This window comes from Drosophila grimshawi, unplaced genomic scaffold (genome assembly GCF_018153295.1).
Source record: "Drosophila grimshawi isolate 15287-2541.00 unplaced genomic scaffold, ASM1815329v1 contig_311, whole genome shotgun sequence".
NCBI classification, from domain to species: Eukaryota; Metazoa; Arthropoda; class Insecta; order Diptera; family Drosophilidae; genus Drosophila; species Drosophila grimshawi.
In genome coordinates, this window is record NW_025063098.1 from 29,013,035 (window position 1) to 29,157,213 (window position 144,179).

At 36.3% G+C, this 144,179-nt stretch overlaps 15 protein-coding genes across 23 annotated transcripts; 8 read left to right on the plus strand and 7 right to left on the minus strand.

Annotated features, from left to right (window-relative positions):
- Positions 1-18,221: 18,221 nt before the first annotated feature.
- On the minus strand, positions 18,222-18,983 carry LOC6569891. Its single transcript, XM_001995937.2, has one exon. The coding sequence runs from the start codon at positions 18,899-18,901 to the stop codon at positions 18,359-18,361; it is 543 nt and encodes a 180-aa protein (XP_001995973.2). The 5' UTR covers positions 18,902-18,983; the 3' UTR covers positions 18,222-18,358.
- A 2,309-nt stretch (positions 18,984-21,292) lies between these two features.
- LOC6569890 lies at positions 21,293-22,826 on the plus strand. The gene is made up of 2 exons (XM_001995936.2): positions 21,293-21,361; positions 22,020-22,826. The coding sequence occupies exons 1-2, from the start codon at positions 21,352-21,354 to the stop codon at positions 22,697-22,699; spliced, it is 690 nt and encodes a 229-aa protein (XP_001995972.2). The 5' UTR covers positions 21,293-21,351; the 3' UTR covers positions 22,700-22,826.
- Positions 22,827-37,846: 15,020 nt separating this feature from the next.
- LOC6569889 lies at positions 37,847-38,474 on the minus strand. The gene is made up of 3 exons (XM_032741551.2): positions 38,437-38,474; positions 38,250-38,376; positions 37,847-38,199 (listed from the first exon to the last, which is right to left on the minus strand). The coding sequence occupies exons 2-3, from the start codon at positions 38,263-38,265 to the stop codon at positions 37,895-37,897; spliced, it is 321 nt and encodes a 106-aa protein (XP_032597442.1). The 5' UTR covers positions 38,266-38,376; positions 38,437-38,474; the 3' UTR covers positions 37,847-37,894.
- Positions 38,475-40,457: 1,983 nt separating this feature from the next.
- Positions 40,458-46,982, plus strand: LOC6569888 (WD repeat-containing protein 20). The gene is made up of 4 exons (XM_001995934.3): positions 40,458-41,059; positions 44,014-44,202; positions 44,325-46,358; positions 46,688-46,982. Exons 1-4 carry the CDS (start codon positions 40,520-40,522, stop codon positions 46,754-46,756), a joined length of 2,832 nt encoding a protein of 943 aa, XP_001995970.1. The 5' UTR covers positions 40,458-40,519; the 3' UTR covers positions 46,757-46,982.
- A 1,686-nt stretch (positions 46,983-48,668) lies between these two features.
- LOC6569887 (protein YIF1B-A) lies at positions 48,669-51,426 on the minus strand. Of its 7 annotated transcripts, none has more exons than XM_032741607.1 (4): positions 51,319-51,426; positions 50,397-50,968; positions 49,354-49,740; positions 48,669-49,285 (listed from the first exon to the last, which is right to left on the minus strand). In XM_032741607.1, the coding sequence occupies exons 1-4, from the start codon at positions 51,338-51,340 to the stop codon at positions 49,052-49,054; spliced, it is 1,215 nt and encodes a 404-aa protein (XP_032597498.1). In that variant the 5' UTR covers positions 51,341-51,426; the 3' UTR covers positions 48,669-49,051. The 7 variants fall into 7 exon arrangements, with proteins under 7 accessions (XP_032597498.1, XP_032597499.1, XP_032597495.1 ...); XM_032741608.1 differs by having other exon boundaries at positions 50,397-50,965; positions 51,319-51,424; XM_032741604.2 differs by having other exon boundaries at positions 51,292-51,397.
- Positions 51,427-51,743: 317 nt separating this feature from the next.
- LOC6569886 (contactin) lies at positions 51,744-58,557 on the plus strand. 2 transcript variants are annotated; one of them, XM_032741693.1, is made up of 8 exons: positions 51,744-51,862; positions 52,596-53,647; positions 53,714-55,399; positions 55,468-55,634; positions 56,205-57,077; positions 57,275-57,443; positions 57,511-57,644; positions 57,714-58,557. In XM_032741693.1, exons 2-8 carry the CDS (start codon positions 52,687-52,689, stop codon positions 58,023-58,025), a joined length of 4,302 nt encoding a protein of 1,433 aa, XP_032597584.1. In that variant the 5' UTR covers positions 51,744-51,862; positions 52,596-52,686; the 3' UTR covers positions 58,026-58,557. The 2 variants fall into 2 exon arrangements, with proteins under 2 accessions (XP_032597584.1, XP_001995968.2); XM_001995932.3 differs by lacking the exon at positions 51,744-51,862 and adding an exon at positions 51,925-51,963.
- Positions 58,558-58,835: 278 nt separating this feature from the next.
- Positions 58,836-61,126, plus strand: LOC6569885 (protein Tube). Its single transcript, XM_001995931.3, has 2 exons — positions 58,836-59,345; positions 59,968-61,126. The coding sequence occupies exons 1-2, from the start codon at positions 58,865-58,867 to the stop codon at positions 61,047-61,049; spliced, it is 1,563 nt and encodes a 520-aa protein (XP_001995967.1). The 5' UTR covers positions 58,836-58,864; the 3' UTR covers positions 61,050-61,126.
- Positions 61,127-61,605: 479 nt separating this feature from the next.
- Positions 61,606-63,138, plus strand: LOC6569874 (E3 ubiquitin-protein ligase TM129). The gene is made up of 2 exons (XM_001995930.2): positions 61,606-62,384; positions 62,507-63,138. The coding sequence occupies exons 1-2, from the start codon at positions 61,752-61,754 to the stop codon at positions 63,080-63,082; spliced, it is 1,209 nt and encodes a 402-aa protein (XP_001995966.1). The 5' UTR covers positions 61,606-61,751; the 3' UTR covers positions 63,083-63,138.
- On the minus strand, positions 63,110-69,971 carry LOC6569873. 2 transcript variants are annotated; one of them, XM_001995929.3, is made up of 2 exons: positions 69,429-69,971; positions 63,110-64,029 (listed from the first exon to the last, which is right to left on the minus strand). In XM_001995929.3, the coding sequence occupies exons 1-2, from the start codon at positions 69,615-69,617 to the stop codon at positions 63,844-63,846; spliced, it is 375 nt and encodes a 124-aa protein (XP_001995965.1). In that variant the 5' UTR covers positions 69,618-69,971; the 3' UTR covers positions 63,110-63,843. The 2 variants fall into 2 exon arrangements, with proteins under 2 accessions (XP_001995965.1, XP_032597486.1); XM_032741595.1 differs by lacking the exon at positions 63,110-64,029 and adding an exon at positions 68,727-69,376.
- Positions 69,972-73,554: 3,583 nt separating this feature from the next.
- Positions 73,555-75,619, minus strand: LOC6569872 (E3 ubiquitin-protein ligase MARCHF5). The gene is made up of 3 exons (XM_001995928.2): positions 74,804-75,619; positions 74,535-74,731; positions 73,555-74,441 (listed from the first exon to the last, which is right to left on the minus strand). The coding sequence occupies exons 1-3, from the start codon at positions 75,407-75,409 to the stop codon at positions 74,003-74,005; spliced, it is 1,242 nt and encodes a 413-aa protein (XP_001995964.1). The 5' UTR covers positions 75,410-75,619; the 3' UTR covers positions 73,555-74,002.
- Positions 75,620-75,867: 248 nt separating this feature from the next.
- Positions 75,868-77,313, minus strand: LOC6569871 (Golgi to ER traffic protein 4 homolog). The gene is made up of 2 exons (XM_001995927.3): positions 76,743-77,313; positions 75,868-76,676 (listed from the first exon to the last, which is right to left on the minus strand). The coding sequence occupies exons 1-2, from the start codon at positions 77,142-77,144 to the stop codon at positions 76,032-76,034; spliced, it is 1,047 nt and encodes a 348-aa protein (XP_001995963.1). The 5' UTR covers positions 77,145-77,313; the 3' UTR covers positions 75,868-76,031.
- A 48-nt stretch (positions 77,314-77,361) lies between these two features.
- LOC6569870 (BTB/POZ domain-containing protein KCTD9) lies at positions 77,362-78,978 on the plus strand. The gene is made up of 3 exons (XM_001995926.2): positions 77,362-78,235; positions 78,307-78,438; positions 78,502-78,978. Exons 1-3 carry the CDS (start codon positions 77,708-77,710, stop codon positions 78,814-78,816), a joined length of 975 nt encoding a protein of 324 aa, XP_001995962.1. The 5' UTR covers positions 77,362-77,707; the 3' UTR covers positions 78,817-78,978.
- Positions 78,979-79,743: 765 nt separating this feature from the next.
- Positions 79,744-81,265, plus strand: LOC6569869 (alpha-2-macroglobulin receptor-associated protein). Its single transcript, XM_001995925.2, is given in 6 exon segments — positions 79,744-79,983; positions 80,049-80,264; positions 80,321-80,369; positions 80,372-80,530; positions 80,601-80,962; positions 81,026-81,265. Coding segments are annotated over 6 exon segments (1,140 nt in total). The 5' UTR covers positions 79,744-79,758; the 3' UTR covers positions 81,155-81,265.
- A 172-nt stretch (positions 81,266-81,437) lies between these two features.
- LOC6569867 (mucin-19) lies at positions 81,438-87,598 on the plus strand. The gene is made up of 8 exons (XM_001995923.3): positions 81,438-81,717; positions 82,337-82,519; positions 82,581-82,702; positions 82,833-83,288; positions 84,272-84,412; positions 84,470-85,044; positions 85,109-85,421; positions 86,754-87,598. Exons 1-8 carry the CDS (start codon positions 81,593-81,595, stop codon positions 87,596-87,598), a joined length of 2,760 nt encoding a protein of 919 aa, XP_001995959.3. The 5' UTR covers positions 81,438-81,592.
- Positions 87,599-89,369: 1,771 nt separating this feature from the next.
- Positions 89,370-93,821, minus strand: LOC6569637 (BTB/POZ domain-containing protein KCTD3). Its single transcript, XM_001995922.3, has 4 exons — positions 93,528-93,821; positions 92,264-93,420; positions 91,347-91,606; positions 89,370-90,850 (listed from the first exon to the last, which is right to left on the minus strand). Exons 1-4 carry the CDS (start codon positions 93,587-93,589, stop codon positions 89,897-89,899), a joined length of 2,433 nt encoding a protein of 810 aa, XP_001995958.1. The 5' UTR covers positions 93,590-93,821; the 3' UTR covers positions 89,370-89,896.
- Positions 93,822-144,179: the final 50,358 nt, after the last annotated feature.

Consider the following 144,179-nt stretch of genomic DNA (forward strand, 5'->3'; position numbering starts at 1 on the left):
GTAGACAGATATGTTAATGATTGCTTTAAAAACTTGATAACTGAAAATAAAAATGAATGTCTTGTTCAAATTTAAGTGGTTCTTAAATTAAGAAATATCTGAACAACTGAACTTAACAACTGTAAAGTGAGATCAATCAAAAAAATCGGAAAATTATGAATTTATACCTAATAAAAATAAGATTTTCGTTCTGCTCTACGGTTTTTACCATTTTTGACAACGCTTTTGCTTGATTTGAGAAAAAGATCGGCTATTTTTTGACGAATTTTCTAAAAAGTCGTGCATAAATTTCAACTCATTCAACATTTGTTGCCCGACTTTCATCAGCTGTTAGCCGGCGTGTTGATGGGTGCGGGAAGGGTTAACTACGAGGAGGAGTGGATGGCGTATAACTTACGAATTCGAATCGGCTTTAATTGAAGCTGTTCGCACACTCCTTGTGTATATGTGTGTGTGTGTGTGAGTGGGGTGTATTCAATGTAAACACAACAACTGCCAAATACTGGTAACCTTAACAAATACTCGAAAATCTCTTTATTTCTCTCCATTTCTCTCATTTCCTCACTCCCTCTCTCACACTCTCTCTCTCTCTCTCTCACAGTCTGCTATGTATAAGAGAAACAGACGCATGCGTATTTTGCAACAGCTTCCGTCTGTGTTATTCGCATGTTTTATTTATTATTGTTTTGGTTCTTTTCATTTTCTATCTCATTGTAAAGTGAATTCAATTTTAGATGTGTTTGCGGTTTGTATTGAGTGCATGTGTACAAAATACACTGGCCAACATGGCTTACAAATGGCACAAAGCGCTGTCAACCAAGTAGATGTTGACATAGGTTTCGAAAAGTTTGCAATTCAGTTTAACTATGGCGTGGGGAATGATTTTAAATAATGTTGTCAAATCAGTTTTAACTAGGGTACCAAACCGATTCGCATATCGGTTTCGGCCTAATGCGCTGTCAAGAAATCAGGGAATGGTGAATAACGGGTTTGGTTCTATCTGTTTACATAGATTACAACAATTTGTTTGTTGCAATTCTGTGTTACTCTGGGAGGCTGGGAGTAGATAATTTCGGATCTGCATTGACTGTCTGCCAAGAAGTCAGGAAATTTCGAGTTTCGGTTTTAGTACTGAGTTCAACTTCTGGTGGTTATTTTGGCTTAACGGTTTTGATTCTATTTTTTTATTTGATCTACTCCTTAGATATACATTTTCCTTAAGTGTTAATCGCTTTAATCGGTATTAAATTATGCTTTACAATTATGTCTGTCTTTTTCACAGCAAGCCAATTTCAAAGTCTCCCATAATTCAGTACATAAGTCTGTGAAAAAATTACAGACTTCATAGATAATTTATAAAGTATGCAGGACACAATTTCATCACTTCACTGAGTTGACAAACAAAAAAAAAAAAATACAAAAAAAAATGAAACATCGATTTTCTAGCATCTTGAATGAATGCGGTAATAAAAACTTGTGCTTGTTTTGAAACTTCTTGGCCAAACATCAAATTCACGCTGATTTTTGTCATTAGGGGAATGCAAAAACTTTTGAGGAGCGACTCTCAGCAGCAGCAAAACAAATGACAAGCCTGCCACCTTCCATTGGCATTGCCAACCCAGTTTTCTTATAGCTAAATGCAGAGAATAGAGACCAATGGACACTTGGAAATTGCGCGATTTTAATGGACGAAAGTTTTATTTTTATGGTTTATGCGTTGAAGCTAAAATTTTCATGAACTTTTCATTGTTCCGGGATTTTTGGGGGCGGCGGCACATGAAAAACTTTTCTCAAACAATGCACTTTAATTTCGACACCCGTTTTCCCCAAGAAATGCGACAAAACAATGCAAAGGCAAATGTTGCAGCTAAACTTTATACCACCCACCAATGCCCCCTCAAAAAACTTTGTCAAATGACAGTGACATGGTCAAGGGGCAGGGGGCAAGGGGCAAGGGGCAGGCGACAATAAAAAGCATAGCTTTCAAATTTCAACTCCGTTTGCTTCATACTCGACTTCAACTTTGCTTTATGGTCTGCAAAATGAAAATTAAAGTTCTTTTTTTTCACTTTCTTACTTCCTTATGGTTTTTTTTAATATTTTTTCTTAAATACTTTTGAACAGCAGGCGGTCAAAATCAAGTACATGCAACTTGACTTTGGTTCATTTTCATTCTTTGCATTCATATACGCCAGCGGCCCTTTGTTTGGGCCAACACACAATGAAGTCGGGTCTCTTAAACTACCAAGAAGTCTACTTGAAGCTAGTGCTTTTAGTACTTTGCTCGCAGTCAGCTTGTTAACATTTATTTTCTGCTGATTTTTTCGCACTACACTGGCAACGTTTTTATTACCGACTCCGACTTCCGAAGTTCACCTACAATTTTTCTCTCGCATTTTTTTTCGACTTTTCGCATTTTCATTATGGCAAAAAGTTTGCAGATCTTTCGAGCAGTTTGCTAGCCAAGTTTCGGGCAGCTTCTAACAACGCTGGTAGTTTTTTTTTGTTTTGAATATATTTCTATTTTATTATTTTTTTTTTTTGCGTTGTTTTGAAAAAATCTTTGTATCAATTTGTTTAGATTTGTCCTTTTTCCTACGAATAAATATTTAACTTTGGCACTCACATTTCTAAAAACGCACTCTTGTTTCTTGTTTGCACTTCTTCATTTAGATATGTGAAATTCTTTAATTTGTTGTTTTTCGTTGCAACTTCGCCATGCACATATTTTCACTTAAGCAAAATTGCAAACCCTCAGGCATGCAACAAATTGCCAGTTGATGTGGCACAGCTGTTGCAACAGCAACAACTGCTTCTGAGGTGCCAACAAAAAAGGAGACAGCCAGCTTTGGCTTACCTCCTTACATGTATATGTATATGTATATGTGCATATTCCTTAGCATAACAGCGAGTAGCATTTAGCATTAGATGACGTAACAAATTGCTCCAAATGTCGACACGAAAACAATGCCTTGCCTCACATAAGAAAAATCTGCGATTTTTCGCTGTTTGAAATGTTTGTTTTTGGTTTTTTTCCTTCGCTTTAATAAAAGAATTTACACACTCAGGGAAAAAGGTGTTAAGTACAACCGGATTATAAATAATATTCAAGTGCATATTAGTAAAGGCTATTTAGATATAAAGAAATATACTTATAGTTTTTAAAAAACAATATATTTATATAGGGATATATCTCTGTAGTCATTGTAATCAATTCCGTGATCATTTCGAACTTATTTCAAGAATTTCCTACATTTTGGAAGAATGGATTATAAAAACGAGCTAGTAGTCGAGAGAGCTCGACCAGCAAGTATCCTAAAAATAGATGCAGTGGTTGGCTGACTGAAAGTAGTTTGTTCAATATGAAAATAAGTTTTTGTTAACAAAATCTGAATTTCTTAATGAAATAATAATATTGTTCGGTAGATTCTTTAACAATTGGACGGCTTCCTTCCGTCTGTTATTTTTATCTGCCCATCTTCATTATACCCTTTTTCTCATTTGAAACAAAGACTTCTTTCGTTTTGTTTTTTACCGACAAGTTTCTGCTTGATTGAAAAAGAATGTTGTCAGCTTCTCTCTGAGTGCAGAAAGGCTGGCTTAAAGCAGCAGTGTAAATATGCCCCAAAGTGTGTTGTGCAGCATCAGCTGTCAGCGGTTTGTTGCTTGTTGCAGTTGATAATGTTACTTTTGTTGTTGTTGCTATTGTTTTAGCTGTCATTTACAGCTGCCGCCAGCTGTTGTTTGCCGTTCGCCTTTAAAATCATGTGAAATATTTGGGAAAAGTTTTTAGAATAAAATAAATATAAATTGTAAATTGTATTATTTATGGCTTAAAGCTGTCACAGCGAACATGTCAATAATTGAAAAGTTGCTGAAAGCCATTGATAACAATTCATTGGCGAACAGCTGCCACGAAATGCGAGACATACCAAGAGAGATAGAGAAAGAGCGAGAGAGAGAGAAAGAGATAGATTGCAGTGAGCTCCTACTACAAGATGAAAATTGGCCTACATTTTGACCCAAAAAATTGCATAATAATGCCTTATGGTAGCCGGCATCATGTGCAAAGAAAAAATTGTGACACAAAGTTATGACAATGACGAAATGGAAACGACATGGAAGAGGCAGGGGCCAAGGGCGGGAAACTGCCAGCTCCGCTTGATGATGATGATGATGATTTTGGGGGGAGAGACAGAGTAAGAATCTCGCATTTCTCTAGAGTTGGTAACGTTTGAAAATAAGACATTACTCCCACACTCTCCCTCTCTCCCGCCTGCCACTCTGGTGGCATGTTTTACTTTTTGTACTTTGCCAGCCATGCCACAAAGTACAATTTCATTTTATATCCCCTAGATGTGTGCATATCTACACACATGTCTGTGTGTGTGTGTGTGTGTTGCGTGTATGTGTAGCTGTGTGTGACGAAATTTTCGCACATTTACATAAAAAAGATGTTGAATATGTGGCCAAGAGTAAAAACAAAAAAAAAAAAGCAAATAAAAAAGAAAAAATGACAGCCATGGCAGCAATGCAGTCAAGTTACATGGCCGATGCCAAAGCAAACGCGCTGAAATTCGCATAACACACGTCTCTGTCGCCCTATATCTGAATGCCACAAATCGGGCATATCGTCATGTTGCACAGTCACAAGATAAATGTGCCAAAAAACCAAAGAAAGAAGAATGCCGCAATTCAAAAGTGCTGTCATTCCTAGCCAGCGAGTCTTAAAAGCAACTGAATTTTGTGGTAACAGAATTTTTGTAAGGTGCTCGGATTTTTTGGTTTGATCGTTTTCTTTTATCAATTTTAAAAATTCAAATTGAAAAAATATTGCTTTATGGCACTAAAAATTTGCCATTTTATTATTCGATTCCTGACAAGTATATTTTGGTCTGAAACATGATATTGGATTTATTTGTATATAATAATATCGATTACTGATTTCATGTTGTAATAATAAACACTAATATAAAACTCGTTATGAAATTATCTTTATATTGGCAATATTTATGCCAAGAATTGTGATGGTTGAAAAAAAACCTAATGGAATAAGGTCAGTAATTCTAAATCAAATTTTTAACCGATATACGTTAAAATATTATATTATATATATATTTATATTTTGTAAATGGGAATCATTGTTAGTCGAGCTGCTCTCATAAAAAGCAGCTCATACACTGTTTCCACAGCTCTAACCTTGTTGCACTAACCTACACACACACACACATACACACACATCAACAGACACGCATATTTCTAAGACATTGGCATTCTCCTTACCCATTTTTCGACAGCCAACTGGCAACTGCTCTGCTGACATTGCATACTTTCACTAACTTGGCTCAAGTCGAGTCGTCAAAGAATTTGCATGCCAATGCAGAGGGGCGCTTAGTCATTCCCTCAGTCAGTCAGTCAGTCAGTCAGACAGTCAGACAGTTAGTCAGTTAGTCATATGTGACATTGCCTGACATATAAAAGTGAGGCAGAAGAAAAAAAGAAAAAAAAGAAAGGGAAATAAAGGGAGTGGAACCAAACTTTACGAGTAGCAAATACACTTAAAAAGTAATAAAATATTTTATGAGAGAGCACCAAATGCGAAACAAGTGCCACAAAAATGATGCAACTTTGGAAATTGCTTCACTCCGAAAAATTGTATATATATATGCAAATAAAATATTATTTTAATTTGCACAGCGAAGCGAGCTAAATGAAAAACGCAGACCAGGCGAAAAGTTCGCCTCGAGAGTCCCTTGTGACAAATAAAATAAAAAAAGAAACAAATTTAATAGAATAATGTAATAAATACCAAAATAAAAATGAATAATCTATTCCGGTTAATACAATTAAATAATGATGAGCTTTTTTATTGGACAAAAGTAAAAAAAATGATTAATTTTAATTTTTAATTTGAAAAAATTATGTTTCTCGACCTATTTTACTCAGAAATAATACTTTAAGGCTCTTTAAAATATTTTCATTTGCAGAGCAAAGCAGGCAAACTTTAAAGTTCGCCTCAAGAGTCCCTTGTGACAAATCAAATATTCATTACAGCTCAACACTGACTCCGAATCGTGAGTGTCGTCTATTTGATTAACTATCAAATGACACACATACTTCCATGCATCCTTGCCACACACTCACATAATAAGCCACTAATCAATAATCGGGCTACTCTTGAAGTTGCCAAAACGCCTCAAGAAGTTAATTTCATCAAGCGGAGTTAAGTGGCCGCAAGCCAAAGCAGCCATCATTGAATCTGTATATTATGCGTGTCACAGTGGGTGGTGCTTGATGCACCACTCCAATTGCCCCACTCCGACAATCCCACTCACAGCTACTATCTGACAAAACAGTTCATCAATCAAATCACTGGTTGTTAGTCAAGTAGTCATGTGATTTGATTGATTCACGCTAAAAATCCCCACTCAAACACAAAATACAGTCCAACTTGTCTATGATGAACGGCCTTATTCATCGGAAACTGTAATTAAGACTGCCAACTTCTGAAATAAGCTTCGCTTTGATTGACTTATTTTTTTTTTAAGTGCTAATTAATTTAGAGTATTTGGTTCATTGCCTGCATTTTGATCAAAACTTTATAATTTATTCAATTGTTAAAACAAGCAAATTTTGAATTTATTATTTACTTTAGCTTGCCAAAAAAGAATCCCAAATTGTGGCTGGAATATTAAATCAATGCATCAAATATTTAACAACACCAAAAACCTTCAAATATTTTGGAGCTCAATTTGATGTTGCTGACTTTTAAGGAATACTTAATTTATACTTATTTTGCTTGCCTTATTTAATGTTGTTTAAAATCAAAAAAATAATTGATTTCATATAAAAATTTACTTATAAAATAAAAGCTTGCTGTAAAAATGATTTAAAATATTGAGAATATAAGTTAGCACACAGAAAACTGCTCAGATAACATTTGCCATAACTGAAACATTGTCAATTGACCCATTAGTATATGTATATATATATATATATATTTAATATACTTTCAGGAAATTCGGTAATTCACTGTTCGTGTTTTACTCTCAAAAACCCTTTATTATGCACATCTGACCTGAATTGACTAGGAATAGGCTCCATTTTTAAAATTCAACAAGCTGTGTAACTTATCTCTAAAGAATTGTAAATAAAAATAAGAAAAAAGACACAGTAAACTGAAATTCAGATTGGACAAGATTTCTTGTACTCCCCTGATAGACTTTAACTCTGTCCCAAGTATTTAACTAGAATACAATTATATACAAGCAATAATTATTTATTCTTAACAAACTAGAATACAATTATATACAAGCAATAATTAATAACACAACTAAGGTCGACTACTAGCTAAATTAAAAAAATAGTAATATAATTTTCGCATTTTCCCAGCCCAGTTTGTCATAATGCAGTTCTACTGTCTAATGCGCTTGCCAGCCAAGGATACCCAGAGCTAGGCAGCCATGCCGCCAGTCCAGGCACCAATTCATCCTTGTCGCTGGCATTTAACGTCGCTGTCTTTTGCATTGTTTATCCTCAGTCAGCTGTGTAAGAGACAGTATACGTGTGTGTGTGTGGGTGGGTGTATGTGTGTGTGTGTGTGTAGCAGACTGTAGCTAAAACTGAGACGATGACTTGGACTAAAAGTGCAGCAGTGGCAGACAATGTTGCAACCCCAGCAAGTGCCACTTGCATTGATTTCACAAATGGCATACAAATCGATAGCAGCCAAGCTTTGACATTGGCAGGCGACAGTTACTTAAGCATATCCTGGCGCGACATTCATTTCTTTGTCACTCGGCCAAGCATTATAAATTATTGAAAGGAAATGGAATAACCATCGGGTTCAAGTCCCTGGTTGGCATTTTTAGCTTACAAAGCTGTTTGGTACATCAATGAAATTGCTCAATTTGATGTTCAATCAATAAATGCACGTGTGTCTACGTGTTGGCTGCCTCAATTTATTTGATATTCATGCAACATTAACATGGATTTTATTAGTATCATTTTTTGAAAAGGGTTGCCTGCCCAAACGTGGCCCCCCTTCCAATTTTACCAACTAATAAAAAACACACAACCTGCCGCTGTCCTCCTCCTCGTTAGACACACTTTCTCTGCTCTCTCCTTCTATAGAGCTACTCTAAAAGCTTACAACTGGCTAAGCGAATTCATATTATGCCAACCTTTTCGCTATAAAATAAAAATAAAAGCAAATGAGAGATAAAACTCAACTGACAGATACTCTTTAGCCATCTTAAATATTATTAAAAATCTCAATTAATTTTCTTTTGTACTTATATGTGATCTTTAGTCGGTCACTCGATTCCCAAGCAAATTTTATTCTTCTATCAAACAGAGATTTAATATTATTAGACTAAATAAATACATTTTCCATTCATTTCCTGCCTAAATCAAAAAAATTGAAAGCCGTTGACAGAGTTTGCAGTAAATATTCATTTTTAGAAAAGTATTTCAAATATATTTTTCACTTAAGTCTTAAAGATGTCCCCTTAAAATATGAATAACTCTGGCAAACTACTCACAACAAGTGGCATGCCTCATGTAGAAGCAGGTTTAGCAGTTCTGTATTTCAAGAAAGTTTTTTTTTCAAATTTCTTAAGCTATGTTTCCCAAGTGAGAGCAAAGTTCAAATTACTTCAAATACACTCATAGATATGCTGCTGCCTCTTTTTGCTGTGCCTTCGGTTCCGGTTATCGTGTAGCAGACAGGTGAAATAAAATGCGAGCTCGGTTGCTTGCCCTTTGGCACTGCTGGGCTTGTGTCAGGTGTACGTGACTGTTGCCCCCGGCTCGGATCCGAGGAGCCCAGCTGTTGGCTTGGATGTGCCCGGCATGAAAAGCAACAAATCAATATGCCTCTTTGATTGGCACTTGCTAAATTTAAGACTTAAACCTAAAGAAGGCAATTTTGAGTTACCCAAGTAATAAAGTTTTGCCTGTATATATTTTATAATGTCAAACTTCTAATTAGGTTAGGTTAGCGTAAGACTTTGACAGGAAACTGAAAAATCTTACATCGATCCACTGGAGCCATATTTGGGTCAATTACTATTAATATTATTATTATTATTATTATAAAGTACTGTTATTATTACTTTTTTCTTATATGCATGTTGTTTGCCTTCTTTTAATTTAAATACATTTTCTTATTTTTCATCTTCAGCTTTTACCTTTTTTGTTACTCAAAGTATTATCAAATATGAGAATTTAGATTTATAAATATTCTATATACAAACATTTAAATTATATGTCTGTAAGCAAGGAGATAGTCTGAAGTTTATCTCCCACCAGGATTCTACACAAGCCCACAAGCATTTCCACATATTTTTCTCATTTGTATTCCTCGAAATCTTGCATTAGTTTAATGTTGATTTAATGTAATATAAGCATAAGTCCAAAATAAGCTTTATGCTGTTCTTATAAGCTAAACATTAACAACATCTGTTTGACTACTTGTGTAATTTCTCGAAAGTCATCGTCTTCCAACACAAACGCTGCATTTCACTTGAATTAATTAAGACTGCCTTCTAATACAGCAAAAGGGCGTTTTGTTGGCATTAAAACAGGCCCAGAGCACTCTACCTTTAAGAAGGGGGCAACAGAAATGAATTGTACAGTAATAACAGCCAACAAGTGTCTCAACTTTTACTTTGAGCTAAGCGTTGGTAACCTCCTGTCCCGCCTCCCGCCTCATACCTTCAATCCCTAGTCCAGAGCAAGTGCGAAACATAAGCGACCCTTTTGGCTGGGCTTAAAATGTCTCACGTTTCAGCCACTTCTCTACCATAATTATAGCCAAGAGCAATTTGAAAAACACTTGATGCTGGCAATTATAAAGTTGAACAACATTTTTCTATAGCTCTTTTCGTACTGGCCACTAGATTTCCCCTCGCCGCTTCCGGCTGCAAGTGTAATTAATTAGTTTTCAATTTCACTCAGCAAAATATGCATAATTTATTTGCCGGTAACTCGCCCTCTATATCTCTCTCTCGAATTCTCTCTCGAACTCTCTCTCCCTCTCTCTCTTTCTACCCTTAAAAAAAACATAAGCCAAGTCCAATCCACTAACGGCTAGCATCCTCACGGTCATAACTGAATTTACTAACCATTACTGTAGTTAGCTGCTTTTTACTTGTACTTCTTATTTTTTTAAGTATACCCTGTATCCATAAACCTGCTTAAGAGGCATCTTAAAGCAATGCGTATTTATGTTACACGCAAAACTAAGCTAGATTGAAAACAGTTTGGAATAAAAAGATAATATCAGAGAATATTTAAAAATGTATACCTTTAGAAGAGACTAGATATATCCACAATGTAGGAATACCGGTACGTATACAATATGAGAATACATCGTTGTATATTCCAATAAAATAAAGAAATTTGTTCATAAATAAAAAGTTTATTTTTTCCTGTAATTCAATTTCTGACTTATCTCACAGGCTGTCCTTAAAGAGATATTATAGGCTGTTATAAATGGATAACAGAAAGTTAGCAGTTCAAAGGGGAAACACACAATTTACTCAGACTCTCGGCTCTTGCAGCCATCTCAAATAGTAATAATTGTGACTACAAACACAGCAGACTCGATAAATACTACCAAAAATGAAACTAACCAGAACCAGCTGTCCCCTCGTTGAAGACCACAAATAAGGAAACTAATCAGAATTAGAAACGCCTTCGCTGAGCACTGTAAATAATAAGACTAATTTAGATCCCAACGCACACAAAAGTATCAAAGGCAACGAAGCCACTTATTTAGCAACCAAACTTGAGCAATTTATGAGACTAGTCAGCTCAAACACCTTCTGACTTTTTGAAAAACTTGTACACTTCAAACTCAACCACAAACAACGTATTTACAAAAACAATATGCCAAAAACTACTTGCCACAAACATTAAATTATATATACTACCAAACTGTCCTGCTCTTAGCCTATTTAGCAGATCAAGGTTTTTAAAAACTGTAACCCTTTTATAAACTGCCAACAAATAGACGGATATATTCCACATTTCATCCAATCTGAGTAACTAGCTTGCAGACCTTATGAGTTCAAGTAACAAAATGAAAATATCCAGGTAAAATTGGTGTGCAGCATAACTGCTAGTTGAGCACTCCCCATTTTACCTACTTACCGGTTAAACTTTGCGCGGGCAAATTGTGCGCCAATTACATTTATTTGATTGTGTGTGCGACAATCGCAAGGACAACACCGGGCCAGCACCGAGATGCAGCTGCAATTCGAAGGTGGAAGAAGTGGGGAGGCTGCCACGTTGATTCTAGCTTCCTTCTATTTCCGTAGCAAACATTTCCGTTTCGCATTGCAGCAAATTTATTGTTTCCTTTGCGGTTTTTAGCGAATAGTCCGAAGAAAAATAACTAAAAGAATAAAAACAAGAGCGGGCTGCTTGAAGTCGACAGCATCAAAAGAATATTATTGCCACCATTGCAAGTAGCAAAGGGATTAGAGAGCAATCAGAATGCCACCACGAAAAATAAGATGACAGGCGAGCGGATGTGCCGACCTCTAACTCCACCTCCACATCCACCACCTGCCCACTTCCCCTAACCCATACCCACGCACTTCCGGTCGGAAATACGCATTTAGCTGCATGTAGAATTGTTACGATTTTTGTTTTTTTTTTTTTCTTTTTTGTCAAGAAGCAAATTAAACGAGACCTTCGCATTTTGGCCCATTTTGGGCTAAGAAAAATGAAAATGCCGCTGCTAATAAATCATTTCGGCAAATTCGCAGTGACTTTTGTTTACTTGTTGTCGCTGCCGTCAACTGTTCGTACTTATTTCCGTTTCCGCCAGCCCAGAAGGACGAGCCAACATTTTTCTATAGCTGACCCCTCCACCCCCTCTCTGATACACTCAAAAAAATAGAATATTTGAAACAAAATGATTACATTGTCAACTTGAATACCCATCAGAAAGGGGAAAACGGGTAAAATTAAATTGTGGCAAAAAAAATAAAATGCCAAAAAAGGCATCGAGCCAATAAAGTATTTATATACTTGATCCGCAATAATAACAGAGACGATTTAACCATGTGTGTGAAAATAGGAAGTTGAAGAGAATTAGAGAGGAATAATGAAGTTATGTCAAGGTAAGTTAAAGAGACGATCAAAAGATGAGTCAGTTTAGCCTCTCACAGAAGCTGAAAGAAATAGAGACTTCAAATTAAGAATATAATTTCCCTAACACTATATGCAAATCTTTTATTTATTGATTCAAGTCGATTTCCAATAGCAATGAAAACCTAAATTGTAAAGATATAGGCTACTTGCATAAAGATAATATATTAATAAATTTCATAAGAATCGGATAAGAAGCGCAGTTTTTCATGGTGAACAATCAAGAAGGCTTCTATTTATCTTCTAGTTGGTATCTCTTTCTCCTAGAATATTCCAACTCATACTCTCTTCCTCTCTCTCCCTCTCTCTATCACTCTCTCTCTCTCTCTCTCTCTCTCTCTCTTATTTTATTCCAGAAATAAGCTAATATTTTTTCTGCAAGTGTATATATTTGCAAAATATACAAGCCGTATTTTGTGCGCCGTCATTTCAACGGGCATAATTAATTACCAGAGCGGCGCGCGCGTTTCCCAACGGCATCGGCCACGTTGTCCTTGCGTGTGCCTCATGCGGCACAAACGGCGAAAGGGAAATGGCAACAAACGGTACCTAGGTGCCCTAACCTAACCTCAATGCCTCACTTGACAATCAGAGTGCGGTGTGAGGGGAGAGGGTGTGATATAGTGGGGCACACGGAAATGGGGCCCGGACTCAGGTGCGGCAGTTCTGCTGACAGCTGCCTGCGAGTTGAGTGGCAGAGAATATGAAATACTGTACGGTAATTGGATGCCTTTAATTATATGAATTTATGCTAAAAGCTGGAGGGGAAGGGGCGTGGCAAGCCTTATCAGCATTATTATTGTTGTTGTTGATGTTGATGTTGATGTTGCTTTGTGAGTGTTGCTTTGCTGATCGAAAAGTTGATTAAACACAAGCAAATCGCATTAGAGTTCTTATAAATTAACTCTCATTAGAATAATAATGAGTGTTTTTAACACCAACCAATCATTTCTAATAATGTTGACAGAGATTCCTAAATATATTATTCAGGTGGTATACAAAAATCTATTATGAACATATATATTATGTGAAAATGTGCTTATTATGTAATCATCTTAGTTTTCACTTTTTTGAAACTAAGTTATCCTTTTTTAAAACATAACCATATCTTTGTATCAGTCTATCGTTGGGTACCCATAATAAGAGGGGCGTCAACACGCCCATCATCGAGTTAATTAATGGATTGCGCGTCAAGCAATCATTGAAACTTTCTACTCAGAGTAATCCACTTGCCAGCCAGACAGACTAATTGCTATATAATACTTGGGACACATAAGGCTGAAAGGCCATTTTTGTCAAGTCATTATTATTTATTTTAATTTGCAGAGAGTACTTATTAATAATTACCCAATCGCTTGGCTACTTTGCTGGCAGCTTCTATAAGTTATGTTCCCCTGGATTCTTAAAACAAAAACTATATTCATCAGCCTTTTAGTCATAGCTACAGATAAAATTTTAATAAAATATATCAAGTTAGAATGCTCCAGTCGACATAGTCTCACCAGTGGACCTGGAACTCAGCTGTTATATATATTGATGAAATAAACCCGATATGACTATGGAATACGAGAATTTATTGTCCAGAACTGATCTAGGTTTTATAGTTTAATTATGCCCTGTTTCCATTTTAATGATTTTTTTATTGCTCAGAGAATAAAAACAAATAAATGAAATATAATTGACTTAATTTGTATGTTGCTTGTTTTACATTTAGCGCTTTTTATGAGTTTGGTTTGTCGTTCCATATGCTAAAATCAGTGTTATAAAAAATACACAAAATGAAAACTCATATATTATTGGATTATGCACAATTTAAAACTGCATTGGTTGTCATCCAATTTTTTGTATAATTTGTTATTTATTATAAATTGAATTTTGTGTGCTAGCCATTAAGTGAAACATTTATTAAAATTAAATTTTAGTAATTTTCTCCTGAAATTCATTTACACCATAAAGTGTTTCATAAATAAAATATATAATTCACATTAAATAAACCAATTGCTTAAATGTAATTACCTATATTTTTTTGATTTATGTATATAATTGGTTATTACAAAGCACGTCGTAGATACACATAAAAGAGTTCAATTTTGGTAATTATTCCACCGCGGGGAAACATAATATTGAATCATCAAATTGTACAAATATTGCGCAAATAACTATTAAATGTTTGGCACAAAAAGAGGCAGCAATTAATTAACTCAGTGCAGACCAACCTAGAGAATGAAGTGGCAAGAGTGCAAAGGGACATATGAGAGGGGACGGGGGTGTGGGGGGCGTTGGGGTCGGTGGTTCATGTCTCTGTTTTAAATCCCAAAAGTGCACAAAAATGCATGGCAAACGAGGAGAGAAAACCTGGTCTAAAATATGCGTGAAATGCAAACAAGCTGATGGCGCTAGTTGAGGGTTGTGTGTGTGTGTGTGTGTGTGTGCTGTGGCATAAACCCATTTACAGGTGTTTGCCCACAGTCAACAGGATTCAGTGTCGTCGTCGATGCAAACGCAGCCAGTCGTAAAACATTTGTCACATTTACATTAAGAGCAACGCAGTGGCTAAAGCCGCTTTTGTGGTTCCTCTACGGTTATATACTATACACCACCCTCACCTAGACACTACACCACAACAGCTTCTGCAGGCCCATTGCACCCCCTTGCTATGCAATTTATGTGCACAGTGCACTTGCCAATTAATTCTTATCTCAGCAGCCAAGCAGGTTTCGCTTTCTCGCCGACTGCATAAATCAATGTGCCCAAGGTGATAATTCAACCACAACTGAGTCAACTGACTCAACTGAGGCACTGCTCCATTTATTCCCTTTGCACACACACACACCTACACCTACACACACACACCAGCGCACACACACCAAACCCACACACACGCACACACCCAAAGCGAAAGCAGCAATAGCCTCAATGTTCTAGAATCTAGATTGTCAAGTCATGCGGCCACAACTGCAGCTCACTCAATTTCATGGTGTCAAATGTGCAATACACGGCTACACAGAGAGAAACCAGTGGGAGTGCTCTAGGCTAAGGAAATCTATTAATTAACTATTACATATCCTGAACACAGCTGGTAAAGAAACTAAATATGCTTTTGGACTGGAGCTAATCCGCTAACATTTAAATGTTTGTTCGTAGTTTGATTTGGTTGAATTTAAATATTTTTGTTAACTTTATTAAGAAAGATTTGAGTACTCCACATATGAGTAGTTATATTGAATCAGAACGGCAGTGATTTATCTATATATCTACACAGTTCTTATGAAAACTACATGTTATAGTAGTCCGATAAATAACCTGGTGGGCTTAAACTGAATATTTTATTAAAAAATAAATAATGACCATGGTTATATCGACTTGGCTTGTGAAGCTGAGGAAGAATGTAAGTATATACTTTATGGGGTCAGTGATGCTTTCTTGTGCTAAGTTGTATAGCCTAGATCGCTAACTTTAGGGTACAAAACCTAATTACATATTTCAGAACCAACTTTGAATTTTCTACTAACAGTGCAACTAAAATAAGAATATAAGATATAGCAGCTAATTTTAAGGTAAAATTTTAAGTATTTAAGAACTATATCTATATATATATATATCTTTATCTGCATCTATGTCAATATCTAAATCTATATCAATGTTTTTCACTCAGTGTACTCGACTAAATTTCAACTCTTGTTTCCAAATCACCGCATATGGCACTAATTTAAGTCCACATTTTTCTCTGTGTGTACTTAACTCGAGCCCCACATTAAAGTAGATTTTCAGGCAGGAACATATCCTTGTGCTGTAGGACATCTTTTTCTGGCATGGTCACACTGGTCACCCAGCGGCATCTAATTGAATTGCATTTGCAATAATTACTAGCACGGCGGCAAATTCAACGGGTGGGGGTGGGGGGTGCAGTGTGGAGATGCAGAGTGGAGGATGTTAACCTAATTGGAAATTGTTGTTCGTAGAAAGCGCCAAAAGCAATCAGATGGCTGGGCTTGCTTGATATTTATAAATGAAACTACGTCACGCCAGATAGCAATCTGTTGTTGGTTATTCAGTTGCCTTTGTTTTCTATTTAAAATTAACATTAAGATCTAACAAACTCAATTTTGCTTTCTCATGTTTATGTTTACTGAAGTTGGCTGAAAATTTGTAAACATTGTAAACAAGTATAAATGGCAGTTGAAACTCAAGCTTAAGCCAATATTTATTGAACTACGCCGAAGATTAAATACCCTTGCAGAAAGAAGTAGAAGTGACGACTTCTAAATTTATCTATAAGTAGAAAAAGTCAATCTATTGAACCGATGAAATCTGCATGATATAGTAGATCGATGTTGTTGATTTCTTGTTTAAATGTTAGGTATAATAATGTGCTTGATTTTAGTTTTTAATCAGTTTGATTTTGGATTATTTCTATTGCAACTTTATTATAATAATTTGTCCAAATGTGATGAGCACAATGACAAGCATATTAAATTAGTTTGTTTGGGATACCAGAACTTATCATTCGGCGGACCGTACTCCGACATATTCTCTGTCTGCAGTACAAATTTGCATGCATGCCAAGTTTCATCACCAATGCAACGAAATAGAAAGTCAGACTATATCCGACTAGATAATGATGCTGATCAAGAATATAAATCAAATCAAAAACCATCTAAAAGTGTATAAAATTGCAACCAAATCTAATTTGAAATCAAATGTAGCTCCTCATATTGCTTCCTCCTGAAAAAGCTTTTTTCACTTTTTTATTACATATTTTAATGGACTTTGTAATAGGTGTGTGAAATTGTGTACAAATATTTCGTATGCCATTTACTTGCAACAATAATGTACAGCGTATACTTAGCATACTTAAATTCCCTTTTTCTCTCTTGGCTTTATTTAGCATCCAGCTGTGCCATAAATCTCAATAAATGCCAGCAGAGCATATTGTTTGGCCTCCCCACGCGTCACATCACAAAAAAAGAAACAAAATCGAGTACAGAAAAGATTTATTTTTAAAAAAAAATACGCTCAATCAGCAAACTTGACATTTAAAAGTTATTAGACTGAGTAAATTAAGACGAAAACTAAATTAAAATTTACTTAATTTTCTATACAACCTTCCTTTAACATAAATTGCGTATACGTTTAAATGAAAGCTCTGATTAAAAAGGATGCAACAGAAAAACGTGCAAAGTAAAAGATTTATTAAAGGTGATTTGGAGGTTGCATGCAACAGTATAACTGTGCCCCAGTGTCGATTGGCATTGGCAGTAATTTCCTGGCCAGGTGTGCGATCAAAAGCAGAATGCAATTTCCGATTAAATGCGATTGTACTTTTTTTTTACCTTATGCATGTGTCCAGGTTTAACTGAAGAGAACTGTAGGGGTAAGTGTGTGTATGTTTATAGTAAGCCTGATAAAGTAAGAGCACAGCAAAGCTAGGGATACTGTCCAACTGACCGCAGCTTGTCAGAAAGGACTACCACAGCAAGGTGTAAAGAATTTTACATGACACTTTATTTGCGGCCAGGATATTATGGGATTTAAGTTTGGTTTAGTTATACCTCCAACTTGGCCTTAGCAATCTTTATTTATTTATTTATTGAGATAAGCTCTTAGTTTGGGGCTCAACAAATTTATAAAGTAGACAACTGTTGGCAATCTTCAGAGATTTTTAAATATTTCAAAGATTAAAATTTAATATACTTTCTATATAGATAACTAAATATAATTGAAAAAATTATATGGTAAGCAAAAGCACGTTCCAAAAATATATCTGAAAATGCTTCTGTTCAAAATATTCAACAAGTATTTTTTATTAATTTATTAGTTAGATAAAAATTCGTACAAAAAAGAAACACACAAAATGCAAAATTTTGTAAAAAAAAAACAAAAAATAAGAAAAAAAAACCTTTACTTTAATTCAGTCTGATTGCTTTGTCTTGTTACAATAGAAGCACGGATGTCAAAATAAAATAATAATACTAAGAGTGTAAAAATAAAATTAAAAAACCGAGGAAAGGTCAACATTTGATATCTAATTAACATCACTTTCCGATTTCAATTGCAACACACGATGAGTTTGGTTATTTCTGAACAATAAAAATCACATCTAAGGATATATGTCCATAAACATATGCACATTTGTCACACAAGTTTAATTCACACAGTTTGTTGCGTTTAGTTTGCGTTCATATCAAAAGCAGGCTCAAAAAAAGGATTCGCAGTGCATGTGACGACGCCAGTGTGACCAGTCCGCTGAACAACCCACGGATTGAATGAAGGCCCTGCCGGCAGCACAATTGAGTAAAATGGGATTGGCATCGGCACCCGGACACATATAGAATTGATTGGGATCGATGCTGGCCCAGGGATGCTCCACCTCCCGGCTGCAGCTGCGGGTCAGCTGTGTGGCATTGGGCCGACAAGCGGGCCATTGGTCGTAGGGTAGGCAGCCGAGATGGCCAAGACCATTGAAAAATCCACGACCCTGTGGGCAATGCAATTGCAATGGGCGTTGATCCAGCGTGTTGCACACGTAGAATATGTTGGGATTGGGATCGCCCCACATGTTCGTGGCATGTTTGCATGTTGCATTCGTGGCCGCAACGGATGCGTGTGCTACAACCTGCAGCAGCAGCAGGAACAACAGCACCAGCTGCATCATCATGAGTCTCAAATCCAGCTTTATACCGACTCTCCTTCGCATTGGCATCATTGCATGCCACACATTTCTCATAAATAATTTCATCAGCACAAATTTTACGGACACAGCGCGAATTCCCCTTATTCCTGTGCCTCTTTATGACTTTCTCTCTTTTTTTTATTATTTTCACCACTCTATATATACATATATATATATATATATATATATATATATATATATTTATGAGTTTGCTACGTTTTTACTGTGGCACCACAAAAGCGTTGACTGAATGATATGGCGCCATTGTCATTCATTTTTATACTCATTGCACTCTTTTTGTTTTTATCGAAATGTTTTATTTATCATTCCCTCCTCCATTGGATATTCCCATTGTCACAATTCTAAAGAGTTTTTGGTGACGTTTTTGTGTACTTGTTTTGGGACAAAGTTGTCTGATTAGATTGTCTAACCAGAGTTTAAAGGTTGCTCTTTTATCTACTTCAAGTACTCACTCATTTAAAATTTTTTACACGACTAATACGAATACTATACAAAGATATATATTTTTTTAAATTGTTTATTGTTTGTTGACCTCTTTTTTTAATTTAAGTATGTTTTCGTTGGCAGCAGGTATAATATTTTTTTTGGTGTTTTTCTCCAATATTCACATTGCGATTTGTCATCAGGGAGAAACAATTTCAATTTCCACAGAAATTTTCTCGAAATTTATAGACAAATACTTTTAACTTTTATTTATTAAATATTATATGTATGACCAATAAATTAGAATTCAAGAAAACTAGACAGAATTTCACACTCGATCTGACGACAATATTTTTAAAGTAAGACAGGCAATCGGACACAAGATGAATATTTTACAATCCCAGTATAACGACGATGATCTTTAAAATAACATTAAACTTAAGATAACACTTAGCAGTATGTGAAAAATATACTTGATATCTTTCACTTTAATAAATAAATAAATAATAACTTAACACCTTATATTAGTGAGGCGTTTTTAAACAATCTTTACAAGACTACACTAATTATTGATTATTCTGATACTCCATGAAATAAGTTTAAGTATAGCAATACTTGGCTATGGTCTCTACTTATCAATTTCTTTTATAAATATCTAATGGATTATTGTCATTATTATTAATTTTTAGCATTTCTAATTTATATATATATTTTCTGCGACATTGAATAATATTTATGCCCGGCATTTAAAATCATACGCTTCCACACAGAATTTCACAGAATTTCAATCAATGTCAGTAAACGATTAATTGTATAATTTGTGAGTCACATTTACTTAAATTCGAATCAGTGACTATAAAAAGAGTCGCAAACCAACAAAAATAAAAGATGAGGAAAGAACAAAAAAAAACGGTGACAAGTGTGTTATCAATGCGATAGACAGATAGATAGATAGCATAACATTTATTGCCTTTCCAATGAGGCTAAATTGGAAATTATTGCTGCAGGGCAATCAGACAAAATTTAATTACAAACTGGAAGCAAAATGACAAGCACTCTTTCTCCCTCTCTCTCTCTCTCTCTCTCTTTCTTTCTCTCTGGCAGTGGCTTAGAAGCTGTGCAGGTGCAGCTGCTGCCAAAAGTTCTAATTGATTTCGCTTACAGCTAAGCTTTCCAGCTAGACAGAGAGCAATCGAAACGCAGCTGCAGACTTGCTCTGTAGGCCATATAAGCTGGCAAAAAGTTGAACAGCCTCAGCTCTGAGCTTCTTCTTTGTTGTTCAGTCACGTTGTCAATGGGAACTTCTTAGCAGATGCCGCCATTTTTCAAGGAGTCTATTTTACCAAGTTTAAATTGGAAAAAGTTCGAGCAGCAAAACTTGACAACATAATCGACATAAATTCCAATAGGCATGTGTCCGCATATTCTATTAAAACTTTCCTTACACACACACACACTCACACACACACACACAGCTGATGTTTTTACTTTTCTCAAATTAAATGAATTTCCAGGTAAATGCGCATTATAAGCTAAGTTTTAATACTATTATGATGAAGAGTATTGGTTTCGTAATTCCATCTATCCGTAATTCCAGCTAGAAGTCTGAGGACTGAAAAGTTGATGTATAAATTCTAGATTCCGATAGTGATAAAAATCGATAACATCGTGCAAGTGCAAATCTATAAAACCACCTTGAAATGATTTATGAATGAGTACAGGGTAACTGCGAACCGGGTGAGGCCTTACGTGTTTTTCTCAGGAATTTGCCAAGGCACTTAAGCTGATAAGTGACCAAAAAAACAGATATAAAAATATATATTTATTAAGAAATCATAAGGAAATTAGGCGCAAAAGAGACACTTATCTGCCTATAGTTGTGCGTCCGATAAGCGACAAAAAACGAAGAAGAACCATTCTTGATGGTATTGTCAAAACAACTAATTGAGAATGCGATATCAAGTAGGGTCCAGATAAGTCGTATTATAAATTGTGTGGTATTGCCTAGAAATCAATTTAGTCGATTTTAAAGTGTGCAAAACGAAAGAAGTGAAAAAAACGTGAAGTTCAATATGCCCAAAGGTGAACTTCAAGCTTAAGCTTAAAGTGGTCAAATGTTGTTTAGAACAGTTTAAGAAATTCCAACTGGATATATGAATACCAAAAAAAACTTTTTCGAAATGGAAAAAAATATTACAAAAAAAAAAAAACCTCAAAGCTAAATAAGTTTGTTGCGAATGGGAAGTACAGTTGTCACTCAATAACTAGAACACTTTTGACTCAATGAACTGTTAATTTTCACTCGCGAATAATGTTCTGCATGTTCTATTTCAAAATAATCACAACTGATTATACAATGACACATGAAAAATCAATTTTAACAAGGAATATCAAATCGTATATTACTTGTTAATTTTCATTTGAAAAACTTCTTATTTTCAACTATGTGCACTATATGTAATGTATTGTTTATTAAGCACATTGTGAGCTCCGATATCATTATGAGTCGCACATATAAAAGAGCTGTTTGAATGCATAGACAAAGACAACAGCAATGATAATCAGAAACAATTTTGTAGAATAATTTTCTATTATTAAGACAAACATACCTAAGACGTAGAAATACAAACGCAAATTTAAAAAAAATAGTAATCGTTCCAATGGGAACATTTGTGCATTTTTTGTGAAGAAAACTTTAAGAAAAGAAAGAAAATAAAGTGTTTTACAAAACTATTTACAGCTATTCTGATATTCCTGGGCCTACTGGCGCTCAGCATGCCAGTCACAATCTATGCAGCTGATGAGCAAACTACAGATGAAACAGTTGTTCCGACTACTCCCAATGATGTCCCTGGAAATACCCATGCTCCCGAAACTGAGCCTACAATTGTAACTGATGAACCCACTGAAACGACCACTGAGCGTGATGAGTCAACTACTGTAGATGATATACCCACTGTGACTCCAACTGATTTGCCTGTTACTCCAACTGGTGCTACCGTAAATCCAACTACTCCAGCAACTGGTACCACTGTCCCTGCGAAGTGCTTGTATCAATCGATGACCTGGGCCGCTGAGGATCTGCGTAAATACTACTGGTGTCTGAACGATAAGCCCCGTCTCTCCACGTGCAAAGAGGATTACTATTATGTGAATAATGCAACAGTTTCTGGCTGCATTCCCGCCGCCAAAATGAATCCAGCCTGTGTCAACTTGGACATCGCAGTGGGTCCGTGCGAGGGCATCAATCTAAAGCAGCCGCAAGCCAGTTACATACTAACTAATTTCTGGCTCTGCACGGAAGCCGGTGCAGAACCGGTGGAGTTGACCTGTGTGGAGGACAAGGCGTTTATCAAGCAGGATGGCTATTTGGGCTGCTTCGATTGGGCGACGTGGAGATCTTTGCGTTCATGCAATTAACACCTATCTGCATCTGGCAGCATTTTAATTATGTTCCACATTTTTGTTGAATGTGACTTTATCATGATTAAAAATATATATATTAATGAATTCAATGGAAATTCATTTAAAATTGATTACAAAGTAATTAATCCACACATATCTTATCTATATTCCACATATTTTTGATAACACAGCCAAAAATCAATGGTATACCAAATCCAGAAGAACATTTTTACAATTGCTTGAAAATGAAAAGTTTTTGCTAAGAAATTGCACAGCTGCCAACTCAAGCGTAAATATGCTTGGAACGCGTATGTGTGTGTGTGTGTGTGTGTGTGCGTGAGCTATATAATAGAAAAATATATATATGATAGAAAACTAGAGAGTGCACAGATAAATATATATGGCAGGTCGAAGTTGACACACCCTTGCGGAACACAATTCCATTCGCTTCAAATCAAGAAAATGTTGTTGATTCAAGTAAGACACGCATCACAAGCAGGATATCAAAACAAATCAAATATTGCTTCCGGTTCCGGTTCTAGTTCTGAATTTCAATGGGTTATTTGCCGTTAACGGTTCCGGGTTCAATTCGATTTCCTGTCGGGCTCTGAGTTTCTATCGTTTCCGATTACGGCTTGATTTTTTGTTCCGGAGAAATCTTTAATCAAGAAAATATATTTTGAATTTAAGTTGGCATGTGCTAGAATGATCTTAAATTAATCTTAAATTAAATTTGCTTTCTTCTTGCTTCACATTTCCACATTCATTTTCAAGTTTTCCGATCTCAATTTGAGTATTGAAATCTACATTGATGAATCTTAATTCGAAAATTAAAAATGTCTGCTTAAGATTCGCAATTTTGTTTCAAGAATGATGTTGACTTGAATCAAGAGCATTTTAGTTCGTGTTACTTAAAGCAAGACAAAACGATACAACCCTCTGCAGGAGTATAAAACGGAAGAAAACAATTGTCACCACACATTTTGTGCACAAGAAAGCAACACGAAATGGCAAATTGCTGAACACGATGAGAATAAAGGAAAGCGTCTAACCTGACTCGGTCAGCATTCAGAAAGAAGTACAAATATATATATTTATAAATATAAATAGAAAATAAAATAAAATGGGTCTTGTGTCAACTGCCAGTGAGTTCAAAATCAGTTTAAAGTACGTCGCCAGTTTCGTTTTCCATTTGTAAAAAATAAACGTGATAATGCGTCTGTTGGTTGTTTGACTTATTTCTATATTTTATTTAATGGAAGGAAATTGGCTGTCAAGCCGAAACGAATTTAAATTCAGATTCCGATTCGGGTACCTAATGTATATAAATTCTGGTAAGCGTTCCGGTATTTTTGCAAACTGTTTTCCGGTAATCGATCACTTAATGGTACCTTTAACTTTAATAATAATGATACAACACAAAAGCCTTTAAAAAATAAGTGAGAACTTTTCAGTCGTGCGTAACTTACTGCAAAATACTCTGATACCAGGAATGGTTAGGAATGTAAAACGAAACACAGCTGACAAGGCACATGAAATCTTTCAGCCAGATTAATTCTAAAGAATAAATGTCATTAAGCTTATGCTGTTTTTAATAGTTTAATATGAAATGGAATTTAATCGAACGGCATCAATGCAATCATGCTTCCTTTCTTACTATTTTGCTGTTTCTGCTTAAAGTTTCAAAAGCAAAATTAATTTATGAACATGACTTTATCAGAATTAAAAAAAAAAAAGGAATCCGCGCTTTAACTATTCTGCTCGCAGCAAATGCTTTTAACGAGGCATTTAAAGCTTTAATGTGCTTAAAAGCTCTTTTCAGATTTTGCAACCGTTTTCAACCATTGTCGCTTAATTTAGCTTAATTTTAAAAATGCATTTAGCTTTGTCACACACTATAATGACTTTATGAGCTAATATTGTGTCATTAACTTTATCATCACTTTCGCTCTGCTTGCTATCATTAAACTAAATATTCAACAAGGGAAGTGTTTTGTTTCCCACACATGATATTTGTTCCGCAGTATGTGTGCTTCTACTTACCACTGTTCGCTCCGAGGCACTCAGGGATAGTTACGCATTTAGTCACGCAGTGCCGGACACAAGGATAATTCAACCGAGCGCTAAATGCTGTCTGCATGCGACTCTATTGCCTAGGTAATAAATGTCTGAGTGCGATTCAGTTCAAAGCACATACACTCACTCACACACACGCACACGCACACGCATACACACGCACACATACGCAGAATACACATGGAGGTGGAGTGTCAGTGACACGAAACTGCTGCAAACGAGCAGCAACAATGAATGCGGCACAGAAACCCCCAAATGAGTTAGTCAGGAAATTGCATTATTTGTCTTTGGCTCTTGTTGCGGACACAAATGCTTCGCTATGCAAGACAGCCCTTAGCCTAATCTACCATTCTACACTCTGAGAAAAATGTTCTACTAAATTTAAGTTCAAGCGGACGTATTCCAAAATCAAATTTCTTATTTTTAGTTAGCAGTACTGATTTGAGTGGTTAAAATAAAGATAATTAAGATTTTCTAGATCAATTTGAAGAATACCGAAATGAATTTAGAAATCCTGGACATGTTTGAAGAATAAAAATCCCAAATTTTTTGCCGAGTGTAGTTTTTCACTAACCATCCCTCTTATACCCTAAACTCATAAAAAATGCTTAAAAAGGGGTATAATAGTGTGTGCAAAAGTATGTAACAAGCAGAAGTAAGCATATAAATATTCTTGATAAGGATCAGGATTAAGTCGATCTATATGAACAAGCTGATCTCAGAAACTATAGGAACTAGAGGCTTATGGAATACATGTTCCCATTTACCATAGGTATATCATTTTATTGATAACTGCACCAGTCTAGCGAATATTGATGAAAATCGATTTCCGATTACAACATAGGGCACAATTCTCAATTTTCATATTGATCAAACCAATGTCCTGCAAGGTATCTGCAAGTGGAGCTCTCCCGACTAGAGAATTCTAACTTGTTGTAGCCACTTTCAAATGGCGTTTGGCTATCTCCATTGCGACACTGTTCTGTCACACATGCGAATTTCCACAAAATGCTCCTCCAAGTCACTGCAATTTTTCTGCTCCATTTCTGTCCACTGGTCTGCCTCTTACTGTTGCTGCTGCTGCTGTTGCTGCTATTGCCTTTTGCTGCCTGGTCTTGCCTCTTGCTGTTGCATTTTAATTGCTTGGCTTGGTGTGCCGCTTGGGCCATTAATCCTGCACAACTTGTGCACTGAAATTACGAAAAAAGGATTTTTAAAGTCACAATTGTCGTATGTTATCAACACACACAACACGTACACACAGCCCACACACACACACTGACACTGACAAGCAAATGTCTACGAGTAGAGATGGAAGCGTGTCGATTATATTTTTGCAAAAAAAAACAAAAACAAATTCAAAACAAGTTAGAATGGGTCAGTCGAAATAGCTCGTGAGCCAGAACCCAGCTGTTATATATCTTAGAATTCAGGATACATTATATATTAAATTGAAGCATGTATTTAACAATTAATCTCAAAAATCTGTAACAAAATCAAGCTCAAAATCAGTTATCGAGAAATTAAACTAAAATTCTTTATATGAAGTCTTTATATTATACAGACAGACAGATGAAAATGTCTAAATCTACTCAGCTTTAATACTGTTCTAGAATATATATACTTTAAATACCTGAGAATGCTTCCTTTTGCCTGTCATTTCGCACATATTCAGGATGTTCAGGATATAAATGTTTATTTACATGATTGTAAAATCGACTTTGAGACAATTAATAGTTCATTTTATCATCATTCATCTTTTTTCAGTTAATAAAAATAATTTAATATTTGAAAATTACAGTTTTTGAAAATTATGTACAATTATTTATATGTTTAATGTGTTCAGAATATATATTAATATTTATACCTATAATTATTAGCCCGATTTTTAGAGCGTATGTCATATATTTTTTGTCGTACAACTTTAAATAAAATTGTTTTTAAAATTGTTAAATATTATTTGGATATTTTAATTTGTTGTGTTCTTTTTGTTTGTGTTTTTCTTCCAAATATTTAACTGCAATTCAACATCACTTTTATACAACTTATTGTTGTTGGCTGTTAGCCACGTGACACGAACACGATGTCAACTCAAGTTCAGAGAGTTCAGAGACATGCCCATATGCAGCAGCTAGCGTTTTGTGTCGCCACGTCCAGAACTTGGCCTGTAGTTAAGGGCCAACATGAAGCTGTCGCAACGGTGCTCAGATTTAATTGAGTTTGCAATTGTTTTGTGGCCGGCTTGGGTCAGGTTGAGTCGAGAGAGCGCTCGAGAGTTTTGCAAGTTATGCCTTTGAATGGGCGACTCTCTGGAACTTTGGAAGTCCACTGACGGACTCTGGTCACTTTCATAATTTTCGTGCACCTTTAATCACAAGTAACCATAAGCTTGGGGCGTATACGCAATGCGCACAAAAGTATGCAACGATATTTTGCAGTACTTTATGTATTTTTTCTCTTGTCCCTTGGAGTTATTTTTACTCCCGGCACTTCCTGTCGAATGGTCATAATTGGCATTTTTTGCGACAGTCAAGTTAAGCGCCACAGAAACCACCACTTGCCACCCCCAACCGATCCCCGTCCAACCCACCGGAAGTTTCGTTCATTGGGTGCCTGCTCTTTGGGTGATTTTTCAGCTTGCGCATTCTTGGGCACTGGCTGACTTGCTGTTGGCTTGCTTGGCTGTTAAGTTGGCTTAAACTTTTCCACTTGAATGGCTACGGAAGGTTTTATGTGGCCCCTTGTTGCTGCCACATTGTGTTCTTGCAGCGGCGCATGAAAGTATACAGCATAAAAATTGATGTGCCCTGCACCAAATAAATATTTGACAGACACTGAAATTTAAATTGTGAGTAATTGCAAGTTGTATATTTTTGCATTTCATTTTAAGTGCAATTTTAGTTGTTAGAAATTTACAACTATATGTGAAACTTAACTAACCAAACTAACGTAAGACAAGTATTATTTGGCTTACATATACTAGTTGTTGTAATACGTTTTTTCTCTGAGTGCAGTCAGGCCCTGTGTGGCCCTTTACAGGCGCCTTGCATTTCTATTTTATGGCGCCGTGGAATTTATATTTGCACTTAACAACAACAGCAACAACAAGAACAAGACGAACAACAATTGCAACAAAGTTTGTTTGGCTTATTTTTCGGTTACAAATCAAATCCAAAATCGCATTAAAATTGCATGCAACAAACAGCAAAAGAAAATAAAATAAGCCGCCGCCACAAAATCGCGCTGGTAGCCAGAAGCCAGCGTGGCACACAATATATATTTTTTTCTGGAGGTGTTGCAAGCACCACAAGTTACAGAAGCCAATCACTTCACCCCGTCCTTTACTCCACCCACCCCCCTCACTCCACTTGTTTTGTCAGGGCATTTTACTGTAGCTGTTTTGCCATTTCAATTGAATGTTCGTGAGACGAAATCACTTCAACGCCTTCGATTTCAATTTCCGCCGTATTTCCAATTTGAATTTCGTTATTGCATTTTGCATTATTTTGTTCACTGTTGTATTTGTATTTGTATTTGCATTTGTCTTTGTATTTGTAATTGTACTTGTACTTTACTGCCATTCTGATCCCTGATATGAAAACCGTCGATTTTCAGGTGTAATCATTTCTGGGCTACAGCTGTGGCCTAATTCTTTCGCATTTTAACTATGCCAACCAACATAAATAGTTGATAGCAAACTGTGTGTTCTGCTTTATATTTTGCTTATTTTTGTACATAGTGCGAGAATTTCAAGCAATTTAGTTCAATTAAATGTTCTTTATTTATTTATTATTTTTGTTCGAGCCTCTCCACTGCAACCAGGCCTCTGCCTGATAAATAAGCTATAGCTCCTCGAAAACCGTTATTTTTCGAAGAGAGTATTTTTTACAAATAAATTTTATTCATTTAAAGATTGTTAAAATGTTCTTAACTACGAATTAAAATTGATATTTATTGTTAATTTGCTTGCGCAGTGCTAAGTTTATTATTTAAGGCTTTAGTCACTAATAAAAAAAATGCGATTTATAAATGTTAAAATTATGATATTTAGAAAATATAGACATTAAATATTGACGATAATGCCTGCTGCTCCTGTGAATCAGTTCAAAAATACCCGTTTAGTCTTTCTTGGTATATTTAATTATCATTCAGACAACAGCTGTAGACTCGGAATGTTTTGATAAATGTCGAAATGGAGGAGGATTATATCCTCGTTGATTTAACCGCATTCAAGATTAATGACGGCCCAGCTATCAATGATATATATTCCGACTAGAAAATGTTTGCAAATTGGGTAAGGAAAACCTACAAATGTTCGTCAGAATATTTTCTTTGCCTAATAGCAAAAATAAAGGAAATAAATGTATGCCCTCATTAAGAATATATTTCCTTAATGGGCACCAAGAAATTTACTTCTATAATACATTACAAACTTGCCCAGAAAATTATGAAACCCTCTCTAGTCAAGGGAGCATTCAGCTTTTCCTCAAAGGGAATGCTCAATTTCGTAATTTTCTCACAAATTTTAATCTAAACCATTTCGCATTGGAGCTGTACCCGCTCCTGCCTATACCCCTGTCTACACACTTGTCTGTAGTTATAGAGCATAATTCCTGACACTTCAAAATCTAACAGCTTGCAAAACTTCCACGTCTGACTTAAGTCGCAACACTGACAGATTTGTATAATTTTTAGTCAGTTTTGTGTCATCTCTTTGCTCTGTTATCTTTTGCCACCTACTTGTTGTGCCTGCAGCTGCACCTCCTCCTCTTCTTCTCTTCTTCTTTCTTTTTCTTTTTTGCTAACTTTCCAATTGGACACGCACTTGGCATATCTTTTTTGCCGAGCTGCTCATTTTGCATTTTTTTTTAAATTTTTCTTCTGCATTTTTACTGCATACCTTGAGGCCGTTCGCATTTTAATGGCGGGCCTCAAAACGATTACGGGCCAACTTTATGCAACGGCACGTTTATATATATATGTGTATATATGTATGTTTATATGCATTTGTTCTATGTACACTCTGAAAAACCAAAACTCGTTTGAATGCTCGAGAGAGCTTGACAGCTGCAGTCAAAATAAAAGTACTGCATTCATATGTTTTTTTAAATATTAAAAAAGATATGGCATGCAATTTATTTATTGAAGTTAAGTAAATATTAACTTGTGAAGCTAATAGTAAATAATATTTCTAAAATTAATATGATATGTATGGATGGAATTTACCTTATATATTTAGTATTTGTGTACATACTAATCCGGTTGATATTAGTTTGGTCAATAACAAAAATCGGTGTTTCTTATTCAATCTTAATGATATTTTTCTAATGTGTTCATGGTATAAGCAGGGAATTTAATATACTTAACACAAGTAAAAGTTTCATTATGTTCCTATTGTCAAATCAATGTATTAAAACATTTAAATAGATTGATAAATGATCCAACTGTAAATGTTAGATAAGAAAAATCTTCTTTAAAGAATTTTCGAGTATAAATTGTATATAAAATTTAAACAGCAAGTCAATTGGAATTCTCTTCCACTTCTTATTTCAATTAAGTAACCCCTTTTTATTCTAGTGTACCGTGTATCAGCAACTGCAAGTGAAACAATCTGCAGCAACGCCCACTTCTAAAGGCGGGCTGGCCCGTGTTCCATTTTGTGTATGTGATTTGTTGTCCTGTCTCTGATGTCAGTTTGAGAAAATTCATGTCCTGACTAGCTGACGCTGTTCCAAAGCTTGTCATTGCTATTGTTCCTATTCTTATTGTTGTTGTTGCGGTGATGAGGCATCAATAACGCATTTGTATAACATATCGTAGTCAATGGCAGACATGTGTCTAAGTATCTGGTTTGCTGCCCCAGCCCTATTAACTCTATCTATACCCATATCTTTGTCTATGTTTGATTCTGAGTCGAGCCTAAGCTCCGTTGCATGTTATTGTAATGGTATCAAGCCGTAACCGATTGCTGTTTACCTTGATTTGCATAAGCACAAACACACACATACACACAGGTGGAGGTGCAACCGCACAACAAAAGCAAACCAAGCTGGTTAGTACCAAAGGAACAAGTAAGAAAGCTTTAGTCGAGAGAGCTCGACTCTGCCGTTAACTATATTGAATAGATTGAAAAAAAACGATAGTTCTCTACAATGTTCTATATTAAAATGTTTCTGGCTGCTGATAGTAAAGAGACTGATAGTTGTTTAAAAATATAAAGGTGGGGATTTGTTGATATCGATAATCGCTTTATATCGATATTCTCAAAACTGCTTGCAATACTTCATTATTTGTTGTTTGTTTGCCATTGACTTTTCATTTTTATTAAATTTCTAAATAAGTAAAAAAATAATAATAATAAGTCATTTTTTGAGCATCAGTTTTATTCAATTTTAATATTGTTATTATTACCTTCATAAATATAGAGAATATAAAAGGGTATTCGAAAACATCGTGTTTGCTCGTGTCACGTTGACAACTCTGCCATGGGCCAAAGAGAAAGGATACGAGAATATACTTAAGCATGCACTTAGTCCTTGCGCCTTTCGCTTCGGTTCGTGTCGATGTCGACATCGATGTCTGTGCAGGGGCGTGAATAAGCACGTGTGTCGGCATACACATATATATTTATATATATATATGTGTGTGTGTGTGTTAGGGGTGTGTGTGTGTGTGTGTTGTGTGCTACCAACTGCGATCTATGCAAATTTGTTTGCCTTTCTCTGTCTCATTGTATGGCACAAAAATGAGGCAACGCCTGCTGACGTCTTTTTGTTAACAGTTTTTTCCATTTTCCATTTTTCTTTTCTTCTTTTTGCCCAGACACCCACTAAACAAATAAAGCTATTTGCATGCGCAACTAAATCGATTTGTGTGTATCAAAAACAATGACTGCCTTTGGCTTTGCCTCTGTCTTTGCCTTCGTCCCTGTGGCGCAGCTGTTACCTCAAATCAGCACAAAAGGTGCCACTAACTTGGCCCAAAAGCTAAGTGCAATAACAAACATTAAACTGTAGTCAACAAAGTTTGCTTGTGCTTCGTTTGCTATTCGGGTAATTTTAAAATATTATACTTTAACCTTATCCACAGGCCGTAATTGAGAAATAACTCAAGCTAATTTAAAGGTCAGTAACTCTTTAAGTTTGGGTTGGGTTGAGGCTAGAGAGAAAGGCTTACAGTCGTAGCAGTCGAATAGAAATGGATTTGTAGAATTTTCATTACATACATATATAAATATATATTATATATTTATATACAACTAGAATCAAGCACAAACAAACAGCGCCATAAACTAATTCGCAAATAACAACAGGACCTGCAATAGGCAAACTGCAACTTTCGCTTTATTTGCTTAAATTATTGTACTTTTAAATTAGCAGTTGTCTATCTGTTAAGCTCAGAGATAATAAAACCTCAAAGTTGAATAATCAGTAAACAGTTTTAAGCGATGCATAAACATTTACCCATATTTTATGATTTCAACCTGCTGGTCAAGGTCCCCAAAAATTAGTTAACATTTGCTAGTAAGCTGTAATTGAAAAGCAAACTGCTTTTTTATACATTACAAGATACAGATAAAAGACCAGACAGACACACAAAATACTTGAGTGTTATCCAATTATAATAATTACAGTCATCATTTACACATAATTTATACTCTGAAAATTTCAACAAATTCGGGCAAGACAAACAAAAATGATGGCAGGTTCTATTTTATTTAACACTCTTGTGTTTAAACAGTTGAATTCATTAGATTTGGTAAATGGAAAGTGGACTTAATTAAAAACCAATTTTGGCAGAACGTTTGGCCGCATTTTCGGCCTGTGGCTGCTAATTAAAAATTATTAAAATTGCCAACAGACCCAGTCTAAAGCCCCAATGGAGGCCATAAAGTCCGTGCCCCTCCACCAGTGGCAATTTATCGAATTACGCAAACAATAGAGTGGGTGGCATATGGAGGGGAAGGGGTAGGGAAAGTAGAGACCACAGCAATTGGTGAACGCAGTCGATGGGTTCAGAGTCCAGAATCCATGGTTCATGGTCCACGATTCACGCTTTATGGTCGAGTGCATTTTGACCACGCACTCTGCGTAATTGTTCCACGTACGGAGGACAGCACAAACAAATGCAAATCCTTTGCCAGCGCCAACATGCTCGCTGTCCACGATGTGTCTCCAAAGCGGCTTATACCCCAGCCCTCATACCCCGCACCGCGGCTCTTTTAATGCCTACGCCTCCTTCATTTTAATCGCGCCTCCTTCCACACGCTACATAAATAACACCATTCCAAAAATTGTTTTTAATTAAATTGCCGACGATTTTCGGTTATATTTTTTCTATTTTGCCTTTAATTATTTGGGCTTTGTGGCCAGTTTTTGGGATGACAATCAACATGGCCTAGTCGCCTACTTAACGCATTGTTTCAGCCACATTTCACATCGTAGCTGCTCAGACTCCCGACCATTTAGTAATTAGACGTTTAATTTTGGTTGACCATAGACTTAAAAAGATAATCAGAAGCTCTATTCATGAGCTAACAAATGACTTCATATTGTTTCTGTATATAAAAATAATTTTATTACAAATAATTTTATAGATAATATTTTCGTCCTTTCAGAATGTCAAGACGTAAATGTGTAAAAAATAATCAATAACAATAATCAAGTTACTTAATGAATTTACAACTATTTAAGCAAACAAATTATTCAAAATCTGTAGATATATTTGTTTAATTATTTTATTGTTTTGTTAATAAAGACATGGGATTTTGCTAAAATACTTTGTTCAGATGTTTTGCATGAACCGTTTTGCATGAACTCGGATTAGAACCACTAATAACAATTAGTATAACTAGGTAAGGGGTCTTCAAATAAATAGATCGGCAACAGCTCTGTTTAGGCTCCTTTAGCTAGTCGCTAACTGGGTGGATAAGAATAGGGTGTCCAATACCATTGGGAAGTGGGTACACAGACCATGTTATCTTCCAGCCAGGCGTATCCAAGTGGACAGAAAGCACTAGTGGCAGGCTCACCCTTAATCGTGCATATCCAATTCTGATACTTGTTGAGAAAGTTACGATAGGTTCCAACTATGATTTCCTCATCCGTCCGACAGTTTGGCTCTCCAGTGAATATGCGCCACAAATTGGCCGCGGAGCAGGAGGAAAAGGAGCAGATACAGATAGTTCATGATTATGATTAAAATACCTCACTTTTCAGACTGACCAATGCTAATTAGCGAGTATTGCTTTTATAGAGCCAACCAACTTGGGTGTTATCTTATCAAAGCAACGGAACTAAGTAAAATGATGTAAGCAGATAATGGGGAAAGGGGCAACTCGGCTGTTGCAGATCCTGTTGCCATTTTGGATGTAAGTTTATGGCGCTGTTTGTTTGTTGTTAAAGATTGTTAGTTGTTCCGTTTGGGGGCTTGCTTGCATATTCATGACAACAAGAATAGCTCTGGTTGTAAATTATGGCCAGAGATAGCCGAGCCGCAAACAACAGCTAATTAATTCAAAGCGCTGGCTTTGGGCCTGGCCAAAAATGTGAATAGATTTTACCTGGCAAATGAGGTACTTGGCTGTCGCCGGCTGGCTGGCTGACTGGTTGGCTGGCTGGCTTTCGGGACGCCTTAAGGTGATATTAGAGTCAACACACACACACACTTGAGTAATTGCCAACGCCATTGCATTGCGGCTGCACTTCGAGCCTCAGACTTGTGGTCGAGAGGGGATTGAGGATGGAGGAGACGCGAAGTTCTCTCGCGTACTTGGCTTTGTTTGCTTTTGGCCATAAATTAAATCAGGTTATTAATGTCTGCCATTAAATGAAGCTACAAGCTACAAGCCGGCAGGCAGGAAGTACAAGGACAGCTATAACAGAGGCAATTTCTCGGCATTTTGTGTTATCCTAGCACTGCTCCTTGAGCCCTGAGCCGGCTTTGTGTTTTTTTTTTTTGGTGATTTATGCTAATTTGTGCGGCATTTCGCAGATTTTTGGCAAAACCAAGTGCACAACTTACGGAATGCACTTTTGTCTTAAAGTTTTTGTGGTACGAAAACAGTAAAATACTTTGAGAAAGTTATTTATTCGTTTAAGTTCTAATCCTATGTAGGGTCCTAGATAAAGTGAATTATGACTGGAGGTTTAAAGAATTAGAACTATATTTTAGTAAAGTGGTCAAATCAATTGAACGAATTATTACTTAAATGTGAACTGCATCTTATTGGTAGAAAATCTATTGTTTTTCAAAAATTGAATCATCCAAAATCATTTGAACTGAATTATTCAATTTATTACTATTATTGATTTATTAAAGAATATTAGCTTTTTTCTACTGCTTTTTCTTTTAACTGTATGGAAAAACCCAAATCCAATTGTCAAAAATGGTTTTTCCTTATTACTTTAATTTTCCTTTAGTATTGAGAGTTGGGAAATAAGTAATTTCGATTTTTTTAATGTGATAACAGTCCTTCGGGCTGTTTAACAAAAAATCCATCAAATGACACCTCTATATTTTCTGTCATTCAAATTAATTAATATAATTAATAAATGGATATATTTTTATTGATATTTGCCAATTTACAGCCATTGAAAATGACTATGAACATTTTCCCATTTAATTTGAGTCCGATTATTATGAAACTCCAATACAAATATGTTTCAATCCAATTACATTTTGTAAATTACGGTTACATTTTGTGTTTCGCACATATTTTTTACCCAAATTGCGTTCTTTTATATGCAAATATTTGTGGCAATTTTCGCATCGAAAAAAGCGACTCTCTTTTGAAACAGATGAAATAAAATAAAAAAAAGAAATTCCCATTACAAAATTCGCATTGGTAATTCATTTTTGCAACTGGTTTTATTGATGTGTATGCGTATTTCAGAAGCCGACAAAGGACTTGACTGACAACTACCAAAGGATATGCGAAAATACAATAAATACAAACAAAAACTATAAAATAATCAAAAAATGTAATTTTTTTTTTATTGGACTTTAAGCCGATGCAAGAGTCAACGTATAATAGAAATGCACTGGGAGAAATAGGAAAAAAAAATGTATATTTCTTTTTGTTATTCTTATTCCTGTTTATTTGGTCATGTGCGAAATTGTTTATGGTTTTGTAACACTTACTAAAAGACCATCGAAAAAATGTACAAAAAATGCTGCAGTTTTATTGTTTTTATTGCACTTTGAACATGGAAAATGTCACGTTCGCGAATATGAAAATTCATATTTAAAATCTTCTTTAATATCCTTAAATAAGTGTAATTCATTATTGATTTGAGCAAAATTGTTTGATACAAGTAAAATAATCATCACATACAATTTGTACTTAAAATGAATCTAATACCCTGCATTAATCAATAAAATCGAATCGAATTTTCGTTCTGGTTCCGGTAAAGCTTATGAATTGGTTCAATATATATACATTATTTTTTAATAATAATATAGACTCCTATAACTGTATTTAAAAAAAATTGAATTTCCATTCCATTTCTGATTTTCAATCGGTAAAGTTTCGGTTTCGTTTGGCAATCTGGTTTCAACCTGTTTTACTTTTTTATAGAAAGTTTTGTAGAAACTCAAATAATTCATTGACTTAAGAGCTTAAGTACTAATGAATATAGCTAAATGTCTTACTCTAAGTAATCAGCTTGAGTACTTAAGACAAGAACTAAATGTCTTAGTCTAAGTAATCAACAGCTGGATTTAAAATATATCTGCTTACATTTTAGGATAAGCAAGTCGAACTTTTAATTCGAACTGCCTCTCCTCAATAAAATTGTTTTAATTAAAAAAATGCCAGGATGTTTTTTCTGCGTGCAACACTGGACCGAGGCCATTTGCCACTTGCCACATGCCACATGCGACGTGAATATTGATTTATGGCAGATGTTTTTGATGCCGTCCAACAAGCAGTTTAATTTCATCTGTCAGAAACTATCAACACTTGCGGATTTGCGTGTGTGCGTCGACGGGGGCGTGGCCGGGGGACTTGGGAGCGGTAGCGTCAATTTGGGCGTGGCAACTTAATTGATGTCATAAGTCAAATGTCGGTTGTCAGCTGCAATTGTCTCTCTTTGTTTTTGTATTGTTTGGCGCTGACAACTTCTTTGATATATACACTGCGAGAAATACACGCAGTGAGTCATCAACAGAGAGACAACTCCGAGAACTTAGCAGATAACAGATAACACTTATCTTCACATTGTATCCATAAACATGAATGTAAATATGTTGACGCTATATAGACATATATATAAAAACGGTTTTTATTATCGGCACTTGTCTTCCTCAGCAGCAGATGATTGATAAAATTTACAAGCAAAACCGAAAACAAGCATTGTAAATTTGGTTTAAGCCAACGGAAATTAGTTCGGAAATGCTCAAGCTGAAAAAAAAGTTTTATTATACTTTTATTTTCTATCTGATTTGCTTTGGAAAGTTGTAAAAAAGCACTTAAAAACTATATGAAAAGATGAAAGCTAGGCATATGTAAATGTTTTCATCTAGTCTACTAAAAAGATATAAATAGCTTTATTGTTATGAACTGAAATTTTTAGTAATAATAAATATCTAGAAAGTATTATGCATATTAAATTGTTTTTGGGGAGAATTTGATCTGAGAAACGGAGGAATTCGTTGATGCAAGGAAATACATTTGATCTGCTCATGATAAACTTAATTTCCATATTTGAGCTCTAATAATATATTGGCTCAATATATATACTATTATAGGCTAAAAGTTAAATTTGAGTTCTGCGTATCTTTTTTAGTTGTTATCGAATAAATTTTAACTCTGAAGAAATTCAAAAAGCAATTAGCTATTTGGGGACTGATTGTTTCTATAGGAGGTGAACTAACAAACTGACAGAAACGCGTTTCTTTTATAAAAAAAAAAATAAGAAATTGTTCATTTTTGGGGGTTGTTGATTTGGAGCAAGTCTTCCTAATTGTTTGACATTTTTTACTGTACTATTTTTAAAACCAAAAAAAAAAAACTTTCAAGTTTTCGGGGTGATTTTCTAAAATTGAGGTCGATTTTTTTCTGAGTGTTTCGATATAGTCATTTTAATCAAGCACATAGACACAGTTCTCGCTTATTTCAGGAATATTCGAATGCTATTCACATTGTTGCCAACCAATCGGACGACTTGGTGGCTCTCTGCACTGTTTCCAGATCCAGGCTATCCAGGGTATGCAGGCGCCCACATCTTGATCGAAACCGGTATTCAGCTGGCACTTTTTCCGCTCGGCCTTTTCATTTAGGGCGTGGCACAGCCAATATTTGGTGGGATCGATGCAATGCCGTTGAGGAAGTCCAATCTCCCCTAACTGTTTACAGCCCGGCTCATAGGTATCGATGCACTGGGCATATCCTTGGGAGACCAGGCAAAAGTTGAAGCTGGCCAAAAGCAAAAATAGCCCTAAAAAGGATAGTAAGTTAAACTCGCTTAATTAAAGTTAAAAACTCTACCTGAAATCCGCATCATAGTCAATGTGAAGTCCACTCGACGGTTGCAACTGTTGCTGGTTAGACTCGGTTGCAGTTGCTTTTATAGAAAGGCCAGTTGAAGTGCTCAGAGTTCATCGCACTTATTCTTCTATATAGACAAACATAAATAAAGACACACTCCTCCTATTGATATCTTTCAAGAGCTGACCCAATGTCGCCATTTCTTCGAGTGCCCTGAACCCATTCAAACGGAGCTAAAAATGGGTATGATACAGTTGTTGAGAAGTATGATACAGGCAGAATGAAGCATCTTAGATTAGAAGTATATATGTTGTTGATCAGGATTAACAGAAAATCCGATTTAGTCGTCTGCATGAAATAGTTAATCTCAGCATTTAGAGCAAAAAAAAATTACTTAAAATTATTAATTTAAAAGCTGTTTGCTGGGTATCTTTTAGTCGAGATGTAACAACCAGAACATTCTGTCTCCGGTTCGGTTAAATAAAAATACATATGTTCCGCTAGGGTATTTTATTGTTTACCGGGTTCTATCTTGATTTCACTTCGTAAATCCCACAACAAATTAGTTGATAATCCCCGCCAGCAACCAAGTGCAGCATATGTATTTACACATATATATGTATGTACATATGTATGCTTGTTGCATGCCACTCACGCATGCCGCAATGGCTGAAATGACAGCAACAGCAGCGGCAACAACAAGCACACAACTACAAAAAATCGCTTTTAAAACGGTTAGCTGCGAGGAATGCGAGAAACTGCATTTGAAGCAAACAAAAAGACAGAAAATCGTTGCCCTTATCCAATTCAGTTGGACAAGACAAATCCATTCCATGGCACACACACACACACCACACACATACTTGTAAATTGTGCTTAGCTTGAAATTGGATTGAACTGATTTTGCTGCTCATTACTTTTATTATATTTTTGAATTCTAGTGTGTTGCCAGATCGCAAAATTTTAAAGCCAAAATTTATACAAAGCCGAAGACAGTGTTTGAAATGCGTAACTATTTTTATACGAAATCCAAGTGAATTTAATATATTTCATCGGACATTTTGTGTTATATTTTTTTACAAATTACTTTACGTTCGTCTAGAAAATTGCATGCCACTCATGGTCAAGTTGAAATAGAATTTCAGAAGCAGCAACTGTCAGAGGGAAAGTTTCCCAAAGCCAACACTAAAAATTCCTGCGAACAGCAAAGAAGAGATGTGTCCGAAAATGTAGAAAACAACAAATCTTAACAGTGACTTCATTTGTAGCGAATAGCAGCGAATAGCGCAAAAAGACAGGCAACTGAAACAAAAGATTGCCTTTGGCCAATTTGGCCAGACATGTGAAATGCATTTCAGTCGACGGCCATAAAAGCAGTCACATTCCTAACTCGGACTGAAAAACATGTCACTTAGAAAGGAATTTCTAGTTTATATCTTACATGTTGAATGTTGCTGTGTCAGCACAGCAACTAACTGAAATGTAATTAAATTTAAAATATTGCGCCCAATTTCAAATCAAAGTCGACGTTGCAGTCAAGTTGCCAGATCAATTTTAAGCAATATAAACAAACCGCTCATGCTGCCAGACATCGCATTTAAAACAGGGCTGCAAGGCAAAACATCTGGTGCGCTGATGCTTGAAGTGAGCTGCGCTCGCAACAATCGTCTATCGATAAAACGTTAGTGGCAAAGCAAGAGAAAAATAAAAATTCCGCAACAACAACAACGACGACGACACACACAGAGCAATTTGTAAATTGTGCAGTGAAGAATTAAATCTAATTATAACAAGCAAACGCGCAAGCATTAAGAGCAAACGCACAGCAACAACAATAAACAAAAAAAAAGAGAAACGGAAATTTAACGATTTTTAAGCGGCAGGTAGCCTAAACACTTGTGTCCGTGTGTGTGTTAGTGTGTGCGTGTGTCAGTGTGTAGGTGCGCGGCATGGGTTGAGGTGCTGTGTGTGTGTGCGTGTGGCTCTGTGTGTGTGTGTGATGCAAGCAACAACAAATAGCGGCGTATGTAACTAAATTACAACACACACACACAGATAAAACGAAGAGAAAGAGCTAAAGAAGAAGAAGCAGCAGCTGAAGAAGAAGAAGCGGCAGCTGAAGAAGAGAAAGAAGCAGCAGCTAAAGAAGAGGAAGCAGCAGCAGCTGAAGAAGAGGAAGCAGTAGCAGCTAAAGAAGAAGCAACAGCAGGAGAGAAAGAGTGAGAGAGTAAGAAGCGTAAGAGGAGTAAGAAGAAGAAGACGCCTACGTAATGGCCAATCAACTGGATGGCAATGTCAAGGACGATCTGAAAACGCAATTTGTAACGCGCGAGGGCACCTATCGTTTGCTCACCTTATCGGAATATTCGCGTCCAAATCGTGTCGGTTATAGCAACAATCAAAGTTCGCCTCAGGTGCGTGTCTCATTTGTGACGCTGCCAAATCCAAATAAAAACAACACTAACAGCGATCTGGCAACGCCGGCAACAACAACAACAACGACGAGTGATAAACAATCAAATGGCGCAACAACAACAACACCTGCAACACCAACAACTGCTGCAGCAGCTGCAACAACAACAGCATCTGCTACAACTTCTAACGGCGCCAGTGGCGATAGCAATTACAACGGTAGCAGCACAGTGGACGCCCGCTTGGGCGGCGGCATCTCGATGCACTCGATGACAAACGGTGGCTGCGTCTTGGATCAAAATGGTTTGCCCACAAATCAACAGATTGTTGGCGGTGATCGCATCTGTTTCAATTTTGGACGCGATCTTTATGTTTATGCATTTCGCGGCGTTAAAAAGGTGAGCAGCATATATATTATCAACTTGTCAAAATTTGCATAATTTCATTTATCTATCTACATCTCCCTATCTCTCTCACACACCCAAGGTGACATGGTATATAGATATATATGTATAAATATACAGTTGTAGATCTTGCCAAGCTTATCATCTATTGTGTGCGGCCAGCTGATAAGCGAGCAAAGCAAGCGCATTTCCTCTCAGTCATGTAATACAACCCCTTCGGCTCGTCAGCACCCGTCGCCACGCCCCCCATTGCAACAATTGGTTGCTTAGTTAGGCTACACTTGCCGAAAAAATTGCACTACATTTCACATATAACTCTGAATATTAAACGATTCAAATTTCAAGTAGAATTGTTCTCGGCATATTCTGGAATAATCACCGTTTAGTTAAATGGAAAACTGAACTAGATTTGATTTTATTAAATACTTCAAATTTGTGAATCTTCGTTCTTGACTAAGTATAGTTCTTAAAGAAATTAAGTACTCCCTTTGAGCTGAATTCATTTTTAAGTTGCTATCAGTATTGACTTCAGAAATTAAATACTTAAAATCTGATAATCTATTTCTGTGCTTTAATTTCAGTTAATGTTTCTGTTTCCTAGCGATTTGTTCTTCACCTTTTAATTGCAATTTGTTCTCAGGATATTGTTAATTAAGTACAGTTCTTAAAGAAAAAGTGCTTAATTTTAGCTGAATTCGATTCTTAGAATTTCAAATCTGGCAATCTGTTTCTGAATTTTAAACTCTTAATTTCGATTAACGATTTGGTAATCTGCTTCACATAACAATTAAACATCTTGTTTAATTAATTTCTGTGCTTAATATCTTGCTTCAAGTAATACTCTTCTTCCTTTAAGTAATATACATATCAATAAAAAGATTTCATTTTCGGGTCTAACATTTTTCACTGATTAAAGTAACTATTATTATTTCTCAGTGTATAGGCCTCCCCTAAGTATTGCTTCTACGCTTAGTCCCCGCTATTCTTCCCTTCCCATCCTCCACCGCCCCCTCGTCAATGTATCGAGTTTACCCATGGCACACATGGCAAACATAAAAACGCTGCCCAAACACAATCGCATAATTTGTTCCAATTCTCTCTCTCTCTGGACAGTTGTTGCTATTATTTAGTTGTTGTTATTGCTATTATTGTTTTTGTTGTTGATCAATTCGCTTGCTTAGCTTTTATTTAAATGTGTTTATTAAGCTCGAAGGCAACTTTATTTCAATGCAATACATCCGAACTTGTGCGATTTTCGCTTAAATACTCTTTTTTCCTAAATTGGAGTATTTGCATTAATTAGGCTAAAATGATTTTAAATTAGATTTGCTTATTTTAATTTATATGTTTTGTGATAATTATTATTTTATAAGTATACATAATTATTTGCTTAAAGTATATTTTATAATATATATTTACTCTATGAATAACAGGATTATTCTGCCCATCGGTACACTTTTTTTTTTCAATTAGTTCAATGTGTGTCCCAACTTTCTGCCCCATATTCCAAGAAAATATTTTGTGAAGTCCAAAAAAAAATAGTCTTCTACGAATTTTGTGAAAATTAAAGCAAGGATGCTTTAGTTGGGAGAGCTCGTTTAGGAAATACCCTGCACCCACTTGTTAAATGCATATTATGCTTGCTAATTTGATAAAGAAAATAAAATAGATTTTTGTTAACAAAATCAGTTTTGAACATAATGAAATTTTTAAATCTTTTACAATTGTTTTTTTTTTTTATTGCCTTTAAAAATCGATTTGTATCGATATTCGCAAAACAGGCACAGTTATCGATAAAAAGAGAAAACTAGATATGCCTATGTTATATGATCCCAAATGGGACTAGCTCCTATATCTATGGACAAAAAGACGGGCATGGATTGCCTTTTTATCCTTTACCAAACTGTATATTCTTTATGTATTCAGAAATGCTTCTTTCTGTCTGTTATGATACCCTTTTGAACCATTTTTTGTAGATTCTGGGTATGAAAAGTTTCATGCAACCAATTTTTTTTCTAATTTAAAAACTTTTCCTTAAAGTAAACCACGAAGAAGTTTTCATATTCCTAGCGCTTATGGTTGAGTCTCGGGGATTCCTAGTTAAAGTAAAATTTAAACTGTTTCAAAGCTGTATACCAATTAAATTTTCTCTTTGCTTTTATTTGCCATAGCAGCTGTTGCGATTTCCTTAGTATTTTCGCTGCAGTTTTATGCAATTTGCTTTGTTTTAAGTTGCACACAAATACATAAAACTTGCATTTGATGAGGCATCTAAAATAGGAATCGGTCGTCGCATCAGTTGCTCAACGTTAAATCATGAACAAGCCGCTAATTTGCTCAACGGGTGCTAATTTGTATACCCTCCAATCTAAAAGAAAACACAAATAGCTTGTTCGATGCGTAATTCTATAGAAAAAGTCTCCAGAAATGATGACTCTGTGTGACTAATATTGATTTTAAGTAAAGTGACTGTGTTATCTAGGAAACTTATGATGCAGTTTTATATAGAAAACCTTTTAACCAATACCCTTAAGAATCGTTTGCAGCAGATGAACAAATTTATTTGGCAAAGATTACGTCAAATCAATCAGATCTTGTGAAAATTTTTACTACAAAATGAAATAGCAAATTCAAATTGTAGTATTCTCCAACTTATTGTCGATTAAATAATTGGGCAAATATAAAATCGCCTAGTACAATCTATAAACCTTCGCGGATACCTTAAATGTTTTTCTGGCGGGTTTCGAGATATATTGGAGTATTGAAATAATATATATTGAAAATGCTTCCTGAGGTCTGTTTCTCATATAGCAACTAGCAACTTGCAATAATGAGCTTGTTTATTGTTCAGCCACAAATGATTATTAAAATATATAAATTATGACTCGTTAAACTAAGTCAAACTTGATTATAAATAAATATTATAAATATACTTGTGATTTTTGCAGGGCACCGAGATGAGCAAACCCATCGATAAAAAGTTCTACAAGGGCACGAATCCCAGCTGTCACGATTTCAATGCGAATGCAGCCACGCCCACGGGAGCACCGCTCCTGGTTGGTTTCACAACGGGTCAAATCCAGCTGGTTTCACCACAACAAGGTCCACGCGAGCTGCGTAAACTGTTCAACGAGGAGGTAAATATTGCAAATTTATACACTCAGAAAAACAATCGCTCTGCATTTTAATGTAAAGTCTGTTTCTATAAACTACAATATATATTAAATTATATATGTTAATAAATTGTTCCAATTTGTAGCGCCTGATTGACAAGACCAAAGTGACATGTTTGAAATGGCTGCCGAATTCGCCGCATCTGTTTCTCGCCTCGCATTCGTCGGGCCATCTGTATTTGTATAACGAGGAGTTGCCGTGTGCGGCAACAGCGCCCAGCTATCAGCCATTTAAAGTGGGCGACGGCTATACGATACTCACCTGCAAGTCCAAATCAACAAGGAATCCGCTATACAAATGGGTCTTCAGCACCGACAATTGTTGCATCAATGAGCTGTGCTTTTCGCCGTGCGGCACAAATTTGGCGCTCGTCTCACAGGATGGCTTCCTGCGTGTCTTTCACTATGACACCATGGAGCTGTTGGGCATTGCACGTTCCTATTTTGGTGGTTTCCTATGCGTCTGCTGGTCACCCGATGGCAAATACATTGTCGTTGGCGGCGAGGATGATCTCGTCACGGTGTGGTCCCTCCACGAACGTCGTGTCGTCGCCCGTGGTCAGGGTCATCGTTCCTGGGTCTCCGTGGTGGCCTTTGACCCATATACAACATCATACACGAATTGGGATGGCGGTGATTTCAGTGACGATGAGAATCAATTGAATGAATATACGGCGACCCGTGAAGAACGCTTCTCTGGCGATTCTACGGCGAATGGTGGCTTCGAAGGTTACGATAAGAATTCCACGCCGTTGTCATTGCATACGACACGAATGCATCCGCATTCGGCATCATTTCGCTCGGATGCATCGTCGGCGGCGCTGGCGCCGGATAAACTGGCCATTAGTTATCGCTTGGGTTCGGTTAGTCAGGATACGCAAATCTGTTTGTGGGACATTACGGAAGATGTGCTCCGTCATCCGTTGACAACGTTGCGACAGCGTGTGAATAGCACACAGCTAAACGAGAGCAACAGTGGCGGCGTTAGTGGTGGTGGTGGTGTTGGTGGTTTTATGAATGGCGGCATCGATGCCGCTGATGGCATCAAAGTGATACGACCGATTGCCATCGGTCAGGTGGGCGGACAATTTGCCGATAATTCGGGCAGTTGCAGTCCCATCCGAGAAACAACAAATGTTCCAATGGCAGAGCAGCATAGCAATAGCAGTTCAAGTAAATTCTCAACGGCCAACTGCACAATATCCTCGCAATCATCCAATGCCAATACGCCGCCAGATGATTCCTGTGACGGCACAGAACCGTTGCCCCTAACAACGAACCCAACAGCAGCGATGGCAGCGGCGGCGCCACCCGCAGTGGCATCGAAAGCGACTAGTCGCGGCAACAGCAACTCGATCAAATTTCCCAATTGCATCAGTGCCACCAAATCGGATAGCATCGATAGCAATAGTGGTCAGCGTATGAGCAACAATTCAAATTCCAATTACTCCACATCTGGCTATAATAGCAAGAATTCCAATAGCTCGACCAAATCGAACACAGCCGCCGGGAGCAACAGTAGCAACCACAGCAACAGCAGCAGCAGCTTCAGCGCCTTCAACAGTCTCACCCAGCGTCTGTCCAATTTCAGTTTCCTGAGCAACTCCGATAAGCGTGGTTACGAGGGCACATCGAATCATCGACAGCATCGCAAGGCCATCAGCATGCTAAAGAATTATAATCAACACAATAATCACAACAGCAACAGCAGCAGCAACCACAATCATCATCACAACAACAATCGGAGCAGTGGCAGCAACAACAGCAGCTCCACAAATTTCGCCAATTCGACGGCGTTGGGTGAGCCGCCTGGTGGTGCCATTGGCAGCAGTGCCACATCGCATAGCTTTGGTTCGCTCAAATTGAGCAAATCGTCGCATAACTCTTCGCTGGCAAACGCAGCGCAATCGTCGTCATCCAGTTGCGGCAGCTATGATCCCATGAAACTAATTGGCACACCGGCGTGTCCACGTTTCGAAGAGTGTCCGCTTCTTGAGCCGCTCATCTGCAAGAAGATCGCCCATGAGCGGCTAACGGCGTTGATATTTCGCGAGGATTGTTTTTTGACCGCATGCCAGGATGGGTTCATCTACACATGGGCGAGGCCGGGACACACAACGGTAAGGCAATGACTAGTCTACAAAACTATGATCAATATAGATTAGTCCTATATAGTATAGTATGTAGTTATAGTGTAAATATTTAGGTATCATGTTCCTATTTTCCCGATCGATATTTAATATATATTTTAGATGAGCAAATTAAGTATTTATTGCCAGAACGAATCATGCATATTTAGCTGATATTTATTCTACATGAACTTTTTGTATCTACAAATGTATTTCTAGGCAATTAGAAACTCTATATACTTATCGCTAGTCGGATTTTCTCGTCAAGAATAATTTTAATCAACATATTTTAATAAATATTCTCTTGGTTTTTCACACAGCACGTTGCACAGCACTTGTCGTCGCCGAGCCAAGCAGTAGCGCCCCCGCCGGGCGGCACGGTAATATAGTTCGGTAAAATGAATGCGGTCAACTATCAGCGTAATCTTGTCAAGCAGCAGCAGATGTAGCAGCAGGAGGCGGATGCAGATGCAGATGCAGATGTGACGGCGATGGGCGCAGTAGGTGATTTAGGTTAGAGCTAGCGATTGATTTCAAATTATGTATTTCCAAACATAGGCAGAGTTTTTAATTCTTTAATTATTATTTTTATTTTTTTTTTTGTAAACCATGTTTTGTTGCAAATATTTCGTTTTCTTTGAATAAACACTTGAAATATTCATAATAATAAAAATATACGAGATATAGTTGTGTAAAACATAACTACAATTTATATAAAGATATGCAAAAAAATAAAAAATAAAAAATAAAAAAACAGCAGGCAACAGAACAAAAGCGAAACAAAACCTTTATATGAATACAATATACATGCATATATAGTATTTGATCTATATATACACATATATTTATATATTTAAATTTGGATTATTATTATTAGTTGTAAATGTATTATTTTTAATACGTGGAATTTGTTAAAAACAAAGCAAAGCATGTTTATAACTATTTACTAAGCGCTAGCATAATACACAATACACACATTTAACAATAAAATACACACACAACACAACTGCAAACAACAACACACAACAAAAACAACACACACACTTTGCATTAGTCAACTTTAAAAAACAAAAACAAAAAAAGAACACCCAATAACAAAAGCTAAGCTAGCGAAATTTGTATGCAAAACTTTTTCACATTTGTGCTAATGGTACTGAGTTGCAATTGAGGCCCCAACAACTAACGAACTACTTATACTATATGAAAACTAATTATTAGTCTGCATTACTTACTAAATAAATGGAAAAATAAAAACGAAAAGTGAAACATAAAAAATGAAAAATGAGAAATGAGAAAAGCAAATGCGAATGCAAAACACGAAAGAAAAAAAAAACGAAAACTAAAAACCTAATTGTAGGAAATTGTTATCGTTACAATGATTATCATAATTATAATTATTTTTCACCGCTATTCGAGTGCAAAGTCAGCCACACATAATAAATAAAATACAAATAAATTACACATTAAACATAAACACACCCAAAAAACAAATTAGACTAAAATGCAAACAAAACAAAACCAAATTACAAATATTTCATACAGGCCTATATATTTTATAAAATGCAAAATTCGTTGCGCGTGTGTAAACTAGTGACAAATTTCCAACAAGATCAATAAAAACATATAGAAAACGAAAAAACCAAACCAAAAGAAAAAGAAAAAGCAAAACGTATCCCTTAAGTCAGGCAGAAATCGAGGCAATATTGAGATCAAATAAAATAAAAAGCAAAACAAAGAATCAACCAACCAACCAACCTACAAACAAACAACAACACGTTACAGTAATGAAGACTAAAAATTTCAATAAAAACTATATATACTATATATAAAAACAAAAATTCAATGAAAACAAACATTGTTTTTTTATATTTTGCATTGGCTGATTTGTGGAGCAGACAGCAGACTTGTCATAAATTAGGCTTAAATTTCAATATGGCTATAGGATCTCGTAGTCTGTTAATGTAGACATTCTTGCATAAGTGTTTTGGGTATTTTAACATGCATAACTGGTAGGATTAACATCGATATATTAATAAACAAAAACATTTTTCGTACAAGAACTTATCTTAGGACCGATTGTTCTTATAACAGCTATAGGATATAGTGGTCAGATCCGGCTGACTACGACAGATATGTGCCAAAACTGAGGGACTTGTTTTGATAGATAGGCACAGACAGCTATATCGACTTGGCTTGTTGATTAAGAATTATATCCATTGGGTCGAAGACGTTTAACTCCTATATAATCGAAGCGTTAATTCGCCTAAATCAAATATTCTAGATCAATAGTCTATAATTTTCTTTCATTATTTTATCATGGTTTATTTATAAAATTGTGTTAATTTGTTTGTTAACAAAAATATGTTTTTTCATATGCATTCACATCGGCAAATCTCAAAAATTGAATGTTCGCTAACTCTTAAGTAACTTTTAGTCTTCTAACCATATAGACTATGTAGAAGATTTAACATTTTGGAAATGATTTTTGCATTGGCATTGGAAACATTTAAACACATTGATTTTGAGAGTATATACTAGACACACACACATAGCAATTAATATATATATGTATGTTATTTATATATATATAGATTTATGTGCAGACATGTGTGTGTTCATTATATCATTGCCCGGTTAATTCAAATGAGAGTTATACGAAAAGAGAAATTATGCTAAACATTTAATTAGAGCGCTTTTAGCGTGTCCAACGGATCCGTGCTGGGCAGATAAAGATGCTTGGACAGCAGATACGCAAACAGCACCTGTCCGGCAACCACAATGAATAGGAAATACAATTTACGCTTCCGTCCACCGCTGTAATCAAATTGCTGCGGATTGCCATAGGGATCATAATTGATGGCACCGCTGGGCGCCGTCGGAGTGTTGTCCTGCAACAACTTGGTTCGCAGCGTGCGCAACTGAAAAATGCACAAATTTATAAATCAAATTTAAATTTCAACAAATCAAAATATATAGTTGAGCTCACCAGAAAGAAACCAAATGAGAAACTGGTATAGGCGAGGGCCATAAAATAGCCGGAGCGAAAGAAGAGCGTGCTGATCAACAGACAGACAACAATATTCACATATTTATAACCCGTAAATGCCAGGAGATCCAATGTTTTCAGGCTCGTCTTCACATTCATCACATACAACGATATCGAATAGATGACAAGCTCAAAAATGCTATAAGCCATCGCACTGGACGCCTGAATGCCCAACTGTTCCGGCGAGAAACGATTCTGCATGCCCAACAACAGTCCAGCAACAATTACATACGTTATATAGCCCATCGTTGGCAGATACAAATCGGGCGCATTAATATCATAACGCGGCTGCACCGGATGCTCCTGATCGTACTTCAGCGACCAGTCCTGTAAAATGCAAATAATGATATACAATGTTAAGAAAACTACTTCAAATATAGTTAAGAAATTATGAAAAATTGATTTGAATACAAGCAATCAATACTGAAGATAAGTAAACATTAAGAGTTGGAATAGCTATAAAAATACTAACAAAATAAATGAATGGTTTTAAAGTGATTACGAATGAGCCGCTCAAAATAATGGCGATGGAATAGTGGTGATGACTTCATAGCTTTAATGATATGTCTAAAAAGTAGATATGATGTGTGGGGATGTATTAGAAATATATATTAGGAATAACCGTCACATGAAGATGGTTCACCAAATTTTTGGGCTATTTCTAGAGAAATGTGGTTCTAAACAATAAATTCTAAATTCTTAATCGGGTTAAGATATGTAGACTGAAACAGATTATGTGGTACTGTCAAGAAATTCAGTCAACATAACCAGTTTTGGATTCATCAGAACATAAAACATTCATTTTTGTTAGAATATAAAAAGTGGAACGGATCAGAGGGTGCGAAAAAAATGATACATTTCTCTGTAATGATGAAAATCAGATAAATTTGCTAAACAAAACGTTAGTCGACCAAAATCCAAAGAAATCCATATTAAAATAAACTAAAACGTTATTGTCTTCAGATCCATTGGTCCTTGCTCACCTTGTGTATGTAGGGAAAGAAGAGGAGGCGCAGCTTGCGACCCACATACGCATTATCCACGGCAAAATAGTATTTCAATTTGGCAACTGGCACCCATTTCTCAAATTGATTCTCCACCAGCTGTTTGCCCTGATCCGCCAAACGTTGACCATACTCCATGGCCATGTCCTGCACCATTGGCTGCTGAAACATGGCAAATTGTGGATATTGAGCTGTGGCGCCGGATGCTGGTGGTACACCAGGGGGAGCAGCACCAGGAGGAGCTCCAAATGGAGGCGGCTGCTGTGGTGCAGCATAAGAATTATGTCCTTGTGGTGGTTGCTGTTGTGGTGCTGTTGCATAGCCATAATTTTGTGGTGCTGCATTGTAGCCATAATTGTTGTTCAACTGTTGTGGTTGCTGCTGCTGCTGTGGTTGCTGTGGTGCCGAGTACAAATTGGGATCAAACATTGTTGGTCCTGCAGACGGCTGCATAAATGCAGAGCCACCGCCGGCGCCGCCATCGCTGGGTGGACCCATGGCATTTAAATCGCTGACCCGTTTGGCAGGACGAGCGCGTCCGCTGGCTGCTGCTTTATTTATTTAAAAAAATCAGAGACAAATTTTTATTGTGGCTGGCAGCAAGCTAAAAAAGTGAGTGAAAAGTGCCAAAAATCAAGCTACAAACACACGCAGTAAACAAACTAAATAAAGCAAACGAATGAAAAGTAAATAGAAAACTAACAAACAAATGCTCAAAACAAATAAACACATAATTAACTTAAGTAAAGGCAACAATATTTAATAAATTGTCGGCGTTTCTGAGTTTTTCTCAGCAGCATTTTGCATTTTTTGTGTGGCATTTTTTCTTTTTTAGGCTGAGAATACTTGCGTTGGCCGTAGCTTGGTTCCTTACAATTCTCCCACTTACGATTCCGCATACCCGCATTTGGATTGTAGTTCATCGTTGTTGTGTGTTTTTATTTTTGTTTAAAATGTGAACAAAACTTTTGGTTTATTACACATCACCACTCGCATGAAATTCGATAAGTACACGAATCACTTTGTTGTTGCCACTCTATTGATATATCGATAAGTCGCGAGCATATATATCGAATATGTTAAGTAGCAGCGATCAGTTGCACTTCAATTGAAAAAAAGTGACTAAAATAATTTGGAAATTATAATAACATATGCCAACTGTAACTATTATTATCAAAATTTATTGATATATCGCAATTTATTTATTTTACACAACACCATTTGATTAAATTCTCATTAGGTGTCATACCAGCATGAGTGCACTTGCAATATGCTGGCAACCCTGCCGCACAAGTTGCATGCAATTGTAATCGGCTATCGGCTTTGTAAATCGTGGCTTGCGCATATCTAACTGCCACTTTTTGTTGGAATTGTGCCTAGTTTTTGTTTTTCTTTTAATTCACATATCATTTTCAAGTGTTTACTGCTTAATTTATGCACAACTGGTTAGTGAAACTACACTTTAAGCGCAGCATACGTTATTAATCAGTTGAGTGCGACAAGTGACATTCGTGGCCCACAAATTGTTGGCTCGAAATTTTTTAAGGTGTGGTTTTTTTGGTTGTTTTGTTGACTAAGCGCAGCTTTTCTCAAATTGGGCGGCGGCTTTTTCAATTCTAAAACGTGTTTAATCCAAACAGCAAGTGCTTAAGAATATATTGAATTAATATATAACGGCTTTAGTCTGTTAGTTTTGTATGAAATTGATTTGTTTAATTAATTGTTTTGTAATTAAACAAACTACAAGCCACGCCTAACACACACAGACGCATAATTGCGTGATTGTATGTGTGTGTGTGTGATTACTAATGCATACAGTGGACTCTAATTGGAAAACTTCGCTTAGAATTGATGATTCAAATTTTCTTAAGTCTCTTATATTTATTGTTATATATAACAATTAATGTCAGGTAAAGTGTTTCAGAAATTAATTCTAAAAATATTAATTTAAGCAACAATAAATTTGTGAATGTTACTCTGATCTCAACTGATATTTAAAATATGGCACATTATAATTATTTATTTATAATTATAATTTCCTTATAGCGAATTAACACTGTACAGGATTTAATCGTCACTCACAACTGACTGATCTGGTTGGATTTGTTTATATGTTTACAAATCATAAATTCAATATTGCCAATAAACAATAATAACAATTGCTATGCTTATTTTTAGAAACTACGAATTTTGCTGAAAACCGAAAAATGTGCCTTTAATATTGAACGCAACGCCAGCTGGAGCACTTCTCACCAATTGAATTCGACTCATGAAACTAAACCAAGCCACGATGTCAACGAGGAGCAGCAGCAGGTTAATTGCCTGCTTATTGTTGCTACTAGCAACGACGACTCAGTCGCAAGTGCAACAAGCGCAACAACAACAAATGCAACAGCAACTGGGACAACAGCAGTTGGGACCGCAATCGCAGCCGCAGTTGCAGCAGCCGCAGCCCTATCAGCCCAGCTACAACAAAGATTATGTGCCACGCTATAACCCACTCTACACGGGCCAGCAACAAAATCCGGAAACAACGCAATACGAGAATCCCCTGCTGGACTTTAACAATCAGCCAAACAATCAGAATAACTACAACAACTATAATAATTTTGATAACAATCGCCAGTTGGGCGGCGGAAGCGGTGTTAAAATTGGTGGACCAGGAAGTATTGGAAATGTGGGTCCCCAGTACGATCCCTTCAATCGGAATACGGTGACCAGTAGTAATGCTGGCTTGGGTGGTTATCGCGACATCTTCACCGATGAGAATAACTTTTGTCCAGAACATTGGATCTCATATCGTCAGACTTGCTATCGTTTTATACGCTCCCCAAAGCGAAATTGGGCGGAGGCTAAGAAGATATGCAAAGCATACACATCGGATCTGATCAATGTGGATAATGTGGACAAGCATGCCTTCATTCTGACCAATCTCATTTTGCAGAATCAGCGACAGAATCGTTTCTTTATCTCTGCCAGACAGACGGGTCCACAGAACTGGGTGAATGATGATAGTACGCAGCTGGTGCAAATTGAGGATTCGTTCGCCTTCGATGAGCAGCAGGCTCTGGAGAATGAGGATCTCAATGATAATCGTTTCCTTGTGCAAAACGATCCCAATAATCCCAACTATAATCGTAACTTCAATAATCCCAATCAATACTATAATTCGCAGACGAGCCCCAATAATCTCAATCAGCGCAATCAAAACAATTTGCGTGGCTACTTTGGTAAGTGTAAAATTTTTCAATAAAATAAATCCCTTTTAACGTACTATGTTCAATTTCCTTGTTTAGGTCCCAATCAGCCGTATGGCGACAATGGCTATAATCGGGATCGTGTGGTTTATGCATACTCCAAGAAGCGTGATCGCTGGATGTTTATGCCTGCCTACGAAATTGAATTGAATCTGTTTATATGCGAATCCAAGGCACTCTACAATCCCGACAACGTGAACATTAAGCTCGATGACAAGCGACCCTACACATATGGCCTCGATATACGTGATCTGGAGCGGATACCACGTGGTCCGTACTTTGTCAAGCAACCGAATGACACCACCTACGATGTGAACAAGAATCGTCTGATCAACGATGTCTCATTGAGCTGTTTGGCTGGTGGCTATCCAACGCCCACCTACGAATGGTATCGCGAGGTCTACTTGAATGATACGCTCGAATATATCAAAATTGAACCGTTGATCGTCGATCGCTATACCATCTCCGGTGGCAATCTGATTATCTATGAGCCCAAGCAGGCCCTCGATCAGGGCGCCTATCATTGCGTTGCGGAGAATAAATATGGACGTGTTCGTTCGGAGAGTGCCCATCTAAATTTCGGTTTCATTATGGAGTTCAATTTGAAGCGTTCGGCGGAGACGAGCGAAATGAATTGGGGCAAGTCAATTTTTTGTGATCCGCCGCAACATTATCCGGCCATTAAATACTATTGGGCTCGTGACTATTTTCCCAATTTCGTCGAAGAGGATCAACGCGTGTTCGTCTCACACGATGGCGCCCTGTACTTCTCCTTCATCGAGACCGTGGATCGTGCCAACTATTCGTGTACGGTTCAAACTCTCGTCTCGGATACGGGACGCAATGGACCGTTTTTCCCGCTGCGCGTTACTCCAAATAGCAATTATCAATCGCTGATCTTTGCCAACACCTTCCCGAAGGTCTTTCCCGAGGCGGCAGTTGCCGGCGATGAGATTCGTTTGGAGTGCATGGCCTTTGGGTATCCCATACCCTCGTATAATTGGACACGTCAGGGTCAGCCGTTGCAGCGCAATGCGTACACGACCAGTTATGGCCGTGTGCTGATCATCAAGAATGCCACGACCAATGATAATGGCCAGTATACGTGTAGTATTACGAATCCCCGGAAGACGCTCGAGAAATCCATTTATATCAATATACAAATGAGACCGGAATTCACGATACCGTTGAAGGATATGATTAAGGACTATAATAGCGATGTCACCTTCATTTGTGAGGCCTTCTCCATTCCGGATGCGAATTATACGTGGTATAAGAATGCCGAGCGTCTCGATCCGTTGACCATCAATCGGGATCGCTATGTCATCCAGGATAATGTGCTAACCATTAAGTTCCTGGAGAGGGAGAAGGATGAGGGCATGTATCAGTGCGGTGCACAGAATCAGCTCAAGACATCCTTCTCGTCGGCCCAGTTGCGTGTGCTCTCCATGAAGCCATCGTTCAAGAAACATCCACTCGAATCCGAAATCTATGCCGTCTACAATGGCAACACGACCATTGTCTGCAATCCGGAGGCAGCACCTCGTCCCAAATTCCAATGGAAAAAGGATGGGCAATTGTTGGGCTCGGGTGGACATCGTCGAATTTTGCCCAGCGGCACGCTCATCATCTCGCCTACATCTCGCGATGATGAGGGCATGTACTCGTGCATTGCCTCCAATCAGGCCGGCCAGGATGAATCCCATGCTCGCGTCATTGTGCTGCGTAAGTTTTTCTATACTTTTATTTCAATTCGATTTTTATCTATTTGCTTTGGTTTTTTTTTTTTGCAGAGGAAATTCGTTTTGTGCAGACGCCGCCACAGCGCATCGTTTCCCGGGAACATGATCTTATCTATCTGCACTGCGAGGCTGCCTACGATGAGCTGCTGGACATTGCCTACGTTTGGAAGCACAACGGCGAGATTCTGCGCAACGATCACGACGGCACTCAGCGTATTGTGAGTATCATACACATTTCTGCTTTTGACTGCCGCCTGCTGTTTAATCTAATCCTTACACGAACTCCTACAAAACTTTTTGCCTGGATTTCTAAGTAACTGAATCAGTGCAGACAAAAAGTTATCTTCAAGACTTTACTTTCTAAACCTATCCTTACTATCTCCTACATACCCCAAGGCAGCCACCTGGGTCCATTATTAATCACCTGCCTTCTGTTATATTATATAAATTATATGAATATAATAATTATTATATTTTTTACTTGAACTGCTGTAAATGCAATATCATTTTGTCGTAGCTCCTCAGTTAATTGCAGGCTCGATGGGCCGTCACTTGATTTAAATGATTTATATTATATTCAATTCTGCAACACGGATATCCCCAATATCCAACTCACCAGAACATTTTGGAATCTGTGCAAAAGAACTTCTTTCCTTATCTGTGTGTAATGTTTGTAGTTAAATGACTAAATGTTAAATATTTTTCATCTTAACTAATTCAAACTAACCACTTTTTTGCCCTGAAATAAATGAATTAAAATATAATAACAAATCTTGAAATTGTTGCAGATTGTGGATTGGAACAGTTTGACGGTGCACAACACAACAATGCGTGATGCTGGCGATTACGAATGCGTTGTTCAGTCCGCTGTGAATGAGATAACCACGAAGACGAATGTGGTTATTGAGGGTGCACCGGGTGCTCCTGGTGGCGTCCAAGTGATCGAAATTGGCAAGACGAAGGCCATCATTGAGTGGGTCGATGGTGTCAACAATGGTCGTCAAATACGCTACTACAATATACTAGGACGCACCAATTGGAATCGCACCTGGGTGAATGTGTCCACGCATGTGCAGGCACGTGAAGTGGATCGTTATACATCGCGACAGCAGGCGGAGGTGACCAATCTAACGCCGTGGTCCTCCTACGAGTTCAGCGTGACGGCTGTCAATGATTTGGGCATTGGCACCCCATCGACACCGTCGCCCATTTACAGCACCTACGATGATAAGCCATATATTGCACCACGGAAGGTGGGTGGTGGTGGTGGCAAAATCGGTGATTTGACAATCACTTGGGAGCCACTGTTGCCGCAGGAGCAGCATAGTCATGGCATACACTACAAGGTATTCTGGAAGCTCAAAGGTGCCCTCGAGTGGGCAACGGATGTCATCAAGAAGCAAGAAAATGTGGGTGTGGCAGTCGTCAATATACCCCTGAATAACTACTACACGGAGTATGAGGTTAAAGTGCAGGCCATCAATAGCATTGGCAAGGGACCGGAGAGCGAAACGATTGTTATACACTCGGCGGAGGATATGCCACAAGTGGCGCCACAAAGACCATTCGCCCTGGCCTACAATTCCACCTGCTTCAATGTGTCCTGGAGTCCCATCGACATGTCGCGCGAGAATATTCGTGGCAAACTCATTGGACATAGGGTAAATATTACAAGCATAGTTATATATACAATGATTATATGATATCGTTGGAGAAGCTTTTGCAAATCTCCGTGAGAGATGGCACAGCACAGCGCGAGATCTCACTAGTGTCAAGAAATTGAGAAGAATCCAAATCACAACGGGTCAAATCTCATCTTACCTAAACTCAACTAATCCCGTGATCTTTGTAATTTCAGTTAAAGTACTGGAAGACCGAGCATCAGGAGGAGGACTCCGTTTACTATCTGTCACGTACGACACGCCCCTGGGCGTTGATTGTGGGTCTGCAGCCGGATACGTATTACTTTGTGAAGGTTATGGCTTACAATGCGGCTGGCGAGGGACCCGAAAGCGAACGTTTTGAAGGTGCCCTAAACACATGCATAATCTATGATCAGTAAATTGTAATCTAATTGTTTTCCTACAATTTTAGAGCGCACATATCGCAAGGCGCCGCAGAAGCCGCCATCATCGGTGCATGTCTATGGCATAAATCCGTCCACGGTGCGCGTTGTGTGGCGATATGTTTCGCCAGCGCAGGATGAGGAGCCCATTGAAGGCTATAAGGTTGGCTTCAACAAAATGATGCCTTAACAAAAATATCAAAAACTAATGCTATCGATTTAATATTCACAGGTGCGCATTTGGGAGACCGATCAGAATATGATAACAGCCAACAATACGATAGTGCCTATTGGACAGAAACTGGAGTCGTTTATCAATACACTGACGCCCGGCAAGAGCTACAATATGCGTGTCCTGGCCTACAGTAATGGCGGCGATGGACGCATGTCCAGTCCAACGCTACGCTTCCAAATGGGCAAAACGACAAGAAATGCGGCAAATACGCGACACGCCCACAACATCAATACGGCGCTGATAATGAGCGTCTTGTTGTTTATCACCACATTTTTGTATAACAACAATAACAACGCCAACAACAACTAGAGGGAATAGCAGTCCATAATTTCAGCTATTAATTAGGCAATAAGTAAATCGAAAAGAAACAAACAAACAAACCGTCCGGGTTAGTTTGCAGAGCGCACAGCTTTACAAACACAACACAAAACACACAAACTTAAGTCTCGTTTAGATTTTAATCAGCAACACATTCCGTCTTTACTCAAGTAATCTCAGCGAATTGAACATATATGCAAAACAAAAACATAAGCAAGTGACCTTATATATATATACATATATATTATATACAGATAAGTAGTAGTGCATATTAATTGACAACAACAACACACACAAAAACTTTATATGTATATTTGATTATATATGTTTTTTCTATTGGATTTACCAACGAACGATTGTATAATTGTAGCATAAGCGTAATGTCTATCCATGTAACGCCATTATCAGTTTTTGGTTTCGTCCCAATTTTGTATTATGTATTTAATATTATTGCGTCCATTATACAAAACATTTATCAGCTATAATAATAATAAAACCAAATTTGAAATATTTTTAGTTCAAACCTAACTGCTTATCATGCAAATCGGTATCGATAACTGACGTTGCTGTTTATCGATAGCTAAAGCGAGCCTGAGCAACACTGAAAGCTCAAACAGCTGTTTCCATCGGCAATTTCATATATACGCATATTTGGATATGCATGTGTGTGTGTGTGTGTGGAGAAACCAATGATGATGGCTCATTGGAAAATTCAGTGAAAACGAAAGAAGCAACAAACGCATCAAAGGCGAAATTATAAAATGCATTTATAACGCACAACAACAACAAAAACAAGCTAACATATTGAGCAAAGCAACAACAAATACAAAATGGAAATGACAACAAAAGTAAATGGTTGGGCGGGGATTGGCTGCAATGCGACGACGACGGCGACGGTGAATTCTGTGCCAATTTATTCAAAATATACGCGCTGCACGGAATTGCGACGGGTGGACGACAATGACATCTACAAATTGGCCACAATTCTCGATGTGAATGGCTGTTGGCGCAAACTAATGTCCATTATACCCAAGCGACTCGATGCACAAGCTTGTAGCGTGCCCGGTGGCCTCAATTATGCGGAAATTGCTGGCAAGGTGGGTTTGAAATATACCACACAACAAATAAGTCTGATCGATGGCACCGCTGAGCGATTAACGCCCGGCCAAAGCATCTCCCAGGTGATGATCGATGAGTGGAAAACTTCGGGCAAACTCAACGAACGACCCACGGTGGGTGTCCTCCTTCAGCTGTTGGTTCACGCCGAGATTTATAGTGCCGCCGATTTTGTGGCATTGCATTTTCTAAATGGTGAGTATTCTGAATAACAGTCTTCGCTCGCTAATGAGATACTATTAAATGTGCATAATTTCGTTATAGTTAATGTATTTTGTTATTGACGATAAAAAAATGTTGCCTCATTTCGAGAATAATATGCAATTAATACAGTGTACACTCGCTAATGATAACTATTAAATGTGAATAATTTAAATGTTTAATATTGCAGTTTCTTTTAGTTATTTATAATATATTTGTTTTTTTTTTATTTATTTATATATAAAAAGAGAGACGCTAATTTCGAGAGTAATATCTAAATAAAGTTCATTTAACATATTCGAGAATTATATTTAAATAGTACAGTCCTCGCTCGCTAATGAAAACTATTAATTGGGAATATTTTTAAATATGATATTTTTGTATAGAAAATGTGTGAAATTTTATATTGTTATTATTTATTTACGATAAAACAAAAGAGAATTGCAATAAAAAATTTTACATATTTTATGCTAGTTTCGGAAATAATATAGACTCACAATAAAAATGATACTTATGCTAATTTCGATTCAATTTAATATCAAAAATGTCTCGTTTTCAAGTGCAATCTATTTGATATGTAAAAAGAGATTACTTAAAGTTGAAACCTTAATTTTAGAACCCAAACCGGATCGCCCCACCGATGGACCCGCCGCTCATATAAGCCTCGATCTGTGCAGCGAGGATCTGAACGATGAGGATATGATGGACGTGGACGATGGCGCCAGTAGTTATCAGCCGAATACATCCGCGTTGCATGCAGCCGCCGAACAAGTGCGCAGCACTGGCATGAATCTGGACTACTTTGACAAGCACATGGTGAGACGGGACAAAAGTGTGCCGCAGCAATCGGAAAATAATAGTGGTGGTAGTGGAGGTGCAGCAACACCACCACCCGTAGCACCACCACGAAGTATACGCAGCTCACGTCAACTGAAAACCACGGCCAGCAATGCAGCTGCAACAACAACAACAAGAACGCCAACAACAACAACGACAGCAACAACTGTAGCAAGCTCTGCCTCAGGTGCCACAAATACGCCCAATATGCCGATGCTATCAATTCTGAATGCGAGCAGCGAGCAACTGCAGCAAACGCAACAAAATATACCCTACCTGTCCATACTCAATGGTGACTTTAAGGAGCAGCATCCGCCTGAGGCAACGACAACGGCAACAGCAACAGCAGCAACCACATCATCGACAGCAACAACAATTCCAAATGTGCCGCTGATAACGCTGCTAATTGAAAATGCCAGCTGCGAGATAAGCAACAACAGTGGAGCATCCAACGAAACAACAACTGCGACAACAAAAACAGCTGCGGATGTGGGCAACAATAGTTTGCCTGCGATAAGCGCATTAAATTTGAATACGGGCCTGGTTGTTGGCAATGGAACTGGCGAGCATCACAGCAGCAGCAGCACAAATAGCTTCAGCAATGACGAAGATGAGGATGAGGATGACGAGGATGACCATGACTCCGATGTTGACTCCGATGAGGCGGAAGATGTTTCACTGCCAAATCTAAGCAATTCGGAGCATCAAACATCAAACAATGACTCGAGTCTGACAACTGTCACCGGCACCAGTGGCGAGAATAGTTTTGAATTAACCAACGATTCCAGTTCCGCATCCAACGACATTGATAACATTCCCAATCTAAGTGAACTGCAGCCGCAGCCGCAGCAGCAGCAGTAATGGCAACCAGGATCGAGCCGTCCATTAAAACGCACTAGTTTATTTCCAAAACAGAAAAAAAACATTCCGTTAGGCACTTGATATATATATATATATATATATATATATATATATATATATATATATATATATATATATATGTATATATAATCGAATGTGGATTGCTAATACTGATTATTTAGTTGAGTTATGTATATAAGATATGCGCAACGTTTGTTAACTAACTAATAATTTTACATATCACTGCTTCCATGACAACGTGTGTGCATTATGAAAATTTTATTTTCATTTTCACGCAGAAAAAAAGACAGAATTCATCAACTTGGTTTTCGTTTTTTACATGCATCAAACAAAAAAAAAAAAGAAAAATTTTTGTATAAAACCACATTTTACAAAATATACACAAATTCAATAATATAATGTCGATTATAATATGTCAACTTGTAGATTAAATTTTATTCAATATTTAAGGATTCCTCAAAAGGAAACGGAATCCGTGTGAAATGCAAACAATAAATTTGAGTTTGGCGCGCTTTTAAATCGATAACTCAAAATGGTACGAGTACGAGCAACACTGCGTATGCGACACATCAACAAAAATCTTGTTGTTGCACATCTCTAATACAGGCACAGGGACTTGTTTTATTACTGGGTTAGATTATTTATTTTTTTGTCGAATCTTTTTTCAAAATTTTTCGTAACATGGACGAGTCGGAGCTGCTGTTCAATTTATTCTATTTCCTGCTGTGCATGTGCGTCATCTATCCACCAGAGGAATTTCAGCGACTCGGCTTCACAATCGAACAGTTGTTCTCGCGATTGCTGGGCGAAGAATATCTCGATTTTGTTGGCTACCATTTGCGACGCACCTCGTTGAATCTGTTCGTGCACAGCTGCCTGCCTGTCACCTATTTCCTCATACATCGCGTCAAGTTCTCTGTGTTTGCCACACAGGAGCCACTCGAGGATAATGAATTGGATCCAGATTTTCCAATGCCCCAAGAAGCCGTGGCCTTTAAATCGCTCACCTGGAAAATGGCACAACGCTTTAGCGTGTTGGCGGTGCTGGCTGTGCCGGCCTTAATATTTAATTGGCATCAGCAAAATTGGCGACGACATCCCATTAACAAAACCCTGGCCAAATACTCAAATACGCCGGGCAGCTATAGTGCCGTAGCCAGCGACATTGGCATCGAATTCCGTCGCCAGGATGTCTACAAGCGTAAACTGAACTCCATCAGCACAGTGATTGCCACAGAGAACTGGATCATCAAGACGACCATGTACAATGTTAATTTTGCACATCAGGCCAACACGGCGCTCAGCGTGGCCAAGGTAGGAATCTTGATAAAGATGTAAAGATTTTTATAAAATTTACCGCTCAAAAATGCCTTTAAAAAAGTGCATATTGAAACAGCTCCATGGTTTATCTTGGCGAAATTCTCTATCTCTTGCAGGCGGAGACATACAATATATCACAGCACGACCAGAATGATACACTGCAAATGATTAGCATTATAGTGCGACCGATGCGACAGCATGTTGCCGATTTTCATATACGCATCAATGCGCTGGAGTTTCGCAGTCTGGAGGATCGTGTGAGGCGACCCATAACCATACCCTCAAATATACAATTCCATCGCAGTGTCATTGATCGTTTTGTGGATGTGTTTAAGGCGCAGGTCGCACTAAATCCCATCTTCAGTTCAGAGCCGATAACGGACAAGTGTTTTGCCTGCATGCTCGCAGAGCCGAACATAAAGATTAATAAACAATGCGTCGATGTGAATCGTGCTGGAGCACCGCTAACGGATGAGGCATGCTGTTCGAATTGCTATTGTCGTCCCATGTGGTGTGTGGAGTGTTTGGCGCGATGGTTTGCCGCACGCCAAAGCGATGTCGATCGCGAAGTGTGGCTGGAACAGAAGTGCACCTGTCCCATGTGTCGGGCCAAATTCTGTGTGCTGGATGTGAGCTATATTCGCGCACCGGCGGTGACACCATCCAATGAAGATGCCCCATCATCATCATGATGAGTTTCCCTCGAGTTGCAGTTTGAATAAAATCGAACCTTATGCTTTATTAATAAGTTTTAGGCATTGCAAATTTTTACTAGTTTCTACAAATTAAGCCATGTATACATATTATATGTGTGTGTATGTATGTATGTGTGTGTGTATGTATATATACGATATATAATTTGTAAATTTAAAAATATGCATATATGTGTGTATATATGCCATTTAGTGCAATTATCACGTTTTAATACTTGTACAATCTAAGCATGAAAGAGATAATAATGTTCATACATTTACTTTATATACTAAATATATGTAAGTACAATCGATCTATATATATATGTTTATATATATATATGTATACTCTATATATTCAGAGAGTGCCTAAGCTAGCGCCCAATCTGTTTTATTCTCCACTAATACTAAATAGCTGATAACTAAACACACAAAATAACTTTATCAAAGCAGCCAGCGCAAAAAAAAACCAAAAATTGGTCTTCCCTTGTGTTATTTGTTGTAGTTGTGTTTTTTGTTGGTTCCTTTTCTTTTATTGCCAATTTGTGCAGTTTTTTTTTTATATATATGTTTATATATATATATATATATTTATAGTCCACACGTTGTGCAATAAACTCTTAGGTTGATTTAATAAAGCGCAATACAAATGTATATACATATATGTATATATATGCTATATATACATACGTATATACATTTCGTATATATATTTTTATATAGTTTGTATGTATATAGTTTGTAGATGATGTGCCCACTATTTAAAAGCTTGTTTCGTAGCAGCTTTTATAGCTCTCCGTTTTGTTGTCACGTTGACTTCGCATGGATGTTGCCCCAATTCCTGCGCCCGCTGTTGGCGCTGTCGATGCACTTGGATTTGATGTTGCACTTGTGGCATAGGAGCTGGACTTGGACATGGCGCTACTTGTCGTATTGCGCGCTGAGATCTGCAAGATAAATTGAAATCTCCAATGTTAGTTGCAACTCAAAATGGGATTAATGATTTTAAAATATGCCGAAATCATAAACCGAATCTTTTTGAATCCACAACTTCAACTTAGCAGCTACAACAATGCTCTGAACCGATCCATTAACTGATATGCTAATAAGTAAAAGTCATTATTGAAATTGTTTTGTAATTACCCTAGATTATATCAACAATACTACGAACCGAACCGTAGACCAATTTAGGTCTTCAAAAAAAAAAGACCAACCTCAACACAAAATATATTTATAAATATAAAAATGGGAACTGGAGTATAATGAAGAGGTTTGCAAAAATAAGTAACAGGCAGATGGATGTATCTCACACCAAATAAAATATATATATTATAAATCGGCATTAACACTCGAGTCCATCTAGCAATGTCCGTCTGTCCGTCTGTATGAACTGTATGCAAGCTGATCTCAGAGACTACAAAAGAGACTTAAAATTTGGTTCAGGGTATCTCCTAGTCTGAGCTTTCTCAAATAGAGCATTCTAACTTGTTTTAATTAGAAAACTTAAATATTGTATAAATTATATATTATGAACAAAGGCATAAACTAAAACCTGGTTTACCGCATTTGGAATAACAGATTAACGAATCAAACTTTTCATTCAAATCGCCAACCGTATAATTATACACAGAAAAAAATCACGGTGAATTTTAGAAATTTGCCATTCAGCCATACACCGATATAAAAGTCGAGTAAGTAAATTTCATTCTAAATGAGTGTTTGCATTTGTACTTTTTAAAAATGAAATTTTTTAAAATTAAAAATATTTCTAAAAAATAAAACACTCAATTTTTGGGATTATCGATTTAGGGAAAGCCTTTCTAATTTTTAGAAATTTTCTTTTCTTATATTTCTCAATTTTTTCTTAGAACAGCAAAAACTTTCTAGTATTCAGATCGAATTTTTCTTCTGAGTTTACCGACTATTTGCTTTTGGACTTGCAGACTTGATAATTATTTCGATAATTAACTATAATATACCTTTTCAACATTGTGAAAAGGGTAAAGCACCAATAATAGATGACCACGGAAGTGACTAATATATGTCTGTTACACATATTGTAAGACATAAAACATAAAACTCTGAAATCGTATCAGATAACAAATGTGAAGACATTCGAAAACTAATCAGTTTTTTGATTTAGCACCTGATTTTAATCAAACCCATGCTATCGACATGCACCAAATAAATATTCATATATATGTTTGTAAATACAAGTATTATTCTACAGCTCTACTTTGTTTCCTTCTTTTTGACACAACAACCGAGGCGTGCACAACCACTTACCAATACAGTATATACATATATATATATATTTATACATATACATATGTACATATATGTACGTATACCTGTCTGCTTTTTTACCCTATGGAAAAATAGGTTTGTCTTTGTCTTTGTGCTGGTGAATCGCTTTTGTTGTTAGTTGATAAGGTTTGTTTTTGTTTTACATTTTTTTGCGCTACTAAAACGCAAAGAAAATTTTGCAATATCTGATAAATGTATATATATATATAGATATATGTATATGTATATGTATGTATATGTAGATACGCACATACAATATTATTTGAGTGCGTTTCGTTGGTAAAACCTTGGCCATAATTCATGCTTTTCGCTATCATTGTTGCACATATCACTTCAATAAATATATAAAGCACCAAAAAAAGGGGGTCTTTGTTCTATTTTTGTTGGACAGCAAATCTATCTTACTGTCTGCAATTAGAGCAACGAAAATGAAAAGAAAAAGTTTCATGGACAATTTTAAAGTATTTTCATTCAGTTTTTAGAGTTTTGGTCGAATTTCTTAATTAAGTGGAAATAAAATAAATTATAACATTAAAATTGTTCCTCTAAAATCGTTATCAAAATATCGCCCACTTATGTTAAAGAGAAAATTAAAACTAAACAGTTGTCATTAAATAGCCAGACATTAATTTACATAGTTCAAATTAAATATGCCCAATTTAATAGTATGATAAAATAAACAAGTTCGGATGCTCCAGTCGAGAGGGCTCGGCTGAAACACACCTGTTAAATACCTTGTAGTTTTTTTTATTAATATAAAAATAAATGTTGATTAACTTCATTTTGGTTTCTTTACGAATTTGATTTAAAGTAAATATCTTTACATCAGTTGGAAGTATACATATCAACAACTGTGTCTATTATTGCTATCGGTAATCGATTTGTATCGATATTCGCTGGATCAGTTGCCAATAAAATGAAATAAACTTGATAAGCTTGCCTATGATATACTATAATTTATTAATTCGCTCGAATTGTTCAGGCAGACAAATCAACACATTTGTTAATTCTGATCTGTGTTCTCTTCTTGCACAACTTAATTATTCAAAAACATTATTCATACGACCCGAAGTACAAACACGTTCATTATCATATATCGTAGAACTCTTCGGCTTGACCGATTTGGAATGTCCGTTTCATCACCAGGTGTAATTCAAGCAATCCCAAGTTCAATGCACAGACGACAATGACGAAGCAAACAATCGATCGGTCAATGCATTTGCATTGCGTAATGAAAAACACGCAAACACCGCCGCCCAGCACCGACAACACCTTCTCCCTATCTCTCCGCCGGATACCCCCCCCCCGGATACGTGTCTGTTATTGCCCCTACCACTGCTGACCGGCTTGCCAAATTTACAAAATTCGCGTGCCGCCGAAAAACTTGCGGGTTGTTTTTCTTCTTGTTTGATATGGCGCCCCTTTTTTTTGGCAATGTATCTGGTTTCATATATATATATATATATATATATATGTATATTTAAAAAAAACCATCATATTATGTGACATATTGGTGAGTTTTGGTCGCTTTACTCATCTTGCAGCCCCAAACAAATACAGTTGTATAAAGTTTCCAGAAAGGTGTGTTTGTCGGTCGCTTGTCAGCATTTACACACACACACATACATATATATATGTATATATATATATATATATATATATACACGCACATATTATATGCATAATACTAAATTAAAAACACATTGATCTTACTTATGTTTTTTTCTTGGAGTGAGTTCTGTTTTTTGTTTACTTTGCTTGCTTATTTTGTATTTCACTTTCTGTTTTTTTTTTTTTTTTTGGTTTTTTCTGACTGCGCTTTAAGGCACCTTAAAATACCCAGTAAACGAAGGTAGAGGGGTATATTGAGTTTGCGCAGTTTTGAAATTGGAGACTTTAATGTTGAATATATATAAGTCTATGATCGTATAAGATAAAGGGTTCAAATGAAGTTGGTAAGCGCACTTGTAGACTAGGAAATCGATTAATGAAAATCGATCAAATGATAAGATACAAATATATGTATATTTTAAAGCGTATGGAGAAAAGGCCTAAATCTACTAAAATTTAAAAACTATAATTAATAAATTTAGTTGGATTCTAATAGGCTCTTGCAAAGAGTGCTAAATAAATTTCTAGGCCACGTCCAACCCCCTAAATATAATCTATCAAGTTTATATCTTTTACACTTTTAGAACTAGCGTCATAAAAATCATAATCAATGCTCGAGGTAAGTCCATCCATTACCGCTCCACCCCCTGACACCTGTCATCAGCTGGTAATTGACTGATATCAGAGTATTCCGCTCAACTGCAGCTTGTTTTATTTGTAATATGTATACTGCCCTTTTATAAGTCGTTATTAAGTCGTATAGAAATTTGCTTGACGAAGAATTACAATAATTAATCTTTATATATTTTTTTTTTTTTTTTTGTTTTGTGCACTTGAACAAAGCGCAATGATTTGCGGCGTAGATTTTGGTACTAAAAAGTACAAAAACTGTAAAATTGCAGTCAAGGCCAAGATTTTGATAGTAGTCATAAGTACCCTTAGTAATCTTATCTGTTCTAAATAAATCATTGCAAAAAGTACAGGGTGGATTCTTGGATTAGTTTTATAACACAATCTATAAGTTCCATGCATCAAACTAATGTACACAGAGCAAAAAAGAAAGGTAAATTTTTTAAAACAAAATGGCGAATATTAATTAAAGAAATTTTCATTGCGGAATTGATAATCTTATAAATATAGTCATAAGCTCAAATCTCACATATAGAACATGATCTTAAAAAAGAAAAATTGGAAAGAGCGCCACTAAAAATTCTAAACATTTTTAATTTTAAAATGGAAAATCGACATGCAAAAGTTGTGAGCTCAAATCTCATAGCAAGAACATGATCTTAAAAACATAAATGCAAGAATACAATTAATATTGAAATTGCAAATATTAATTCAACAATTCAAATTTAAAGTTAAATTTCATTCAAATTGTCAAATCTAGAAGATGATCTTCAAAAAGTAAAAGTAAGACGACAAAAAAAACCTGATTCAATATACGTCATTCAAAAGTTAACTGATTAATTGAGTTGAATTATTAAATAAACAATATTTAATTAAATAAACTAAAAATATATTATATATACGCCGATATTATATTTTTTAATAATGGTGTATATAAAAAAAAGGCGCTGTTGTTTATTTTTGTGTTTTTGATTTATAATTAAAGCCATTAAATTTAAGATCATAAACCCGTTTTAAGCGTCGCTCTTAATCAGAGCCCCAATCCTGCTAATTGTTTTAATTACGTATACGACATGAAAACGTCGAGAGGCTTTATTTATTTCACAATTGTATATTTATTTATTTTTGTAAAGTGATTCTTGTTTATTTTTACACAATTCTGCAAGTTTCAAGATTATGTCTGAACTTCACTGGAAAACTGACACTCAATACTAAAAATAGGAGTGCAGAAATTGTACAATCGTCATGGAGTATCTTTTTTTATTATGCTGGCAACTGCATTCATTCATATCACCATTGAAAACAACTTCCGTTTTTTATTAATGAGCATTTCCGTTTTGTGCTTTCGTTTCGTTGTTGTTATTGTTCGTTGTTTGTTTATTTCATATACGAAAAGCAAAACAAAAATAACAACAACAACAACAACTACAACGAAGAACTGACATTTGGACTTTCGAACCAAATGAGACTAGTTAAGACCCTTTAGACCCGTTTCTAGATTAAGGCTGAGTGCACTCGAAGAAACTAAATACATAGATTGTGAGTTAGAGGCAAACTCTATTGCAATTGATTTTGTTATTGTTGGATTTTAGAAGTTATCTTTCCGCCCGGTGTACATCGCATATAAATCACGCCAGACACAATATATATAAAATATATTGCTTGCGATATTGTCATTGATATAGTAATCTATCTGTGAAGTGCTGCGATAACCAAAATGAAAATGAGAATTGTGTGAACTGCAAACTGGGTTAGAGTTAGGAAAGCTGGCAAAATCGGAACAAAAAATGAGACTCACCTTATCGTTCTCCTTGCCGTCGAACAGTTTTCCATCGACCACATCACGTTTCTTGTTCTTCGATCTGAAGCGACCCGATCGAGAAATTGTGAAATTGCGCCACTGATGCGAATATTGATCGCATCGCTTCTCCTCCTCGTTGAGGATGCTGTCCAGATAGTGGATGGTCGGCTCATGTGCGGCACTCATCTTTGCCCTGGTGGGAGGATCTCCGTTGGGTTGCTTCTTTTCGATTACTAACTGCCTGCAACCGGGTTGCGTTGCACGTTTGATGGTCTTAATGATAATGAAATCCGACAACAAAATTCAGCTTCAGTCAGTTTCAGTTCATTTTTCGCTGTTTAACGAACAACTCCCGAGCGATACCGACTATATATTTATTATCGTTGCTACATATGTGTTTTTTGTTCTTGTTTTATGTGTTTTCTTTTTATATTTCCCTTACTGGGCTTTTTTCTTTTTCTTCTTTTTGTTGTTATTTTTTGTTTTGTTGTTATCGAAGAGACGCGTCTGCGATGCGTGTTGTTAGCCGGTGCCCGTCTGACTGCGGAGTTGAAAGCACAGCGCTGTTATTAACCGTAGTCTCACACACAAGTGACACAACGGCGACAACAACAACAACAACAATAACAACAGCAGCAGCAGCAACAACAGCAACGGCAACGGCAACAACAGCAACAGCTACCACAACAACAACAACTGTAACAAGAAAGAACAGCACGACGAAGACTGCATACCCTAATAAACTAATAAATAAACCATTTAAAATGTTATATTTCAGAAAAGTAGCAGGTGCCCTGAACCCAATATCGAATCCAATATTAATAAAATTTCTACAACTGATCAACAATAATTTTGTTGGCTATGTTATATAGAGCTCGACTAGCAGACACCCTGTATCCATCTGCAAAATAAATAGTAAGCTTGCTGATCTTAGTTTATTCAACATGAAAATGGGTTTTGCCTTATCTGATTTTATAAAATTTCTAGGAATATAGTAAATTTGAGTCTATATTCGAAAAACGATTGCAGTTATCGTTAAATGATCGGGGTATACAAGTAAATCAATTTTTCACAGAAATTATTCTATTATAATTGAAATTACTTAAGTCAATTATTTTGTTCATATGCCAATTTTTTTCTTTGTATTTTAATGTTTAAGTTATTTCAGTGAGTATTTCGAATTTAATGTTGTTCAAGTGAGGATTAAACAAGTTTCTGAGTTCTTAATGCAAGACCTTTTACAGCTTGACTCTCGACTTGAGCAGTCTTAAAATAATTTAACACAAATATTTAACGATTTTATTTAATCACTTTCCTTTTTCGGTTTTTTGTGCTCATTTTGATTACCCCGCTTGAATAAAGACTTGAGCAGACCTAAAAGTGATATGAGAAAATTTAATGATATTATATGAGAGAGTTTTAAAATTTATATTCCTCTTTGTTGATTAAATTGTGTAAGTCAAGACTCAAATAGAGCTTGAAATAAATGTTCTCAGTGTATTATTAAAATAAGCTAATCCAAATAGTGGACGAGTTTATATGATTTTAAATTAATATTCATTGTTTTTAAGATTTTGTTTTTTTTTACTCATTTTGAATGTTATCTATATTCACTTTTTTAAGATTTCTTTTACTTATTTTGAGAATACCTATGAATCTAGACTTAAAATAAATTCGCTCTTATTATTCAAAGAATTCAAAAAAAGAAATAAATGACTTTTTGCTCATTTTGAATATATTGTTTGTATGCAGAGCGCAGAATAAGTTTGTTTACTTATTATTGAAAGAAATAAGCATAAATATTTTATTTCACATATGTTCATTTATATTAAAGTATTTCAAAATGTATGCATTAATTTATGTTGAGATTTTTTCGGGTCGAACATGTTTTACCAGATACTTGATATAATAGTGGATTTTATGTCATTCGAACTTAATTTAAGTACGTCTTAATACCATATGCAATAACTGAGCTCAGAAAGACTCGACTCGAATGAAGCTTATAAAAAATACATATATTTATGTATGAAATCAATGACAAAGCAGATGGCAGAATGAATATGCTGTCAGTGTGGAAGGGTATAACAACGGAGCCGACAAGCAACTCGACTCCCAGCTCCAGCGATTCGTTACGTTATAGTTTGCATGTATGTGTGCGTGCTGTGCGCCCCCCTTTTTGGCCGCCCCTCCCCCCAACGGAGGGGCGTTCAGTCACAAAGAACAAACGCAACCCGTTGGAGTTGTTGTTGTTGTTGTTGGTGTGACGGCAGCAAAAGAAAGCAGCAAGAAATCTTTCAACTGCTGTTGAACGTGAAGCGAGCAAAGCAAGCCAAGAGCGTGTGATTGCTCCTGAAAAGCCAAACAGGTGGGCTCACTTCACACACACACACACACACACACACACGCACACACCAACACTCATACACACATGTATATAAATCACCTTTAGCTGTGTTGAGTGTGCGAATTTTAGCTGTGTGTATGCTAAGGAGGGGAAACTTTGTAGATAAACTTAATGCCCTATAATTTGCTAAATTTACTTTTAAGAAAAACGTATGAAATAAATAAAATTATTTTTGAAGTCTAGCAGAACAGAGCAACTATCACAAAAATATAGTTGGATAGACAATAATAATTATAATAATAATAATAAAAACATAAAAAACACATAAAAACATACCAAACAAAAGTTACGAATATGTTATGGAATAAACAAAAGAGTTGCAGTATTTTTGAGGTCTACAAGAAGAGATTAGCTATAAGAAAAATACAGTTTGAGAGATAAATAATAATAATAATTAATTTATACTTGCAACTGATTGCAAAATTTATTCAAGCTGTGAAAGTATTATAGTGTTTTTATCGTAATACAATATGGTATTTTTGCAAACCTATTTAATAGAACTTTCATTATTAATTATTAAAAATCAAAATACAAATGTAAAAGTTAACGTTTTAGAGGTAAATATAAAAAAAATTAACATTTAAGCGAAACTATATTAAAAGGCGATGTATTTTTTCTTAACATTTTCTTAGGCACTACAAAAGTCGTCAAAGCCGAGAAGTTTGTATGTGCTAAAATATATATGTATTTATATATATATATGTATTTATATATGTATATATATATATATATATAGATAGATAGATATCATCTAGAAGCAGCAGCAGCAGCAGCTCGTGTGTTGTCGATGATAAGCGCAAATAGACAAAACAAACACTCGACTCGCTAACAATTATAAATGATTAGATCGCTTTTTGGAGCATTCACTTTGTCCGGGTCTTTAACTGTTACTTTTGTTGTGCGACTGTGTGTGTGTGTGAATGTGTGTGTGTATGGTTGGGATGATGGTGCAGCACCTTCTAGTCCAGTTTTAGTGTCCAATATACATATGTGTACATATATATATATATATAAATCTATGCATATCAGAGTGGGTTCATTATCTCAATGACTCAGACTTTCGTCGGCTTTGCTTTTGTATAAAGAAATTATTCACACTTTCTGCAAGCGTCTAGCGGCAGGGGTTAAGCTTATCTAATCTGGCCAAAAGTCAGTACAAGTGTATACACATATATAATATATATATGTATATATATATATAGACATACAGCTGCGAAAAAAAAATAATGGCATCACTATTGCAAGAAATGTTTTCAAAAGGTGTCGTTTGTAAATTCGAAAGTTGAAGGTACTTTAAAATACGTTTTTAGAATTAGGAGAAGGAAAAAACATGATTTTATTCACTGTCTTGAACCTTTTAAAATTGAATTAAAATTATAAGATTACATTTTATGATAAACGAAAAGCACAATTTTTCAAATTATAAATAATTAAACGATTTCTGTAAAATTTCCTTTTAGGAAATTTCACATTCAAGGTAGAAAAAGAAAAGAATTCCAGGAGCCGTATGTACTTTAGTTTATTATATTTTAATATATATTAAAAATCAACATTTGAAAAAATTGCAAAAATTAATTTCGGTTGGTTTTTTCATTCGTAAGAAAAAATATCGAAGTGGTGCTAGTATTATTTTCAAGACTGTATATGTAAGTATGTATATATATAAATATATATTTCGCACTTGATCTGAATGCACATAATGAATTAACAATTGGCATCATTATAAACCCAACCGCTGCCAAGGGGTTTTTCTTATTTTGGTTTTATTTACATAGGCAATTTTGTCGAAAGTATTTGTTTAGTAGTTTTCACAATAAAGTTAACATAAATTCAATTGTGTGTGTGTGTGTGTGGAAGCATACATACAAGTGTTATATATAGAGTTAATTGCTAAACGGGACTGTGCAAATTTCATAATTCTCGTATTTGATTGTTAACATCAATTTTGGCCAAGCTACAAGCAGATGCCAATTTTTTTGCAATATATTTTTTCGTGTACATTTCTCAAAATTCTTTAACATGGAATTTTGAGGCATGTGCTTCTGTTGTTTGTTGTTGTCGTCGATTTACAAAAACACAATTAACTTAAATCAAAACTGAACTAGTTGAACAATAATAAGTAGTTGCTTTATATAATATCAATTACAATTTATATTGAGCGTTCGATTTAAACAACGCTGTCCCGATCCCGAGCGGACACCAAACGTGGCATGGCCAAAACTGGTGGCTGCTGCTCTTGCTGTTGTTGCTGCTGTTGCAGAAGTTGACGAGCTGTAGCAACGGCGCCAGCATTGTTATTGTTGCTACGCATAAAGTTGCGTATATTCTCCTCCGTATAGTCGACAATGCGACGCTTCTTGCGGCGCGCATATTGCTTCTGTTTCAAATAGATTTTCAGCATGCCCTTGACCGTGATGAAAGTCAATCCACCGAGCAGCGTGCGATGCAACGTATTCTCCACGGAATCAAACAGAATGCGACCCACAATGCACGAAATTGTGGGCAACAGCAGAGCACCACAAAAGATGCGTGTCGGCGAAACGGGATCAGACAAAGCCGGCGTAGCCGGATTCGATGAAGTCGGCAGCTCCTCCTTCTGCTGATTGCTGTGAAGCATTTAAACAATATAAATATTAAGACACATATATCAAAATACGTATATAAATATAAATATAAGTATATCTAAGAGTTCCGCTTACAGGTTGGGATAAATAAAGTTGATAAAGGGAAATTTGCGCATGACCGTGGCACGATTGCGTATCAAACGCAAGAGGGCATCCTCCCAGCGGATTAGACGACCCAATACCAGGCCAACTGGTATCGCGGGCAGACCAATGAGCAACGTAAGCGGATCGCCAGCCACCATAATGGACATGCCATTCTCATGCCCAACGATCTGTGAGGAAAGCGAATATATATATTAAAGACAAGTGGAAAAATGGAAATGATTCCTCTCGTTGATTCTCACCTGCAGAAAGGTGACAGCACCATAAGTCACTGCCGTCCAGTAAAGCGAACCCACAAAGAAACCGGCCGCCAGAAATGGACTCAAACGCTTGACCAGATTATCCATGGCCTCCAGAGCGCCACCCAATTTACCCATTTTTGGGAATACAATAATATATTCCGTTTGGCATTGTGGGCAGGAAACGGAACGCAAAGCGTTGCCCTTCTGTGTCTTCTCATCGATCCAGCGATAGAGGCAGCTCTGATGCACCCATTTGGTGGTGCCACGGCACTGACACGGTTGCACCCATGCCGCCAGACGGTTATCCTCATCCGTTGCAAAGCAAATCCAGCAACAACGTTCCGCATCCGCAGCTGCTGCGGCTGCAGCTGCTGCTGCTGCATCAGTATCTGCTGCTGATTTGGATGTGGTTGGCATTGTGGTTGGCTCCTCGACGACAACGACAGCTGTGTGCGATAATCCTGCTGCTGCTGCTGCTAGTGATAACGATTCGCCGGATGCTGATGTGCCTAGTGAAATATCATCCATGTCTGCCTCCGTCTCCGTTGAGGCGTCTGCCATTGGCACAGCTGCTGCTGCTGCTGCTGTTGATATATCATTATCCATTTTCGCTGGCAAATTATCACAACATTCACATCAAGAAATTCAGTGTTTATTTATTTATTTATTTTTTTGTCCTTTTTGCAGACACGAGTATTAAAATGTGGATTTTCTTCAACTTTTCTTTCCCATACAACTTGTTCTGAAACTAAAATATATGTGAACTAGAGATGTGCACGTGACTCAGATTTGTTTACTCGTTGCTTGCTGTAGATGACATTTCGTTTTCATAATTCAGCAGCAATTGCCAGATGATTGCAAATGAGACAAATTAAACATTGCTTAAATAAATATAGCAAACACTAACTGTTGATTCTTTAACAAATATATCGCATGCGGCACACAAAGAAAATACCACACATTCCGCTGGTGATGCGTGCTTGTGAACTGCGTAACTATCGATAACAATTGCAACGATAGTGCAACAGTGACACAAGTGATGAAATCTTTTACCCAAATATAGAAATGATTTCGTGTATTATTGCAGTTGCTAGTAAAGTTTTAGTTTTAGCAAATATATATATAACATTATATAGAAAGCCCGGTGTATAACTGTATATCAATGAACTCCCTTTGCTGATGATGCTGATGCCTCCTCCTAATCCTCCTCCTCCACCTGCTGCTGCTGTTAATCCAATTCACTGTTAGCATTGAGTCGCTGCTGTTGTCCTTGTCGCTGTGGTCTGTTTGGCTCCTCGTCCTCATCTTCGAATCCCTGCATCAGATGATTGAATATATCGCCGAACATGCCACCCAACCCAGTTGGACCCGCATGCACCGGTTCCGGTTGTTCATCAAAATAGATCATCCCAATTTTCGTTAGATATTTGTTAAAGGATACGTCCCGTTTCAGGGATGGATCGTAGAGTTTGCGCAGCGCCCGGAAACCCAACGCACTCTTCGCCTCGATGAGTCGCAATAGAAAGTACAGAAAATTGAGCAACGGTTCCTTGAAGGGGAACTCATTTCGCAGCAGCTTGGGATGATAGCGGGTATACTCGCTGAACGTATCATCCGCCGATTTCCGATCCTCCAGCGACAGCTGTTGCAGCACCACCTGCACCACAAACAAATCCACTTCGCTACGGAAACCCTTTCGCTCACTGATCATGATCAGGACATATCCGCAGAGGCTGCCATCCTGGCAGAGCAGATAATGATGACGGGCTGCCTCAATGTTCTCCTCAGTCCAGAAGACATTCGCGATCAGCTTGTGCAGCATCGGATGACCAAAGTGTCCGTGAACCCCAATGCTCCACTTTACAACTCGATGCTGCAATGCATAAAAAAATTCAATTTTTTAATACTCTAGAAAATTGTGGAAAAATTTAACACACACAATTAGCGTTTCGCGTTCTACTGTGCTGGGGCTGAGATCGCGTATTAGGTCTCCCAATCGGGGTATCCACTGAAAATTATCGGTGTCATTATCGGTTTGTGGCCGTTTCTCGAGTGTGTCGACAAGCAGCAGACATAAATCGGCAGCGCTGCTCTCCTGCTGCCGCTCGATCAATTTCTGTGCGCCGTCGTACAACAGATCGAGGCAATCCTCGAATCGCTTTTGAGCCGTATATCGAAAATATAGCGTTCGATACATCATGTGGGCCTCGTAATATTCACCCTCCGCCAGCGAATGCGAAAGCTTGGCGAGAACACGGCTGACACCCCGTTGCCCGTTGGCAACAGTTGAGGAGCTGCTGCCGCTGCTGCTGGCGGGACGTTCGGCTTCGGCCGTTGTCATATTGTTGTCGGTTGCTCAATATGCACACAATTGTTATTATTATTATTGTTGTTGTTTGTTGTTGAAAATGTATGCGCTTGTTGACCGTAGATGAATCTAAATTTTTTCTTATTTATGCACATATATATGTGTAGCTTATCGGCTGATTGCCGATTGTTATCGAAAATCAAATGTGCTGTGCGTTGCCACATCAACGCATTATTTTGACATTCACACAGAAACAGAGCAAATAGAGGTGCTGCAAGACAGTCGGCGGAAATTAATAACGAAACAAAACGCAAGCGATGGTGGGCAACTGGAAAATGCAAACTTGTGCCGTCTATTGTTGTTGCCGTCTGTGAAACACAACTGGCGCTGCTGTCAACCGATTTTTAGACGTAGTCATATTGTTAATGTTATTTATGCATATATAAGTGAAGCTAATCGGCTGACTTGCGATTGTTATCGAAAATCGAGTGTGCTGCGCGTTGCCACATCAACACATTATTTTGCAATTCACACAAAACTGCGCAGCAGCTGCAAAACACAACAACAAAAAACGAAAATTGACAAAAGAAAAACAAATGGAAAGCGATGGTGGGCAAGAAAATTCAAAATGCGAAACTCAGCGCACATTTCCCACAAACCAATGGATCAAACTGAATGTGGGCGGCAAAATATACACGACAACAATCGACACACTCGTTGGCCGCGAACCCGAATCGATGTTGGCTCGAATGTTTCTCCAGGACGGTGGAATGATGCCCAGCGAGAAGGATGAGCAGGGTGCATATTTGATTGATCGCAGTGCGAGATATTTTGAGCCAATTATCAATTATCTGCGACATGGCGAATTCGTGTGCGAACAACACATCAGCCTGCGGGGTGTGCTGGAAGAGGCGCGTTTCTTTGGCATATACTCCCTGGTCAGCCACTTGGAGGAGAAGCTGGGCGCCGAACAGCAGCCGCCACTGGACGATAGACCGCTGACACGCATGGACGTGATCAAGGCCATCATACAGACGTCGGGGAATACAGAGCTCAGATTTCAGGGCGTTAATTTAGCTGGTGCAGATTTACGTAAATTGGATTTTCGCAATATTAATTTTAAGGTGAGCTCGAGTAAAGAATTGAAGGGAAGCCCCTTAATAACCAATCTCTCTCCATCTCTCTTGTTTATTAGTATGCCAACATGTCACGTTGCAATTTATCGCACACAAATCTCAACTATTGCTGCTTGGAGCGTGCCGATCTTCAATATGCAAATCTGGAATGCGCTCAACTGGTCTCCGTGCGTGGACTCTGTGCCAATATGGTAAGTGTGTCGCTAATCTTTCAATCCCTAACCCTTTACTCAATTGAACTTTACTCATTTTAGGAGGGTGCCAATTTGAGGGGCTGCAATTTTGAGGATCCCACTGGGGTGCGCACTAATCTGGAGGGTGTTAACCTCAAAGGTGCCTGCTTGGAGAGCAGCAATATGGCTGGTGTTAATCTCCGCGTGGCGAATCTCAAAAATGCCAATATGAAGAATTGTAATTTACGTGCAGCGGTTTTGGCCGGTGCCGATTTGGAGCGTTGCAATTTATCCGGCAGCGATTTGCAAGAGGCCAATTTGAGGGGCGCCAATCTAAAGGATGCGGAATTGACGCTAATGGTGACGCCTCTACACATGTCCCAGGCAATTCGTTAAAGGATCGGCTCGAAGGGGCATACGATGTGCAATTATTCTCTATTACCGATTATCAACAAAAAAATACATATTTAACTGCGGTCTTAACTTAATTATTGTAAATACAACTATCCCATTTGGACTTGGGCTTAGACGTTTAAATAAAACAGTATTAAATACGTCTTCAAATGCTTAACAATGAATTATACATAAATTAACCGAAATATTGTAAAATATAAGCATTGTTTAAATATATATTTCATTTACAGACGTGATTTGTATTCACAAATAAATCCATGTTTTTTCAAAGTGCAATTAAAAATTATTGTAACTCATAAATTTTTATTATATGAAAAATGATTTACACAATTATTATGTACAACGTACAAAATTATTCATTATAATTTATTTTAAATTTTGTTTGTACAAAAAATTATTGAATTTAATTTATTATATATTTTTTTATATGAAAAATGGTTTAAGCTTTCCACAAATTGTATATTAAAAACTGTAAGAAAACGAAAAGTAAAATCCAATTTTTTAAGTATAATAAATTAAATAATAGTTTCTATCTTGATATGCTCGAATTAATAGATTTTATTTATTTTCGAAAATAGATTAACTAAAAACTGATCAGATTCTTAACAGATTTTGTTTGAATGCCGTATACATTTCGATAAGTAAATCGATAAAAATTACAGCAGCAGAGGCACAATAAAACAACAGATAAGAAAATGAAAGCTTGTAAAGTTGGTGTTAAGCAATATCAATTAAATCATTGGCAGGTATTTAGATATTTTAATTTATTAAGGTGAGCTTAAATATATTCCAATTGGAAGGGGGAGTAAAGAGAACTAGTTCCGTTCACTCCAATAACTCTTTTGTTATTTTCAGTTTGCATAATCCAACACTGGACGGCCGACCAAATTGGAAGATTTGATCAGAAGATTTTGCGGCAGAAACATGTTGAAAACGTGTCAATTAATTGTGCCACTTGTTATCGCATTTTTGCTGGTTGCCACACAAACTGTGGACGCCGACAAGAAGCATAGCAAGAAGTACAGCAAAGAGACAAACGAGCCGCATTACCAGCAAATCGCCAACGAGAAATATGAGCCAGAAATTCGGAATTTACAGCGACCTTTTCGCCTGGCGAAGTTGAATCTGATTTGGGCCAAGGCGCAAAATGTAAGCGAAGCACAAAACCATCAAATTATTATTAATTATATTAATATAATAATAATCAATTATAGCGTCTAACCGAGAGCAAAATCAAATCGCTGTACATGGAGCTAAAGATCCACGATAAGGAGGAGATTGCTTGGAAGCAGCTCAACTCGCAGCATAAGGATAAAGATGGCCTCAAGGAAAATGAGCTGCGCCAGAAATTAATTGGCATAATGAGCAGCTACGATCTGCTGGAGCACTTTGAGGACACACAGGACAAGGAAAAGACCAAGCCCTACAAAGTAACTAACCCCAGAATAACTCAAGCAACAGTTTGTAATTGAAAATTCCAACACAGAAATTCCATGATCCCGAGGAGCGGCATAAAAATAAAAGTCTCTTCAAGGACAAAAACTAAATCGCTTATGGGAAAAAGCGGAAATCTCTGGATTTACCGCGGATGAGCTGAAGGCGTTGAAACAGGAGTTCGATCATCATCAGGATAAGGTGGATGTTTATTATAGTCTGCTCGATAATCTGGGTCCGATGGAAACTAATCCGCACGAAAGTAAGACTCGAATGACTCGAGCTTAATTATATATAAATATTAATTATTACTCATAACTATATTAATATAGATGCTATCAACACTGAGGATTTGGATAGCTACAATCTCATTACGAACGATCCCAATGAGAATGAGATCAATACCCATCAGCAGAATGTGAAGAATTTCGAGAATAATATGAATGCATTGCGTGGACAACATGTGGGCATCAAGGATCACTATGATCGCCTAGAGCGTCTCGTTTCCTCGGGTCCGCACAGTCAGGACTTTATTGAGCCGAAGGTGCAGGGCTTGTGGCGCGTCGCCCAATCGAGTAATTTTACGGACAAGGAATTGGCATCCATTAAAACGGAGCTGCATCATTTTGAGAGCCGTCTGCTCAAATTGAGGCATTTGCATGCCGAGCATGCCTTACACAAAGAGAAATATAGGGTATGCACAAGGCTTATATCGCAATTAAAAATATCCATAATAATTTCCCCCATTTTTTTTTAGGATGAGAAGCACAAGGATAAGAGCAATCGCTTCGAGGATATGGAGGATCAACTGAAGAAACAAGCGCGCAAAGTGGAAAAACTTCAGGAGCATATTGAGAAAACCATATTTAAGCATTCGGAGCTTTAGACTCAGTCTGCCCAATTGTGCCAAAATGAACAAATTAACTATATCTAACTAAATAACATTTACTCCTTTTTTATACCAAAACTAATGAATTAAAAAATCGTATGAAGTTTATTTTGCGCAGTGTACTTTTTATTGCTGAGCGTTGCCACTCTGTCAGTAATTCGCTGCTGCTGCTGCCTGCGTGTGCACTTTCCGGGCGAATGGCAAATGTGAAGAGAAAAAAATCGTAAATAACATTGCAACAACTGCAGCAGCAAATAAAAAGCCAAAAACTATGTGAAAAATACAAAAGAAAACGACACAAAACAATTGCAATTTGTTATTAAATTGTGCAAGAGTGCAATGCAGTTGGCGAAGCCGCTAATTATTAACACTATTATTAAGAATACATATATATAAATATATATTTATATATATATATGTATAGTCGATGTAGGCATGGTGGAGACAACAAATTTTGGCAACTTGGCTTCTTACACTTATCTGCTTTTGACGCTCAATTTGACGCTCGCCTTAATTGTAATGTTCTTCAATTGTTTGTGCTGCAAGAAAAGAATACCAAAGTAAGTAAATTGTGCCACACAAAGTGACTACCAATTGTTGCCTGTCTGTCTGTGTCTGACGCCAAATTGGTCAATTGCAACTTTCACCTGGCAGTTCCAGTTGGATGCACTCGCGCCAAAAAAAAAACAACATTAAAAGAACAACCGTAAAACAACGACACCCAAGTGTAGATGCGCTTGAAAGAGCAGACTATGGCTGATGTAGTTAACCGATTTGGCAGGGGCTATATGCTGACTAGAGCTGAAAGTGGAAGCGTCTTTACAAACCGACACATTTTTCATAAACTGAAAAGGGACATAGAAAAAAGGATGTTTAGAATTGGGCTATCTATTAATGCCTTCAAATGTATACCTGAAACACATATTTACATACAATTTAGATGATCGCAGAGAAGTCTTTAAGAGTCTTTAAATCAGCTTTAAAAGCTGACACAGTTTTAATCATCGGTTAGCAAAATGCATGATTCAAATTTGTTTGTATGGAAACGCCTTTGAATGCTTATCAGGAATACATATATAGTAAGATGATCCCAGATCCCAGTCTGCCACACACTTCACACGTCTCTTGAAGGTATATAAAAACCATGCAATTTATTTAATTTATTCATTTATATTACAGAAATGATTTTCTTGGACTGGAGGGCATGGTGAAGCTAAAGAATCCCGATGACATCATCGTGGTGAGCAACAATAATGCGAACAATGCAAGTGCGGGCAATGCCAACACAAGTCTGGTGCACAACAGTGAATCACAGGCGGAACTCAATGCATCCACTGTCTCAAATGCTGATTCAGAGAAGAGGTATTTCAAACGGCTCATATACGATTGTTGTTCTCAATTAAATGTGCAATTTGTTTGTTAGATCGAGCACGGCGGCACATCGCAGTTTGCCGGACATTCCCGTCGCGGAGAGCAACGATAATGGCTCCGAACTGTATGAAACTGTGGCGGACAAGCAGCTGGCAAATGCACACAATCAAAGTCGTACGTAATTCAAATGATTGCATCTAAACATGCTGTCATTTTATGCCCCCCAAGTTGGACTGTTTGGAATTTGAACTGCACCTCTTTAAAACAAGACCTAATCACACCCATATTCTTGCTCCACACACAGCTCAACCGAGTCTTAAGAAACAGGCCAGCGTTTCGCAGCACAGCTCGATCAGTCAAGCGGATGATGTCAGTTCGCCGTATTCCCGCGTCAAGGGTCTGCCGCATGATTATGCCAAGGTGCGTGCCACCGAGCATCCGTATGCCCAGCTAAATGCACCGTCCACATCGAATGCACTTGCTGCAGCTGCTGCTAGTGGTGGTTCGGCAGCGGCAGTGGCAGCTGCCACAACCAAAAATGCTTCGAGCGGCAGCAAAGTTGCGTGTTCCGATTCCTTGCATCGCGGCTCACAGCTGAGCAGCGGATCCTCACAGCACCTTAACGATGAGTCCAGTTCACAGGTGGAAATTCCAGCTGCCTCGGCTATAGCGGGCATGATATCCGCTAGCCAGGATTTGCCTTACATGACGCCACCGATTGCCAATCAACATTTTAGCGGTGATTCACAGGACTCGTCCAGTAAGTGTGCAAATTGTAGGCGATTTTTTACGCATGTTTATCAAGCTAGGCACGAATTGCCAGCTGTATTTGTATTTGCGCAAAATTACGTAGTGAGAATGGGCGTCATTAGATGAGGTCAACACTATGAAATCCAACAAACCATAAAAATGCTGCAGCGGTGAATCACTCAAAAAAACAGGCCTTTCCCCTTAGGAAAAGCACATTAGCCCATTTCAAGTTGACTTTAATGTGAAATGTAATGTAATATAAACATGTGCGGAAACATTTTAGGAGGAGAAAGATTACGTCAAAAGTACTTCGCAATAGGGCACAGGGCACGGGAGCAGACAGAACCTCAACAGTTTTGTGGCATGGGAAGACACACAATACGTAAAAAACTGAGCAATGACGATAGACTCAGGCAACAATTGTGATGGGCAGGGACAGCAGTTCTCAGACAAGCCCATTTTCGATTTAAGAAAGTAATAGCCATGGGAAAGTATAAGCTTAGGATACTAACAGGACAGGACATTGCAGACTAAGAAGCCACCAATACAAACTAGGTATTTTTAGTAGCGAACTAAATCGAGGAATCACATTCTAGCAGATTGTGTCATCTTAACAAGGAAAAGATGTGGTATCCTGGGAATGCATTTTGTGAGTGCATGCATAAACCCCCCAACCCGACAAAGATGCTCGCATTCGTGCAGGAATTTGGAGTGGTTGGAAGAGCTATAAGCTCAGATCTGACTGGTCGCAGTGCAAGAAGTCAAACAATAATAATAACTAGGCGGAATCTGCTGGCTTTATGATAATGAGATGTGATGAAAAATTACATAAAGCTAATCTTGGCAAGAAGAAGTTGTTTAGTCCCAGGGAAACATGTTTTAAATTCGGAAAACCCTCAACCCGAAGAAAATGCTCGCATTCCTATTTTATCTAAGAGTTCCGCCCGTCAATAATAATAATAAATAATAATAAGATGCACAAATCTTTCACAGAAGGCTATACGAGCATCAGTGTGCGGGAGCCACTGGCCAACATACTCGCACAGCAGCCAGCAAACAAATTGACGGCCAGAAGTGTCACCCTGACTCGAGATGTGAATGATTCGCACTATGCAACAGTCTCGGATGATTCGGGTGAGTCTCGCTGGTTCAGAAATTGTAAGTCTTGAAATAATCCCTGGCCATTTGCAGATGAAACGTATGCGGCTATTGAGGATCCTAATAATCGACACATTCTACATGCCACCGATATTTATACGAGCGGTTCGGAGACCTATGCCCAAATCCAGCCAATGCCCGCCAATCCCATTGTGGTCGCCGTAGAGATCAACAATAGCAGTAGCATTTCCGCAGAACCCAGCACTGCCGGAAGCAGCTCAGCAGCGCAGCGTGCGAGCAGCAGCAGCATGGAGCATGCAATGCCCGTGCCACCAAATGTGGACAGTTTGCGTGCCCAGATGCATTCGCGCCAAGCCTCATCCTCCTCGTCCGTTTGCAATCTGGGCTCACCGAAGCCGGAAAAACGGCAGGCGAACTCACCGTTGCCGCCAACACCAAAAGCCAGCTTGGGCAGCAGTAACCTCACCTCCGGACGCAGTTCAGTTATATCCGTCATCGAAGCCGCGGGCAACGAGGGCGGCAACAATGATGCCAACAATGAGGCCAGCAATGAGGCATCGCCGCAACGCAAGCACAGCAAGAGTCTGAGTCCATCCAAAGATGTCGATGGAGGGAGCAATCGAAATATTGAGGGCATGTATGCCAAGGTGAGCTCGACTTATCCAGCTAACTTCTCCTGCAACTCTTCTTAAACTCTCCTCCCATTTCCAGGTCATGAAGAAGCACAAATTTTCCTCACATCAGCCGGAGCTGCTGGGCATTAGTCCTTTGGATAGCGCTGCAGCGGCTCTGCTGATGGACACACAAAAGTCATCAACTGCTGCTGCTGCTTCTGCTGCTGCTGCTGGTGACAAGAGTCGCGTGCGTAGCAACAGTTATACGGCCAAGGATCACGGCTACGAAACGATACCAGCGGATGGTGGTGGTGCACAGAAGCACTCCCAAATGCAGCTGTCCCACGAGAATCGGAAATCGGATTGCTATGCGGCCAGCATGCTGCAAAAGGAGCGACTACAGGAATCAGGTAGCATATCGAGTACTCACTGTAATCCCATTTTGACTGTATTCCACTGGAGATGAGCGATATTTGTGCTTTTGGCGGCGGAGTGAAATGTCACTGAACTAAATGGATAACTTTATTGTAGACTGATACCGATTACTGTTCAGAAGTGGGGAAAAACTATTTAGTGAAGATGTAACAGGCAGAGGAAGGCACGTCTGACCCCATAGAGTATATATATTCTTGATCAGCATCAATAGAAGAATCGATTTTCATTTGAAGAGATGAAGAAGTATTGATTTCTTTTCATCATGAAACCATTAAAAATGGGAAAAAGATTATAAAGAAGTGCAAAAGTATGTGAAAAGCGGAGGGAACCATCTCTGACTCCATAAGTTATATATATTCTTGATCAAAATGAGCAGTCGTTTCTCCGTCTGTATAAACAAGTCAAGCTCAGCGACTATAAGAACTACAAACTTGCAAATTGGAATATAAGTTCTAATTACCATTTAAAGATCAAGTTGAAAATTCAATCAAAAGTGAGTTTAGCGGAATCTAAGTTAATCCTAGATCGATTCGAAAGGGGCTAATCCCAGGATGACTTAGCTCTTTCTGACAAGTGCAAGAGATGTGTTCAGAAGATTCCCCTTCTACATTACACGGCTAAGCTTGAATTCAATTAGACTCTATTCCGACGAGCCAATGGTTGGTTAAGGAGCGAACTGTAGAGGAACAATTAGTTGTTTCTGTACTTAATTGAGACTTGCTTGGACATCTACCTTCACTGTCTGGAAATAGTTATTATTAATCAACTGTTTAAACCTCATGAAGATTACAGAAGAAACACAGACTTTGCTAGCCAAAACTATTATAAACAAGTTTACATAAATTTATTTTGATTTGAGTTAATAGTTTGTTTAAGATAATTAATATATTTGATTGGTTTTGTTGGTTTTCGATTATCTGTCAGTCGCGCTGCTCTTTCGATTGCTCTCAAAGCCTCAAAGCAAACAAATATCGTTCATTTCCATATATATATATATATATATAGATAAATATACCAAAACTCCCAGCTATAATTTGTCTAATCACCTAATGTGCCCAAATCTATCTCCTCTCGTCTTTCTCTCTCTCCTTGTGTGTGTTTTTTGTTTATAACTTTTCTATAATGTTTTGTGAAACTCTCAGTTGTTTTGCCAAAATGAGAAATTTGCGCGTTTCGACAATTTCGTCAGTTTTTGTTTGGAACTGGCAACGGTTAGTATATATAAATCTATTAACTAGCTGATGCTCTTTTTTAAATAATATGTAAAAAATTAAACTAATTGTGCCTTTTTTGTTGTTGCTGTTTAGCGGCGTCGGATCAGAGGACGCCACACAACAATAGTAGCCAGGTGACAACCATAACAATGCCCAGCAACAGCATAAAGCACTACGAGACTATAAATTGCCCACCGTGTCAGGAGGAGACGAACAGAAGCAAGAACAGCCACAGCCACAGCAACAATGATCCTGGCTACGAGCAACTGCAGCAGACGGCGACGATTCACAGCAATGATGACGATGCCAAAAAGTCTGATTATGATCCCAACTATGAGGTGCTCAAGAGCCGCGCCCATTCGGATGATGGCTATGCCAAGGTGCTGGAGAAGAAGCCAAGCAGTGGTGCTGATGTGGTCGATGCCAGCGGTGGCTATAGCACCATACCCGGTGCGGATGCCAATCACAATTATGCCAGTATATTGGAAACGAAGCAAGCAAACAATGAAACCGATCATTATGCGAGGATTGCGGAGAATACGTTGCCCGATCCCCAACTGGCAGCCATCAATTCACCAAACTCCACTGCCTCGTTGATCAACAGTCTGTCCATGATTACAGTGACCACCAGCACCAGTATGCTGAGCAGTCTAAGTTCCCAGCAGCAGACGCCACATTCATCGCAATATGAATCGCTAAGCGAAACGGATCCCAACTATGAATCGGTTTGTTATTTAAACACCACAACAACAACTGCAACAACAACTGAAGCGACCACAAATAGCAGCAGTAACAACGACAGTAACACCACAAGCAGCATCAGCAGCAGCAACAGCAATAATACAGATCCTGGCTACGAGCGACTCGAGCAGTCAGTCACAAGTAGTCCGTTGAGCAACGATCAGCAGCTGGTCGTCGATGATTATTTTCAGGTGTAAATTGCACAAGTAACGATCAACTGCTGCTAGCTGTTATCGATATTTATCGATATTGCATCTGTTATCTGTTACAGTGTTGAGCTGGATCTCGTTGCTTTTAACTCTATTGCTAGTTTATATATATATTTAAAGCGCAAATTATTATTTTTCATTTTTGCCTAGCAATCGCAAGTTTTTCAACGCACATATCACAAACAATATATTATATATATATATATATATATATATATATATATATATATAAGTGCACATCAAGCGCAGTAAACAGCAAACAGTAAACAGTAGAGTTATAGGCAATATCAGGCTATATTTTGATTAGAGTTCATAGACCCCATCAAAATGAAAGAAATGCGTAAACAATATTCGCTTTACAATATCGTTTAACGCTCTTTAGCTCTAGCAGTAAGTTATAAACAAGAAGTTCATGTACAAAGTATTTGTATGTTCAACCCCACATATATATATATACACAATATATATATAAATATATATAGCTATACGAAATACCAGTGCGTCCTATATTAGTTGAAATTGTGCAAGCAAAATGTTCTTTCTTTAATATTGATTAGAATTGCAGTTATTTTCGGCATTATTGATAAAGCAAGATATTGTAAACAAAAGAACTTTATATATATATATATAAAGTCTAGGGAAGATAGTGAGCAAGAGGTTTTATTATATATAATATATAGATTGTATATTTTTATATGTTGGCATTTTTTGCTGCTTTTTACTTGATTAATGTCGCCTGGACAAAAACACAAAAATACAAAACTACACAAATACATATATGCATATGTATAACCCATAAATATAACTACATTTATATACACGTACATATATATACATTTACGATAACTGTTAAATGCAAAAACCAACAACAAATTACTTTCAAGTATTCAAGCATCAAATAATAACTAAGCTAAAAGTTGAATAAATTATTGATGACTGTCAATTGTTTTTTTTTTCAATAGAATGGTGAAAAGATTATAATAAAGTTGTGCAAAGGTAAGTGAGAAACAGAAGAAAGCGAAGATAAATTATATATATTCTTAATTAGCATTAAGGGAGATATCCATTTATCCATTTATGAACAAGCCAATCTCAGCGACTATAAGAGCTAGATATTTCTAATTTGGAATATAAGTTCTCGTTTATCATAATTCAGAAAAACAATATAAGAAAAATTCGAATAATATATATATATATTGTTTTATTTCTTAGAAATATTTTCTATTATCTTTTTTAAAGTATCATTTCTAATAATGAAGACCATGTTATGAAATTTACTGGACCGAATTTTATATTATTTATATAAATATTTCATGCTGAAAGGGCCGACTAGCTCAGTGGGAAGTAACTTAAATCAAATGATTTGAAATTATAAGCTAGATACTTATTTGTATATAGGAAATCCTAAATTACTAATGTTTATTTATTTATAATAGAAGCATAGTTGCAAATGTTAAAGTAGAGTTAGAGCTAATAAAACTGAAAATTCAATATGTATTTTTTTAAACTTTTTACAAAAATGTTGCTAAGAAATGATAAATATACTTTCTGAATAATATGGTGAGTTACCCATGATTTTTTAGGCTGAGTGTTGAGTGGAATTAGTTGTCTTTTCCACCAATTTTTTATGGGATTGAGAAAGAGTTTCAAAGCTTTTTTTCAAACATGTATCTGAAATAGCGCCTTAAAAATAGAACTGCTTTGATCAATCTGAAAACAAGGCTTAGAAAGTGTTTAATAAAAAGTCTTGCAAATCGCATTTAAAGTTAATAATATGTATATATTTTCATATGCGCAAATTACGTTAGACAGTAGCACAAGGCACACACGCACACACTCAACACACACACACACGCACACACACAACACACACACGCACAACGAGAAGATGATGGGTGTGTGTGTGTGTGCTTATACAATAGATACAAGTGACGAGCACATGACGAGCATAAATTGCAACCACATCGAGCACAGTAGTAAGTATATATATGTATATATCTATATGTATATGTATAGTATGTATATGGGGGAGATTATTTGATTTAGCTAAATGCCGGATGCAGTCAGTTGAATGTTACCAGCAGCAGCAGTTGCAGTTGCAGCTGTTGCAGCTGTGCTGTTGCCACCACCATCGAGGCGAGAGCGCATCATCAGCCAGACGTAGTAGATGAGGCCACAGAGGACGAACTGCAGCAATATGTATTGATAATCGAGGATCAGGCTACAGCCATGAAATGTAAACGATGAAACGCGCCCGACAAGCGCCGAAACAGCCGCTTCCACGTTTCATTCATTGTTAACAATCGGCTGCTCGCCGAGCACAAGACCATGACCAAGACCAACAGCAGGCGCAGCACCAACTGCGGCAGCAGCTGCTGGATGGTTGGCAGCTGGTTGTGGTTGCTGCTGTGGTGGTGCTGCTGCCATAGCCAACGCTGCCTGCTGTTGCATCTGTGCCAGAAATGCAGCTGGAGCTGATGGTTGTTGTTGTTGTTGTGCTGCTGCTGCTGCTACCAATCCGGATTGACTTGGTTCACGATTTAGCAGCGCAATATTGCTGGCCTTCATCCGGGCTATGGAGTTGGCCAGTCCGTTCCCGGCGCCCAAAGCCGTTGGACACGGTGACATACAAGGTGTTGAGCATGATGAATTGCTGATTTCACACTGGTCAAGTAGGCGGAGAAGTTCGTTAGTGTCGGGTCCGCCTGCAGTTTTCTGCTGCAGCTGCTGCTGCTGCGCCTGCTGTTGTGCCTGTGCCATCATCGTTGCCGCCGCCGCCATCGTTGCCGCATCCTGTTTATTGAGCAGCGCCAGTGCCGTCGTCAAATCCCACATTTGTATCGCACCCGTACAGTGGCCAGTGAGTATAAAGCGTGAGCCCATCCGCGACGACACCTCGCATTCGTGTACACAAAATGCGGATATTGTTGATCCGTCCACGGAGCGTATAACACACACTCGATCCCCATTCGAGGCCAGGCGCACATAAAGTTGATTCGTCTCGGGCACCACTTTTTGTACAAAGATCATGTCATCGTAGTCGCCATAGGGTCCGAACTCATTGCCGGCTGCATAGCTATAATTGCTGTCGGTCGCCTCCAGTGAGACTATCTTAAAGGATGCCTCCGGCGTGGAGCCGGGCTGCGTGGAGAGCATGCCCCGGAATCGTGTCAGGCTCCAGGTGCGCACATGATGATACTCACTGCACACCGACACCAGAAACTTCTCCGACAGCATCACCTGAAAAATACAGAAATTCATTTCATTTTTATTGCAATTATGAAATCATTAATATCTGTGTGATATTTAAATATAATAAATTAATTTTAAATATATTTGAATCAATTACTTATTTTAAGATTGAAGGCTACTCAAATTTATTGCAATTCGAATATTTGATTATAATTTGTGTGACTTTTAAATATAAAAATAATGCATTTAATTTAATTTTAATTTAATTTCATCAAGATCTTATAAGAATTTCACAAGTTATAGTCGAATATATATTCGCATATTGAGCGCAAGTTCTGCTGCTTACATTTGGGTGTGCAAAACTTTTTAAAGGCAAATTTGTTAAGAAAAATATAAGATATATAATAAATAAATAAATAATTAATTTACATCATGATAAGGGACACGATTACAACTGTTATTAAAATTCTGAACAAACTTCTCGAGACTATTGCCTATTATTTAAGTTTTTATATCTATATATATACATCGAAAATAATCTCACCTTGGTAATTGGACTCTGGTGCACAAAGAATGTTTCGAATAGATGTGGACCATGTCCAGCCGTTTCCGGATGCTGCACAATGATGCGGACAGCTCCCGATTTGGTGCCATAGGCAATCTCAATCCAGTTGCCACTGATGCTCGATGTTTTTGGCGTCAGATAAACGGATATCGCTGTTATGGGATCCATGTTTATATCCTTGTATAGCTCCGTGACAAGCAAATCGTTATCCTTCATGCGCAGCGGAAACTTTTGCATGTCTATAAGAAAAAGCAAAAAAACAATAGATACAAATTCGAAATTGTAAATTAAAATTGTCTGAAATTAGCATTTTTATGTATGATTTTTATATCTGTGTTTCTGATGCATTTTTAAAAATAGGCGCTTTGAAATCATTAAATTTGTATATCTGTTGATTTTATATACTTTCGAATATAGTACGCTCGTAAAGCTCATACAATTGAATAGAAAACATAGCTTGTCTCAGCAGTCACAGCTACAAGCTTGCTATAAGCTCTAAGTTTTCCTAGTTCTATATAAATAGATAAATATATATTTATATATAATCTTCTTCTATGCAAGAAATATAATTTGTTCAACTACGTCAATTTTTATAGTTACAAACTTGTATATCCAACTTGGAAGTTTTACAATCAGAAAAACGCCAACAATTTTAGAAAATTCCCTGAAAACTAGAAAGCATTTCTTGTTTTTAGAGATAATTTCTGTAAAAATGTAAGCTAAATTTCTAGAATAAGCATTTTTAAACGCTTAGATTAGCTTTTTTTTTAAAAGATATCCTTTAATGCTAATCAAGCATATAATTTTATACTTAATCTACTTTGCCATTTTCAATTAAATTTATGATATAATAAAATATATAATTATATTAATTAAATACAAGACAGAATATTTACCGATATAATAGATGGAACCATTATTGCAGCCCAGCAAAAGGAAAGAGCCCGCTGAATCGAAGGACAAAACCGGCACCAGATCCTGGATCTGCCAGTGTTGGGTCATCGCATGCCAGACGCCTATCTTGCCGGAGGAGGACAACGCGACGAGTTGGCTGCCAATGAAGAACAGATACTCGACGCGCACATGAAGATTAAAGGTGCCAATGTCGGATTTGTTGCCGCCCTCCTGGATGCTCCACAATCGGATCTGGCTACCATACGAGATGGCAATCATTTTGCTGGGCATCGGTTCTGCCGTCGAAGTGTTCACCTTCGAATTGATGGCAATCCGCTCAATCGCTGCCTCAATGTGCGGCGAGGTGAACACCTGTTGCCAGCCATTCGAATCCTTGACACGATAACAGGTCACAAAATGTGCATAGGCTACAGCGATCCAATTCTGATGCGCCTTGATCAGCTGCACCCGCAACGGTGGCGTCCAATTCGAGCACTGCGTGGGACTGAACACCAGACCCACCTCATTTCTGATGACCTTGTTCAGATCCGCCGAAGAGTTGCGCGAGTGGCGCATAAAATCGAGGGAAGCATTCCGGGAATGTCCGCCAGCTGCTGTCCAAGCGGCACCGGCCGTGCCAGCTGCTGCCGAAGTTGAGGCGCCACTACCAGCCACACGTCCACAGCGCAAATCCCATGAAGAGTTTCTCGAATGTCGCGACGAGGACTCCGGCACACGCACCATGGAACCAGGACGTGCGCCGCCGCCACCAGATGTGCTGGCTTCCACATCCAGCGGAGGCTGCTGTTGCTGCTGCTGGGGCAGAGCGTCATTTGGTGGCATTGCTGGCGCCGCCAGAAAACCGTAGAAGAGCACATCGCCACAGGCGGAATGATTGAGATCCTCGCACAGCGCCAGTCGCTTGGTTAACGGTGTTATTCCATAATATTCCGCCTCATGTCGCAGCGCACGGATTTCACAATTTTTAATATCAATATCTTTGGTGCGCAAATAATTGAGGATTATTGAAAACAAGGTCGGATCGCGATCAATGAAAATCGCATTGTGCTCATCGCGTAAACTGGAAATCCTTCCGCTCAGCAGCGCTGTGAAAAACGTATCCGGTATCCACGTAAGCGTTTGTCGTGATGTTGAGAAGCTGCACGGGAATTATTGGAAATAAATACTTGGAAATAATATGCAGTTTTTTCGCATGCGTCATCAGAGCAAAGCTTTAGTTACCGTTAGTTATTGGTAAGAACTCACCGTTGACCGCCCACATTGAGATTAACCAAATCGCTGCTGGCACTGTGCATAAAATAGGACATGCCCACAATTAATTCACAGCTGCCCTCAAAGGCAACAAATTTAACTCTCTATTCTCTACTATTTATAACAAAAATTTTATGTGGCTTCTTTTGCTGCTGCGGTTGCTGTTTTTTTTTTTTTTTATTGTATTATTGTTCTGTTATTTGTTGTTGACCCGTTGACGACTGCAAGTGCAGTGTGGCAACTGTCGTCGTTGCTTTTGTGTGGCCGCTGTTGATTCGTTTAAATGGGTGACCACTTTATTTTTGGAATTACGTTTGCTTTTATTACTCGCTACATACACATATACACATATTTATATATATTTACGTATATTTGTAATATGCGTTGTTAGTCAGTGTTTTTGTTGACGTTGTGTTTACGTTGCGTGGCGAATGGCATGCATTATTTTTGCGCTCGGATGGCAACGCTGCCGGCAGTGCTGCCATTTCAAATTTATTTTAATTTAAATTAACAAAATTCTATTCATTTCATCCGTTGCGGGTGTATTTTTTATTTAAAGTAAATTCCATTTATTTCGAACTAAACATAAAACTTTAAAAGCTTCATAAACGGAGAGCAACATTTCAAATTGAGACATAAACATAATTGTGAAGTAAGGTCAGTTTAAATAACTGTTTTTTATTTCAAATTATGGGCAACATTCTAAGTTGGTGTTGTTCAATTGAATTCTAGTTGGATTAAGCAAATGCATAAATTTATCAAGCGCTATTGTTGTTTTTTAAGTTAAAGAAAAGAGTAAAGCGAACTAAATAAATATAAATATTAATATCTCAATACAATTACCCAAAGTTAGGTCAATTTGCACCCGTTCTGTGTTCAGCTTGGATTATGGGCAACATTTAAAATACGCTTTAAAGGGATGTTTAGTTTTCAGAGGAAGTTTGTAACGTGTATAAAATTAATAGCAATAGTTGAGTGTTGCATCCATATAGCCAGCTCTCTCAGTTTTAAACCCCAGTCTGGAAAGGTATGGCATATTTGGTGTGCCTGAGACAGCTTTTTTTATTTGTTGACAAGACGCTTAACTGTATACTTGGGAACGCAGGAAGAAGAAGAAGAACTGTTGATTCAGCACCTTTTTATGTTTTGTGTGTGTGTGTTTGTGTTTAGAGATCGTAGGGCATTGGGGCAGCCAATGGAGCACACTGAATAAACCGAACACTAAAATGACGAGGAGGAGGAGGAGCAGGAGAAGGGATGGAGAAGTGCACCATGCGCGTGTTAAGTTCCCCGCTCAAATATACACTCGCAAGAAAGGGATGTGAAAAATAAAATATATATTAGCCTAAATTAAAACTTGAATCTCATAAATTCAGAAGTATCACCTTCTTTTAATGCAAAATTCTTTAAATTATCCTTTTCAACTTGATCTTAACTTAAAATATTTTTATTTACATAAAATTAACTGTCGATATTAAAAGCAGAAATAATTTGTACTTATTTAAAACTAGGCATGAGTAAATTGATTTATAAACACAATTGTGCTCAGAAATTTCTCTGAGTGGAGGCACACATATGATGGGAATATACCGACAAATGATAACGGCACTCGAGCAAACAACATTAAGGGAAAATCGAGTAAATGAAAGAAATAATGGTGGCACAAACGTGTAACAAGTAACAAGAACTCACTCACGCACACACACACATACACACACACATAGAGACACACACACCAAATTCCCTGATGGGGTTGTTATTGTTGTTGTTGTTGTTATTGCCCCAAACCATATCCAGCTTCTCACCAAATTCGAACAAATGTTTTCGTGCTGTTCATGTGTGTGTGTGTGTACAGCATATTAAAGTGAGCCAATTTTGGCGCGTGTTCTCGGCTAATGTATGTTTTTTATTCGTATTCCTCTCAGTTACTGGGATTTCCATGAGAGTTTCGTCTTAATCATAAATAATAAACATACACTTTCTGATGGAGTAAAAAACGTTCATCGCTTTAAGCATGCAATTTTCCAAGCGAAATGTCCAATATAAATATCAGATGAGTAAGGCACACAAACCGTTATTCTTAGCTTATGGTTTGCATTGCAAGCTTTAAGCTTGAGTTACTGCTTATGATTCTCTCTCTCTCTTTGTCTCTCACTCTCTCGCCCGATCATCAAAGCACTTTACGTTTAGCGAATTTTGATTGGCTGTAAAAATGAGAAGAGAGAATTAGAAAATTTCCGCTTTCACTTTCCAATCTTCCCGTTGTGCAACACTCTGACAATGCTGCCATATATTTTAATTTTATTTGGATTTTATGCCAATCGGCAAATTGTGAATTGGTGTTTATCTGGCATTGTCTGACAGCATTATTGGCGAAAGAAATTTAAGAAACTTTTTCATTTTATTCCCGAGTGAAAATCGTGTTTGCAAATTAAAAATGTTGACAAATTTATTCTTAATATATTATTTTGTTTATCTATTGTGCCCCTCTCTTATAAATAAATAAATATCATTTGTTAATATATATAATGATTCTTCCTGGTCTTAGATTCCCTAGTCCCTAGTAAAAATTTGAACCTATTCTTAGCTTGTGTGATTTTGAAATGAATTTCTCGAATTTCTATCAATTATTATTTTTCTCCGTATTTAAATATAGCATATTCTTTGTTAAATTTAAGTTTAATTAAAGACACAAGTCGTTTCGTTAGTAATAGTAAAAACTATTTATTTATTAATAAGAGAATATTTGAGTATTCCTTGGCAAGGTGTTCAGCTGAGGTTTCCCATGGATTGTCTACCTATAAAAACTGAGAACTATTTGAAAGGGTGTGAAAATTGTATTTGCAATATTTTATTGAATTATTAATAAGTATAGATTTGAGAGAACATAAAAATAAAATAGAAGAATTCATACCCTTTCTAATCAGAAACTATTTTATATATAATAAAATTTTATTTTATAAAACTCTTCAGACCTGGAAAAAAACATGTCTTTAAACCAGAACTCAACTCATAATTGATAATCAGAATTGTTTCGATACTAATGTAGGGTATCTCGCAGACAGTCATTAAGAGTTTTAATGCATTTGACTTAACGTTTATGTGGATTGTTATAATCGCATACAATTAAACAAAAGCGCTACCAAAAAATGCAATTAATTTTTTACCTCGCTCTGCATATATGTGTGTGTGTGTTGTTGAGTGTGTGTGTGTGTGTATGTGTGTGCAGCCCTTTAGCGTTTTGGGGTGTTAATTGTTAAGCCTTGTTGACACCGTTTTTTCATTTTTTTGGGGGTTCTCAGCAACCAGGAATTTTTGTGACTGGCGCCAGGCTTAATTTCTTAAATGCCATTTGGCTCTTATCTGGCCTCTCTTGTGCGCTTTGTAATTAATTGGCCACATACATATATACGTATATACTATATATATATTACTGGTAGACCGAGGTTGTCATAGTCCGCTCTCAGCACGTGCTGCCGCTTTTCTGGAGCAGCCTAATGATTAATTACAATTTAATTTGTTTGCCATTTCCTTTAGCTCGTCCTTCCATTTCAGCAGTCGCCACAAAAGGCACAGTGGGACACACAGTGTGTGTGCTCTGTGAAAAATGTGCATAAAGATTTGGAAGACGGATTACTGATGTCCTTCAGATATCGAAATAGATTAAATTTAGAGAACGATTTAAGATTTCGCGATTTGATTTATTGCTGCTAACATCCTGCTAAAATTGCTTAGCTTTCTATGCCACGCCCACACTTACTAATACATTAATTGAAAATCAATAGTTGAGGCATGCTTGACATTGTTTATTATTTAATTAATTCGAAATTTTCGAATACTGGAGAAGTTTGAGATATGATTTATAGATATTATTATTATAATTACTAAAATTAATATTATGATTGTTATTATTTTTATTATTATGATTATTAATTTGATTTTAATTACTATCATTAATTTATATTATTTTTGCTATTATTAATTTTTAGCCAACACTTTATGGTTAATTGAATCTTCTGGCAGTCTGGCAGCACTGTACTTTTTTGGTCGCACTTTCGTTTTTTGGTTCGCATGAATTAATTGTTTTGCATTTGAAGGCGCTTTGCTTGTTGCTTGTTCTTGTTGTTAAAGTTGTAGTTGTTGTTGCAGCATTGTTTGCATAGCCCCGGCCAAAATATGCTAATTATTTGGGTTGGAGGCCTTTTGGCTTATAAAGCCGCGCAATGAATCGGCATCAGAATTCTTTACTACTCTCTTTAAACTTGATTGCGCTGCTATTAACTCAGTTCTTCCTTATTCCTTTTTTATTTGTATTTATTTATTTTTTTTATTTTATTTTATCTCCTTTTTTATTTTCATTTATGGGTCTTCATTTTAAGCGAACAAAAGAAGCGAGAAGTGAGAAATGTGCCTTATTTTATATTTGTGTCTAACATAAAATTAACTCATTCGTTTTGCGGCCTAGAAACACAAAAGGCAAACAGACACAATGCCAGACAAAGACACACACACACACAGACACACATTGATAAAGGCGTTTCAAGACTGAGGTCAAGCGACGCCATTTTTCAGGCACGCCAAACAAAAAGTTTGTCTCAAGTGTGCGAGTGTGTGTGTGTGTGAAGCACATGCTCTTGGCGAAGACAACATAAACAAACGCCCACACACACGCACACACTCACACAGAGCACAGAGTGCTGAGCATTGTGGCGTAAAAGCTTACTAAAAGGCAAAAAAAAAAACAACAAAAACTATGTCACGCAAAGCTTTTACGCTTAATATAATGAACATTGTGACGATAAACGTCCCAGGCGCAACAGTTTTGGAGTGTGCGCGTGCCGCACGACAACACTGGCACTCGCTCTCACACAAAACATATCGGCACTCGCTCTCACTCGCTCGCTCTCGCTCTCTCTCTCTCTCTCTCTCTCTCTCTCTGTGTGGAGCAACAGTTAACTGCCGCTGCTCCGCTCTCACCTATGTGGCGGCCCAGACAAAGCCGTCGCTGCTGCTGCGCTGCTGCTACTGCTGCTGCTTTACCTGCTGAGTTGTGCAGCTACTGTTGGTATGTATGTGTGTGTGTGTGTGGACCAGGACCTGCTGCGCTTTGTTGGACGCAGCGTTTATTCAGTGCCTGGATGGTTGTTGTCGAGTGAACAACGTGGTGCGCGTCCTGTGCGTGCTACAGTGTTGTAAAAGTCGCGTTTGCTTTTTAAGTATCCGTTTCGTTTTTATTATAATCCCATTTTTGTATGCAATAAAAAAATATATTGGCTAAGCTTTTCGCATAGCCAAAGCCACGTGCAATTATTACAAAAAAAAAAAAACAAAAAAAAAACGAAAAAACAAAAGCGGATCAAATGTGAATATTTACAGCTATAAATTGGTATGGCAAAATTTCCACAACTCCTAATTAAAATTACCTAAAAGAAAATAGGCATCGAAATTCATTTGCACTTTTTTTCCATTTTCCACACTGTCGCGCAATTTTTGAACTATGCAGGGGGCAAGGAGGTGGATGGTGGGTGGAGGTGGATGGTGGGTGGGAAAATGCTCCGAGTATTCTGTGCGTTAAAGGTGTTTTTGTTTTTGCCCCTATCTGTTTGGCTTTCATCTTCAATTTCCCGTTTTGTTGTCGTCGCATAAAACACCAAGAAAATTACAACTTATTGAATTGCCACACACAAAGGCACACACACACATGCGTACGCATACAAAGGGAGCAGAATTACAGGTGCCTTGGGAGTCAATTCTACTACTATTGCGAATTTGCATGAAACGAATATATTTGCAGCTGTGTATTTATTTGAGTGTGTGCGTGTGTGTATGTATGCCTGTGTGTGTGTTTTACATATGCTCGTTGCCATAGTTTTATCTGTTCACATTTTTTTTTACGATAAGCTGCAATTGCTGTGTGTTTTTTGAGGTCCTTAACTTTCTGCCACCCATAATAACGGCAAAAACGACTGAAAGCAGTCAAGTGCTTGGTGAAAAGGGTAGGAAATATAATTCTATATATATATAAATGTTCAAGGAAAAAAACTAAACAAGATAATATTTGTATTTGTATATTTATAGATTTATATATAAATCATAAGAAACTTAAGATGGTATAAATGCATTACAGATATACCTTTTTATTTCCGGGCTTTGTAGTTATTGTGCTACGCAAAATTTAAAGCATGGAAAAAATGATTATTTCCATAAGAAACTTTAAAACTGGTATTAATTATTGTTATTTATTATCTTTAATATTCATGTTACAAATATTATTGTAAATAAAATTTTTTCTGACAATTTAGGAAAATAGTTGTAATTTTAAGCAAAGTCACATAAAGCATATTTGCTCTCTCTTTTCTTATTCTCTTTCCCAACTAATGCCTTAAATTCCAACACACATTAAGTAATCTATGCTAAAAGTTCAACAGTCTGGCAACGCTATTTAATGGAGGTCATTTACTGCAGTTGCCTGCTACTATTTGCTACATCTACTACTATTTCACATATACAAACAGACATTTGGCTCTTGCAACACGTTGCCATTAATACGTACTTCCCTTGACACTTGTGAGCCAATAAACTTGAAAAAGAGCAACAGTTGCCGACACACACACACACACGCACACACACATACACACACACACACCAGCACAGTAACGTTAGCCGAAGTTGGTTCGTATTTTTAGCCGAACAGCTGCTGCTGCTGCTGCTGTCGCTGTCGCTGTTGCTGTTGCTGTGAAACACTGAAACTTTGTTTTGGGTCGCGCATAACGCAGATGTCCTTTGCCGTGGCACAAACGCCTCGCACAATCGCTTACTTCAGCTCACTCGCTGTGTGTCTGTGTGTGTGTGTGTGTGCGAGTGTGTGTGTGGGTGTGTGTGTGTGTCGGTGCGTATTACTTAATATTCATGACTGCCTTGGAACAGTTGTTTTATGGCAAGTTATGGCCCTCAATATTATATACACATAACGGGCAGCTTGGCTGCCTTTTGTATTTGCATAGCATTTACCGTATTTTCTGTGTGTCTCCCTTTTTTTATTGTTGTTTTTTATATTTATCATCATCTGTGGCTTTCTGTCTTTCGCTCTGATTAAAATCATTTGAGGCTTGCATTTTTTTCTTCACATATATTATTATTTTGTGTGTGTTCGCATTGTCCTTCCATGCTGAGCGAGAAAGAGACTTCAGTTTTTTTTCTTCTGGTTTTCTTCTTATAATTTTTATTTATTTGTATTATATTTCGCTTTTGGCATTTCCACAGTTTTCACATTTACCGTTTCCACTACAACAAACATTTATTTCATATCTTTTATGTTGAAATACACAGTGAAAAAACTATGTACAAGCAAAAATGCTGAAACAGAATCTGGATTTTTGAACTGGGTAAAACTTAACTTAAAACTATTAAGGCAAATCCAAAATCTGCAATGTTTTATTAAGAATGAAGCGGCTTTTAAAAATTGAAATGAAAATGAGAAGTTATATTTGAGGATCTAAAATTTCTAATCAAGAAAATTTTATTAAAAATGGAAATGAATATGATAAGAAAAAATATAAAAAACTTAGTTAAAGGAGCTTTAATCTCTAAATAAACCATTTTATCAAAATCCAATTTAGGAAGACTAAAACCTTGATTCAATTATCTACAAACTGTAATCAAAAAAATAAATTCTAAAAATGGTAATAAAAATTATTAGTAAGAAAGAATAATAAATGATTCAAGTAAGTACAATGCTTAAAAAAAGGTAATGCAAATGAGAAGTAAGAAAACAAAAAAAATTTAACTTAATTCAAGGATGTTTCGTTTTAAGTATAGGCGAACTCAAACTAAAAAATATTTTTGTTCGATTTCTATCACTTGATTTGAACTTATATTAAGTATATGCTTGATACTTGTTTTCATTTTTTCTCTGTGTAAAGGTTTTTTACAAAAAGAAGTCGTCTGGCTAATCAAACTTGTCATTGTCGCTTTTTCATCGTAAATTTTCCGCTTTTCTCTGACTGAATGAGTTTTAATTCGAGTGTACTAAGTCTTCAAATGCTTAAAAAGGTTTTTAAAGTTCAAATAACGTTGCCTACTTTTATGGGTCGCTGAATGTTTTCCAAAGAAATAGTATTTAAATGTAATTTGCACCTGAAATCAACATGCTTAAAGCATTACATTTTGTACTTTATTAACTAAGTTGGCAGACATTTTTGGCAAAGTTGGGCAAAATAAACTTTCGTCAAAAGCCCACAAATTGTATATATATTTTATATACATTCAACATTTTATTTGATGTTTGTATCTAATGCTGAGTTGGAAATTTGCATATTCAGTCAGGGCGTGTCCGGGCAAAAGTAGTAAAAAGAAGTTTTTGATTAATTTATTTGGACAGGCTACTACACACAACTTTAACAGCTATAATTATGTTAAAGTTTTTATGGGACGCTGGATAAAGTTTTCGAGAACTTTTGCAATTTTTAAGTTGATTTAGATGATATTAAAAGCTTATGCTTCTATGCTATATAGAATCATTGCCTGAATATGTGGCAACAATAACAATAGCAGATGTTTTGTGCTTTCTGAATTTAGCTCCTTTGCGATCAGACAATTTCTGATATAGGATTTTCTACTAACCTGAATCTAACCTGAATTTCTGAGTAACTGAATAAAAGAATTTAAAAAATTATCTTCAGAGCATTAGCTTCTGAAAAATACATCTTTGAATTATTAACATAATTCTGAAACTCTTTAGTTTATATAATATTTAAGTGTAGATTCATAAGCGGATTTCTCTATGTCCCATATTCTTTACGTTTCGCGATTCCATTAACGTGAGATTGGCTAAATTATCGCTAAAGTGAAAAACTTTTGGTAATAACTTTTCATTAGAACTGTTGTGTTTTGTCTTGTACTTAATAATTTTGCAGTTCTGAGTTTTCAAAATATGTTTTGTGACTTGTGCGTTAAGTTGACAACTTTTCGCATAGATACAATTTCTGAGGGATTTATCTTTTGTATTTTAACTATTGCTTACATTCTGACATCACAATTAAGTTGCGTTCATTTACATGGAAAGTAATAATATGTTTCATCATTGGTAGAGTTACTGGGAACTTAGGGACCTTTCTATTGCCCTCATGCACAGCTGATTACGCTTTGCACAAACTTGTAATGCCTTATTTCACGTAATCTCGGCGGAAATTTTTCATCCCTTAATTAAAATTTTCAATTTTAACAAATCTGCGTGAAATCTTTGAGCGTGTTTAATTGTGGTAAATGTATCTCATTCCACAACTTTGACAAATTTAGCTTATCTTTGCTTTACTGTCTCTTTCACTCATTATCTTTCTCTCTCCCTTCCTCTTACCTTAATAACTACTAAGTTCCTAAATTGACAACTTTTGGCTTGCTTAAATTTTTCTGGGTTTCTGCAATCCTCGCACTAAATATTTGGCTGTTTTACATTTTAATGCTTCCGTTTAATTTAAATTTACTTTTTTTAGTAATTAAGTTTCAAGTTTTAAATGAAATATTTCTTAAATTTTTTAAAGTTTTAATTTAAATATTTATTTTTCGTTATGTTTACTTTAATTTGTTACTTCAATTATCATTTTTAATTTGTATGTTTTAAACCATTTTAAAAATGTGGACGCCATTAAATATGTAAAGAAATTTTCAATTTGCATCTATGTTAACTTTTTCGCCATTTTACATTTTCTTTCAAGCATTTCTTTTTTTAGTTCACTTTTTGCGGCTGCCTTTTTCTTTGCGTTTTTCCCTTTTTTGCATATATATTTGACTTGCTGTTTTAAAAGGTTTATTTATAGCATTTGGCTAAGCTTGGAAATGCAGTCTGGCTGGATAAGCTCTTTGTTTGATTCTGTGCGAATGTGTGTGGCACATGTAATTGCCACTTAAATGTAAATTGTGGCAGGTGTGTTAAACGTAAAATAAAGTGGCAAGCAAGTAAGCAGCAACGAAAGTATGCGAAAAAGTAAGGGGGAAAGTAAGTCACAAAGTTCACGACAAGAACTTTTGGTTGAAAGCCAAATAATTTTGCTGATATATTTCGGGACTTTTACATTTGTGGCTTATTCAGCCAGCTGCCATGTAGATGACTTAATTTTTGGGGTGCACTTCATTAAGGTGTGTCAGAGAGAGACAGGCGTTTTAATTAATCAAGTCATGTGCGCGTGTTAACACACACACACACACACAAACACAACCACATACACACCCGAATCTATGCTTGGGCAACTTTCAGCCGGCAAACAAAGCAAATTTATTTATTTAATTTGCTTAGTTTATTATAGGACGCGATTGTAGGGGATGGATGCTGTGCATGTAATTAGTGCTTCATTAATGTGAAAATCGATGAGATGGCAATGCGAACTTTGCACTTGCTCCTAATGACACACACACTTCGGTGTACACTTGAAGTTAGCCTAGAATTCCTAACATTTTCTTGTGGTTAAATAGGCTTCACCATCATTTCTGTACTCAGTCTTTGCTTACTTTCACTTTGAATATTTTCAAATATATATAAAGTATTCTTGCTTTTATCTCAATAGATTTTACACGAAGAGGTGTGAGATTCTTACAAAAAGTAGAAAATACTTTTTATAAGCATTATTTAACCTGAACCCATTGAAAAAGCGCAATAAAAAGCAACAACTGATGAACTAAGCTGCAGAGGAAAGCATATCCGATCACTTAAAGTATATATATTATTGATCATCATCAATAGAAGTGTATATTTAGCCACACTCCTCTGTCTGTCTGTATAAACTAGACGATCGCAGAGACTATAAAAGCTAGAGACAGATCAAGTTTTGCTTTCCTTCTAACGGTGATTTTCGCTGTTTCGCGAGTATCGATAAATATCGATAATTGGGAATTTAAATAACTTAACATAATATTGATCATCTGTGAAAATCTTTCGGTTAAAATAAATTTATAATTTATCACAAAATTCTGGCTTGTAAAAAGGAATATATAATTTGAATAAAAGTTAATTATTGGTTTTTTTTTGAGTGTAAAAGTCATTAGAAGCCTTTTTATTTTGGACAATAGACAAGCCAAACAATTTAAGGCGGTTCGTCGCCTCTGTATTTGTGGGCGTGTCACAAGCGCTGATTAATCATTGCTGAGTGCCGAAAGCAATCAAAATAAATCAGAAATTAGGGCTCAAAACACATTCGTCTAACTTGCCATTGTTTGATTAGCTTATTGTCTGATTATGTTATAAATTTGAGGCTGCAAATTGCAAAATGGTTATTGTGTACACATCACTTGGCAGCAGTTAAAACAATGGCACAAATCGGATTAGGCCCTAATGCAACAATATACACCAGAGAGTGCATGTTAGCTGATAGACGAGGCGTATACGCAATGTGTTTCAATATTCGGCTAATGCATATTTGAATTACTCGTTCAAACAACGCAATAAGTGATAAGACTCGTTGAAAATAACTTTGTATTGTTTATCAATTTGCATTGTTTATTATTATTATGATGCATATTGTTGGGGGCGATTGGCGAATTGGGGAGTCGAAAGGGAGGAATTATTGTGAATAGTTTTGGTGCATTAAAGGGATTCTGATTGGCATATTATTTGCTCATCACAATTTATATTTCTTTATAATTTATTATTGTTATTTATTATTATTATTATTATTTATTTATTTTAATATATTTTTATTTGGATTTCATTTAGAAAAATTACTGAATATATGTTATGCTTATAGGAAGCTTAGGTTAGCTTAAGGGGGCTGTTAGCAGCGTACAAAACCACCTAAGCATGTCCTCTCACTTAACAATTTGACACTATTCAATCAGTAAATGAAGTAAATTCATACTTCAAATTGGAAGTATTTCACGAAACACCTAAAGTCACGCGATTTATGTTCACACTTTTATTGACCGCTAAAAAATAATATCATGAAACAATTAAAAACTTTTTCACTACAAGCTTTCTTAGCTTATTGTTTGACCTACTTTCATTCATCATTATAAATTGTTGCGTCATCAGAGTCGCAACTAGTTGCTGTGGGGCTTTGATTTTAAAGCTGCCATGTCTATTAGCAAAAGTTGCGCATACGCCGCATTGCACGCAGTAAAAAAAAAAACAGGCACACAATTTCTTTTATTCCTGTTAGTCGCAGCGAAACAAAAATATCGCATTGTCGACAAAGCAAATATTTTTCAAACTTGTTTTGTTGTTTGTTGCCCCAAATTTCTCCCTCCCTCCCTGCCTCCGCATATGTTCGTTTCATGAAAAATGTATAAAAGCAACAAACCGAAACTGACACCAACACCGACACCGAGACCGAAATGTTTGTCATTTTGACATAAAATAATCAAATTGTCACATTTGCCGACGGCTTGGCTTAAATTTTATTTTATACTCATAAATTTATGAAAACAAAAAACAAACAAAAAAAAAAGAAGAAAAGGGATTTTGCCAGCGATACAATTTGCATATTTTTAAAATTATTCAGTGTGGTTAGACGCAGTGCAAAGAAAAAGTGCTCACAAATGTGTGTAACAGCAACATGTTTAGTGGCTTATGATTTGCGGTGCGTGCTCCGCAGCATATTTGGACTCACTGTTTACGCGCTGCTCATTTGGCTTATTAAACTTCAAGTATCAAAAAAAAAAAAAAAAAAAAAACCAAATTGACAAACAAATTTGCTTGGCAAACAAATTGCAGCACATTTATCAGACGCATCTTGAGAATTGACAGGCGTAAGCCTCCTCCATTCAGACAAATGGCCAAGATATCGAGGCCAACACCACAAGGCACAGACAGCAGACAGCAGGGCGTCGTCCATTTCGGGGGAGTGGTGGGTTCAAAAAAAAGTTATTTAGGCAACCAATTTTCTCTGATTTTCATTTTTATAAGATTGTGACAAATTGCGTAAAATAAATCATTATTTCTTTGGATTTATTTAATTATTTTCTATTAAAGGGCGACTTTCAGTTTTCTTTCCATAGCTAGTTCCTTGTTACGTTATGTCTATAAGGATGGAGTATCAAGAAATGATATTAAGTAACTTTAAAATGACTTGATCGTGTAACAGCTGACATCCTAGCTACGCCCATGGCAGTTGGATAACAATATAAGCTAGAGAGATGCCCAGATACAGATAGCTATAGATACAGCTGCAAGGCACAGCAACAGCTATCGATTTAATCATTAGTGAATGTGGCTGGCTGTCTGTCTGTATGTCTGTCTGTCTGTCCAGCTGTCCGTTTGTCTGGCAGTCACACAATGGCTTTGTGCTTCTTCTCGCTTCTCTGCTCTTCTCGCTCTCAGCACTCAAGTGGGCAACGAATAAATTTACATTTTTATTGCATAGCACCAAACAATCGTCTGTGCGGGGGGAATTCGGGGGAGGCTAAAATGTTTTTCCCCATTCCAACTGCTGCATAATTGCATCTCGTTTGTTTCCCCTCCTCTCTCCCCTCAGCTCCTTCAGCTCTGCTCAACCGCGCATGCATTCCAAAATATACATAAAGTGGAATTATGTTTGTTTGGCATAAATAATTTCATTATTATGTGGCCATCATATTTGGGTTTTAAAATCGACCAATATTCAGTCGTCAAATCGTGTGCCAAAATCGTAAATTAATATTACCATTGTGTATTGTAATATGCAAATGCCAAATTTAATAAATACATAAATTTAATTTGTGTTAAAAATGTTATTGTTCTGGTTTTGATGGATGCAATTTTACTAAATATTTACCTTACTTAGCATATTTGTTTAATTTTACTCCAATTACTCAAATCACGTTAAATTGCTACACATAATAACAGATTCATTTAAACTATGCCAATAAATTGTTAACTTAATTTAATTGGTTACTTAATTTTCTCATCGTTTTTAACTTTATTTTTCCTTATTTAACTTTTTTTACTTTCTTCTTCAACTTTTGCCACTTCACCTGTGACTCTTTCTACACGTTTTTGCTTTTCAATTCCCATTTTGGCTTCTCGCTTTGCTTCTTGTTCTTATGATTTACCTATTGATCATGTTTTTGCGTTGCTTCTCGCTTTAATTTACTTTATTTAACTTACCTTATTTTACTTATTTACTTATCTCGTCGGCTTTCAGCTTCTTCTTTGCTTGTCGCTTTGTTTCTGTTCCCAATCTCCTCATTTGCCCTTGCTTCTCGCTTCATCCTTTGATCAGCTATTTGCTTTGAGTCTTAGTTTTTACCAGCGCTTTTCTCACAGGCTTCTCATTAATTAATTCCCTTCCCAATCGTATGTGTTGCTTTTTGCATCTCTTTCCACATCGCTGCTCGCTTTGTATTTGTGTCTGATTTTCCACTCATTTCTCTTCTTTTTTTCGATATTGAAATATTTGCACCATAAAGCTCAATAATTTTCATTTGTTACATTCCTATCAACATAATTTCAACATTTTAATTAATAAGCAATCTTCAAATCCCTTCTACGCATATCAGTAATTTATACAGTTGAAATTATTTTGCGACATATTCCTTTTAATATTCTGTGATTTGCATCAAATTGGAAATCCATTTGGTGGCTAAACGACTTTTTAAAGGGCTGTCGTCTCGACAGCCAACTGGATGTATTTATTTTTAAGCTGACATGAATTTATGTCATGGATTCTCTCTCACAACAAAATGCGGGTGTGTGTGCGTGTGTGTATCTATGTGTGTGTGTGTGTGTTGCGTGTGTTATCGGTGACATTTAGAGATTGATGCTTTCTATATCCGCAAGTAATCTGCTAAGTTTCGCGTGCGTTTTCTCGTATTTGCTTAGCGAGCCAGAAAGTTAACCAGCATAGCTACACGGCAAGAAAAATTAAGAACTCTACGATTGTAATTGCTCATTTTGATTATTCAAGCTAAGTATTTGATTGTTAACAGATAATTCGACCTTTCCTCTTGCTTTTATAAAAATAATAATTTCAATTTTTAAGAAAACATTACTGATTTGAAATTGTAGTTCTTAAATCGATGTTGAAATATTTAATAAAACATTTTCCATTTTCTTTGAATGAAAAATTCTTTTGACAAAACCCAATTTTATTTTTGGCACACTCTCTGCACGAATTGTGAATACTTTTTTGTTTGTGCGTCAATCAAATCCCCCGGTTCCACCTTGCCCCAACAAACAGCCACAAACCTTCCACACGTTTTGTGTGTGGCACGCTTTGAAATTCTCTTTGTGTTTGTTTAATCACTCGAAATGACATCGAATGCACTCAGCACTCGACTTTGGAAATCACTTTTAAATCTATAGCTTTAATTGTGGGCCCACATTGGCCCAGCTCATTGCCGATTACTGGGCACACTTGCGCACTTTTATTTTGTTTTGTTTTTTTTTTATTTGGTTGCGGCTTTGTTTGTGCAGACATTTTGATTTATGAGTTTACAAAATTGAAATTTCACAAAAGCCTCCCGGAACCAAAAAAAAAAAAAAAAATGAAAAGTTGTGCATAAATAGCAACAAAAGAAACAGAAGCAGAGAAAGAGAGTGGGAAGGTCCTCCCTAATGACAAAGACAAGGCCTGGAGGCAGTAAAACTTTTACATGCATATACTTATCGGCGTAAATATATATGTATATATATATCTATATATATACATATATATAGCCATGTATATATATATATATGTATATATCTATACAATAGACTAGCCCTCTAATGTGAAAAAAATGTGTGTGTGCTTTTATTATTATACCTTGGGGATAATTTGAGAATACAGTCAATGTCCTGGCTGGAGGCCAAAACACTAATGAGTCCAATGGGGCGATGGTTCTGCCATTATGGGTGGTTTTTGGTTGGTGCTCCTACATAATTATGTATCTGAAAATCATTTTCGGCAAATCACCTCAAACAATTTGGCAAATTAAAAGCTTCAAATTGCCTTGATGAATTGTTTCCGATGATTGATGCATCTTCAACAACTGCCACATTATTGGGATAAATAGATGAAATTCTAATATGTTTTAAATAAATAAGTTTAAACTTATTTCGTGTATAGTTAAATTAAGTAAAATCAAAATTGTGGAAGATTCTTAAATAATTGTTAGGCCAAATAGATAAATTTCAAATATATTTCGAATATATTAAAATTACATTTAAAAATTCAATATATTTATTTATAACAAAGCTCTTCAACATCAGTAAATAGTTAAGCCAAATAGATTAGATTTAATTGTGTTTTAAATATATTCAAATAAAGGTTAAATTTGTTGTGGGTATTAATAATAAATAAGTAATAAATTCAGATAAAACTGCTGCTGTTCATCCAATTAAAATCAGAATTGTTCAATATTTATTAATAATTTTCGATTAACATCTTTAAGTGTCAAATAAAATCAGCTGAAGCGACCTTAAATTTATCTAGTAAAAAGCTTACAACAGCTTTAACTCATATAATCTATAAGTTGAGCATGCATGCCACATGGCACATGCCACATGCCACACATATACAAACAAACAATAGACAGGGTTAGCCCAGGCAACAGCAGGCAACAGGCCAAAACACTAAACGGCTTATTGGCTGCCATTTTTAGAAAATGTTTATAGATCAGCACAAAAGCCAATTGACCAGTGGACCAGGAGCAGCCAAGTAACAACTACTCCTAGCTAGTAACAGCAGCCGAGCGGGGTACATTTGGGTGGATGGGGGGAAGTGGAAGGGGTGTGGAGTGTGGGGGAATCTATATGCTTTCAATCGATGGAAACATAACCAAATCGCATTAATTACGCTTCAACAATTGTTGTGCCACAGAGCTTAAATGGCGTTTAGATGAAACTCTGACGTGAATTGCTCACTGGAGAGTATGGAGGAGGGGGGCGGGTGATGTGGTGTGTTCTGCGGGGTGTGGGTGTAGGTTAAGGCGTACTATATTTGGTGTAGCTGTAGTTTGACTAACCAATCGTCTGCCAGCCGATTTTTTATATTCCGTACACATGCAAATTGCTTTGAAATGCCATTATGATGTTGTACAAAAGATACGAGGGAGGCACTTACGACCTCAGAAAGTATATATATTCTTGATGAGGTCGAAGAGTCAATATGGAAATGTTCGTCTGGGGAAATTTGAACAACTCAATGAGCATTAACAATTTATTTTTATATTGAAAATGATTAAGAAGTGAATAATGAAATTGTGCAAGTGTATGTAACAGGCAAAAGGAAGCATGTTCAACCTCATAAAGTATTCATATTCTTGATCAGCATAAACAGCAGATTGCATTTAGCCATGTTCGTCTATCTGTGGGATATAAAGACTCTTATTTCATTTCACGATAACTTCGATAACTTGAGCGAATAACGATACAAATCGACTTACAATAATAATAAATGACACAATTTTGAAGATGTATATTATATATTGGGCTTCTATATATCCCTTGACCATATATTGATCAACTGTACAAATCTCATCAAGATCGGTTGAGCAAAATGGAAGAAAATCCCATTTTCGTAGTTAACAAATTACACTCAAATTACTCAGCTAGTCTAAGTTTTTTATGTAGAAGCGTAGATTTAGGGTATCTGCTAGTCGACTTCGATTCTAATGAAAATCAAGTGCTTGTTGCATTACGCGCATTTGAAGTAGATTTTAAAACGTTGCTAAAAAACGTTACTCTATTTTATACTTATTGTGTTATATCTGAAAGAGTGATATATTTAATTGGGGTAGGTGACCATAAATGAAGGCTAGTTAAATTTTTAGCTGCAAACAGGGTAACTGTAAGTCAATAACCTTTTTACTGTAGCTCCCTTGCTATTTATAAATAGGTAAGCTTCACTTAAGCCATATCCGGCAGTGCAGCAAATGTTTAATTAAATGCCAACGCACACTGTCAGACTTCCAAGCAATCACACACACACACACACACACACACACACACACACACACACACACACACACACAGAATTCATGATTCGTCGACATGGACTTACTGCTTCAATCTGTTTGTTGCTGCAACTTGAGGCAACCTCTCTTTTAGTCACATAGCAAACATTTATTGTAGGCCCCCTCTAATTTTTTGAACTTTTTCTAATATTTAGAAATTCTTTCTAAGCTTCAGAAAAACTTTATAGTTATTCACATATTCTTAATAATAAGACATTTTTCTGAAGAATAGAAATAAAAAACAAAATATTTTTGGGGCACACTTTTCTCGATTCTGTTTTTTATGTTTAAAGGAAGAAAAAGTTGAAAGTTGTAGATTGATTTTCTAAAAGTCAGTGCCATATTTAGCTGAGTGTATGTTCGATGCAAAGATGTTAATCACCTGCCTTCCACCCACTTCATTAGCATCATTATGAGCCCAGCCGTTGAGTTGGCTGACTGGCTAGCAGCACTCTGCTGGTCATAATTTGCCACCCCGGGCGGCTTTTAATGAATTGGTTCAATACTAGGCAATATTTGGCTCAGTCTGCGAACGACCTTTAACACTCCCAACCCAACCAGCACAACCAGCCCAACCAACCCACTTAGGCGCAACCAGTTGATGCTTTGGCAGCCTCTTTCAAGTTATTACTTTTGCCAGCCAGCCAGCCAGCCTGTCTGTCTGTCTGTCTGTCTGTCTGTCTGTCTGCCTCTCTGTGTGTAGGCGACCATGTATGTGTGTGTGTGTGTGTGTGTGTGTGTGTGGACAGAACTGCTGCCTGCCGAGCGCGTCATTAACGTTCGCAAACATTTACACACTGACTGTGTATGTGGGTGTGTGTGTGTGGATATTGTGTGTACTTTGTGTGTTGTGTGAAATCTGCTCGAGCGTATTTTGGTTGCCATTTTTGGGCCACAATTTTTCACACACAAAGGTCAAAGGTTTGCCACAGATGCCTCTCTGTCATTTTATTTCTCCTGAGTGCTGATGCCTCTTGATAAAAAAGAAAAAAAAAAACATTTCATAAAAAAGTTGCTCAGGTTGATCAGCAAACAGCAGTGTGAAACGCTTGCAATTGACTTATTACTGTTTGTTCAACTAGGAACTGCATACAATAGGGGTAGTCTCTGTTAATGTCATAGATAACTTGATAAATTGAATGCAAACACTTGATGTAAAGATACATCTAAAAAGATACTTTGGCAAACATTAAACATTAGATTTTAAGCCATTAATTTATTCTTAACTATTTTTTTTTTTCAAAATTTAGGTTACACATTCAAACTGTTCTTAAATTGAACCGCTTGTCAAACTTTAGCCCATGTCAACTAAAACTGCCTCAACATATTAAAAGATTACCTCATTTAAACTGTTTGTCATATTTATTACTTTTGTCAGATTAAATATTTGATACATTTAAACTCATGTCAAATTTTATTTGCCAGTTTCAAAACTTATTAAGCTTACCTTAGAACTTAAACTCTTCTGCTCAACAATAAAACTTTTTATTGCATCCAGAAACTTCTTAATTTCAAATCGCTTCATAAGTTTGGGTTAGGCATTTAATATTATTAATTTAACATTCTTTTATTTATTGCTGAAACTCTAAATTCAATGTCATTGTTCATCAATGTTCAATTTGTAGTCAGATTATTTTCAAATTAATGTAAACGATTGTTCAACAGATAAGAAGAAAGAAAATGGACAACAGCTTAACCCATGTTTGCCCGCTTGTCGTTCTCACACTTTTTTATCTGCTTGCTTCGCATGCACTTTGACCTACATTTAATGTTAAACTTTCGCCGACAAGCGCAGGGAGGAGATTTCTTTGTTTTCTGAATAAATCATAGGATGTGTGTGTGTGTGTATGTGTGCCACAAGACCGCTGAATAAACACGCCAACACACACACACACACACACACACACACACATAAACGTGCGCAGACTTTAACAAATAGTGCCTGGCTGTGTGTGTGTTGTGTGTGGCATAAAGTTGCCAGATGGCAGGAGCCTGCTGTTTATCCAGTGCATCACTTTGTCGTGCGCAGTGGCCTGTACAAAGTTTTATGTTGCCTCGAAGGGGATTTTATAACGCCATTCACACCATAACCGGTGAGCAAACCGAGTTCGCCTCAAGTTCAAGTTTCGAATGTCTGCATTCAGTTCGATTTGCTGATTAATTCAATGGTTTTATTCAGTGGATGGTTCTGATTAATGGTATTCGATATGCATGCTAGTTTAGTATGGCGGCCGTTAAGCAAATCGATTGAATAACTTTGATGTGATTAAACTTTAAGTTTTGCTTAGTTTCTGATAATTTTGAAGGACTTTATTAGTATATATTTGCCATTTTAGTTTCACAGATTTTTGAAACATATTGTTTTAATTTTTAGTAAGAATTTAATTTTCTTTCCTGTCAAAGTTTTAACTAATTTTTGAAGCGTATGATTTGCCTTTCACATCATTTTTTCATATATATACAACCATTATATTATTACTTTAATTATTTTTTCGTATTCTCTGTTTATTACAAAACATTTGTATAACACTGTTGCGTCAGTTTTTTTTTTTTTAATTTTGAGTTATTTGCTATTTTTTATGAAAGCTAAATTATTTCATTTTCATTGTTTTCATATTTATATTAATATTCATTCCTTTAAATGGCATAAATGTATTTCCTATTTATTTATACACGATACTTTTTTGTTTTGGTTTTTTTCTTATTTGGCGTATGCTATTTCATTTCTATCATATTTATATCGCATTGTTTTTCTTTTTAATTTTTAATCTGAATATATGTCAATATTTATGTAATACCGTAAATGTTCCTTTATATTTGTATAATAGAAATAATCTTTCTTTCAGTAAATTTATGAATTAATAAAACTTATATGCGGTGTATTTTTAAAAAAGTTGATTAAAAATAAATATTATTCCATTTAGCAGCCACAACGAATAAGTCAAGTAGTATATACTTTCCATATATCTATTTAGTACTTGGTAAATAAGAAATATTTGCTTGTTCTCATATTTAATTAAATGTAAACAATTATTAAACTCATCATTTTTCACAGCTTTCTTCATGAAGACAATTAAAATGATGTTTACCCTCATACATTTTGTGCCACTGTGCGACGTGTTGCAGCTGTAATTTAATGTACACCACCCCCTCCACCATCCCTAGCACTTATTTTCTTTAGCAATGGTTTTATTGTTGTGTTTTTTTGTTATTTTTGCTCAACTTACAGTTGATGAATTTTATACCAGGTTAAGTGGCTCGGCGTCCACCTTTGTGGCAAGTTGTGCGGAGGCAGCGGCTGGGATTTGGTTTTGTGGTTGATGTTGCTCTCTCTCGGGCTACTTGTAATGTCCACTGTGGGCAAATATTTGTGATTCAGCAGTTGCTTTTGGTGGCTGCTGCTTCAGTTCGCTTAACCTTTTGCTGCGCCTGAGGGTAAATCATCTCCTTGGTCTTCACTTCGTTTGGTTCATTACGGTTGCCAACAATGTGTAGGTAGATTGGCTTCGATTTGGTTTTTGTCGCTTCCGGTATTTCCTTGGAGACATGCTCGACAATTTCTGAGTAAGTGCTTCAATTATTCAACTATTCAACTGTGCATGCGAGTTGCACATCTAAGCATTGAGGCCACACACAACACAACAACAAGTTTGACAGGCGTATCACGTTCACCACACAATTTCCCAATTCTTTGGGCCATAATGTTCATTGGCCAATGCCCAATTGATTACTACCACTAACCACTGTGTTGTCTGCTTAGTGTTACTATCTACCGATTTCTGATATTCCTTTGGAAATTAGATTACGATTGACATAAAATCGATGCGACGAAAATGAAACTGCCCTTAACTTGGCCAGCCCTCCGTTGGGCTAATTTGTGTCAGCAGTTAAAACAATTATCACAAATTACATTTTATATTACAAAAGCTTGATAAAATCGAGTTTCAGACATGTTACGTTTATTGTGAAACATTTCTTTAGAAAAACAATTTAATTGGAATATTGAAATATTTATCACTTCAATTAAGTTGTTTTTCAAAATAAATATTTAAAAATAAACCTAACATGTCTGAAAATCGCAACAAACTATTGAAATATTTATCACTTCTGGCATTTATTTATTTAAATGTGGTCGATTTACAGTGCTAAATATATCAATATTTCAATTTAATTGTTTTTCATTTTTTTAACTATTTAAGTATTTGACTAGTTGTAAAATGAAAGATTCGCTTGAAAAGTTTTGTGCGCAGAGATATTTTTTATAATGAAAATGTTGCATGTTGTGAAATGTTGAACGACGTTTAAAAAGTATCTATCTAAAAGTACATATTCTTGGAATTACATGCATGGTTTTCATTGATATGCAAATACGATTTCTTGGAAATTGTTTTTCACATGTACAAAATATGCATATTTTAGGTAGAAAAATAATTGAAGCAAAAGGAAAATGGTCAATACAAATAAAAGCTTGCAAACTTCAAAATGTTTCACAATAAGAACTCAATGTGTAAGTGCAAAGAAGCAACGCTATTGGAAACTGAGCTTAAGTTGTTTGAAAATTATGGTAAATCCAGTACTTGTAAATAGACTGAATTTGATTGTTGTTTAAATAATACAAATTGAATAAAGTAAAATGTAGCAACTTTTCAACAACGGATTGCAGCGATAAATTCTGTTGAACTTTGCTAATAAATTTAGTTGCTGCAGAGACAATTGAATTTGTACATTTTGAAGCCGTGAAGCGGCTAAAGTTGAACAATTTATGTGCATAAATAAAGGTGAATGTATTTTCAATTGGGGCATCAAATAAATTGTCGTAGATTAGAATTCAAGTCGTAAACAAAATTTATAGCCAGAAGTGTATTAAATAAACGCACGCATCTTAGTGATATTTTCAATATTTGCTTTTTGCTTGGGCACGAATAGCAGCTTGTATATGGAATAATACTACTTGCTAGTGAGTAAAACAAACAAGCCATATATTGTTAATATAACAAGAGAGCTAGACTAGAAGATGCCCTGTAATTAAGTCTTAAACTGTAATAAATCGTGACTGGGAAGATGGCCTGTAATCAAGTCTGACGACATAAGAAATTGCCTCACTTTTTTTTAATACAATATAATCATTAAATGTTAATAGTTAATTAATATTATGCCGAGTTATAATGCTACTCAAAAGGATGGGTCCTTAAGTTTGAAATTTCTATTTAAATCCATTATCGATTTTTATCGATGTAAGCAAAACGGGAAAGTTATCAGTTATCAGCTAATGATTGAGTTTAGTCTTTGTGTTTGATGTGTTTATTACGTAGTTGTTGATCAAGAATATATATATAATAAATGTTCTCTTCTGCATAAGCATAAATTGATTTTGAAATGATCTATTATCTAATACTCTTTCCACTTCATCTAAGCTGCTAGCTTCTCAGCCTGTTTTGATTTCTATCTGAAATTCAAAGCATACCAATGTATTTATGTGAATATGTGTCTCATGTCCTTGTTTGAGGAAACCTGCCGTTTAAATGTTCACTCTCCCCATCCCACCTCCCCTCCAGATGGGATCTAAATGTAGTGGCTCAGACAACCTTGTCGACAAGCACTTGACACCAGCCAACAAACTTAGCCATAGATACTTATTGTGCCCAACTTGTAACAGGCTGTCTGTGGGTGTATAGTGTGTGTGTGTATAGGTGTGCGTGTGTGTGTGAGTGTGTGTGTGTGTGGGTGTGTTGACATTTGTAGTCATGCTTAACGCTTATTTTATAGTCTGTAATATATGCAACCTTTTGAGCAGAGCTTAAGGCATTATATGTAAGCGCAACGGAAACTGCACACAAACATTGACAACTGCTGACAACCCAAACACACACACACACACACACACACACACACACACACACACACAAATAGATTTCGATATAGATGTCTATATTTGTGTGACTTTTTCTTGTATATGCATTGACATTGATTACATTATTGTGGCTTTATTGTTCTTAAAATCCTTTTCAACCGATTTATATACATATATTTAATACGCATATTTTTCTGACTATTTTCTTGAAAATATTCTTGTCTGGCTCTAAATGGGATTTGTCTAGCGCATTGTGCTTATTTAAGTTTGTAAATGTTGGCTAAAAACTGAAGCTTACGTTTTGCTAAAGTTGCCAAAGTAGTTTTCGTAAACTTGGTTGTAGTGGCGGAAATTTGAATAATAAATCGAAGTTTTGTATTAAATTAACCTCACTTTACTTTATTTGAAACTTTGGACTTTAAGTGTTATATTAGACTATAAAGACACTCATATATAAAATTCATATATACTATTTATGGAGCTGAAGAGTTTATTTCAATGCAATTTAAACTGCAAACTACAAAATTATAAATCTGCATAACGATATTCAACTAATGTCAGCTTCTTATGAAATTAATGTCTATTGTCTAATTTGATATTTGTCATATAAGTATATTTTTTTTTCTTCTTTTCTTTTTTCTTTTTTTTTTTAATAAAATGTAAATAACTTTTTCATTAAAACCATTCTCAAAGCGAATATATTGTCAAACTTTAGTCCTTGTCAACTAAAACTGGCTCAACATATTAAAAGATGATTGATTTTGAGATTTTAATAGAATTGAAAATTTAGAAAACAGAAGGAGCAGATGAGATTTAAAAATAATCGTTAAAGTAAAATCGTTGAAATATTTGTAAAGCTGTTGTCAAATTTAATCTGAAGTTTAAAAACTTATTAAGCTAGTAAATAAGTTTACCCAATATTTGTCTGAGTTACAGATAAATTCGAGTTAAGAAAATTTATATTTTAAATTAGGCTGATCAAATTGAATAGAATTGTGTAGTAACATGAAATTAGACAGGTTTCACGGTATAAGCTTTATTTAAATGTAATTTTTTTTATATGAAAGTCAAGCAAACTCAAATTCCTCAAATTGTTTTACAAGGCAAATGTATAAATATTTTCGCTGTCATTCAGCTGAGCTTTATTGATATCCGTAATTTATATTTGTATGTTTGGCATATTCTCTTGCAACACACACACATATCCGTATATATATACATATATGTATATATATATATATTTTTTTTTTTACTTTGTTGTGTACTTTGACATTGCTGTCAAATGTTGCTTCCGATGCTTTCACATTGACCCTATTCGTATTTGCAATGTTGTTACTTGTGTATTTGTTTTGTATAGCATATATTCGACAATGACACTGAAATGTTGCTTCGATTTCCATACGTTTGTTTATTCATGATCTGCGCTGCAGGCCACGCAGGGACTGGCGAGGGGGAAGGGGAGGCAATAGAGAGTGGTCGGTCGACATATGGGGCAAACGTTTTTGCAAACCCAACATGGCGTATGCGCAATGTGCATTCTAATTTTGCTGTAGAATCTTTTAAACTGACAATCAGAGCCAGCAACCGGATGTTGCAGGTAGTAGTTGGCCTTCCGGCTCCTCTGGATTGATGTTGCCGCTGCTGTGTGTGTGTGTGTGTGTGTGACTGGTAGCTCAAATTGATTTGTGTGTTTCGAGTCAAATTCAATTACCTCGCCACACATATCCAGATGACGCCAATATTGTCCATTGTATAGCTAAGCCACTAAAAATAGCCAGACGATTGACGTTAGCAAAAAATGGTTAAGAGAGAGTAACACAAAACAATTGTTATATAAGTGAACAAGGTGAATGTGTGTGTGTGTGTCTGACATTTGATAAATAAATACATATCTTCTTTTTTTTTTTTGTCGTCTGCCGGGTATATTTTCTATAATCAGTGAAGTTCATCGTGGAATTTTCTGACAAAGATTTTCAAGGTTAAATGTTCGATTCAAGGAAGTCAGCTCAGCTTTCTTCAATCCTGAAATATTTCGCCCATGGTGAAATTGTAAAAAGTTGGTCTCAGCAGCTATTCTTAGAGATGTCAACCATAATAAGATGTGAGTTCAATGGGGATTGTGTAATAATATAATGTAGGTTTGTTTGATTTGATGAGTGTACAAGGGATGCAGATGATTTTTGTTTGGCCGTCTGACAGTAATTTTATAAGCATTTGGGTATCGAATTACTCTTTAATAGTAAGTTTGAAGCTCTGGCTGCTACGGCCTCTGGCTATTTATAATTTTGGTATACAAAGTGCTTTAGGTGTTAGTGATTGATTACACTCTAATTTGTAAATAATTGACATATATACATGGCTTAATTTTAATTAAGAATAGCTTAATAGCTCATTATTTATTTAAGCATATTTAATGAACTTATTAATTATTTGTGCATTGTTTTCAATCATGTTGAGCAGAGGCCAGAGGATGTTCCCATCGATAAAAATGAGGACTGAGCTGTGTCAATCATAGTACTCAACGAGAAACAATGCAGCAGATTGAGAACTATTGACAGACCTGTTTTGCAGCCAGACATAGATAGAAACTATGTGGCAGCTATGGACAAGAAGCGAACTGTCAATTGTTGAAATAAAAGGAGCTATAGTTCATTTGCAAGGAAAAGGCACATTAATTCCTGAGAGATTTTAAGATGCCTACTATTTTTAGGTTTCTTGAGCTTAAGTGTTTTTTAAAGAGGGCACTGAAATAGTGTGGCTATTGTTATTGTGACTGGAATTAGGAGGTGCTATTAAAATACTTATGCCATATACATTTTTCATATTCAACTTTGTAAACAGTCAGACGATGCTGCGTATACGTAACGTGCATTAAAAATGCAGCAGGTGTAAATTATGTACGGAAGCATCCTCAGCTTACTGTGCATGCGTGTGCATTTCTCATCTTTTCAATAAGACAAGCCAGCAAGCAAAAGGCGTAAGGATGAGTTTTCACACAAACCCACACACTCCCGCACACACCCACACACACCCACACACACCCACACACACACTCTTTGTTGCCTGCTTAATTACATTTGCGCCGCACGCAGGCAGCAGGCAGCAGGAAGGCATCGAGAGTGCGAATCTTCTTTGTTCACATGCGAAGCGCATCCATCAGCGAGACTCCAGGATAATAGGCAGTCTGTCGGGGCTCTCCCAAGTCCTGACTGACTGCGCTGCCCCCTGCCTGCCACCCTGCCTAAGTATTCAAGTGTCGAGGCTTGCTTTTCAATTGATATCGCATGTCTTTGCCAGTCAGTCAGCGTCAGGACATCCACACATCGTTCCCACGCATACAGTCCTTACAGCTTCTACCTTGCAACTTGCAGCTTTACTGTATGCCATTTTCAATTCAGCAGTTTAGTTCAGGTCACCTTACTCAATATCCTGAACTGAATCCCCTCAAAAATGGATACAAGGGTATAATGAAGGTGTGCAACAGTATGTAATCTGCGTCAATAGCCAAGTCTAAAAACGAGTCTTTTAGACTTTCAAATTCATAATTAATGAGTTGTCTTCTAACAATTATCAATATCGGTGCATTTTATAGTATATATACCGATTTATCGGTTTAAGGATGAGCTTTTGGTTTGCCATTACGATACTTAATAGTTCCACTTGTCTCAAGTTTTTTCTGGTGGTCTTTCCAAATGTTGTTGTAAAGCCAGTGTATTTAATATCCGGTGAGCCTAAAATAGCGGGTTTTTTCATGTTTTACTTGACGTATGAGTATTAGTAGTTGTTGCTACAGTGTTGGATAACGTCACACATAGAAGGACAACGTGCAGACAGCAATGGCAGCAGCGACAATAAGAGCGACAATGACAGCGGCAACACTTCCGTGAGTCGATAAAACTGTTGGACTTTGCATGCATGTGCTTGTCTGCTTTTCTGTTGCTTCCCTTACAACCACCCCTCTTGTGCCACCCGCTCACCCCTCGCTATCGGTTGACTATCCTTTTGCCCACGCATATTCCCATTGAGGTCTGTTTGCTGTCGCCACAGTTAAACTGTCATTGTCATTTGAATGTCTTTTGACTGTTGCTGCTGTCATTGTTCTTTCTCTGTTGGTCGTAACTTTGTAAAGACCATACACACTCTCACACACACTCACACACACACACGCACACATTCATCAAATGAAATTGAAAATATTTTCCAACTGAGTTTGTAGTCAGTTAAGGGCCTCTGTGTGTATTTTTGTGAAGGTAGCTGCATTCCCTCATCGTTTGTTGTTTATTTATAACATTTTAATTAATTTTTACAAAAGCTGATATTTATCGATTTTCATTAGGTATACTAATGTTGTGACTAAATATCCTGCAAACCATAATTATTTTGTAAAACTTAAAAATATATAAAAATAAACTGTTGCCAGCAAAATATCACACAAAAAAAATGGATTTTAACATAATATTAGATAAGTAAATATATACTGAAATTTGTAATATTTATTTATTTATTATCTATTTATTTGAATAATTTCTTTGAGATATTTGCATAACTATCATAACACCATTTTAGTTATATCTTGGCTTGAATTATATTTTATTTTCTATATGTTATTATATATTATATATATATATATATATATATATCAAGCCAAAATATATATATATATATATATATATTTTGGCTTGAATTATTTTTTTAAATAAATAGCTTTTTCGTATTCTGTTTTACTTAGAAAATCCGCATTTTATTTTGAAACATTAAGGCTATTCCATTAGTGCCTTCAGTGGCCGATTTTTTCACACAAATCTTGTTTGAATTTGGGTGCGGAAATCGGCTGGCCACTCTAAAAGTTCAATCTGGCTTTCCGGTAACTATAGCTACAATGACCGGCTCGTGACATGTGTATGTATGCCAGCTGTTCGCTGGTTGAACAATGAATGGCACTCATAAGCCTTTTTATTCAATTTTGAGTTTTTTCATTTATTTTTTCATCTGCCGAATTCTGGGAAAACCTAAAAAGTGGGCCATCAAAGTTTAGCTTAATAAAAAAAGGCTCTCAGCCTGCAGACTTATAAATCAAATAGAACCATCTAGCTTATAAATGAGATTTCTGTTTATTCTTGTACAAAAATGGAAATGATAAAAAGCGATTTATTTTAACAAGAAATGCATATTTAAACATGTTCTTTCATCAGCTTTAAATATTGTGTGAGAGCCTGCGCTTAGTCAGATTTGTCGATAAAATATGGGATTATAAAATATTAAAGAGCTGAAGCTTGGTCAATACAGCTACAGCTTTCTAATAAATAGTTTAAAAATATCAAATTGGTTGCACATAAAACCATATAAAGCGAAATGAAATTATTCAAAAGTGGTGGCTATTCGATGACTATCGAATTTTTTTCTTTCTTTTCATATATTTAGCTTTATTTGCATATTTTATTATTAAATTGATTACCAATATTTTTTTTTACTAATATTTAATATTATAATTTTTTTTTTTAGTGTTTTTTACATATTTTGTTTTTCAACATACATTTTTCTGTTATTATTTTATTTAATTTTTTTTGTTGCAATTCGTATAATCAATTTGTGAGTTATTTATATTATTCGATGGATTATTCGGCTTATAATTAAAAATGTAGTTATTTTTTCAACTTTAAAGCTTGTTTTCACAAACAAAAATCTGGCAAACATTTCAACTAGATTTTTCTTACATATTATATGACTCTTAATTAGAAACTTTATTATTTTTTCGCCAAGTATTGCTTATCAAAGAGTTTGGCAGATTTGAATTGATTTGTTGCCTGTGGCATTAACAGCGGCTTTTGGTTGCAGTTAAGTGAGCATAATTGCGTAAACTTTGGACACAATTTGTCGGTAGCTAATTCAATTTTAATGGACACCTAAACTGAAACAGCTGTGTGTTATCAAATATTACATATATATATATATATATATATATATATAGTGTATATATAGTGTGTGTGTATTTCTACTGTATCTGGGTGGCAAAACGACGAACTAAGCTCCATGCTGGCAGAAACCAAACATCGGGCACCATTTCAATATTTGTATGGCTGCCACATGCAATCGTGTGTGTGTGTGTATATGTGTGTGTGTGTGTGTGTGTGTGGTGTGTATGCCTGGTCTGGGTTAGTGTCGTGGCAAGCGTGACGACATGTTCAATATTGAATTCAAGTCCCCATTCCTTGCCTTGATAAAGTATTTATGGATTTTGCTGCCTGCACTTTTTGTACCAGCTTTTTGTTGCCGCCTTGAATTTTAAGTTTGACTTGCCACATAATCATTTATTTCTCTGCTGATTTAAATTATACTATGTACAGTATTTATTACTAATTACATTTTCAAGAAAAGCTTATTTCACTTTCTGAAATTCTTGTGAATTTCATTTAATTGTTCAAACCAAAGAAGACGTTGTTAAGAGCTTCCGGCTTTCGTAGTATATACATTATAAATTACTAAATTGATTTGAGTTCATTATGATATTGACCTAATTATTGATTCACTTAGGACAATACTGGTGTATTTTAACTTTATGAAATTCTTGTGAATTTTATTCCCATCTTGTGAATTTCACTCATTGCAAATATATAATAAGATTTTAAGTCAGTTGTGCAAATGTTTGTAACAGCCTGAAGCATTTCTGATCCAATAATGTATTTATATTATGGATTAACAGGCAGAGATTAGTTAATTTAGTCTTACTTGTCTGTCCTTCTGTATAAGTAAGACAATCTCAGTGACTAAAAGAACTAGATACTCCAAATTTGGATTGCAAATAGTCGTAAGCCATTTTTAGATTATTTTTTCATATTAAAAAATCGATTTCCAATTAAAATCAAAAACAGGTTTATTCAAAATTTAGCCAATTTATATATAATATGCACTGACATATCCCTGATCAACTGTAAAAATTAGAAACACCGATTTGTTCGTATTGACTAAACTAATATCAGCAATATATTTTGAAGTTGGATTCAGTTCGAATTGTAACATTAAGAAGACTTATGATAAGTTAACCTTAGCTTCAGTGAAACTCTTGCGCTTTTTTTAGTTAATTTAATTGCAATTGCCTTTAAAAGTTTACCTCTGCGAATTCAGGAATAATAGCATCTAGCTGTGCCTTTAAGTTGAACATTTTAGAATACTACATTTACCTTACTCTTTTATTAAATAGTAACTAAACTAACTAACCTAAAATCCCGCATTTATTTATTTTACAGAATTTCGTTTGAGAAACGTGGCAGCAAAAAAAGGAGCAATATTTTTATCTGGCACTCGAAATTAAGTTCTTTAAAGCAAGGCATACAAAATAGAAAAGAAGAACTAAGAAAAGAAGAACAGAAACTGTAACAGCAACAAAGTAAAACATACAAATACAAGCAGCTGAAACCGCATTGTGCTTTTCGAGATTTTGGCAGTTGAGCAGAGGAGTCCGGACAACCATAAAAACAACACACACACAACAACAACACACACAACACAGCACTTACACACGCATAAAACCACACGTACACAGAGCATAGAGGAACCGGTGTAGTATGTCAAGTGGACGCAGTGCACGATTACCGCCCACGCCCACGCAAAACGCCAACAACAAGCATCGTGTGGCAGCAGCAACAGCAGCAGCAACTGCAGCATCAGCTGCCGAGCCCAATAGCAACAACATGTTGCAATACAGCAGCAGCGCTTGCAATCCAGCAACAGCAACAGGAGTAACAACAACTGGCAATGGCAGCGCTGCAACTGCTTCGGGCTATGGAGGCGTTGTTGCCACCGGCCTTCAAATGGGTGGCATGCATCTCAATATGGGCAGCATTGGGGCAAGCGTTAGCGGCAACATCGTTCCCAACTACAATCTTGGCTCATTATCCGCCGGCGTCAGCATTTCCACCAGTGATGCTGCCACTGACAGCATACCCGTGGAGACCATCGATGCCCTGGGACCCGAACTGGCCGTGGCCACTACTCAGGTGCTGGAGAATCTGTCGGAAACGGAACGCAAGATGATAATCGAGGTCCTCAATCGTGATGAGTCGGTGCGGCAGCGGGATGCAACCCGAATAATGTGAGTACACAACCCAAAATACAACCACAACGAGCCTCTCTCTCTCTCTCTCTCTCTCTCTCTCTAATTAAATGTTGCAATACGACGGCTTTTTTCATTTTAAAGCAACTTTTTTATTACTCAGTAGTTAGGGATACTGTTGAATTGTGTAAAAGACAATTAGTTAAGATCTAGCAATGTTTAATTACTACTCACCAGCTACAAATTTAGGCAAACTTTATTAATGTCATTAATTGTGAGTTGCAGTTCTTGTTGAGAAACTTTATTAATATAAAATAAATTAAAATCAAATATGTAAATCAGCCCGAACGATTATATTGAACCTTTGGCAAGAAACAATACAATTTGAATATCAGCTGAATTAGATTTGTTATTGAATACAATCGCCGAGCAAAGGTATAAGTAGGCAATTTTTGCATATTAAACTATATTTATTAAAATTCGCAAGGAGTCTTATTATGAGATTGTTTAAAGATAATTAGTTGATTTATATCTAAGTAATTTTCTTGTTAAGAAAATGTTTTGTAACCTGTTTTTTTCTTAAAGATTTCCCTTTCAAGTGGTGTATAATTAAAATATCGCCTTTGTTATGTTTTTGTGATTTATCTTGATCTAGTCTTGTTAATATTTAAAGCATTAAATCTTCCTTCCTGTTAAATTTAAATGATGAAATATACCTTAATTAGAGTCAGAAATTAAATCCCATTCAGATGGCGAGGAGTGTCCCTGTCTCCATCCTCTTGCTTGATAATTAGTTTCCTATAAATTGAGCTTTTCTTTGTCAAACTTCTTCTGTGTAAATATTTATATATAAATATACATTGACATTTCACGACAAAACTCAGCAGGTAGAAGTTTAAGCAAACTTTTTTAATATAATTTTAAACCAAGCCATAATAATTTCAAGCTGTAGTTTTTATTAAAAAACTTTTTTGAATACAAAAGAAATGTAGATCAACAACATAATTAAGACCAATTAATTTTTTAAATTAAAATTTGTATGGGATCTTATTTACTTCAAATTCAGCGAAGAAATCACTAAGCGTAACAGGTTCCTTTCCCGTTGTTTATTTCTCATTATTTTTTATCATATCGCCGTCGTATTGTAACATATTTGCTTTCAATTCTTCGAATTTTAACATCTCTGTAGCTTTTTTTGTAAACCCAAATTAAAAACCATGCTATTATCGAAAACAAGCGAACTATTCACGTTCGCGTCGCCAATCTCTTTTTCCGCTGAGTGTTTTCTTAATTAAATGTCGAACAAAATGAAATAGCAAAAACTTTTTGTAGCAAACAAGCTGCAAAGTTGCAGCATGCACATCAAAAACACACACACATTCACACACACACACACACAATACACACAATCTGAAAATGCTGATGTTAAAGCACTTATGGCGCACTCTTCACAGATTGCATCGATGAACTTGGGCAAGTTGCAAGTTGAATTTTCTTGCATTGAGTTTACCGCACACGTAAAACCACAATATACTCTGGCTTCAAAGTGCAGTGTATTTTGGCCAGGTTAAATCGCAAATTGGCTTGTGGCACGGGGGTGGCAAATCATGCACTCAATTCCAAACTGCAGTAAGAGAAACATCCTTATAACTTGAAGTACAAACAGATTAGAAGTTGCCTTTTCGGGTTTTCTTGATTAAAATATATTTCTTAATAACAGCAAATATTTAAAAAAAAATATTTATATACATACTTTGCTTAAAAATACGGGCTCTGCAACTTAGAAAAATGTCTTTCGAATTTGAAGAATTTTTATATAATTCTAATTTATTAATTTTAGTGCGTTTTGTAGTACAATGAGTATTATTCCTGAGTGTAATGAGTAATTAAGCATCTAAAATCAACTACTAAAATACTCAATCATGTTAATAACTTAAAAAATCTTTATAAGAAAGCAAGTATTTTAAAATAAAAAATTCTTACATGCAACAATGTTTATTGGATTAAAAAAAAACGTGTTCTTTAAATAAGAATATCGTTTTGATTTCGCTTAAGCTGCTTTTGTTGAACGTCAGCTTATGTCCAATCCCGCAATCCCAACTGCCCCTCCAAACAGACCCTAAATCATACTCATATGACATTTTGTGTTTTTCTCTTGTAGTTATTTCAATTTCCATTGTATTTATTGTACTTCTGTTTGCGTGACTATCATGACTGGACGTGCTCATGCTCTTAGTCTGTCCCCAATATAGAACAAAATACCAATCAGAATTCGATTTTACAGAGTGTAATAGCACTAATAACATAGATTATATAGGACTATTATTTCCTGAACCCATAGTTTTGTCAAACTGTCATTGTTATGGATTAAACGCAACCAGCAATCAGCGTTTTTAATTATTTATTCATATTTTCTATGACACATTTATTTATATGCAAATAATTTAAGAATTAATCATCTGCTGATAATAATTTTGAAACTCGATATTTCTATTTTTAAGATTTTTTTTTGTTAAGAACTTTATTTAGAATGTTAAATATTTGTTACACATTAAGTCATGTTTTCTAAGGTACCTGACAGAGCTCATTACCACTCTTAAAACGGTTTCTAAATTATGATTTGTTTTCATTAAATTCAGCTTGTTAAAATTTAATGGTTTGCTAAACAGTCTGCTGAGTAACTGACAATAACATAATTGTCATTCTTCATGCGGCTTAAAATTGATGACTAAAATGTTAAATTAATAATTTCATTAAAAATGCAGACTCATTAAGGAGATGTACCTGACTTATCGTCCTTCAGCTTAGTTTGTCAACACACATTTCAACACAGCAACCTGTGAGCCAAAAGAAGAAATCTTAAAATCTATTTTACCCATTAAGAAGCCGTCATCGGACATTAGGCAAGTTTATTTAATATATAAGACGCTTAATACAAGTTAATGCCTCGTGTCACAAACACATGAAGAAAACAAAAAAAAAAAAACTAGAAAAAAAGTTGAATGGTTTTAAGTGCCAACTCATAAACATTTCGCTTACACAGTTCGTTCAAATAATGTGCCCATAAATCCTTTCCGTTCCTTTTCGTTCCTTTCCTGCGCTGATTTAGTTAAAACGTGGCCGCCTTTTGGGGCGTCTCTGATTGCTTAATCATGTTGTGTGTGACGGGAAATAGCTAAATTGAAAAACGCCACTGGTGCTGATGACCAGCTGAGGGACTCTTGAGGGGGGACAGGGGCTAAGTGTGTAGGTGTTGAATCTAGCTATTGCTTGTCGATGGGTCAAAAGTAGTCATGACGATGCTTTCTGCCTTGGCGTTGGGACAAGGACCCAGCTGTGGCAACAAACGATGATGTTTTCATAATGACACTCTGCCCACGCGTCTCGCTTCGACCTGTTTGCTGTGTAAGACATAATGTGCGATTGGCTCTTATATAAATGCACTCAGAAAAAAATATCTTTGATTTTTAGCAAATTGGCCTCAATGGAAATCGTCCTGAAAACTATAAAATGTATCTGGTTTTTAGAAATTATATCTAAATACATGAACAAAAAGCATTACAATCAAATAGGTAATTACCTATTATTTTAAATATCTTTGAAATATTTTGTCTATTATTCAGAAACATATTTCTAAAAAAGTTTGACCTAAAAGGCGTTACAACTTTCTAGTATTGAGAAAGATTAAATAAGTTTTGCTAAACCATCTAAAACTTGCTATATTTTTTCTAAGCTCAGCTAAACATTCCAAAAAGTGTGTGTTGTAAAAACCCTATGATCTGATCTTTAATAGTAATGTATATAAAAATCAGCCATACAATATTATATAAAGTAAACCCGAAAAATTAGGCATATAATTTTTAAATTTAAAAAAATGTATCCATGATTTAAAATAGAAAATCCTTGTAAATAACTTTGTGTCTGTCTTTACATCTAAAAAGTATATTAGCTTCTGAATAACAAGAGAGTTACCCTCGTTACTAAAAGGCTGGCTATTTTCTAAAATTCAGTACAGTATTTTTTGCTGAGTGTATTTATCGTATATTGGGCGTATATTAAGCAAAGCGCCAATAATGACGCCTTCCCTTACACGGACTCATACACACACACACAAGCATTCAATGATGAATGGCATATTGAACAATGGATGCTGCTTACGACATTCAAGCTTTAATTCTCACTTCAAATGGAGCTCCATTTCAATGTTTGCCATTTCATTATCGTTTTAATCAGTGCCCTCGCGTTGGCCATTAACATAAAACTGTCGTTAAGTAAAAGTAATTAATTTTCCAAACACTTTATTGACGTTTCACCACAAACTCAAATTTCCAAGGATGCCGTGAAAAGCAGCTAAAGTTGTTAAACTTTCTATAGTGTTGTCATAAAACAATCAACATTAATGTCAAGTGTTGCATTTTATATACTTTGCAATACAATTTAATAACAATCACTAGGCAGTGAATATTTTTCTTTCGCTTTTATTGCTCCTTTTTCCTAGAGCTTAGAAGTTCTGGACTATTATGTACTTCTAGGCTATAAGTCTTGAACCTTTTTACATTTCAATAACCCCAGGTGTTTTAATTTAAAAGAGAAAAAGAAGTCGAGTTCCTGACCTTTTTATATTTCAATAAACAATAAACGCGAACTTGGTGTTTTCTTTTGGTTTTCATACCAAAAAGAACGAACCCAACTGTCAGTCTATGTTAAAATACTTCAAGATAATTATGGCAAACGGTATCAGCAAATTTCCTTAGCAATTTCCCGGCTATATGTTTTCATAGCGAAAATATCTGACTATTGACAGACCATTAAATGGACATATATAAATATGTAGAAATTAAGAAACAGCTATTTAAGAGACCCTTAAGGACATTCTAGCATTTCAGCATAGCAAGCAGAGCACGTCGAAATTTATTAGCAATTTGATTTAAGTGACCATTGAGACCATATGGCGTTTTTGGCATTAATAAAAAAGCCATTTTGGGTGCACTTGTGTTAAACTCAAGTATTAACAAGTACACTCAGAAGAAAAATCTCACAGAAGAGGAAGAAAAGCGGTATGCTTTTGACGTCCAGGTATGCTTTCCAGTCTGTTATTTTTATACACATTTTTATATTGGCTATTTTATTAAATGTCCTATACACAAAAATTATAGTTGCTTTATAAATTCATATAATTTAATTTTAAAAAGAAGTTCCAGCTTTTGCCAATAACATAAAGCGAATTTCATGAGGTATTTTGCACTTGGCAAAATGTGAATTACTAATTTTTACAAGAACACATCTTTGGACCGATTGTTCATTATGCTATGATTCATTATGATAGCTGCAAAACTAATAATATAACTAAAAACTTCAAAGCAAATCGAAATACCCTCTACAAGAGTATATAAACAGAGAAAAATTAACCACAAAGGAGACATGCAACAAGTAAAATTCACAAGGAGTGCCAAATTGTAGCTTAAAACACATTAATATATGCGATTTACCTGCTGATGAAAGCATCTCCAAGTAGTCGATGCTAATGAGGTAACATAAATTATGCTCATAAAGAGCTTTTGGTCTTGCCGTGCTCCACTCCACTCCATCCCAGTCCTGGATGGATGCTGGATGCTTGATGGCAGATCTCGCACGCGACACTTTATCAAATGGCCAAAATAGAAAAGTAACCAAGCAACGCAATTAACATGCTAATCTTTGGCATGTGCCACAGCTCGTGATGAATGCTTGACTCATGTGCAACTCACATGAATGTGACAGCATTTGGTAGGTAGTACGACATATACACTGCGAGAAAAACGCTGTCTTTAATCTCAAATGTTAAATGTTACTCGTAAACTCGAACTTTATGTTTTTGAAACTAGAGTAAAGATTCAATATGACATCAGATTTGATCTAAGAATTGTGCTCAGGAGCGAGATTGAATTAAGTTCTTTATTTACGAAAGTTCTGGATGCAATTTATGAAATAAAAAGTGCTGGATTATAGAAAGTTCTGGATACGATTTAAGAAGTTAAGTACTTAAGACATGAATTTAAATTAGAAAGAACTATTTCTTGATATAACAATGCTCTGTATACGAGTTAAGAAGTTGAATGTTTTAGTGTGGGAATAAAATAAGAAAAATCGATTGATGGTCTTAAGAAAATTGAGGATACGATTTAAGAAGTTGAGTAATTAACATACAAATTGAAATATTAAATAAGAAGTGCTTGATTTGAGGAAGTTTTTGCTATGACTTAAGAAGTTACGTACTTTAAATAAGAATTAGAATAAGAAACAGCGTCGACTTGACTTAATAAAATTCTGCATGTGTTTTAAGAATATTCGCTAAAATTGGGGCACTTTAACATTTATTAATAACAAATTTCTGTCTGTGTTTTGGGATTTTCGAACTGCCTACATTTTGACAACATTTGCAATTTAGTTAAGTACAAAGTTTATAAATATATTTGTTACAACTGTCATGTCGCCTGTCTGTCTATCTGTCTCGCTGCCAGCCGACCTGTCTGGCTTTCAGTTGTCTGTGTGAATGGATGTCCCTGAAGTTGTTTAAAGCTGGTGCATGATAACTTGCGACTCTTGCCGTAAGTGCAACTAGTGAATTTTCAACATATGTTTTTTTTTTGTCTTCAGCATCTGCTGCCTTGTAACGAGCTTCTCTAACAAACTTATCTCATTTCCTTGCTCAGGTACATCCACACACACACACACAGCTACAGTTGTTGGGCATTCAGTGCGTAGCCATGGATACTTCATCTGGCTGTGTGTGTGTGTGCTTCTTGGCATACCTCTTGACTAAATTAAATCTAATGTCACTGCCTCTTGCCTCCTATTTGTCCGTTGCCAAACAACTTCATTAAGTACGACGTCCATCACCTGGCCAGCTCCCACACACACTTCCTCTCCCCTTCCCCAACACACCCATTTTCAAGTTTTTGCTGCTGCTGCTGCTGCCGCTTCTGCTACGTCTGCCATTTGATGATGTGCCACTTTGTAGCAGTAATGACTAGAGATGGGCTATTACAGTCCTTCTTGTGCCTCTTCAAAAAAATTCCAAGACGAGAATTCCGAAATTTGCTGTGGTTTTTTTTACTTTTTTTCTAATAGCTTTAAAATTCATGACCCGAAGCGGAAAGATGTTTGTACTGAGCAGAAACTTTAAATAAGTACAAGGACTATAATAGGAAAATTAACAAGCAATTAAATATTAAAAACATCTAAAAATTAAAACATAATTAGGCATTTAAAGATTTTCAACATTTTTGTAAAAGTTAGTAGTAATTGTGGCTTAAATCAAAAAAAATAAATTGACATATGTCCCATCTCAAGAGAGTCTTGTGCGTCTTTAGGGTCCTTTTCGTATCTTTTAAAACAATTAAGCTTCTTGAGTGTCTTAATAAAAACTCCGAAATTTGCTGTTGGTTTTCTTTTTACTCTTTTCTACGAGCAATAAAATTGTTGACCCTGAACTTAAAATACTTTAGTATTGAAAGAGAACTCTCAAAAAGAGTCTAGAGTTTAACAAGCAATTAAAGATTTAAAACATCTACAAATTATAACCGATGGAAATATAAATAAGCAATTAAAAATGTGAAACAAATTTTTGTAAAAATAACAACAACTTAGTGGCTTACTTGTGGCTGCTCTTAAATTTGTGGCATATTATACAGAAAACAAGAAAATCTGACACATGCCTCATCTCAAAGGAGTCTGGCGCTAAAAAAAGAAAACTTGCCCAGGGTCCATTTACATTTGGTTAGTTTTTTTTTTGTGGCTCAGCTTTGCTTTGGACAACTGCGGCTTTTGCTCTTCTGCTTTGTAAATTTCACTTGCTAAAGCTTTTGATTACTTTTAATTACAATTTGGCTGCTAGGCTACGTTGGTCCACCCACGTTGCCTCCCTACCCTCCACCCATAACGTCCATGCCACTCAGTGCACAGTCCGCAGTTATGTTTTTCAAAAACTTTTGTGCAGTCAGCTGTTATTTGAGCTGGGTCGTCTTCGTCTTCGTCTGTCATGTTCCCTATTCTCTTTTCCCTTTTCCCTTATCTCTTTTCATTTTCATTTTCATATATATTATTTTTTTTATTATGTTGGTCGTCTCTTTTTGGCCATCAAGCGAGTTAATTGGTCGCTTAACGCCAAGGCTCAGCTCATTAGCCGTTAGTTATCTCAGAGCATTGGCTGACTTGACAATATTTGTACTCTTACCCTATGGGAGACTGTGTGTTTACCTTAATATACACTCGGATAAGAGCTAGACAGTTTTGTGCTTTGTGGAAAATCCTAGACCAGAGCTTGAAATTCTCATTTTATTACTGGTTTGCTCTCAGTTGAAAGCAGCAGAGATCATAAATCTGGTTCTGGTTCAGGTTCTGAAACCTAATCGGCATACTTAAAGAACTCAAGTTGTAAAATTAAGTGCATAAACTTATTCCAAAATTTCTTAAAGTAAGATGTTGATAACTTTAAGTAAAGTAAGATAGGTTCTTGGATTAATTCTGATATTGTCTTAGAATAAAATACAATCAGCATGCATTAAGGATCATTGCTCTGAATTTAGTAACAGCAGCTTTGTACATAAATGCTTGAAATTAAATTTCTTTAATCAAGGAGTGAAGTTAAGAAAAACTTAACTTTATTATGATTTTCTTCAAACTACTCATTTTCTTAAATCAATCTTGACATAAAGTCTAACCAGAATTTCAGTAACAAAATTATAAACAAAAGTTGTGAGCACTTATTTATTGTAAATACATTTTTATTTATATTTGGAAGAGTGCTTTTCTCCGAGTGTATCCAATCTATCTATTTTGGCATTCATTGGGGGCCTCTTAGCTACTCGGTACAGTTTGATGGCTAAAAATAAATGTGTCGCCTAAAAGCATGCAACATTTAAATTTAAAATTAGAGCCCCAAATATGAGAGAGCCAACAGCTGAAATTAATTAATGCAACGCATGCCACATATATAAAAAACGATAGTTTTTTGGATAATGACTACCACAGGTAAAGATTTGCTGTCGTGCGGCTTGTGGCAGGCCAAATGTTATTTAACAATTATAGTATTTATTCGAGCTGACATGACATGCTGTCATTTCAAAGTCTTATCTTGAAAAAAGAAAACCTCACCAGCAGCATATTTGATGAAAATTGTGAAAATTCACACGCCATCAACCTTAAATGATAAACGATGAACTCTCGTTGCATGCGGAAATACACTCAGAGAAAATAAACGTTTACATTAATTAGTTAATTTGTTTTCTTAACGGATAAAATCTTAATTAAATAGCATTCAATTGGATTTAAAAATAATTCGATACAGTTTCGTTCTAATTATAATATTCCATTTAAAATTAACTAATTTGTTCAGGCTTTGTTGTTTTTCAGCTGTCATTTACAGTATTGCCACTTTGCCTGGGGCTGATGCTTTACTTATTGATTTTGTTAGTTTGTATTTATGTGTAGTGGATACAAATGAGAAAAATACTTTGCTTTGAAGCTGAACAAAATGCCTTAAAATATATACTGTTGAGTTTGCAAATGCAGTGTATACAAATGCGACTCGAAACGCTTGTTGGCAAATGGATTTTATTAAGTCTTTCCCGTGAAGAGAACTCTACACTGAGCAACAGCAAGAGTAACAATAATAATTGAAAGAATGCGACTCGTCTTTCTCATGAGTGCATAATTAAAATGATAGCAGACAACAGGCAAACAGGCGACGTCGCGTTCGAAGTTCGCGTTCTGTTTAATGATGATAATGTGAGAAGGGCGCCTCAGGTAACAGAGCAGGTACCAGAGAGACTCCCAGACAGAGACAGAGACAGCGAGAGAGTGATACTAAAAGAGGCTAAGCGCACTCAGACTCTCTCTCTCTCTCTCTTGGTCTCGACTGTCTTTCAACCTGTTGCTTTCAACTAGAGTGTTTCAATCGGGCCGTTAAATCTCGGCGATCGACTTTGGCAGTTCAGTCAACGAACGCGTCTCGAGCCAAGCGCACGTTACGCGGCTGTCTGTGTGTGTGTGTGTGTGCAACCAAGTATACATATGTGTGTGCGAGTGTGTGTGATTGTATTTGTTTGCCGGTTTCAGATTTATTTCATTTCTACCTGAATTTGTGCATATGTATATATATATATATTTGTGTCGATAAACGCGTAAGCGGTCACGATAAAAGTATCTGACAGATACCACACGCAATCTAAAGGCATGCAAAGCAGCAGCAGACGACGACGACAAGAACGACGCGACTTTAACCCATAAGCAACGAATAAACAAAATAAAATCCAAAATAAAATCAAAACAAAAACACGAACTTGAAATTTACAAAAGAATTTCTTTATGCCACGCGAAAAGATAAGCGCGATAAAAATCAACAACAACAACAACAAATGTGCCAAAAATTATACAACAAAAGTATATTCATAAAAACGTTTGGCAAGAATAGATAAAATTTAATATTATAAGAAAACAACGAGGGCTAGAAATAAAAACGCCCAACGAATTTCAATGCGAGCTGCTGCAGCCACCACAAAAAGAGTATCTCAATACCAAAAGGTAAATTGGAATGGATTAACAGCGATTGCACTACGTGCACAATTGCATAATTATAATAGTTTATTTTATTTTCTTACTTTATTCTTACCCCTCTCCCTTGTTCCCCCCTCCCTAACTTGCTTTGCAAATATGCGGAGCAACAAAAAAATGGCAAATGTGTGCAAATATGTGTATAAAGAAATGCGCTGTTTGGGTTATTTTAACGGTTCGGCTGTAAATTTAATTAAAGCCCAGACGCGAAAAGCGTTGCGGGGCAACAAATACAATTAACATATATAAATAGGTATACATATATATATTTATATCCAGTTGCAAACAAAGGCACGACATTGCGGCAAGATGGTGTACCAGATACTTTGTATCTTCCACCAACAAGCAGCGCCGAAAGTCATCGGAGCCCTCTTGTATCTGTATCTGTGTATCTTTGCACTTGGCAAAAAAAAAAAAATATAGGAAAATTTTCCGCTAGTAGGGTTTTTGATAAGAAAATTTATTTATTTGCAAGTCCACTTCGGGAAGTCTTTCGAAAATAGAGCTTGCTTAGTTGAAGTAAGATATTGAATTCGTTGTTTTAAATACTCAAGAACTCTTTCGGAATTAGTCCAATTTATCAAATAAATCTTGATCATATCTAGAACTTGATGAGTTGAATTAATATACTTTTTTTTAACTAAATAAAATTCAGGTTTGGTTGAGTACAATTTGTAAAATATATCTTGTTCATATCTAGAACTGGATTAGTTGTATTTAGATGATCATGTTCTCAAATCAGTTCTTATATTATCTGAAGATTAAATTATAAATTTGATAATTAAAATACGAACTGCTTTTACATTTCCGTCGAAAAATGTTTTTCATGAGTACTAGAAAAAGTTCATTTGTAAATAAAGTCAGAGTCATACTTATTTATTAGGAGTTGTACTTGAATCTAGTATATAGTTTTCTGCTAGTGTATCTACCGACTGTATTTTGTGTATTGTATATTTTGGTCTTTGGCTGTTTTGGGTCGTTAAAAGCGCATTACACACACAGCTCACGCATATTCACGAGTGCACCCACTCCACATTGAATAGGAGACTCCGACTCCAGAGAACCTTCTTCGGGTTTACATTTCTTTTGGGCTGTGTATCTGAATTCGAATACCTTCTGATTTTATATGTATCTGAGATGTTGTTGTTACTTTGTCTGTTTCTGTTTTGGTTTTGTGTTGCTTTTAACTTCTGTCTGTGTTTGCCTTTTTTTTCTTTTCTTTTCCTTTTATTTTTTCTTGTCGAACTTAGCCTGCCATAAGTTCAGCTTAATTCTTATGCCGCACAGCGTTGCACGTCTCACACATGTATTTGTCTGTGTGTATGTTTCTCTTCACTGTTTTGTGTTCTGTGGTCGACGTTGGTTGGCAAAAAAAAAAAGAAAAAATCAGTGCCAAATTGCACTCGTTAGCCGCATATGCAAACCACAATTTTGATGGGTCCATCAACTTGAATGAATTTGCAGTTTGTCGATTCAGATTCTTACTCACTCTTCTTGCCGTTGCGATTATTATTATTATTCCCGGTGAGCTCACAACAGCCTGGCCTAGAGTATGACTAATGAAACGCTGCGTCAACACAAAACATCAACCAGCAATCTCGACAGTACAACAAAATGTATCTGTTGACTAAAGTAAACTAAAGTATCTTATGTAGGTGTGAATTTCGTTTTAACGCTCGCTTTAGCGGTAACAATTTTTCATGTTTTGCTCTTGTCAATGTTTTTTTGTTGTTTTTTTAAGTGAACACTATCTGTCAAAATAGTTGAAAGAGTTCACATAACTGTTCTGTATATATGTACTTACCAATTCATACACTTGTGTATATTTGTATTTGTATCTGTGTGGTGTTTTCTTCATATCATGCGGCTTAAATTTAATTAGCATATTCCGTGCACAAACCTTGACAAAGGTAAAGAGAGAGAAGAGCCATGCTTTTGAAAATGTACTTAGCCCACTTAAAGATCAATGACACCAGCTGAAAGTAACGCATACATGTTTGTTGACCACTGCGAAAGTGTTAATCTCAAGATATTCTCAAATAGATTTATCTCGCAAAAGATAATCATTTTAATCATTTAGCTTCCTTGTTTAACACTAAAAGTAACTTACAGCAACTCTTACATATTTAATTAATCTTGGGGCAGCAATTTTTAAATGAATTAATTCACTTAAATATGAATGACATTATCTGAATGCATTTAGGCATGGCGTTAATCTAAAGATTTTGTCAGCTTACCAGTATGTCAAACTTGAAGCGCTAGGATAAATTAATAAATTAACATTATTTGCTTAAACTCGCAAAAGATAAAAGCATGTATAATATTTAACTGACTTAAGTGACAATATTGCTAGCTTCAAATAAAGCTTAAATATTTCATTAATCTTGAATAGCAAAAAAAAAAAAAAAAGGGAAATGCTTATCACATTATATTGCATTACAGATCAAAGAAATCCGATTAAAATGGATTCAAAAGACGTAATTGAAGCAGCTGTATGGAATTATCTTATATGAATAATAATTAACAAATTTCTTAATCCAAATTGGTGCTAATTTGACTAAATGCAATAGCCGACCTAGAAAGTAGCTTCCTAGGGTTGTTAGTTTTTCCATGGCAATGGCAGAACAAGACTTAACCTAAGTTTATCAACTTTATATTTGCCCAAATGATTCGGTCTAGATTTCTAGTCAATACTCCAAAATATAATTCAATTTTTAAATTGCCAGCAAGTGTCATTGCTTTTTAAATTCCTTTAAAATAACTAACTCAAATAAATTTGTTAGATAAGCGCCCCAACTCAGCTTATCAGATAGGAAAAGTTTCTGCGTGCGCTTATTTATGGTTTGTGGATCCAAATATTTTGGCATTATGTCATAGAGCACACCGCGGTAGCTGTTTAGATATGTATTACCCATTTGACTGGATGCATTGACCATGGCCGACACGTACACTGAGAATTACGGTACCGTAATAAATACAGTTGAATGAGCATAAGCCGCAGGAGCTGTTTGTTTTAAATTGAGCAAATTTTCCGTCCAACTGTGAGTTGACTTCATTAATCATTTATAAATATTCATACAGTCGGACTGACCACGCCTTAATGCTCTAAGCCAACACACTGTTTCTGACTTGTTTGTTTTTCGTATACTCTAGACACTACTCTAGCTGGTTTTTCTGCGAAGACTTCTGTGTGCACAGAAAGTATTCTGGTTGGGTGTTAATAATCTAATCATCTGAGAAAAAAATCTATCTGAATTTTAGAAAATCGCACTAAAATGTAAATCACCCTGAAACTAAAAAGATTTTCTTGCTTATAGAAATAATTTCTAGATTTAGGAAAATCGGCATTTCCAAAAATGTTTATTAATTTTATAGAAATATTTCCTTTTATTGGGAAATGCATATCTAAAAGAATTCACTCAAATTAATTATGTGAAATCTTATTATAATAAGATGACTTTCCCTTCGAAAACTCATTTAAATTTTTTTCTGAGTGTAGCTGACTCGATGAACTGACTTCAATATAGATTTTTACACAAGTTTAATACACAGCTCCACAAAAAAAAAAAATCTCAGACAATTGTGTTAGATTTATAAGAGACTTTCTGCTGCAAGGGTATGTACTTGTCGTCATGCCTTTCTTTCTTTCTGTTTAGTTTATCTTTTTTGCTTGCCTCTTTTGCACACATTTATCATTATCATTTTCAGCAGCAGCTTTCCGTCATTCTGGTCTGTTTTTATGCTGCTTTTACTCTGCTCGTTTTTCTATTTCCGTGAAATGAATAACTCGAGTTTGGTTTGGTTTTGCTTTGTGCCAAGTTTACTGTGCGTATGCGTAATTTATTATAATTAATGCATGGCAAACTGACAGTTATTATGTTTAATAACGATATTTTTCACCTTCTTTATTTGCATTTTAATCAAAATGCTCAAAATGAAAAAAAAACCCCTGCCAAAAATTGAGAAATTGGTGAAAGATTCAACAAGTTAGTCAGTCTCACAACTTTTTTTGGCAAGTTAGAATTAGGGCTGACTGCCAAAGAAAAAAAACTCTAATCAAGCGAAATGCAAATTAGGTTAACTGTAGTTTAACGAGCAACATCAGCTGAGAACTGAGAACTCAGATTGACGAGTTGTGATACTAATAAAAATTGGAGCTCGATGAAAGCTTAGCAAAAGAAAGGCAATAAACCAGAAAGTTGAACTTCCCCTCCCCCACTAATGAAGCTGTGCCCTTAAAGACATCATTAAGTTGCAAGTTGTTAATGATCATAATGATGGGGGCACGTCTTCAAACAGTGTCGTCGTCGAGACGCGTGTCAACTTTGTGGGTGGCTCTCAATTTCCCAGTTTTCTCTTTCATTTTCTCCAGTCAGCAGAAAACGGTATGAAAAAGTGTTTTTTTATGTTTACTTTATTTATTGCCCATTATTTGACAAAGTGCACAGTCAATAAATGCATTTGATAAATTGCAAAATTATGAAATGAAATGAATAAAAAACGGCTTAATGACTTTGTGTTGCCTCATAGCCAGAAATGATTTCTTTTTTTTTATTGCTTTGTTTTTTGTTATTTTTTGCACACTCAAAAGTGAAACTACAAAGAAGAAAATCAACAACTGTTAATTCACAAGTCAATAAAGTCTAGATTCGGTTTTTTGCTTATTTTATGATTGACATTACGTTCAAATCGTTGCAAGTCATTGGCAAATAACTTCGCAGAAACCTAAGCCCACGTTTTGTTAATTATATCCGTACCAGCCTTAGTAGATCGTTATGACAAACAAACACATGCTGTAATTATAGTCAAATTATCGCGCTGCCTTATACAAAACCCGTAAACTGGCTAAATCGTATTATAAAATCGCAATTGATCAGCACTGAGAAGAAGAAAAAAACACGTTAGAATGTTCTAGTCGAGAGCGCTCGACTTGTAGATACCCTGGGCCAAAGTATTCGATATTCCGACCAGCAATCTAAAAATTGTGCTTGCTTTCATTATATAAATTATATGTATATATGCATGTATGTACTGATAAGTCCAATTTTATTTCTAACTATGTTTAATGTAGTATGTGTATAAGTATGTATGTATGTATATATATACACAGAGAAAATAATTGTGTCTCTTATTGTGTAATTCTTTATGTATGAAATTAAGATTATCTTTTGTGTTTCCTAAACGATCTTGACAAAATGGTTTATGGATTATTAATATTATGCCAAGATCTACAAATTTTCAAGTAAAAATCTATATCATTGGTGTTTTTCTTTTGCTATATCGATTATTATCGATTATGGCTAAGGCATCGAATACGAAAACTTGTGTCCCAAATTTAAAGTCTCAATCTCTCCGAGATCAGCCAGTTCATACAAATAGCTACGCAGATATACCAAAATCGACTAGACTTTTAATGCTGATCAAGAATATGCTTTTTTGGGGTCGGAACAGTTTCCTTCCGCCTGTTACATACTTTGGCACAACTTCGTTACACCCCTTTCGCATATACTGAATGGATTCTGGGCATTAAAAGAGATAAAACAAAACGTGACCCAAACTGGCAGCCGTCAATAGCCGTCATTAGATGCCAACGAATTGTTGTTGTTTATTTATTGTTGTTGGCTGACAAATTCAATGGCCAAAAGCGTTGGGAAACTTAGTTGAGAATGTGACGAAAAAAATTGGTGAACAAGCAGCGAGAAAACGAGGCTGATTTTAATCAGACTCGATGATTTTTTCTCGTTTTTTTTTCTCTCTTTTTCGGACTTTTGACAAATATTTATTTTTTTTGTTTGCAACATAAAATCGCGGTTGGAATGGTGTGGGACAAGAGAGGGAGGGGGATCTATCAACGATGAATCAGAAGGGGGTCAACGGAAACGCAGCTGTGAATTGAAATAAAATAATTTGGTTTATTTTTCTTATGTATTTTGTTTTTTGCACAGGCTGCGAAAAATTGTAACAGATTTACAGAGAAGAGAAAAAATAAAATAAAAACAAAACACACAATTTTGTTTTTGTGTTGTTTCTTATTATTGTTGTTGTTGTTGTTGTTGATATTGTTGTAATGCGTGGCATCAGCTGTGTTCAAGTGTTTGTCCGGGCTGCTTCTGTTGCCATTTGTTGTCAGCTTAACTTGATTGCCACAACGGCAAGCCATTCAATTTATAGCTGTTGTCTTTTGCCTCTAAGTGGACCTTTGAAATGCCAACAATCAATGTTTTAAGCTCTCAATTGTATTCGCTAGTCAATCAAACTAATAGCTCAGCTATCGGATCTATGGTTAAATATGGAGTGACAGTTGACTGAATATGCATTGATATCAATTAAATAAATGTTCTTTTTAATTCAATTAATTTTGTAAAATTCTTAAAAACTAGCTGTTGCTATATATACTGATACTCTTTCTTTGGCATAAGTCTATACACAGTTTTTTATTGTTACTTTTTGAATGAATTTCGCAAACAGACTCATAAAGATAACAACAAGAAGAAATAGATATTGATCATTAGTATATATTACTTATATATATATATGCCATAAAAAAAAAGTATAAATTATTCAGATTTATCTGTTGTTGCCTTTCGCTCAGCATCTGTTTGTTTTTGGTGTCACTCATGAGGTATGAATGATTAGTAATAATTAAACATTATTAAGATACATCTCAGATTGACCTAGGCAGCTCGACTAGAAGATACCCAGCACACAGCTTTAAAATATGATAATAAATTATATGTCAGGATATATTTTATACCAATGCGAAGGCTATATATTTACAATTGTGTTGAAATATCTATCAAATGCTGGTCAATAATATACTTCCTTCCATCTATAAGATACTTTTGTGCACTGCAAATGTATCTGAGAGTCACATGACACCCTCTTCCTCTCTTCCACTCCATTCCTTTTCCTCACTGTTTTCTGTAACATTCTGAAATTTATTTATAACCATTACCAAACTGGTTTTTCGCCGTCTTTGAGTCAAACCCGACGACAACAATAAAAACAGCAATTCCCATAAACAATGCGCTGTTTAAGCCAAGAGCGAGGCTGAATGAGAGAGGGAGGGAGAGAGAGAGAGAGGGTGTGGGGGAAGGGTGTTGTTGAAGGGGAATGTTTTTTGCTTGTGTTTTATTTTGTATATGAGTAGCTGCTGCAGCCTGCAATTTGCCATTGGTTGACTGTTGGCGTCTGATTTCATCTTTTGATAATTGCACGCAATTTTCACGCGGCGCCCACACACAACAACAAACACACTCAGTACACACACACACACAATGCACACACTCAGCCACATAGACAAAAACTGGTGGCACTTAAAATAACAATTGAGTTCGAGAGCTGACTTTATATGGCGGTCTTTGAGTGCATATATTTTGTGTGTGGGTTGTGGGTTGTTTTTCAAATTGTACAAACAACCAGCTACTCAACTGAGTTGGCCACTTTTATTTTTCTTGGTTTTTTTTTTTTTTGTTTACTTTTAAAGTCAAGAAAGTAGAGATTTTTAATAACATTGATTTGCTTGGCAACGTTTCTGCATTTGTATGCACTTTCCGTGTCGAACGTATGCGGATGGCGGCATTTCCTTCTCCATTTCCCATGTGTTTGCCCATTTCCCAGCTAGACAGACAAACAACAGAAACAACAGAAAGAAAAACAACCCACTTCTCTAGCCTTTTATTGCTTTGTTCTCTGTCTCTTTTGACTTCGTCTATGTAAGTCTGTTTTGTGTTTGTGTTTGTGTTGTGTCTGTTTGTTGTTGCCCTTTTTTGGTCTGCACTGGGCTGCATTCGCTTGACTTGGCTTGTTTTTGTCTTGGCCTGGCCAAGTTGGGGCTTGGCCAAGTCCATGCCTGGCTATAGGGCTAGCTTGATGCTCTAATAATTGCATAGACACGTTTTTACTTACCTGAAACTACACTCGCAGAAAACAGACTAAGCCAGAGCGAAATTCTACTTGAAAATGCAGCTGCAATTTCTTCTTGATTCTTGCAAAATTAATTTGTTGTTTTGGTTTAACTTTTTCTTTGTTTTTGTCTGCATTCAGACAATTGTTTGAAGAGGCTCATTTGTCGCAGTGCATGGACGGCAGCCCACTCTGTTTTTGGCCCAGAGTCTGCCAGCTCAAGTCAAATTAACTCAATCACTCAAGTTGGTAGCTTCATTTGCAATCGAGCACATTTCGTGCCAGCCAAAATGGCACAGATCTTATAAATGCTACTCAACTTAACCAAAGGTGCAGCCACACACGA

Coding starts and splice junctions, on each gene's coding strand:
- LOC6569885 (XM_001995931.3), top strand. CDS start 58,865: ATGGAAATGACAACAAAAGTAAATGGTTGGGCGGGGATTGGCTGCAAT. Junction 59,346..59,967: donor GGCATTGCATTTTCTAAATG/GTGAGTATTCTG, acceptor CCTTAATTTTAG/AACCCAAACCGGATCGCCCC.
- LOC6569867 (XM_001995923.3), top strand. CDS start 81,593: ATGGTGGAGACAACAAATTTTGGCAACTTGGCTTCTTACACTTATCTG. Junction 83,289..84,271: donor TGATTCACAGGACTCGTCCA/GTAAGTGTGCAA, acceptor AATCTTTCACAG/AAGGCTATACGAGCATCAGT. Junction 84,413..84,469: donor AACAGTCTCGGATGATTCGG/GTGAGTCTCGCT, acceptor GGCCATTTGCAG/ATGAAACGTATGCGGCTATT.
- LOC6569873 (XM_001995929.3), bottom strand. CDS start 69,617: ATGAGTGCCGCACATGAGCCGACCATCCACTATCTGGACAGCATCCTC. Junction 64,030..69,428: donor ACGGCAAGGAGAACGATAAG/GTGAGTCTCATT, acceptor TTTATCTTGCAG/ATCTCAGCGCGCAATACGAC.
- LOC6569872 (XM_001995928.2), bottom strand. CDS start 75,409: ATGGATAATGATATATCAACAGCAGCAGCAGCAGCAGCTGTGCCAATG. Junction 74,732..74,803: donor GTGCTGTCACCTTTCTGCAG/GTGAGAATCAAC, acceptor CTTTCCTCACAG/ATCGTTGGGCATGAGAATGG. Junction 74,442..74,534: donor AACTTTATTTATCCCAACCT/GTAAGCGGAACT, acceptor AATGCTTCACAG/CAATCAGCAGAAGGAGGAGC.
- LOC6569870 (XM_001995926.2), top strand. CDS start 77,708: ATGGAAAGCGATGGTGGGCAAGAAAATTCAAAATGCGAAACTCAGCGC. Junction 78,236..78,306: donor TTCGCAATATTAATTTTAAG/GTGAGCTCGAGT, acceptor CTTGTTTATTAG/TATGCCAACATGTCACGTTG. Junction 78,439..78,501: donor GTGGACTCTGTGCCAATATG/GTAAGTGTGTCG, acceptor TACTCATTTTAG/GAGGGTGCCAATTTGAGGGG.
- LOC6569891 (XM_001995937.2), bottom strand. CDS start 18,901: ATGAAATTATTTATGAGAAATGTGTGGCATGCAATGATGCCAATGCGA.
- LOC6569888 (XM_001995934.3), top strand. CDS start 40,520: ATGGCCAATCAACTGGATGGCAATGTCAAGGACGATCTGAAAACGCAA. Junction 44,203..44,324: donor GTAAACTGTTCAACGAGGAG/GTAAATATTGCA, acceptor TCCAATTTGTAG/CGCCTGATTGACAAGACCAA. Junction 46,359..46,687: donor CGAGGCCGGGACACACAACG/GTAAGGCAATGA, acceptor TTTTTCACACAG/CACGTTGCACAGCACTTGTC.
- LOC6569886 (XM_032741693.1), top strand. CDS start 52,687: ATGAAACTAAACCAAGCCACGATGTCAACGAGGAGCAGCAGCAGGTTA. Junction 55,635..56,204: donor ACGACGGCACTCAGCGTATT/GTGAGTATCATA, acceptor AAATTGTTGCAG/ATTGTGGATTGGAACAGTTT. Junction 57,444..57,510: donor CGAAAGCGAACGTTTTGAAG/GTGCCCTAAACA, acceptor CTACAATTTTAG/AGCGCACATATCGCAAGGCG.
- LOC6569887 (XM_043215049.1), bottom strand. CDS start 51,340: ATGAACTACAATCCAAATGCGGGTATGCGGAATCGTAAGTGGGAGAAT. Junction 49,741..50,396: donor TCTTTCCCTACATACACAAG/GTGAGCAAGGAC, acceptor TGCATTTTACAG/GACTGGTCGCTGAAGTACGA. Junction 49,286..49,353: donor TCTCATTTGGTTTCTTTCTG/GTGAGCTCAACT, acceptor TGCATTTTTCAG/TTGCGCACGCTGCGAACCAA.
- LOC6569871 (XM_001995927.3), bottom strand. CDS start 77,144: ATGACAACGGCCGAAGCCGAACGTCCCGCCAGCAGCAGCGGCAGCAGC. Junction 76,677..76,742: donor TAGAACGCGAAACGCTAATT/GTGTGTGTTAAA, acceptor TATGCATTGCAG/CATCGAGTTGTAAAGTGGAG.
- LOC6569637 (XM_001995922.3), bottom strand. CDS start 93,589: ATGTCCTATTTTATGCACAGTGCCAGCAGCGATTTGGTTAATCTCAAT. Junction 91,607..92,263: donor TGGTTCCATCTATTATATCG/GTAAATATTCTG, acceptor TTTTTCTTATAG/ACATGCAAAAGTTTCCGCTG. Junction 90,851..91,346: donor ACCAGAGTCCAATTACCAAG/GTGAGATTATTT, acceptor TGTATTTTTCAG/GTGATGCTGTCGGAGAAGTT.
- LOC6569874 (XM_001995930.2), top strand. CDS start 61,752: ATGGACGAGTCGGAGCTGCTGTTCAATTTATTCTATTTCCTGCTGTGC. Junction 62,385..62,506: donor CGGCGCTCAGCGTGGCCAAG/GTAGGAATCTTG, acceptor TATCTCTTGCAG/GCGGAGACATACAATATATC.